This window comes from Thamnophis sirtalis, unplaced genomic scaffold (genome assembly GCF_051295495.1).
Source record: "Thamnophis sirtalis isolate CommonGarterSnake01/CBP01778 unplaced genomic scaffold, rThaSir2_p1.2 scaffold_1, whole genome shotgun sequence".
In the NCBI taxonomy this organism is placed as follows: Eukaryota; Metazoa; Chordata; class Lepidosauria; order Squamata; family Natricidae; genus Thamnophis; species Thamnophis sirtalis.
In genome coordinates, this window is record NW_028261381.1 from 168,408,709 (window position 1) to 168,552,193 (window position 143,485).

At 45.8% G+C, this 143,485-nt stretch overlaps 3 protein-coding genes across 4 annotated transcripts; 2 read left to right on the forward strand and 1 right to left on the reverse strand.

The window, feature by feature from the left end:
- Positions 1-40,923: 40,923 nt before the first annotated feature.
- On the forward strand, positions 40,924-60,776 carry TMEM161A (transmembrane protein 161A). The gene is made up of 12 exons (XM_087703240.1): positions 40,924-41,053; positions 45,116-45,219; positions 46,708-46,788; positions 48,679-48,779; positions 50,503-50,659; positions 52,528-52,679; positions 52,782-52,842; positions 55,074-55,217; positions 56,258-56,371; positions 57,425-57,599; positions 58,325-58,421; positions 60,160-60,776. The coding sequence occupies exons 1-12, from the start codon at positions 41,051-41,053 to the stop codon at positions 60,435-60,437; spliced, it is 1,467 nt and encodes a 488-aa protein (XP_087559366.1). The 5' UTR covers positions 40,924-41,050; the 3' UTR covers positions 60,438-60,776.
- A 6,866-nt stretch (positions 60,777-67,642) lies between these two features.
- SLC25A42 (solute carrier family 25 member 42) lies at positions 67,643-109,972 on the reverse strand. The gene is made up of 9 exons (XM_087703241.1): positions 109,911-109,972; positions 89,783-89,994; positions 81,838-81,963; positions 78,432-78,543; positions 75,248-75,273; positions 73,070-73,236; positions 72,077-72,193; positions 71,257-71,408; positions 67,643-68,635 (listed from the first exon to the last, which is right to left on the reverse strand). The coding sequence occupies exons 3-9, from the start codon at positions 81,922-81,924 to the stop codon at positions 68,310-68,312; spliced, it is 987 nt and encodes a 328-aa protein (XP_087559367.1). The 5' UTR covers positions 81,925-81,963; positions 89,783-89,994; positions 109,911-109,972; the 3' UTR covers positions 67,643-68,309.
- Positions 109,973-120,334: 10,362 nt separating this feature from the next.
- LOC106544799 (uncharacterized) lies at positions 120,335-140,034 on the forward strand. Of its 2 annotated transcripts, XM_087702790.1 has the most exons (5): positions 120,335-120,495; positions 123,965-124,120; positions 128,676-128,849; positions 136,042-136,848; positions 139,598-140,034. In XM_087702790.1, exons 1-5 carry the CDS (start codon positions 120,400-120,402, stop codon positions 139,895-139,897), a joined length of 1,533 nt encoding a protein of 510 aa, XP_087558916.1. In that variant the 5' UTR covers positions 120,335-120,399; the 3' UTR covers positions 139,898-140,034. The 2 variants fall into 2 exon arrangements, with proteins under 2 accessions (XP_087558916.1, XP_087558983.1); XM_087702857.1 differs by lacking the exon at positions 128,676-128,849.
- Positions 140,035-143,485: the final 3,451 nt, after the last annotated feature.

The following is a 143,485-nucleotide window of genomic DNA, read 5'->3' on the forward strand; positions in this document are numbered from 1 at the left end:
CCTGGCACGTGCGGAATCACCTGTTCCTCTTCTGGGTTTCTGGCGCACAGACGTGTGTGATGATCAGCTGGGTTCCACCACAAATCCGCGAAGCCCTTATCCGCGGAGACATAAGCGCGAAGACTAATTCGCGCCGTTCTAAGCGCTAAGGAAAAACGCGACCCTACTGCGATGACATAATCGCGGAGGGCAAAATCGCGCATTCCCAAGCACTCAGTACCCTAAACCTAACCCTAACCCTAACCCTAAACCTAAACTTAATGCTAAACCTAACGCTAAACCTAACGCTAAACCTAACCCTAAACCTAACCCTAAACCTAACCCTAAACCTAACCCTAAACCTAACCCTAAACCTAACCCTAAACCTAACCCTAAAACAAACCCCTAAACCTAATCCTAACCCTTACCTTAATTGAAGTCGGCTTTCTGCCGCGGCGCCGTTTTAAAGCGCCCTTCTGTTGCCGCGCTGTTGTCACGGCGGTGATGACGCGCGGTGATGATGTCGCGGCTTTAGCGCCGCGATTTTATCACCGCGATTCTGACTAGCGTGGTTTTGTCGTGCCACGGATCAGCTGGCCTTCATGCGTGTGGCAGTGCCAAAAACTGGAAGAGCTGTTCTTCCCTTTTCTGGCATGAGCATGCATGCCGGCCATCTGATCGTCGCATGTGCATGCACACCAGTAACTGGAAGTCTACCTGGCCGCCATCCATGTGCCAGTGGTGGGTTGCGGATCCTGTCACAAGTGGTATGGTTGCAACAGGGCCGGGCGTTCACGTCGGGCACACGAAACCCTCACGAATACGCACGCCACCATTCTGTGACACCCAGCTGCTTGGCGGAGGTTGCGCAAGGCACCGCCTGCTGTGCGCGCATTCACAATTGTCCCGTTGCATCAAAAAGTGGTGAGGAACTCAGGCTGGCGGGTCAGCCAAATGAGCCACCATTCCGGTACGGTGGCCGCTGCTCCCAGCTACCACTGGTACACCCGTTCCGGGCCATACCGTCCAGAACCCACCACTGGCATGCGCCTGCCGGAAACCCCTAAGTTCATTTTTCGGCATGTACATGTCCCCTGGGCAGCTCCTCTTCTAGATTGCGGGCTACTTGATGCCGAAAAGGTTTGCCATCACTGCCATGAATCATAAATCGTAAGATACAATCATAAATCTTTTTTGTATGCAAATGCCGTCTCGTTACTTTAAAATCTAGCACATACTATATATCCCCCTTCCCCCCTAACACCCCACCTCCCTCCCCCCCCCGACTTCCCAGAGCCCGTAAACGGTATAGATTTTTAACAAACACAGTCTAAAATATATTGAGACAAATGAAATTAAAAAAAAGAAGATAATAACATCTCTGCATTGAACTCAGCTTCTTCCTGTTACACTAACTTTGAGCAGTTTAGATTATTCCTAATCTTAAATATAGGCTATCTGTAATTTCTTATTTGTTTTGTATATAGTCAATCCATTTTTTCCAGTCTCGTTTATATCTCTCATTTGAATGGTCTTTAAGATATGCCGATATTTTCGCCATCTCGGCTAGGTTTGTGACTTTCAATGTCCATTCTTGAGTTGTAGGCAAGTCTTCCTTCTTCCAGTATTGCGCCACCAACAGTCTTGCTGCCATTATTAGGTGCAGAACCAAATTAGTCTCTAACGCTGTAAAGTCAGTACATATACCTAGTAAAAATAACTGAGGAGTAAACCTTATCCTTCTTTTAAAGATATTTTGCATAATCCACCACATTTTTATCCAAAATGCCTTAACCTTTTGGCAGGTCCACCATATATGAAAATATGTAGCATCGAGAGATACAATCATAAATCTTAAGAGACAAATGACAAGGGTTAAAATCATTAGATACTAATAGGAGAAGCTAGAAGGAAATCGGAGGTGAGAAAGATGAGGCGATGACAAGGATCGTGGCAATAGAGCCTACTACATGAGTAGATATTTTTAGGCACAAGACAATGCTGAGTTAGTTTACGTCTTTAGCAAAGTGATGGCATGGCGGCGAAAAACTATCTTTGTGTCTAGCTGTTTAGGTATGCAGTGCCCTACAGAGGCATCCTAAGGGGAGAAGTTGAAATAATTTACGTTGAAGATGTGAGGAGTCTGTAGATATTTTCTCAGCCTTCTTTCTGCTTCGTGCGGTATACAGGTCGTCAATGGGGAGGGCATTTTCACCCAACTCTTGCCTAACAAAGTTTCTTTCTCTGGGGAAAAATCTCGGGGGGCTGTAGGAAAACACTTATTAATGCATCCATTATCTGAAAGGGAAAGGGAGGGTGTGTGTGGGGGGGGAGAGAGGGAGCGAGGGAAGTTTGCAGGATAATGCTCTCCAGTGGCGGGCAAAGGGCTTCCCCATTGTGTCTGGCTGAGAAAGGGCCCAAACCCGCGTCTGGGGCGGGCAGAGAATTAGATCACTTTGTCTAAACTGTCCATCTTCCTCTCTGGGCTACTCCAGCATCCACCCCGCGAGTTGCTGCCTTGGTTGAAGTCAATGGTGCATTGCACTCTCTCTGCCCCCCCTCTCCCGCCCCGCCCATCTCATTGTGTGTTTTTCTTAGCTGGGGGTGGGTGGGAGGGTGTGAATTTATCCATTTCATCCTTTTGTTCCGCTTCTCCACATGCCCAATGTTGCAAGTTCAATTTCCCTCCTGATTTCTCCATCAGGGTGTACAATTTAAATGCAAGGAGGATTTGTTGCAAATAACGGTTCCCCAGGCCTGGTGCATGTGGATCCAGGATTTCCTCTGATATGTGAAGCTTTATTTTGCTCTCTTTTCAATAGATGCTCCTAGTGGACTGGGGAGGGGGCTACGTCCCAAACGGCATGCCTGATTTTTGAAAGCGGGTTTGGCCTTGTCTTCTGTTCCCCGTCAGGAAGGCTGTGTAAGCACCTCCACACCAGTTGTAGATGAATAACGTCTCTCCTCCGTCACTCTTTTAATTTTGAAAGGCTAGCTGAAAGTTTCCAGCTTCCTCCCGATTAAAAGGAAATGTCTCCATCCAGTTAAATGAAATTCCGGGGGATGTGCTGATGTAGACTTCATTCATTCATTCATTCATTCATTCATTCATTCATTCATTCATTCATTCATTCATTCATTCAGTGCATTAGTACAGAATTGTTTGTCCATTTCTTCCAGGGTGTTTTTCTAGATTTCACAATATTGCCTACACTCTTATTTATTCCTTGGTATACTTCATTCATTCATTCATTCATTCATTCATTCATTCATTCATTCATTCATTCATTCATTGCAACAGTACAGAACTGTTTGTCCAGTTCTTCTAGGATATTTTCTGCCTTCCCAACTCTTGCCTACATCTTTATTTATCCCTAGGTAGACTTCATTCATTCATTCATTCATTCATTCATTCATTCATTCATTCATTCATTCATTCATTCATTCACTACAACAGTAGAGAATTGTTTGTCCAGTTCTCCCAGGGTATTTTCTGGATTTGCTTATTTACACACTTATTTATTTGCTTTGTTTACACACTTATTTATTCATTGGTTTAAGTTAGGTTTAGGTTTCGTTTTATTTATATGCCGCCCTATTCCCAGCGGGACTCAGGGCGGCGCACAAACCCAGGGGGGGAAAGGGAAACACAAAAACTACAAATACAAGTATTTAAAAATAACCAACAGACACACAAATCGAGAGGGGAAGGGAACTCATCAACCCCCCATTGCTAGAGTTAAACATCTGTGTTCCTCCATGGGCACCTAACCATCTTAAAAATCTCAGAGTCCTCAGTCCTCTACTGAAACTAAGCTTATGCATGGTGGCGTGGAAATTAGAATGCAGTATTACTGCCGACTGACAGTAGTTCGATCCTGACCGGCTGAAAGTGGACTCAGCTTTCCATCCTTCTGAGGTCAGTAAAATGAGGACCCAGATTGTTGTGGGCAATAGATGCCAACTCTGTAAACTGCTTAGAGAGGGCTGTGAAGAAATTATGAAGCAGTATATAAATTTAAGTGCAATTGCACTTATACTTATTGGATGATGTTGTCCAGCCACTCTTAATCCAATTGACTTCACAGAATAGTTCTGAAGAGAAAATTGAGAAGGTGAAGGAGTGGAGTCTTTATGTAACACCGCTTAAGCTCTTGGACAAGGTATGGGATATTGTAAATTAACATAAATAAAAGTAAACGCTTAGTTTAATAATCTGACAGGAGGAAAAGGTGTCTGTTAAAAGAAAAATGCCCATTGAATCCCAATGGGTTTTTCACATGTGTATTTCCCCTTTTTTAATGCATTTTATATACATTTAAAGCAATAATGGGTTTTACAACATGTTGTTGTTGTTAGTTGCAAAGTCGTGTCCGACCCATCACGACCCCATGGACAATGTTCCTCCAGGCCTTCCTGTCCTCTACCATCCTCTGGAGTCCATTTAAGCTCATACCGACTGCTTCAGTGACTCCATCCAGCCACCTCCTTCTCTGTCGTCCCCTTCTTCTTTTGCCCTCCATCTTTCCCAGCATGAGGCTCTTCTCCAGGGAGTCCTTCCTTCTCTTTAGGTGGCCAAAGTCTTTGAGTTTCCTCTTCAGGATCTCGCCTTCTAAAGAGCAGTCAGGGTTGATCTCCTCTAGGACTGACCGGTTGGATCACCATGCAGTCCAAGGGACTCGCAGGAGTTTTCTCCAGTCCAACATAGCCCTCGTCTTAATTTTTTATTCATTTATTTTATTTATATCCTATCTCTATGATTTTTTTTTTATAATTGCTCAAGAGAGAAAACATATTTAATACTCCTTGTTCTTCCTATTTTCCCCACAATAACCCTGTGAGGTGGATTGTGCTGAGTGGGACTGCCTCAAAGTCATCCAGACAGCTTTCACGCCTAAGACAGCACTAGAACTCATTGTCACCTAGTCACAGGCCCCAAATCACCCAGCTAGCTTGGCAACATAGCTGGCTGGTGAATTCTGCAAGTTGAAGTCTATACGTCTTACATTTGCCAATCGTGAGAACGATTGATCAGTGGAACAGCTTGCCTCCCAGAGTCATTCATGGGTGTTCCATCCTGAAGGTTTTAAAGAAAAGGTTGGGCAACAATTTGTCTGAAATGGTGTAGGGACTCCTGCGTTGGACTAGAAGGCCTCCAAGGGTCCCTTCTAGCCTATGATTCTATGGTTCTAAGACAAAAGGGGCAATAATTGCACTCTTCAAATCCCTGAAAGCAAATTGTGTCCCATGATGGCAAAGGTGAACATGAAACCGGAATAACACAGAAAAGGTCCATGTAATTTTTTATTATTCCACAAGACAGAACACAGGTACAACAATTGGATGGATAGTAGAACTAATGATCCTTATTATTTTATTTTGTTTTATTTTTATTTCATTTCATTTATTATTTTATTTTATTTTACTTTATTTTACTTTATTTTATTTTATTATTTTAATTTATTTTACTTTATTTTACTTTTTTACTTTATTATTTTACTTTATTTTACTTTATTTTACTTTATTTTACTTTATTTTACTTTATTTTACTTTATTTTACTTTATTTTACTTTATTTTACTTTATTTTACTTTATTTTACTTTATTTTACTTTATTTTACTTTTTTACTTTATTATTTTACTTTATTTTACTTTATTTTACTTTATTTTACTTTATTTTACTTTATTTTGCTTTATTTTATTTTACTTTACTTTATTTTATTATACTTTATTTTACTTTATTTTACTTTTTTACTTTATTATTTTACTTTATTTTACTTTATTTTGCTTTATTTTACTTTATTTTGCTTTATTTTACTTTATTTTACTTTATTTTACTTCATTATTTTACTTTTTTACTTTATTATTTTACTTTATTTTGCTTTATTTTACTTTATTTTGCTTTATTTTACTTTATTTTGCTTTATTTTACTTTATTATTTTACTTTATTTTACTTTATTTTACTTTATTTTACTTTATTTTACTTTATTTTACTTTATTTTACTTTATTTTACTTTATTTTACTTTATTTTGCTTTATTTTGCTTTATTTTACTTTATTTTTTTACTTTATTTTTTTACTTTATTTTACTTTATTTTGCTTTATTTTACTTTATTTTGCTTTATTTTACTTTATTTTGCTTTATTTTACTTTATTTTGCTTTATTTTACTTTATTTTACTTTATTTTGCTTTATTTTGCTTTATTTTTTTACTTTATTTTTATTTAATTATTTTATTTTACTATTACATTTGTATGCCAGCCACCTCGCTATCCAGGTTGCATTTGGATCATTAACTGGTATTCCCACACTGAACAAGGGTAGGTTTTGATGGGTTCCAGGGTCTTTTTGCAACTCTATGAAGGGTAAAGAGATGGATGGATGGAGGATACTTTAGACAGAATGATCAGCTCTAGGGATAAATGGAACTGGGGGCTAAATGGAACTGGGACCCTCAATGAATTACAACTAAAAAACAACACAGGGATATAAACAGAAGCCACAGAATAGACTTGTAGAGGAACACACACAAACAGCCTTGGAGAAAGTACTGTATGTAGCAAAGCATGAGCTCATGATTGATATAAATGCAATACAATACAATAGCAGAGTTGGAAGGGACCTTGGAGGTCTTCTAGTCCAACCTCCTGCCTAGGCAGGAAACCCTACACCGTTTCAGACAGATGGCTATCCAACATCTTCTTAAAGACTTCCAGTGTTGGGGCATTCACAACCTCTGGAGGCAACTTCTGTTCCACTGATTAATTGTTCTGTCAGGGAATTTCTCCTCAGTTCTAAGTTGCTTCTCTCCTTGATTAGTTTCCACCCATTAGTTTCCACCCAAATCTTTTAAGGAAGGCCAGGTCAGGGAACAGATAACACCAGGACTCAATTTTATTGATATATTGTCAGGCCCAAGCCCAAAGACAACACAATGAAATGTACAGGAGTTTAATTCTCTATTTGCTTACACATAAGAGCCATGGGGGTGCAGCAGTTAGAGTGCAGTATTGCAGCTAATTCTGCTAACTACCAGCAGTTCGGTTTTGAATGGCTCAAGGTTGACTCAGCCTTCCATCCTTTGGAAGATGGTAAAATGAGGACCCAGATTATTGGGGGCAATTATGCTGACTCTAAAAAACTGCTTAGAGAGGGCTCTGACGCACTATGAGGGCAGAGATATATAAGTCTAAATGGTATTGCTATTGCTAATAGACAGAATCTTGGCCAGACTAAAGGTTATTTCTATACAGAGACAAGTCACTGTGGTTTTCTTGGCTATGTTTTCTAAGTGGTTTATTAGCTATTTCTTCTAACTGGATTGTGTGTCTAAGGCAGAATTAGAACACAGTCTTCTAATCTAAGGAGGAGGAGAGGAGGAAGTAACAATATAATAAGAGGAGAAAGATATGGCAGAGAAAGAGATCAGGAAAGAGGAGAAGAAGGAGAAGGAAAAGGAGGAGGAAATCAGGAAGGAGGAGAAGATATGGCAGAGAAGGAGAAAGAGCTCAGGCAAGAGGAGGAGGAGGAGGAGGAAGAGGAAGAGGAAGAGGAAGAGGAAAAGGGGGAAGGAAGTAACAATATAATAAAAGGAGAAAGATATGGCAGAGAAAGAAATCAGGAAAGAGGAGAAGGAGGAGAAGGAAGGGCAGGAAATCAGGAAGGAGGAGAAGATATGGCAGAGAAGGAGAAAGAGATCAGGCAGGAGGAGGAGGAGGAAGAGGAAGAGGAAGAGGAAAAGGGGGAAGGAAGTAACAATATAATAAGAGGAGAAAGATATGGCAGCGAAAGAAATCAGGAGAGGAGAAGGAGGAGAAGGAAGGGCAGGAGATCAGAAAGGAGGACAAGATATGGCAGAGAAGGAGAAAGAGATCAGGCAAGAGGAGGAGGAGGAGGAGGATGAAGAGGAAGAGGAAGAGGAAGAGGAAAAGGGGGAAGGAAGTAACAATATAATAAAAGGAGAAAGATATGGCAGAGAAAGAAATCAGGAAAGAGGAGAAGGAGGAGAAGGAAGGGCAGGAGATCAGGAAGGAGGAGAAGATATGGCAGAGAAGGAGAAAGAGATCAGGCAGGAGGAGGAGGAGGAGGAGGAGGAGGAGGAGGAGGAGGAGGAGGAGGAGGAGGAGGAGGAGGAGGAGGAGGAGGAGGAGGAGGAGGAGGAGGAGGAGGAGGAGGAATAATATATTGTGCCAACTCCGGATCTTTTTCCAAGAAACGGAGCCTTTTTTTTCCTTGACAATCCTAATCAAAATATTTGCCCCCAAACGATCAAGTTAACATCCTTGGGTTTTTATGGCACCAACGGAGCCCTTTGAATAATTTATGGGCAACGGAGTTACCTCTGACCTTGAACGTTGGAGCCTTTCTCTTTTCTCTTCCTCCGTTCTCACAGCCGTTTGGAACAGCTGGACTGTCTGGCCGCAGCCGGGGAGCTCAGGGCAGGCTTTGTCTAACTCGGGCCATTAGCTGAGACAACTTTACAATTCAGAGAAGTAATAATATAATATTTATGGACTCTCCATCGCCTCCCGTCTCGCTCTTTCACTGGCTTTACCGTGGCCGCCTTGTTGGCCTTTTTCAAGTTTGGCGGGGCGAAAGGTTTCTTTCTGTGCAGAAAAAGCTGGAAGGAGAACAAAAAGGAGCAACCCAAGAGAAAGGAGAACCCCAAACAACCCCAGAATCCTCTTCTATTCCGTTTTGCAAAATTTATGTTGTTACCGCTGCTTATTAATAGGTCTGCCTTGAGGACAAAAATCTTGCCTTCCATCGTTTCTGCAGGAAACAGTGGGGTTTTTGTTGCTTGGGGGTGACAGGAGATGTCAAGAGCCAGCAATTTGCTACAAGAGCTAGTTTAGTTTAGTTTAGTTTAGTTTAGTTTAGTTTAGTTTAGTTTAGTTTAGTTTAGTTTAGTTTAGTTTAGTTTAGTTTAGTTTAGTTTAGTTTAGTTTATTGGGTTTGTATGCCGCCCACTCCCGGAAGACTCCGTGCGGCTTACAATAAAAAGGGGAGGGGGATAAATAAGACAAAACAACAATTTAAAATACAACAACATACACAATTAAAGTGGGGCTGGATACTTCAACAGCCCCAGGCCTGCCGGAGCAGCCAGGACTTAGTAGCTTTACGGAAGGCCGGAAGGGTAGTAAGGGTCCGGATCTCAACGGGGAGGTCGTTCCAGAGGGCCGGAGCTGCAACAGAGAAGACCCTCCCCCAGGGGGTCGCCAGCCGGCATTGGCTGGCGGATGGAATCCGGAGAAGGCCAAGTCTGTGCGATCGAATCGGTCTTAGGGAGGTAATTGGCAGGAGGTGGTCTCTCAGGTACCCAGGTCCGATGCCATGCAGGGCTTTAAAAGTAGCGACTAGCACCTTGAAGCGTGTCCAGAGACCAATGGGCAGCCAGTGCAGCTCGCGGAGGATAGGTGTAACGTGGGTGTACCGAGGTGCACCCACAATCGCTCGCACGGCTGCATTCTGGACTAACTGAAGCCTTCGAACGCTCTTCAAGGGCAGCCCCATATAGAGCGCGTTACAGTAATCCAGTCTTGAGGTGACGAGGGCGTGAATGACTATCCGAAGGGCCTCCCGGTCCAGGTAGGGTCGCAATTGGTGCACCAGGCGAACCTGGGCAAAGGTCCCCCTGGTCACAGCCGACAAATGATGTTCTAATGTCAGCTGTGGATCCAGAAGGACTCCTAAATTGTGAACCCTCTCTGAGGGGCGTATGGTTTCACCCCCCAGGCTAAGGGATGGAATAGCTGGACCATTTTTGGGAGGGAGCATCAATAGCCACTCGGTCTTGTTGGGATTGAGTGCAAGCTTGTTCGCTCCCATCCAGACCCTAACAGCCTCCAGGCCCTGGCACATCACTTCTACTGCTTCACTGAGTTGGCACGGGGCGGACAGATACAATTGAGTGTCGTCCGCATATTGGTGGTATTTAATCCCGTGCCGTCGTATGATCTCACCCAGGGGCTTCATGTAGATGTTAAATAGGAAGGGGGACAGGACCGAACCCTGCGGCACCCCATAGTTGAGGGGCCTAGGGGTCGACCTCTGCTCTCCGACCAACACCGACTGCGACCTGTCCAAGAGGTGGGAGGAGAACCACCGCAGGACGATGCCTCCCACTCCCACCTCCCATAACCGTCGCAGAAGGATACCATGGTCGATGGTATCGAAGGCCGCTGAGAGGTCAAGGAGCACTAGGACAGAGGAGTGACCCCTATCCCTGGCTCGCCAGAGATCATCTATCAGTGCGACCAAAGCAGTTTCCGTGCTGTAACCAGGCCTGAAACCGGACTGAAAGGAATCCAGATAATCGGTTTCATCCAAGGACTGCTGGAGTTGAAAGGCCACCACTTTCTCAACAACCTTCCCTACAAAGGGGAGGTTGGAGACTGGACGATAGTTACTTAAAATGGCTGGGTCCAGAGAGGGCTTCTTCAGGAGGGGTCTCACCACCGCATCCTTTAGGAGGAGCGGGAAGGATCCCTCCCGGAGAGAGGTGTTAACTATCCTCTGCAGCCAGCCACGTGTCACCTCCCTGCTGGTCGAGCTGGCTCAAGTTATCAGATTCACGAGCAGTGTATCTTCCACCTGATAGGAAGTGCCCAGTAGTGGGTTTCAGATCCCGTTGCAACTAGTATGCTGCAATGAGGCCCGGCATCCACCACATGAATGTGTGTAGCACGCGCATGCATACTTACCACCTGCGACGCTCCAGCTGCTCGGCGGAATGTTGCGCAGGCGCCGTACGCTCTGTGAGTGTGCACGAAAGCCTCAATCGGCTCAAATAGCGGTAAGGAGAGCACGCAGGCAGATGGGCCCTCCGGAGCACCATACGGGAACAGTACCTAGTGCTCCCAGCAGGCACCAGTATGCCCGTACCGGGGCGTACCAGTCATATGCCACCACTGGAAGTGCCCCAATACAGGTACCCTTGACATTTCCTGACAATTAGGTCAATTAATCAGTGGAACAACTGGCCTCCAAAAGTTGTGAATGCTCCAACGCTGGAAGTTTTTAAGAAGATGTTGGATAGCCATTTGTCTGAAGTGGAGTAGGGTTTCCTGCCTAAGCAGGGGGTTGGACTAGAAGACCTCCAAGGTCCCTTCCAACTTTGCTATTTTATTCTATTCTGTCTTCTTCTTGTGCCATATCCGTCATCAGATGTTGGCGATCCTATTTTTATCAACAGCCACATGAAAAAGGGCTGCTGAGTTTTGACCAAACCAGTTTGAAGCCATGATGTTCTTCTTCTGCCTGGACCTCATTTGCCTTCAATCTTTCCCTGGAGGATTAAGCGAAGGATGCTGTATTTTTCCAGGTGTCGCATCCCATGTCTGAAATATTCTAATTCTTACTTTTTAATGGCTTTGATGATTTCCCTTGGCTTTCCCAGGCAGCTTATCCCCTCCTCATTTGTCATTTTGTCACAATTGTTACGTTTAAACAGTCACCTTTAAATCCACATTTCAAATACTTTGCGTTTCTTCAAGTGGTTTTCTGTCGGAGACCAACTCTCCACTCCGTAGAGCAGGATAGGAAAGATGTAGCATCTGACAAGCCTGATTTTCAACCTTATACAATTGCGACCCTTGTGACATCCCCATGGTCACGTGATCAAATTTAAAACGCTTGGCAGCTGGCTCGTACTTATGACGGTTGCTAAGTTTAAGTTTAAGTTTTATTTTATTTATATGCCGCCCTATTCCCTAAAAGGGACTCAGGGCGGCGAACAACTTAAACGGGAAGGGGAAACATACAAGTACAAAATAACATATTAAAATGACCAACAACCACACCTGTCGAGAGGGGAGGGGAGCTCATCAACCCCAGGCCTGCCGACACAGCCAGGTTTTAACGGCTTTTCGGAAAGCAGGGAGAGAGGCGAGGGTCCGAATCTCCGCGTGGAGTTCGTTCCAAAGGGCCAGAGCTGCCACAGAGAAGGCCCTCCCCCGGGTCGTAGCCAGATGGCATTGGCTGATGGACGGAACCCGGAGGAGGCCGGCCCTGTGCGATCTAATGGGTCTTTGGGAGGTAATTGCTATGCTACGGGATCATGTGATTCCACTTTTGTGACCTTCTGAAAAACAGGGGGGAAGCCAGATTTGCTTAATGACCGCATGATTCACTGAACAACTTCCGTGATTTGCTTAACAACCATGGCAAAATGCTCGTAAAATGGGGCAAAACTCACTTAAGGACTGCCTTGCTTGGCAACAAAAACATGGGGCTCAATTGCGGTCGAAAGTCGAGGACAGCATGAGTTCATCCTCGACTTACAACCACAACTGAACTCAACATGACAGTTGTTAACTGAGTCACGTCCCATTTTACCAGCATTTTGCCATGGTTGTTAAGCAAATCACTGAAGTTGTTAAGTGAATCACGGGATTGTTAAGCAAATTTGGCATCCTCCTTTGATTCTGCTTGTTAGAAGCTGACTAAAAAGGTTGCAAATGACAATCCCAGGATCCTGGGATGCTGAAAACTTCATCAATTCCTTCTAGTTGTTAAGCACCCAAAGTATGATCACCTGATTGTGAGGAATTTTGCAACAGTCATAAGGGTGATGACTGATCCTAAGCCACTTTTCCCAGGGCCGTTGTAAATTGGAACGGTCATTAAACAAATGGTTATTGTTGTAAGTTGCAAAGTCGTGTCCAACCCATCACAACCCCATGGACAACGTTCCTCTAGGCCTTCCTGTCCTCTACCCTCCTCTGGAGTCCATTTAAGCTCAGGCCTGCTGCTTCAGTGACTCCATCCAGCCACCTCATTCTCTGTCGTCCCCTTCTTCTTTTGCCCTCCATCTTCCCCAGCATGAGGCTCTTCTCCAGGGAGTCCTTCCTTCTCATTCGGTGGCCAAAGTACTTGAGTTTCCTCTTCAGGATCTGGCCTTCTAAAGAGCAGTCAGGGTTGATCTCCTCTAGGACTGACCGATTGGATGGCCTTGCAGTCCAAGGGACACACAGGAGTCTTCTCCAGCACCAGAGTTCAAAGGCCTCCATTCTTTGGCATTCAGCCTTTCTTATGGTCCAACTTTAGTAAGTCAAATTTTAACTGTACTGTAATTTTTAGGATTTCCTCTACCTCTATCTTCTCTGGTACTTCTCACTGTCCTCTCTGGCTGCTCCATTGAATCTTCTAACTACAGGTAGTCCTCGACCTAACACCATTCATTTAAGGACCATTTGAAGTTACAACACCACTGAAAAAAGTGACTTGTTATGACCGTTTCTCACACTTACACTCCTCACCCTCCTCAATTGTCACAGCTTCCACCACGGTCACATGATTAAAATTTGGGGCGCTTGGCACCTGCCATGTATTTACAATGGTTACAGACACGTGATGACCTATTGGCGACCTTCCCAGCTGGCTTCCAACAAGCCAAGGCAGGTGGGAAATCTGGATTCACTTTAACGACCTCGAGATTCCCTTCATGACGACAGTTTCGTTTAACAGTCCTGGCAAGAAAAGTTATAAACATTGAGCTGATTCACTTAACAACCGCCTTCGCTTAGCAATGGAAATCCTGGCCTCAGTTGTGTTGTAAGTTGTGAGGACTATCAACGTGCGAGAAAGAGAGATGCCCAAGACTTTCAAAAAGCTTCAGCCGTCCTGCAGAGTGTCTCACATTCAATTCGGCTGCCTGCGTTGCCTTCTGCTTCCCCGGCCACTATGAGCCGCTTGGGGATGGCTTTTCCAGACAACAGACATCTCTTTCCCATCAATTGGCATAAATTGAGGGGTGGGGCTGGGGATCTAGACATGCACCCCCTTCCTAGACAGACAGGCCTTTCTAATTACGGCCTGGTGTCGGCCATGTGTTTTGCAGAGCTCCTTGGCCATTTAAATGCACATCTGAAAGGGAGGGGCTGCTAATTTGCCTACAAGGCCGCCTTTGGGCAGATGGCCCTCCACCTGCCGCAAATATGCAAATGAGGTCTCAGGCTGGGCTGGGGTCTTTGGGATGGCGGAAGGTGGGATGGGCATTTGCAAAGCAATATCCAGTTTTTCCCAGTAGGAACGGAAAGCAATGTTACTTGCTGGGCCGGTTTCGCTTGAGCAAAATCCAGGTAGTCCTCAACTTACAGAATGCAGGATAACAGAGTTGGAAGGGACCTTGGAGGTCTTCTAGTCCAACCCCTCGGGCAGGAAGCCCTATGCCATTCCAGACAAAGGGTTGTCCAATCTCTTCTTAAAAACTCCCAGTGTTGAAGCATTCACAACTTCTCGAGGCAAGTTGTTCCACCGGTTCTTACTGACAGGAAATTTCTCCTTATTTCTAGAATTGTTCTCTCCTTGATTAGTTATTTATTTTATTTATTTATTTATTTTATTTAATTAGTTTGTATGCCGCCCACTCTCAAAGAGACTCAGGGCGGCTTACAGGTAAAAAAGGGAGGGGGGGAAATAAAAAAAAACAACCAACATTAAAAATTCAACAACATTCATAACTTAGGGTGGGGCTGGATAAATCAACAGCCCCAGGCCTGCCGGAACAACCAGGTCTTGGTTGCTTTGCGGAAGGCCGGAAGGGTAGTAAGGGTCCGGATCTCAACGGGAAGATCGTTCCATAGGGCCGGAGCAGCTACAGAGAAGGCCCTCCCCCGGGGAGTCACCAGCCGACATTGACCGGCAGATGGAATCCGGAGGAGGCCTAGTCTGTGCGATCTTATAGGTCTCTGGGAGTAACTGGCAGGAGGCAGTCTCTCAGGTAGCCAGGTCCGATACCATGTAGGGCTTTCCATCCATTTCTTTTTCTCTTGCCCTCTGGTGCTTTGGAGAATAGCTTGACTCCCTCTTCTTTGTGGCAGCCCCTGAGACATTGGAACACTGCTATCATGTCTCCCCTAGGCCTTCGTATCGTTAAACTAGAGATACCCAATTCCTGCAACCATTCATTATATATTTTAGCCTCCAGTGCCCTTTGTTGCTTTTCTCTGCACTCTTTCTAGAGTCTCAACATCTTTTTTTTACACTGTGGCAACCAAAACCGGATGCAAGATATTTCAAGTGTGACCTTACCAAGGCATTATAAAGTGGTATTAACACTTCACGTGATCTTGATTGTGTCCCTCTGTTAATGCAGCCTAGGTCTGTGTTGGCTTTTGGGGCAGCTGTAGCATTCTGCTGGTTCATATTTAAGTGATTGTCCACGAGGACTCCAAGATCCCTCTCACAGTTACTGGAGCGAGGTACCACCTACTGTATACTATATCCATCCATTTGGTTTTTCTTGCCTAAATGTAGAACTTTACTTTTTTTCACCACTGAGTTTCGTTTTATTAGAGAGTGCCCAATGTTCAAGTCTGTCAAGATCCTTCTTATCTTAAGTCTGTCTTCTGGAGTGTTGGCTATTCCTGCCAGCTTAGTGCCATCTGCATTTGATGAGTTCCCCATCTATTCCCTTATCTAAATAATTGATGAAGATATTAAAGAGTACTGGGACTAAGACAGAGCCTTGGGGTACTCCACTGCATACTTCCTTCCATGATCATGCTTGGTTCAGGGTAGCATGCTAGAACAGAATGAAAAATTTTATTTCATGTGATGAATCTCATCTCAATTTAGGCTTGAAAGAGGGTGGCATGACTTTTGGCCAATCACTAGGAGACAATTAATTCTAGTTCCATCCTAGGGGACTTCTAGGGGACTCTCGACTCAAGCTACCTCACAGGTAGTGAGGAAAAAGGAGGAAGGAGTATTATGTCTGTTTTCCGTCTTGAGTTATCAATAAAGTAAATAAATTTAAATAGAGTCAATGTGATTACTTTCCAGCAATAGTCAACAAATTCCTCCCCCGCCCCTTTAGTTCAAAAATATTAGTTTTCTTTGGAGGTTGGACTCAAAATTTCCAGGCCCAAATGACACCCTTGAGGGCTCAGTTGACACATTGTGCGTGGGAAATGGTGGGCAGGCTGAAAACGGAACGTGTCAAAAAAAATCAAGATGGAGGCAGTGCCCATGCCACTGAAACCCCGCCCCTTTTGCATTATAATTAAGTGGTGGGCTTTAATCATAGGGCCACAGCTGCCATTTTGACTTGCTGATCTCATAAGTGCCAAACTCAGACCTGGTGGAAAGATACCTGGAGAGTAGCATTTCAGAGAAACTCTCTTAGCTCATGAGAAAATTCCTGCTACAGTTTTGCAAAGTTTGTTTGCTTGTTTGTTTTGTCAAACACGTACAGGATAAGAGGTATAAGTATAACCATGAACAAAGGAAATGAATACAAATAAAGGGGGAGAGTAGGACAGGGACGTTAGACACGCTGGTGCGCTTATGCACACCCCCTTTACGGACTTTTTAGGAATGGGGTGAGGTCCACCGTAGGCAGTTTGGGGTTGAAGCTATGGGGGTTAGAGGATGTACCAGCAGAGTCAGATAGAGCATTCCAGGCATTAACCACTCTGTCGCTGAAGTCGTATTTTCTGCAATCGAGTTTGGAGTGGTTTACCTTGAGTTTGTATCGATCGCTTGCCTGTGTGTTATTGAAGTTGAAACTGAAGTAGTCATTGACAGGTAAGACATTGTAGCAAACAATTTTGTGTTTGGTCAGACTGTAGGCAGCATAGTTCCAGGTTGTCAAAGCCAAAGGTTTTGAGCCTGGTGGCATAAGGGATTCTATTGCGAGCAGAGGAGTGGAGGACTCTTCTTGTGAAATACTTCTGGACCCAACTCAATTGTATTTATGTCTGATAAACAGTGTGGATTCCAAGCTGAGGAGCTGTATGTTATTATTAAGTTGTTATTTATCCCAGAAATCCGTCTACTCTTGCTTCCTTGGTCTTGTCCAATTGTGTGGGACCTGAGATTGTGTTTGGTAGAGGGGGAAAATGGATATTTTTGTGAATATTTTAACTTCAGAATTCACTGTCATCCAATATGGCAGGATTTCCCAACCTATGCCGTTTTAATATGCCTGGACTTCAACTCCCAGAATTCCCTAGCCAGAAAAGGTGCCTAGGGGATTCTGGGAGTTGAAATCCACAACTGCCAAGGTTAAGAAACATTGCTATGGCTGTGTATGTCCCCAGCATCCAAGACTCCAGTTCCAGTGTGGCATCTATCTTTGTCCTCAATCTAGTGGTGGGTTTCAAAAATTGTTCGAACCTACTCTGTGGGTGTGGCCTCCTTTGTGGGAGTGGCTTGCCACCCATGTGACCGGATGGGAGTGGCTTGCTGCCTATGTGACCGGATATGAAGATGCCGACGACACTTGTCAGAACCACCTTAAATTACCTCACACACAGCACTGGCATGCATAAGAATAGGATGTAAACTTGTTTTTTAAAAGGCATATTTGGTTTGCGTTAAAACAACTTCAATACACGCAATGTTCTGATTGCACCACAAACGCAGTAGTCATCCTTACCTTTCACAGAGGCTCTGAGTTTTATAAATATGAGCATGATAGTGTAGAATAATCATATCCAAGGACCAGTGGTGGGTTTCAAAACATTTTGGAAACTCTTCTGTAGGTGTGGCCTGCTTTCCGGGTCCACTGGTGGAACCTCTTCTAACCGGTTCGGTAGATTTGACGAACCGGTTCTACCGAATAGGTGCGAACTGGTAGGAACCCACCTCTGGCTCAGTCCCTTCCTCCTTGTTCAGGTCCAGCCACAACAGTTAGAAGAGCAGGCTGTGTCCTTTCCACCCAAGGTGCCAACTGCTCAAATCCACAGGAAGCACAAAAAACAACAACCCAAAATGACCAATCTCTGTTACGATGACAGCTACAATAAGCAACAGTAAATTATACGGCGGGTTGTTTGTTCGCCCCAGCAAATCTTGCTCCTTTTCCAATTTTGATGCCAATCTGCCTCAAAATTGTCTACCTTTGGCTTAATAATCTAGTATCAGTGCTGGCATGGATTAGCCTATGATTATGCCACAGCATTTAGTAATTATGCTCTTGATCCACCATTATGGTCTACGGGAGAGCCACTAATACTTCTCTTTTGTCATCCACAGGTTACAAAGTCAGAGATTCAAGGGACCAGCAGCCCTGCAAATTTTTCTCCAGGATTTCGCTGCTGATACCTTCTTTCTAGAAGCCTATTTCCAAGTCCTTTTGCCATTGTTTTTATGGTGAAGATGGACATGGGAGGTGGAGAGCAGTCGAGCTGAATCGGAGATCCCAGTTGGAGACCAACCAGCAAGTCAGCATGTTCCTTCACCAACTCTCTTTTTGTTTTCTGCCCTTGGAGCGTACAATGCAGCACAAGCGAAGTTTGAGCCAAGTGCTAAACCAAGTTAAAATTGAGTGGGGGAGGTTTTTAGAGAAGCAGGTTAGGAGCCTAGCCACTGTGGCAGCATGTGATGTGAACCAGCCCATCAGGTTAAACCATGATAAGGTTTATTTGAGTGGGAGGCAGAGCATGTTATATTAACACTGCAATTTTTCAAATGTAGTCTTGAATCTAGTATAGTGTGTCGCGTTGTTGGCAAATCCCAGAATCCCCAAGCCATTCCCAAGCTTCCTCTTAAAGTGCCCAAGGTTGAGAAACTCGGTTCCACCACAAAACCGCGTTTGACTAAAGGGCGCTCGACGAAACCGTGTAGCTGACGTCATCACAGCGCGACAACAGTGTGGAGAAAAAAGCACGCTGTAAACGCTAAACCTAAAATTAACCCCTAAACCTAAACCTAACCGCCCTAAACCTAACCCTAAACCTAACCCTAAACGTAACCCTTAACCTAACGCTAAACCTAATCCTAACCCTTAACCTAACCCTTAACCTAACCCTAAACCTAACCCTAAACCTAACCCTTACCTTAACTTGAATCCGCTTGCTTTCAAAGCGCTATTTAAAACGCCCTTCTTTCTCCACGCTCGCTGTTGTCACCCTGTTGATGACATCAGCGACGCGGTTTAATCGGGCGCGCTTTAGTCGAGCGCGGTTTTGTCGTGCCACGGAGAAACTCTGCACTAAGGGATAGGAGGAACATATTGCCGCTGCTTTGGGAATAACATTTAACAGGAGAGCAGAATAACAGCATTGGAAGGGACCTTGGAGGTCTTCTAGTCAAACTCCCTGCACAAGCAGGAGGCCCTATACCATTTCAGACAAATAGTTGCCTAATCTCTTCTTGAAAACCTGCAGTGTTAGAGCATTTACAACTTCTGGAGGCAACTTGTTCCACTGATTAATTGTTCTGTCAGGAATTTTCTCCTTAGTTCTAAGCTGCTTCTCTCCTTGGTTAATTTCCACCCATTGCTTCTTCATAGAGCCGAGGTGGAGCAGCGGTTAGGGTGCAGTACTGCAGGCCACTTCAGCTGACTGTTATCTGCAGTTCAAGCGGTTCAAATCTCACCGGCTCAAGGTTGACTCAGCCTTCCATCCTTCCGAGGTGGGTGAAATGAGGACCCAGACTGTGGGGGCGATATGCTGACTGTGTAAACCGCTTAGAGAGGGCTGAAAGCCCCATGAAGCGGTATATAAGTCTAACTGCTATTGCTATTGCTATTGCTATTGCTTCTTGTTCTACCCTCAGGCGCTTTGGAGAATAGTTTGACTCTCTCTTCTTTGTGGCAGCCCCTCAAATATTGGAACACTGCTATCATGCAGTGTTCTAATATTGTCCTTCTTAGTCCTTTAGGTCTCCCCTAGTCCTTCTTTTCATTAAACTAGACATACCCACTTCTTGCAACCGTTCTTCATATATGTTAGCCTCCAGTCCCCTAATCATCTTGGTTACTCTTCTTTACTTTAATTTATTTTTGCTTCTCACTTCCATTCTTTGAATCTCAGCTTGTAAAAGTTAAACTCTTAAAGATCCCAACTGTGGTTACTAAACAAGGACTAATTGTATCTTCCAACTCCAGCTTCACCCTATCCCAACATTTGAAGGAAGAGATGTCACTTTTCAGCCTTCTGGCAGGATCTGCTGGATCTCAAAGGGAAGGGGGTTCCCAGCCAGGGCTACCATAGAGAAGGCACCTTTCCTAGGGCCGACTAGATGGCAATATTTAGACAAAGTGGCAACATTTAGGCAAGAAAAACCAAATGCACAGGTACAGTATGGATGGTACCTGGCTCTATAGTAGTAACTGTGAGGGGGATCTTGGAGTCCTAGTGGACAACCACTTAAATATAAGCCAGCAGTGTGCTGCAGCTGCCAAAAAAGCCAACACAGTTCTAGGCTGCATTAATAGGGGGATAGAATCAAGATCAAGTGAAGTGTTAATACACTTTTATAATGCCTTGGTAAGGCCACACTTGGAATACTGCATTCAGTTTTGGTCGCCACAATGTAGAAAAGATGTGGAGACTCTAGAAAGAGTGCAGAGAAGAACAACAAAGATGATGAGGGGACTGGGGGCCAAAACATATGAAGAACGGTTGCAGGAACTGGTATGTCTAGTTTAATGAAAAGAAGGACCAGGGGAGATATGATAGTAGTGTTCCAATATCTATGTGTTCCACAAAAAAGAGGGAGTCAAACTATTCTCCAAGGCACCTGAGGGCAGAACAAGAAGCAATGGGTGGAAACTAATCAAGGAGAGAAGCAACTTAGAACTGAGGAGAAATTTCCTGACAGTGAGAACAATTAATCAGTGGAACAACTTCCCTCCAGAAGTTGTGAATGCCCCAACACTGGAAGTCTTTAAGAAGATGTTGGATAACCATTTGTCTGAAGTGGTGTAGGGTTTCCTGCCTAAGCAGGGGGTTGGACTAGAAGACCTCCAAGGTCCCTTCCAACTCTGTTATTCTATTATATTTGTTGAATTTGATGGGACTGACATTTATGTAAATCATCCTAGGGTATGTTGGTAATCCACTATAATTTCACCTCTTGGAGTGTGCTTTTTTTTAAAGTGTTGTGAAAAAAAATAGTGTCTTTTTTTTTTACCTTCAGCACTGAAACATTCCCGTTGAAGCTGCTAACCTTATTAAATCTAAAAAAAAGTTGGTGGAAAATGTCAGGTGGAAAAATTATAACAAGTGTTCTTTGTAACAGACATACAAACAAACAAATAAAAAAGAGGTTGGATATTTTTTTTAAAAAAGTCTTGTTTTGTGTATATTTATAAATCAGAAGGAAAGTAATTCAGGGATATCCGCAGAGCATTGCTTGTTTCTTAAATGACTGGCAACCACTTGTGGAAACCAAATTACAATTTTGCTAAAGGATTGTGTTTGAATTTTTTTTTTTTTACCCATCTGTTTTCACATCTCAAATGGAGACCAGGTAAATAGCAGCAGTTTGGCATCATTTCTCTTCAGTTGCTTTAATAGAAAGATTGATTGCCAATGCATATAAACCTCTGGTTTCCATCCTGCTATATCCAGAGTCCTATCTAAAGTATCTGGGAGTTTTACTTAACACCGACTTTATTACAGATGCTCCTGGAGTTACAGCCATTTTTTTTTAGCAATCCTTTAAAGTTACATCAGCACTGAAAAAAAAAGTGTCTTTCGATCAGTCCTCGCATTTATGACTGTTGCCCCATCCCCATGGTTGCATGATCAAAATTCAGACGTTTGGCAACTGACTCATATTTATGACGGGGCAGTGTCCCAGGATCTTGTGATCCTCTTTTGCCATCTTCTGACAAGCAAAATCAACAGGGAAGCCAAATTCACTTAACAACCATGTTACTTATTTAACACTGCAGCGATTCACTTAACAACTGCGGCAAGAAAGATGGTAAAATGGGGCAAAATTCATTTGACAACTGTTTCACTTAGCAATTTAATTTTTCAGCTCCACTTGGATTGTAAGTGTACTGGTTTCCTTAAAAAAAAGAAAAAAGACAGCAACTACAGTGGAACTAAATGGAGCCTCTATTGTTGTTATGTTAGTAACACAGCTGTTCAGTGAATCTGACTTCCCCATTGACTTTGCTTGTCAGAAAGTTGCAAAGGGAGATTACATGACCCTGGGACACAGCAACCATAATCAATCCATCAATCAATCAGAATAGAGCTGGAAGAGGTCTGATTTTTCACCCTCCCCAGGCTTCAGGAAACCCTCTGAAAGCTGGGGGGGGGGTGAAAAACAGCCCCAAAGGGCCAACCCAAAGTTCATTCCCAAACTTCCGGTTGGGCCATTGGGGGGCCATAGGAGACGTGTTTCACCCTCCCCAGGCTTCAGGAAAGCTTCCGTAGCCTGGGGAGGGGTCATGCATGCATGTGCAGAGGGGGGGGGGTCGCACACACATGTGCAAGTGGGTGGCAGTGGTGGGATTCAGCCGGTTCGCACCTATACGGGAGAACCAGTTGGTAACTTTTTAAGCAGTTCAAAGAACCGGTTGTTGGAGGAAATCTCATTTTGTTTTTTCCCCACTTTACAGGGCTAATCCTGTAAGGAAGGCAGGAAGGAAACATTCTGGTGTTGTTTCTAGCCTCATCTTTATTGCCCTGCTTACAGAAACCGCCTCTCTGGTTAACCCTTATTACATTGTAACAGCTAAGGTGAAGCGCCCATCAACGTGAGTGATGTTGAGTTGGCCATGCCCACCCAGTAACATGACCACCGAGCCCCACCTACCCTGCTGATCATTAGGGCAGAGAACCGGTTTTTAAATTATTTGAATCCCACCACTGGTGGGCGGTGAGATTGAGTGGGCACTCACATGCGTATAATAGCACACGTGTGCAATTTTGGCACGGTGCAAGAAAAAGGTTTGCCATCCCTGTCCTATATCATTTCAGACAAGCGACTGCCCAGTCTCTTCTTAAAAACCTCCAGCGATGAAGCCCACACGACATCTGCAGGCAATTTCTGTTCCACTGGTCAATTGTCTTCACTTATCATTTAATCTGAGATTAAATAATAGGAGGCATTTTCAGCGGTCTTGCTGACTAGCTGGGACTCTAAAGGCTTGGTCTGGTCTTATAAGATACAGCATGGATTTTTTTGGAGGCCACAATTTCCCAAGCTTTAGGCAAACATTTCTTAAAAGCCAAGCATTACAGGATGCTCAGAACCACTGTGAAGGGAGAAAATATTCATTGGGAAGTTGCAGCTAATAGGCCTAGGAGTGAGCTTGCAGGCCTCACTGAACCAAAGTTTTAAACTAATATAATTGCAAAATGTACCAGACTAATATTTCCAAATGTGCTGACTTGTGCTGCATTTTCTGCAAAGTTTGTACTTGATATGGATATATTTAGAGCAGGAAGAATAAGATGGTGGAAAATGAGGAACTGAAAGTAGAAAGCGAATGAGAACTTCGAACGTACATGGGTATTTGCAGAGAGTGACGGTCAGTAAGGCAGAACAAAGAAGTAAGTTGTGAAACGCATGCAGAAAAGTATAAAAAGATTGTCTTGGGAAGAGTTGAGGGCCGCTGGGCGTAGCTAATCCTTGCTGGGTTCACCTATGACAGTGAACCTTATTGCAATAAGATGCTAATTTAAATAATGCTATGTTTGCTGTTCAAAAATTGTTCATGAAACAATTAACCTCGGATCTTAAAGTAAGATTTATTGCCTGTGGTTGCTTGTGGTTTCCCTTCGTTTTTTATATAGGAATTTTTTTTCTAACACCACGGAAGGAGAAGGTGACCGACGGGCAGTGGTGGGTTTCAAATTTTTTTAGAACCTCTTCTGTAGGTGTGGCCTGCTTTGTGGGAGCGGCTTGCCGGCCATGTGACTTGGTGGATGTGGTGATACTCACTTAAAAACGCTCACTTAAAAACGCTCTTGCTTAGCAACCAAAATGTTGGCTCAGAAACTCTGGCATTTGAAGCACGCAAGTCTTAAAGCTGTCAAGTTACAAACCATTGCACCTCTAACCCTTTAGAAAAAAAAACCAGAGGTGTTCAAACTTGACAGCTTTAAGACTTGTGGACTTCAACTCCCAGAATTCCTCCTCCAGTCATGTTGGCTCAGGAACTCTGACGTTGAAGTGTGCAAGTCTTAAAGCTGTCAAGTTACAAGACTCTTGCACCCCTAACCCTTTAGAAAAAAAAACCCCAGGGGTGTTCAAACTTGACAGTTTTAAGACTTGTGGACTTCAACTCCCAGAATTCCTCCTCTCGCTCTTCATCTTGATGATGTGCGGACGGGCGGCGGGGGGGGGGGGGAAAGAGCTGGAACCGGTTCTAAACGGCACAGTAGATTTGTGGAACCTCTTCTATAGAAGAGGTTAGAACTGGGAGGAACCCACCCATGGTGATGGGAGGGAGATAGTTCCCAATAGTTTCCGAGACATTTCAAGGGGGAGACTGGGGTGGAGGGAAAAGTGGGGTTACAGCTTCTTCTCTTTTGGCTGGCTGGCCAAATACAAAGCCCGGCCGTCGCTGGAGTTAATCCATCTTTAACTCTGTCTGCGGACCACCCAGCGAAAGAGCAGTCACCCATAGAAGATCCCTAATATAGTATAAAATGCAGAGAGATCTTACAAGCGACTTAAAGGTTTAGCTGGACTTCAGGGCGGTGGTGCAGAAGGTCTCCTCAGCTCTCTATCCTGCACGCAGCCCCCTCCTCTTCTGGCTGCCCTTGCTCTCAGACTGGAGATTAGCCCGTTTCCCCCCCTCCCGCTTCCCCCCCCCACATCCTAGGGCAGGCCAATTGAATGGGCTTTTCAAGTACCGTATCTGCCTTCAAGTCTTTTTAAATACACCCAGAGGAGGGGGGGACGGGTGGGGAAGGGCTCTGGAGTTCAGATACTTCTACACCAGATTTGGCACCAGCTGGTGTTTGGTCCCCGCCATAATCCGAAACGTTTTGAAATCTCAACGGGAATTGGGAAGAAAACTTGAGGCATCACACGCCGATAAACACCCGCTTCTCCATCGATTTATTGTTCCCTGAAGTTATCCTGTAGTTGTCCTTAACTCAACATGAATTCTGGTACTTAAGCACTTCAGTTCACATTTCTTGCTTCAACAGTAGTTTCCCTGGCATCCCATTCAGTGGTGGGATTCAACATTTTTTACTACTGGTTCTGTGGGCGTGGCTTTGTGGGCATGGTGTGGCTTGGTGGGGGTGGCTTGGTGGGCATGGCAGAGGAAGGATACTGTAAAATCCCCATTCCCTTCCCACTCCAGGGGAAGGATACTGTAAAATCCCATTCCCTCCTCTCTCCAGGGGAAGGACACTGTAAAATCCCCATTCCCTCCTCTCTCCAGGGGAAGGATACTGTAAAATCCCATTCCCTCCTCTCTCCAGGCGAAGGATACTGTAAAATCCCATTCCCTCCTCTCTCCAAGGGAAGGATACTGTAAAATCCCCATTCCCCTCCCACTCCAGGCGAAGGATACTGTAAAATCCCATTCCCTCCTCTCTCCAAGGGAAGGATACTGTAAAATCCCCATTCCCCTCCCACTCCAGGGGAAGGATACTGTAAAATCCCATTCCCTCCTCTCTCCAGGCGAAGGATACTGTAAAATCCCATTCCCTCCTCTCTCCAAGGGAAGGATACTGTAAAATCCCCATTCCCTCCTCTCTCCAGGGGAAGGATACTGTAAAATCCCATTCCCTCCTCTCTCCAGGGGAAGGATACTGTAAAATCCCATTCCCTCCTCTCTCCAAGGAAAGGATACTGTAAAATCCCCATTCCCCTCCCACTCCAGGGGAAGGATACTGTAAAATCCCATTCCCTCCTCTCTCCAGGCGAAGGATACTGTAAAATCCCATTCCCTCCTCTCTCCAGGGGAAGAATACTGTAAAATCCCATTCCCACCTCACTCCAGGGGAAGGATACTGTAAAATCCCATTCCCTCCTCTCTCCAGGGGAAGGATACTGTAAAATCCCATTCCCTCCTCTCTCCAGGGGAAGGATACCGTAAAATCCCATTCCCTCCTCTCTCCAGGGGAAGAATACTGTAAAATCCCATTCCCACCTCACTCCAGGGGAAGGATACTGTTCTGATTGCACCACAAACGCAGTAGTCATCCTTACCTTTCACAGAGGCACTGAGTTTTATAAATATGAGCATGATAGTGTAGAATAATCATATCCAAGGACCAGTGGTGGGTTTCAAAAAAATTTGGAACCTCTTCTGTAGGTGTGGCCTGCTTTCCGGGTCCACTGGTGGAACCTCTTCTAACCGGTTCGGTAGATTTGATGAACCGGTTCTACCGAATAGGTGAGAACTGGTAGGAACCCACCTCTGGTGGGGACGGAATGGGGATTTTGCAGTATCCTTCCCCTACCATGCCCGCCAAGCCATTCCTGCCAAGTCAGGCCACACCCACCAAGCCACGCCCACAGAACCGGTAGTAAAAAAAATTGAATCCCATCACTGCTTTGTTTCCTTAGCAGTTGAATCGTATTTCAGCCTTGGATTCAATAGACTCTTGCAAAGGTTGCTCAGGGCTGCATATCTGGACCCATTCCATGTTCCACATGTTTCCTTCAACATTTGTCACCTGAAGCTCCCATCCTGATTGGCCAACTCCGCCTAGAACAACATATGACAGATTGAACAGTAGAGGATCAAAGATAGCCTCGTTCCATTTTGACTTCCAAGGCTGAGACTTCTGGAAAATAGATTTATTTGCACCCTGGCAACATGGCTTGTGACCTCACAAACCCAAGTTCCGAAAGGAGTAGAGAGTTCTTTCTGTGCCTGGTTGGTAAAACGAAGAACCCAGATTGTTGGGGACAATATGCTGACTAAACCACTTAAGAGAGGGCTGTAAAGCAACATGAAGCAATATATAAGTCTAAGGCAGGGGTGGGTTCCTGCCAGTTCTAACCTCTTCTATAGAAGAGGTTCCACAAATCTACCGTGCCGTGTAGAACCGGTTCCAGCTCCTTCCCCTTGCCCGTCTGCACCACGCTTGCCCTGCCCACCGCTCACTGATTGGCTGACTTATCAATCGCCCCACCCACTTCTAAGAGTTCTATCTAAACCTTAAAGTCTTAAAGCTGTCAAGTTTGAACATCCCTGGTTTTTTTTTTCTAAAGGGTTAGGGGTGCGAGGGTCTTGTAACCTGACAGCTTTAAGACTTGCACACTTCAATGCCAGAGTTTCTGAGCCAACATGACTGGAGGAGGAATTCTGGGAGTTGAAGTCCACAAGTCTTAAAGCTCTCACGTTTGAACACCCCTGGGTTTTTTTTCCTAAAGGGTTAGGGGTGTGAGGGTCTTGTAACTTGACAGCTTTAAGACTTGTGTGCTTCAAATGCCAGAGTTTCTGAGCCAACATTTTGGTTGCTAAGCAAGGGTGTTGTTAAGTGAGTTTCACCACATTTTACAAGTTGGCCATGCCCACCCAGTCACATGACTGCCAAGCCACTCCCACTCGGTCACATGGCTGGAAAGCCACTCCCACAAAGCAGGTCACACCTACAGAAGAGGTTCTAAAAAAATTTGAAACCCACCACTGGTCTAAGGGCTATTGCTATTGCAGAACCGGCTAAAAATATGGAAGAGCCTGCACAATTAATTTGAATATGGATAAGTACAAAGGACCTCAACAAGAAAAGAGGGGCGGAAAGGAGAAAATATATTTATTTTAAAATTATTTTTACTTTTTTTATATTGCACGTTTTATTTCCTGCAAGCCGCCATGAGTGGCCTGTGAGCAATATAAAGTGGCCTGTGAGCAATATAACGTAGGTGGCAATATAAATTTTCCAAATAAATAAACAGACCAATAAATAAAGGAGAGTTCTTGGGGGTGCTCTGTTTTCTTGCAGAGGTGTTATTGCTCTAACTAGGTAACATCATCCTTGCTAGCTGATGTGCGGGTTAAATAAATGCAAAGGAAAGCTCTGTTTATTTTATTTTTAATCTTCTTTTGCTGAAGGTGAGCTTCTTGAATTGCCCTCTCCCTCCACCCAAATCCAAATGGGGGGGTGGGTGGGGGGCAGTGTCCTGCCTTGTGCTGGGAACTCTCCAAACAGAGAAGCAGATACAGATTAACAGAGTTGGAAGGGATCTTCGAAGTCCATGATGGCGAACCTATGGCACGTGTGCCACAGGTGGCACGCGGAGCCATTTGTCAGGGCACGCGAGGTGTTGTCCGGTCAGCTGGCCAGCGGTCATGCGCACGCTGGCCAGCTGAGTTCACCCTTTTTTAAAGCCATTTTTCGCCCTCCCCAGGCTCCAGAGGCTTTATAGGAGCCTGGGGAGGGCGCAAAGAGCCTCTCCCACCTCTCGAGGCACTCCGGAGGCTTCAGGAGCTTTCCTGGAGCCTCCAGAGTGCAAAAAACAGGCCCTATGGGTAAACAGGAAGTTCGGGAACGGACTTCCGGTTTGCTCAGGGGGGTGGTTTAAGCTCTCCGGAGGCTTCACAGAAGCCTCCTGAAGATCCCTGAAGCCTCTGGAGGGCCTCCGGGGGGGAAGGCTGTTTTTGCCCTCCCCAGGCTCCTCTAAAGCCTCTAAAGCCTTTCACCCTTGGGAGGGTGAAAAAAGCATGGAAAAAATGGGGGGAGCGCCTCTCATGCACACATGCGCACTGGGGGGAGGAGTTATGCATTGCATTATGGGTGCGGTGCACCACGCACGACCCCCCTGCGCCCCCCCCTTATGGCACGTGAGCCAAAAAAGGTTCGCCATCGCTGTTCTAAGTCCATGATGGCAAACCTATAGCATGACCGCCAACTATCTATCTATAGGTGGCACGCAGAGCCTTCTCTGCGGGCAGGCAAGCCGTTGCCCAGCTCACCTCCCACCGTGCACCTCCTGCTAACCAGCTGGTTTTCAGGTCTCCGCTGCGCATGTGGGAGACATTTGCGCATGCATGGGGGAGGGTATGGTCACATCCGCATGCACAGGGAGGAGCGTGGGGGGGTGTCCTGGAGGCTTGAGCCCACTAGGCCCAAAACAGGGCACAGGGGGTCATGCACGCCTGCCTGGGGGGAGCAGGGAGGTGTGGCAGGGGGCTCACACATGCATGCACAGGGTGGTGTCGCGCACACATTGCATTATGGGTGTGGGCACACATGTGTGCATTGTCGCGTGCACACTTTTGGCACGCGAGGACAAAAAGGTTAGCCATCACTCTTCTAAGTCATCTAGTCCATCCGCAGCTGAAGGGACGCAGCTCTTTTTCGGAGGAAGCGGGCAAAGGCAGCCTGTGCTGCGGATGAGCTGCTCTGGGCAAAAAGGGAAGAACGAAGCCGGGGAACGCTGCGCCTGTGCGGCACTCTTCAAAGGGAAGCGTTGAGTCTTTGGGGCTGATTTACAGGTAGCCCTCAACTTGCAAACCATTCATTTAATCACCTCTCCAAATGACAAGGGCCCTGAAAAAAATGACTTACGATCCTTTTTCACCCTTACCGTTGCAGCAGCCCCTTGGTCAGGTGATCAAACTTTGGATGCTTGGCAACTGGCATGGCTTTATGCCGGTTGCAGTGTCTTGGAGTCCTGTGATCACCTTTTGGGACCCTTCTGATAAGCAAAGTCAATGGGCAAGCCGGATTCACTTCACAACCCTTTTAATAACTGGACAACGAAGTCGTTTAGTGACGATTCAAGTTTCAACGAAACTGAAAAAAAGGACTTACGGCCATTTTTCACACTTATGACCATTGCAGCATCCTCATGGTCACATGCAGAGGTGGTATTCAGAAGGTTCTGACCAGTTCTGGAGAACCGGTAGCAGAAATTTTGAGTAGTTTGGAGAACCTGCAAATACCACTGTGGCTGGCCCTGCCCCTATCTCTTCTCTGCCTCCCAAGTCCCAGCTGATCAGGAGGGAATGGGATTTTGCAGTATCCTTCCCCTGGCATGCTTACCAGGCATGCCACGCCCACCAAGCCTATGGCCACAGAACCAGTAGTAAAAAAAAAGTTGAATCCCGCCACTGGTCACATGATCAAAACTCAGAGGCTTGGCAACTGACTCATATTTATGATGATTACAGTGTCCTGGGGTCACCTAATTAATTACCTTTTGTGACCTTCTGACAAGCAAAGTCAAAGGGGAAGCCAAATTCATTTAACAACCCGGTTACTCACCTGTTCTGACCCCCTCCTCCATCCAGTAACGAATGCCAAGACAAGCTTAACCTGGAATTCTACAGCACTTTATTAGCAGGAAACATAAATCTCGGTGGCTGAAAGGCCAAACATAAACAAACAGATAAGAACCTTGGCAGCAACTCAGACGTCGGCAGAGACAGATAACAGCTTCTCCAGCGTTAAGAATGAAGTTGAATCCTGCAAATCAGACTCCTCCCCGAGTCCCTCCTTACATACAATCTTGAGAGGAGCCTAATTACAACCAGCTGGGTCCAATTATCTTTTGTAACTGCGTAGCTGTTTTCTCCGTCAATCTGCACGGTGTTGCCAGGCATCCAGGACCACCTCCCTTGTCTCCTTGTCACTACTCCAAGGCCTGACGTCATGAGCACACTCCCTTCGGCTCTCACCACTGCTCCATGCCTCAGATACCTCCTGGTGGCCAACCAGCCTCTCTGCACCCTGCTCAGAGTCAGAACCCTGTCCAGGGTCCTTCACCTCTTCCAGAGCCGACTCATAAGGCCCCTCGCTGTCGGAGTCTGTTTGCGGCTCCAATGGCTCCTGCTGGGCCACAACACTAACCTAACACCTGTAGTGATTCCCTTAACAACTGCAACAAGATAGTAAAATGGGGCAAAACTCACTTAACAACTGTCTTGCTTAGTAATGGAAGCTTTGTGCTCCATTATGGTTGTAAGTCGAGGACTACCTGTAGTTTCTCCGGCTGGGGAATGGCTTTGTTGTCCCTGAAAGAGGGCTGTACCAATCAGCTAGCAAACGGTGGATTTCAGCTCCTGATCGATGGCTGCACCCATGTGGCTTTCTGGACAGCCAGGAGTGTCAAAAAAAGCCAAGATGGTGTCTTTGTTTTCTAGAATTTAATAGCAATAGCAATAGCAGTTAGGCTTATATACCGCTTCATAAGGCTTTCAGCCCTCTCTAAGCGGTTTACAGAGTCAGCATATTGCCCCCACAGTCTGGATCCTCATTTCACCCACCTCGGAAGGATGGAAGGCTGAGTCAACCTTGAGCCAGTGAGATTAGAACCGCCGAACTGCAGATAACAGTCAGCTGAAATGGCCTGCAGTACTGCACCCTAACCACTGCGCCACCTCGGCTCTTATACCACTGCGCCACCTCGGCTCTTATTCATAAGCACCAATCCAGCATGAGCTGAAGCACATATATGGACTCCTGTACCCCACCTTGAACGGGACGTGGTGGCTCAGTGGCTAAGATGCTGAGCTTGTCAATCAGAAAGGTTGGCAATTTGGTGGTTCGAATCCCTAGCCCGCGTAACAGAGTGAGCTCCCGTGACTTGTCCCAGCTTCTGCCAACCTGCAAGTAGAAAAATAGGAACCACCTTTGGTGGGACGGTAACAGTGTTCCGTGGGCCTTCGGAATTTAGTCATGCCGGCCACATGACTACGGAGATGCCTTCAGACAGCGCTGGCTCTTCGGCTTAGAAACGGAGATAAGCACCGCCCCCCTAGAGTCGGGAACGGCTAGCACTAGAACCTTTCCCTTAACTCCACCTTGACTGCTCTCTGGGAAGAAAGCACACGCATACACACATGCATAGAACCAACATGTGACAAGAAGGGAGGAAAAAACTTTTTTCCCTACTGAGAAAAGAGGAAGCAGGAGTTTGAGAAGTTGGTCTCTGCAGGGCTTCCCAAGTTTTTTCTCTCTTTAATTTAGCAGACAATGTTTGCCAACTAGCCAAAGTTTTGGAATTGCTGGGCTAGAAATGAATACTTGTGCTTAAGAGCAGGGTTGCATCAGTGGTGGGTTCCGGATTCCGTTCCAACTGGTATGGTTGGAACGGCCCTGGCGTCACTCACAGGCATGCGCGCGGCATTCACACACATGCACACGGCACACACATGTGTTATAGCTGCAAACAAAGCTTCCGCATGCCTCTGCGACACTCCAGCTGCTCGGCGGAGCATTGCACAGGTGCTGTATGCGCCATGCGCGTGCACGGAAGCGCCAAAAGCTTTAAAACACGGTAAGGAGCTCGGGCAGGCGGGTGGGCCCTCCGGAGTACCGTAGCAGAACGGTATCCGGTGCTCTGGGCAGGCTCCGGTATGCCTGTACCGGGGCATACCGCTTGCAAGCCACCACTGGGTTGCATTCATAGTCAGTCCTAGATAACTCCATCCTCTTCTCTGGTTCTGCCTCCCTTCACAAGCAGAGATTCTCCATATTTTACAGATATCTTCTCAAAAGGGCAAAAAAGGGAGATTTTATATACGTCCCATCTCCTCCAGCTCCCTTTTAAAAACAGAGAGCCAACGGCGTGCAGAAGATACTGCTTCGAATCCAGCCCTGTTGGATGCTGAAGTCAATTTATGACCCAGTCAGGAGAGAAATGGGAAGGGAGTTTAAAGTGGGGGGGGGGAGACTTCAGGCACAATCTGGAAAAGGGGTGCTTTGGGGGCTGTGCCCAGAGAAGGTCTGGTAGGGAGAGGCGGAGACGGGGGAAGAAAGGGGAAGACACACATTCATCTTCTGCTTTTTGTCTACTATGAAATGAAAATTCGACACTGTCTAGGACGTACGGAGGTTCTCAAGTCCTTCTGATTAGTTCCAGGGACACCAAATCCCATCAGCCCAGTCCCCCCGAGACTAAAAGTTGTTAGAAGCACCAGAGAAGTCTAGAAAAAGGCTGTTCTGCCTGTAGGAAAAAATACATCACTTACATATGTACTTACTTACACACACATACATCTGCCTGTCTGTCTGTCTGTTTATATCTTGTATCTTGTCTTTTTATGTAGGCTGAGAGTATATGCACCAAAGACAAATTCCTTGTGTGCCCAATCACACTTGGCCAATAAAGAATTGTATTGTATTGTATTGTATTGTATTGTATTGTATTGTATTGTATTGTATTGTATTGTATTGTATTGTATTGTATTGTAGTCTATTCTATTCCATTCCATTCCATTCTATTCCATTCTAGTTCTGTCTGTTTATATCTAGCTATCATATCGCTCCCTCTCCCTCCCTCTCCCCCTCTGCCTGTATCTATTTATTTATCCATCTCAGGGACACGGTGGTGGCTCAGTAACTAAGACACTGAGCTTGTAGATCAGAAAGGTCGGCAGTTCAGCAGTTAGAATCCCTAGCACCAAGTAGTGGAGTGAGCTCCCGTTACTTGTCCCAGCTTCTGCCAACCTAGCAGTTCAAAAGCACCTAAAAATACAAATAGGAAAATAGGAACCAACTTTGGTGGGAAGGTAACAGTGTTCCGTGTGCCTTTGGCATTTAGTCATGCCAGCCACATGACCACAGAGATGTCTTCGGACAGTGCTGGCTCTTCGGCTTTGAAACGGAAATAAGCACCGCCCCCAAGAGTCAGGAATGACTAGCACATATATGCAAGGGGAACCTTTACATCTATCTGTCTGTCTGTCTGTCTGTCTGTCTGTCTGTCTGTCTGTCTATCTATCTATCTATCTATCTATCTATCTATCTATCTATCTATCTATCTATCACCTGCCTATCATCTCTCTCTATCATCTATTTATCTATCATTTACCTATCATCTCTATAATCTATCTGTCTATCATCTATCTATCTATCTATCTACCTACCTACCTACCTACCTACCTACCTACCTATAGATAGATAGATAATCTATCTATCTATCTATCTATCTATCTATCTATCTATCTATCTATCTATCTATCTATCTATCTATCGCCTACCTATCATCTATCATCTATCATCTATCTATCTATCTATCTATCTATCTATCTATCTATCTATCATCTATCTATCTATCTATCCATCCATCCATCCATCCATCCATCCATCCATCACCTACCTATCATCTCTATCTATCTATCATCTATCTATCTATCTATCTATCTATCTATCATCTATCACCTACCTATCTATCTATCACCTACCTATCATATCTATCTATCATCTATCTATCTATCTATCTATCTATCTATCTATCTATCTATCTATCTATCTATCTATCTATCATCTATCTATCTATCTAAACAAGACATTGGTTCAGGCCTTTTCTTGGCTGCAGTAACTGATTTTCAATGAACTGCTGTTTCTCAAAATTGAGGTTCTGTATAATTTTCATTTACTCTATCAGACAGGACTAGGAAGAGAAACAGGTTCAAATCTTGTTCGTGCTTGAATAAAACACCACCAGGAGATCCCTGAGAACTTACAAAGAAAATCTGAAAAAAAACCTAGGAAACTATTTCTGTCCTGTTGCCATGGAATCTGCCGGAATGTCCATAAGGCTGAGAAGTTTTGATGGAGTCAAGGTGCCCTAAACTTTTTAATTTGGTTTTCATGCCTAACAGGCCTTGTTCTGTAGCCGTGTGACACAATTCTTTAAAAAAAAAAAGCTATTATCAGCTCACTTTTTTTGCAAATGTGTAAATTAATCATTTGATTTTTTTAAAAATCCTTTTTATTAGTCCCAGATCTATTATTGGCCAGCTTTCTTTACTGAAATATGAGAAGAACATAGAGCTAGCTATTGTACTGTCGACGGCTACTTCAGCTTCAACCGTAATAATACACGGACAAACCATAGATACAAACTCAAAGTAAACTGCAGAAAGTATGACTTCAGCAACAGAGTAATCAATGCCTGGAAAGCTCTACCTGACTCCATTGCAGGGACGTGCAGTCACTAGAGGCAGGGGAGGCGTGGTCTCACCAGTCATGAGGAAAAGGAAAGAATTTTAAAGATTTTTTAAAAAATAATTAAAGCCAAGGTAGTTGCTGCCAGACTCCAAGTCACAGTGACTTGGAGTCTGCTTAGCAGTGTTAACTATAGGAGGAGGCGAGAGAACTATGGGCCTCCTGTGCATAAGGAATTTTTCGCCTTTTAAGAGTTAAGCAAGGGTTAAAAAGCAAAAAAAATTGTATGCAAAGGAGGTACGTGATTCTCCCGCCTCCTGATCTGGGAGCAGCGAATCATGCCTTGCAGTTGAGTGACTGCACAATCTAGCAGCAGGGGCCTTGCTTGTAAAACGCGCCTATGTTGGAAAAGTTCATGCTCCGAGCAAGTTGAACTCTCCACTTTGCATCACGAGAACCATCAGAAGACTTAGAGGTCTCTTATTTCAAAAACTCTCCCTTAAGAATGATTAAGTCTGCATTAAGACATTATTGTTATTATCATCCCTGACATGGGAAATTAAAGCATATGGAAACCACTTGGGAATTTATGGCCAACAAACATGGTAAGTGAATATGGGGCTACTGAGAAGTAAAGCCCACAGACTTAGCTGCTGGGCTGGCTGCAGGCCAGGGCAGCGGGCGGGCGGCGGTGCACTTTACATCGCGGGAGCCGCCAAGTGCCTTTGCTGCAGACCCGGGTATGGTGCTGGGCTGGCCCGGGTCTGCAGCAAAGGCACTTGGCGGCTCCCGCGATGCAAAGTGCCCCACCGCCGCCAATGCCGACATTCACGACGATGAGGCCCGCCTGCTACCCCGGTCTGCAGCCAGCCCAGCACCGTGCCTCACCAGCCATAAGCTTCACCGCACGTCACTGCTCCATTGTTACATCCTCTAACCCCCAAAACTTTAACCTTAAACTGTCTACTGTGGGCCTCGGCTCATTCCTAAGACGTCCGTAAAGGGGGCATGCATAAGCGCACCAGTGTGCCTAATGTCCCTGTCCTACTGTCCCCATTTATAGCAATAGCAGTTAGACTTATATACCGCTTCATAGGGCTTTCAGCCCTCTCTAAGCGGTTTACAGAGTCAGCATATCGCCCCCACAGTCTGGGTCCTCATTTCACCCACCTTGGAAGGATGGAAGGCTGAGTTAACCTTGAGCCGGTGAGATTAGAACCGCTGAACTGCAGATAACAGTCAGCTGTAGTGGCCTTCAGTACTGCACCCTAACCACTGTGCCACCTCGGCTCCCTTTAATTTATTTATATTCATTTCTTATGTATATATGTATACCTGCTTCTGTGGTGAGTTCTGGATCCCATTCCAACCAATACGGTTGGAACGGGCCTGGCGGCATCCACATGGACGCGCACAGCATGCACGCATACGAGCGCAGTGCGCGTATGCCTTGTACCTGCCAGCAACACCTCTGCAAGCCTCCGCGACACTCCAGTTGCTCGGCGGAGCGTAGCACAGATGCTGTACGCGCCATACTTGTGCGCAGAAGCGCTGAAGGCTTTAAAGGACAGGTAAGGAGCTCGGGCAGGCGGGTGGGCTCTCCGGAGCACCATACCGGAACGGTACCCAGTGCTCTAGGCGGGCTCCGGTTCGCCCGTACTGGGGTGTATCGCCTACAACCCACCACTGACCTGCTTATACTTATATGTTTACATGTTATATTCATACTTATACTTGTTTTCTCATACATGCTTGACAAACCTAAATAAATAAATAGTACATTTACCTACCGCAATTCTCAACCTACAGTTGTCCACTTTCTAGACTAGAAACTTTGTTGTATACCATTCCTGATATTAAATTATGTGGATAATATAAGTATATATATACAGTTCTAAGCTGCATAAACAGAAGGGTAGAATCAAGATCACGTGAAGTGTTAATACACTTTTATAAGGTCTTGGTATACTGCATTCAGTTTTGGTCACCCCGATGTAGAAAAGATGTGGAGACTCCAGAAAGAGTGCAGAGAAGAGCAACAAAGATGATTAGGGGACTGGAGGCTAAAACATATGAAGAACGGTTGCAGGAACTGGGTATGTCTAGTTTAATAGAAAGAAGGACTAGGGGAGACATGATAGCAATCTTCCAACATCTCAGGGGTTGCCACAAAGAAGAGGGAGTCAAACTATTTTCCAAGGCACCTGAGGGTAGAACAAGAAGCAATGGGTGGAAACTAATCAAGGAGAGAAGCAACTTAGAACTGAGGAGAAATTGCCTGACAATTAGAACAATTAATCAGTGGAACAGAAGTTGCCTCCAGAAGTTGTGAATGCCCCAACACTGGAAGTCTTTAAGAAGATGTTGGATAGCCATTTGTCTGAAACGGTATAGGGTTTCCTGCCTAGGCAGGGGGTTGGACTAGAAAGCCTCCAAGGTCCCTTCCAACTCTGCCATTGTATTGTATTGTATATTAAACCCATCAGCAATTTCATTTCAGTTCCTTTCAAGAGATCTACAGTTTTTGCACATCTAACATTATCCCAGTCAAATTCCTTGGAGGTGGGCATGTATTTACGGAATCATTTTTCCTCTCCCCTTCTCATATTTTTAAGGCGCAACACAACTGCTATCTATTGCTCAGCAAAAAGATTAAAGCTCCATCTAGTGCTGAAGATTGGCAAAGACCTCCCATTACTGGTATCCATGGCAACCCTGCATCGCGCTCTCTCTCCCTATCACTTCAAACCAAGGATATCCCAGCCAGAGGCTGACTCATTTGGACACAACTCTACAGCTTGTCAAAATGCCACAAGAGAGTCGGTGGACAACTGAGAATGGAAGAGAAAGAATTGGAAATATTAGGGGGACTCTTTTTTTTTTAAAGGGCATCTGCGCTAGCAGCTACTATCAACACATTTTTTGTAAATGTATAAATTAAGTACGTGTCTTATTTGTCTATCATGGCCTTGTCCATCATTTATAACATTTGATGCTAAAAGAGAACTGCAAATTCATTTTATAAAAATGACAGGAACTGGGCATTTCAACAAATTAATCAGTCATGGAGTTAAATTCACCCAAAGCAGATCTTGTTGATGTAAATATTTTCTCTCTAAAATAAACAAACATGTGTCTTGCTTACTGTAAGTCATGTGTCAGAAGGTCTGGTAGTTCCCTTTCTGATTGTCACATTTTATTAAAAGGGATTTGCTTTGGTGAATTATAACTCTCGTCATCAGATAGTTTATTAAAGTGGATGCCTTGTGATACTGTGGGAAGTTATCATCCAGCCCTCTCCCAGAAAAAAGAAATATCCTAGGAAATATTGAAAAGGCAGAATATTTCTCTGGCTGTGAAAAGAAACATGTTTTAAAAGACATAATAGTTGCCTGTAGCTTTCTGCCCATCCCCAGTTAAAGGGCCATTAAGACTAGCCAGGCTAGCCCACTTTACATAATAAAGACTTCACCAGCAGCTACAGAAAGGCATGATAATATACTCCACTGACCACAAGGCATCTGAGAACTCATCACAGCCTAGAGAGTAGCCCCCTGCATGGCACCATGGGAGTCTGACAACCAATCAGAATACATTTCTTACACAGGAACAGGAAACAGAGAGGTGGGACTAAACAGGGTATAAAAAGCCTAGCAAGCCCCTTCCTCAGCCCTTCTCTTTTTCTCCACCTACATTGAAGCATGTGATCACCTTTTCTGGTCAGGGCTCAAGCCATGTGGTTCTGTCCACCAATAAACCATCTTTCCAAGCAGCCTCCATGTCTCCAGTGTCTTCTTCCCCACTTGGAGCTGAACCCAGAAGGACATTTCTTTCAACAATACAATGTATTTATTGGTGCTCTGAGTGAGAACTCTGGATAGATCTGTTTGATGATCCATTTGTTCATTTTCCTGACTGTCTATATTATTTTCAGGAGCCTTCTCCAACACAAAAGTTAAAAACATCAATATTTTTCCTGTCCTACATACTTCTTTAAAGTCTAAATCTTGCTTCCATGGAGAGTCACAGGGAGGACCATAGATTGCGTGATTCCTATCTACATATACCCCAATCAAGAAACTGTCAAAGAGCCATCAGTAAACAGCCCAACCAAAGAATCTCTAAGACCACTCCCCATCCATGCAGACAGGCAAGACACCAGAATATAAGGTGACAGTCTGGGAAGTTATCCTCCAGCCCTCTCCCAGACAGGTGAAGTGTCCTGGGAAGTGTTGAGGGGGCAGAGTGTTTCTCTGGATGTGAAAAGAGACATGTTTTGAAGGACAGAATGGTTGCCTCTGGCTTTCTGCCCATCCCAAGTTGATGGGCCATTGAGATGGCCAGACTAGCCCACTTTACATGACAAAGACTTCTCCTCACTGCAGCTGTAGGGGGAAGGGATATTACTCAACTCTCCACATGGCATCTGAGAACTCATCTATACCTGGACTCATCACAGCCTAGAGAGTAGCCCCCTGCATGGCACCATGGGAGTCTGACAACCAGTCAGAATACATTTCTTACACAGGAACAGGAAACAGAGAGGTGGGACTGAACAGGGTATAAAAAGCCTAGCAAGCCCCTTCCTCAGCCCTTCTCTTCTTCTCCACCTACATTGAAACATGTGATCACCTTTTCTGTACAGGGCTCAAGCCATGTGGTCCTGTCCAACAATAAACCATATTTCCAAGCAGCCTCCATGTCTCCAGTGTCTTTTCCCCACTTGGAGCTGAACCCAGAAGGACATTTCTTTCAACAACAGTAAGCAGCACTCCTTACTAGCACTGATTATGTTACCTAGTTAGGGTAATGAAAAGTCTGCAAGACAACAACCAAACTCAGAGAGCACCAAGGACCCCTCATTTCAATCCTGAGCTACACATATTCTGCTTCATTGATTCCTGTTTTTATAGGGAAAGACACTGTAGGAAGTTATCACCCAGCCTTCTCCCAGAAAAATGAAATATCCTAGGAAATATTGAAAAGGCAGAATATTTCTCTGGATGTGAAAAGGAAGAAACATGTTTTAAAAGACAGAATAGCTCCCTGTAGCTTCCTGCCCATCCCTCTTTGTCAATGAGCCATTAAAGGCTGAGCTAGTCCACTTTACATAATAAAGAGTTCTCCCCTTCAGCTCCAGGGGGATGGGATTAAGGCATGATAATATTGGCCCTTTACTCAACTCACCACATGGCATCTGAGAACTCAGCCAAACCTGGATTCAAAACACAGCCTAGAGAGTTGCCCCTGCATGGGCCCATGGGAGTCTGACAACCAATCAGAATACAAGCTCAAGATCAAAGGCCAGAGAGGGCATAAAACCAGGGCCTCAGCATCTCAGTCCTTCCCTTCTTTTTTTCTCCACCAACATTAAAGCATGTGATCACCTTTTCTGTTCAGGACTCAAGCCATGTGGTCCTGTCCACCAATAAACCATCTTTCCAAGCAGCCTCCGTGTCTCCAGTGTCTTTTTCCCCACTTGGAGCCAAACCCAGAAGGACATTTCTTTCATCAACACGTCACAGGATCTTCCCAGGATCTTCATAGCTGCCCTATCAATAGCTTATCTGCTACATATTCTTTTGAGTATTGTTCCATCATTGTTGGTGGTTGATCCTGAAAGGCAGAAACTATTCACCACTCTGATATCTTCATTGTCATTCTGAGGCTGGTTGTTTTACCCGTTGTCATTCACTTGGTCTTCTTTTACAATTAATTTTAATCCCATTGTTTCATTGGTTCCTCGATTTGCATTAGTAGAACTTCCAGTTATCAGCATAGTAAAATCAGCATAATCCAGGTTATTGATATTTCTTCCCCCCAGGTCTCAATTTATCTTTCCCCCTTCCCCAGCTGCCTTCAATATATATTCAGTTTATTTATTTAGCACATGGCGTAAAATGCATTAATAGTAGCAGTAAAGATATATGGAAATAATGCATAATAATACAATGCACGTAAGATTGAGACTTATTAGCTGACCTAGAGTTACCCTGTTTCATTATGTTCCATTCACACTCTGGCTTTCTGAACAAATCCACATCATTTATGTAAATGCATACACATATATTCACATTTTAATATTAATTCTCCCCACGCTAGTGCCCAACGCATAAATAACTTTTCCCTACAAGATTATATGGGAGAGATGAAGAAAAGAATAGTTGCTGCTATATAAACATAAGAGATTTTGCAGGGAAAAAAAACCCCAAGCATTTTGTAATATTGCTGTACGGTACACAAATCTTGCACCGCCAAGGAGGCTGAGACTACAAGTCCCAAGATGCAACGCGGCGGGCAGGCAGCTGAAAAGCGGAAACAGCTGGGCCTTGAATTCTCACCGAGGAAAGAAAAGGGAAATCACCGCCCGCCTCCTTCTTTTGCCATTGGTTGACGATCGTGGGCTGGTGCGGCTTTTGATTGGTCCAGAGGATTTCACGCCTCCTTTTGGCTACAGGGTTAGAAGGAAAAACACACGCTTGTATTTGACTTTCTCTTTTTGCCCGGTCTTTGAATATATATATATATATATTTAAATTTCTGCATCGTGATCCTCCAATACAATGGTAAGCCTTTAATTTTAACTCAGATTTTATTTGCTTTCGCTAAGCTTCTTACTCTCTCCCTTTCAAAAAGTGAGCCTGAGGATTACGGGTGGGGGAAGGTGCTTTGCTATTTTGGTGCCCTTACAAGTATTTTGCTTTAAAATAGAAATGCATGGAGCACTTGGGACGTTTTTAAGGCGAATTGAGTTTGATTAGAGGAGACGATCGCGCAGGTCTTAAGCTTTGGGGTAAACGTGGCGCATTAAATCGAGCTCCCATGGTCAGGAACAGGCTACCCTGAAATGGAGAATAAACAGCAGAGGAAGACATTGGTTTACACAATATAAGCCTGATAATTAGCTGGTCTAAGCCAAAAAACCTATTTGGATTGACAAAGTCTTGTGTGTGTGTGTGTGTGTGAAAACCCTTTGTTATATGGTGTCTTGAGATTCTTGGAACTGATCTTTTATGTAGGGAAAAAAGTGCTCTGGCACTGGGCTACGACTTTTTCTCACCAAAGACCGATAGATAAAGGTAAAGGTTCCCCTCGCACACATATCAGAGCGAACCAGTAGTAGCGGCGATGGGAGGCGCAGAAGCATTTCATGAGCACGCAAGTGAACCGGTAGTAAAATAAATTGAAACCCACCACTGACACGTATGTGCTCATCTCCATTTCAAAGCCGAAGAGCCAGTGCTGTCCGAAGATGTCTCCGTGGTCATGTGGTCGGCATGACTAAACACCAAAGGCACACTGAACGCTGTTACCTTCCCAGCAAAAGTGGTCCCTATTTTTCTACCTGCATTTTTACATGCTTTCGAACTGCTAGGCTGGCAGAAGCTAGGACAAGTAACGGGAGCTCACTCCGTTATGCGTTGCTAGGGATTCAAACTGCCGACGTTTCTGATTGATTGATCGATAAATCTTTTGTTTACGTCCAATTGCCTAGCAAATGCTGGAAGTTAAGATGAACTCCATGAAAGTTGATCATACATCTGGGCTCAATTTATACTTATAAATTGAGGACTACCTGTATTCACAACTCTAATTAACAAATGAGTTAATTAGCACAGTACAGGCAGTCCTCGGCTTATGACAATTGGGCCCAAAATTTCTGTTTGCTAAATGAGACAGTTAAGTGAGTTTTCTCCCCTTTTACAACCTTTCTTGCCACAATTGTTAAGTGAAATCCTGCAGTTAAGTTAGTAAAATGGTTGTTGAGTGAATCTGCATTGACTAAGCCCGTCAGAAGGTCGCAAAAGGTGATGACTTCGGGACACCGCAACCGTCATCAATACGTGCCGGATGCCAAGTGTCCAAATTTTGATCACATGACCGTAGGGATGCTGTAATAGTTGTAAGTGTGAAAAATGGTCATAAGTCACTTTTTTCAGTGCCATTGTAACTTCAAATGGTCACTAAGCAAACTGTTGTAAATCGAGGATTACCTGTATTTCCATGGACAGGTGCAAAATCAAGTTTGAGAATCTGACAGCTAGAAATGCTGCACATGAGCCTTCTAAGGGAAATATCCAATCTTTTTCCTCAGCTCAGCATTGGGAATTATCACCTTGCTTGTTGCTGCTTATTTCTTGAAATAAGACCATTCTATTTTCCTCCCCACATTCTTCTTTTTACTGAACTGGCTACTAGTGAGAGTGCTGGCCACAAGTCTGCCAGCTCTTCTGATGTCAGAAAAAAGGGAGGAAAAATATTTTTACCTGGAAGTTACCGTATTTCTCAGATTATAAGACGCACCAAGGTTTTGAAGAGGCAAATAAAAAAGTTTTTGCACTGCAAACCTCCCCAAAATGGCCCATTTTTCACAAAACAGGCCCGTTTTTTTTTTTAAGGCATGAATAGCCTTTAGGAGGTTTATCGAGTGGTCCTGGGGGCTGGGGGGGGGACAAAAATGAGCGAGAAATGGCTCATTTTTCACTCATTTCTGCCCTCCCCAGTCCCCAGGAGTACTCTGAAAGCCTCCTAAAGGCTATGCACAGCCATTTTTGTGAAGGGGACGGGATTTCTGGAGGCAGAAAATGCTGTATTCAGTGTATAAGATGCACCCAGATTTTCAGCGTTTTTTTGAGGGGAAAAGGTGTGTCTTATACTCTGAAAAAATACAGTAATGCTTTGGAGAAGAAAAGTATTCTGTTGCTGAGTGAAGATAACAACCTTCCCTCAGTTTCTTCCATCTCTTTCTCCTCGGCTAGTTCTGCCCCTAATGCTTTCTGAAGTTCTTCTCGGATCAATGTCCTGCTTTTAAAAATAGATCAGGGTTTGGCATCACAACATTTTGCTACCCTATCAAATGACTAAATGAGAAGGAAGGACTCACTGGAGAAGACTGATGCTGGGAAAGATGGAAGGCAAAAGAAGAAGGGGACGACAGAGAATGAGGTGGCTGGATGGAGTCATTGAAGCAGTCAGTGTGAGCTTAAATGGACTCCAGAGGATGGTAGAGGACAGGAAGGCCTGGAGGAACGTTGTCCATGGGGTTGTGACAACTTTGCAACTTAACAACAACAAATCTATCCATCGTTTGTCTGTCTGTCTATCTATCTGTCTATTGTTCTATCTATTGTTCTATCTATCTATCGTTCTATTGTTCTATCTATCATTCTATCTATCTTCTGAAGATGAAACTCAAATACTGTGGCCACCTAATGAAAGGGAAGGACTCACTGGAGAAGACCCTCATGCTGGGAAAGATGGAGGGCAAAAGAAGAAGGGGATGGCAGAAAATGAGATGGCTGGATGGAGTCACCGAAGCAGTAGGCCTGAGCTTAAATGGACTCCAGAGAATGGTAGAGAACAGGAAGGCCTGGAGGAACATTGTCCATGGATAGGACACGACTTCACAACAACAACAAATGTCTACATTGTAGCAACCCTGAACCTATGCGGTGCCTCCTTGTATTTGATCCGGGGGCGGGGGGGGGGGGGAATTGTGAAAAATGTGCAAAAAGGAAGCAAAAAATATGTATGAGACATGTCTCCAAAAAGAATTAAAAGGCCCATTTTGTTGGAAAATAATAAATCATTGTGGAGTCCCTGGTGCTCTCTGAGCTTGGCTGTTTGCTGGCAGACATTTAATGACCCAACTAAGTAACATCGTCAATGCAAGACTAAATATCATCAACTCGTACTGATGCTGAGTAACAGTTGGGTAACAATATTACCTTTTTGAAAATCAGAAAAGAGAATAATAAGATGGAGTTACCGTAGTGCTCTCTCTCTCTCTCTCTCTCTCTCCCTCCCTCCCTCCCTCTCTCTCCCCCTCTCTTCCTTTCCACATAAAAAAATTAAAAAGTCTCCATTGTATTTGCTGTGTACTTCCTTTTGAGCCTCCAGATGTGCAGGACTGCAGATCCCATCATCTCCAGCCAGCGATGAAGTGAGATACATTCTGATGCCTCTGGAGCAGTGTTTCTCAATCTGGGCCTCTCAAAAGGTGTGTGGATTTCAATTCCCAGAATTCCCCAGCCAGCATTTGCGCGCCACATATACTGTGTGGGAAATTCTGGGAGCTGAAGTCCACACAACTTCAACACTATTGAAAAACACTATTCCAAACTCACAGATACACATAAAAACATTTGAAATGCTCACATCCTAGCTGGAGAAACACTGGTCTGGAGGGTTGTTAGGATGAAGAAACCAGGGTTCTTCATCTGAGATAATTGGTAAAAGTGGCTGTTTTCTCTTGGATGGAAGAATAAAATATAGAATAACAGAGTTGGAAGGGACCTTGGAGGTCTTCTAGTCCAACCCCCTGCTTAGGCAGGAAACTCTATGCCCCTTCAGACAAATGGCTGTCCAATCTCTTCTTAAAAACTTCCAGTGTTGGAGCATTCACAACTTCTGGAGGCAAGTTGTTCTATTGATTAATTGTTCTAGCTTTCAGAAAATTTCTCCTTAGTTCTAAGTTGCTTCTCTCCTTGATTTGTTTCCACCCATTGCTTCTTGTTCTACCCTCAGGTGCTTTGGAGAATAGAAGGGAGTCTTATTTATGAGCCATGGCTACTGGAGGAAGAAGCCGGTGGCATTGATGAGCTGATGTGTCTCTTTCTTCTTGGCAGGCATTGATGGGGATACAGCTTGTGTTCTCCTTGTTCGTGGCCAGCGTCTTTCAGAAGATGGCACCACACTGGTCCTTCGCCCGATGGCTCCTTTGCAACGGAAGGTACCTCATCCTTTGTAATGAGACAGTCCTCTCGCTCTGTAGTTAACAAACATGGCTTGTTCTGTGGAAGGAAAGAAGGGGCGCCTCCTTTGAGCCCGGCACACCAGATTTTCTTTAGCAAGCCTTCAAAGAATCCCATCTCGCTGCAAGCTTAGGAGGAGAAAATGGTCCCTCAGATTTGCAACAACATAGGCTGTAACAGGGGTGTCAAATGAATTGAGTTGACAACCGAGTAATTGAAGGCCTTCCTTTTTTGAATGCGCATTGGACATGTGACCCATTGGTGCGGTGGCTTAGAAGTGGAGCTCTCGCCTCACAATCGGGAGGGCTGTGAGTTCGATCCTGGGTAGAGGCAGATATCTTTCTCTCTGGGCACCCTGAGAATATAGCTGCTGAGCAAAACTCTGCATTGGAGACAGGAAAGGCATCTGGCCATTAAAACACTCTCTTAGCTCCATTCAGTTGCCCAGACTCCACCCATCAAGGGATTATGGGGTCTTTAGAAGATGATGATTGCACATGTGACTCATTCAAAAGGGGTGGTGTTTTCATTGCAGAGGTGTTTTCATTGCTCTTCATTGATATTTTTTGACTCCTCCTGCAAGATGTCCTGGAAAGTTGAGTTGTTTTTGCAACTTTTTTTAAAAAAAACCTGTGCTGTGAATCAGAGAAAGCTTTGTTTAAAAGCAGAAATGCTTTTTTGCTTCTCTGGCTGTGGAGAGGCTTATGTGGAATTCTAAAAGCATCTTATGGGCACCATCGCAGATTAGCTGCCTCAATGAATGTAGCCAGTGCCCAAATATTTGGGGATAAGGATAATTTGGGGAGATGGCTTCTCTGCTTCCCATTTCAAGATCAGTTATACCTGTTAGTGCATAAGCTTACATTTGTCTGTTTTATTAGAATATCTGCATTCCAGTAGGGTACAGGGAGGGGTGGGCTGCTGGGGGTCTGCTGGGGTGCGGGAGAAACTCTAGCTAAGATTCTGTGTGGTTCGGAGAACCCACAAATCCCACTCCTGGCCTTCCAAAACTCTGGATGCCCCCCCTTTTTTTTGCAAAAAAATGAGGTGTGCAGAGGGTTTGGGAGGCCTGCAGAGTGCAAAAACTTTTTTAAAAAAAATTTACCTGTTCAAAATCATGGTGCGTCTTATACTCAGGTGCATCTTATAATCCGAAAAATACGGTATGTGAAACCCACTCTGATTGACCTACAGAATGTCTTAAACAAACATCTCCTAACTTTTCACAGGAGGGGGTGCCTTTTTTTATCAGAGTTGCTTGATGGTAAGATGGGTGGCCTATAAAATTAATAACTGAATAAAAAAAATCAAAAAAAAAAATCCCTGCCACACAAACTCTGTCCCCCGATGGAAAAACATAAAAAAGGTGAAATAATGACCAACTCACTAACAAACAGGTTCTGTACCTAGGACACCTTGTTTTTCCTTTCTGTGTGGCATCAAACTGGTGTTTTCTATTTTGCTAGCTTGCACCGCTACAAACATCCTTCCGAAGAGGAGCTACTCGCTCTGGCAGGGAAGCCGAAGCCGAAGGGTAAACGGGAGAGGTAAGTCCCATTAGCAAAAGGCCGATCATCTTGGCAGGTAAATTGGCTAAAGCAGTGCTTTTTTTTTTAACTTGGCAACATTAAGATATGTGGTCTTCAACTCCCAGAATTCCCCAGCCAGCTTTGCTTCCGTAGTAGATTGCATGATCCCTACCCAGTGGTGAAATCTATTTTTTTCCGCCATCGTTTCTGTGGGCGTGGCTTGGTGGGGGTGTTTGTCATGTGACCGGGTTGGCGTGGCCAACTTTTTTCCACTTTTTAAAGCATTTATTTCCCCTGCCGGTTCAGGCAAATAGGCAGGAAAAAAATGCTTTAAAAAGTGGTTCCGGCAATTGCTCAGATCAGCTGTGAGTTGTGTGATCATCGGATCCTCTTTTATTTCACTTTTTAGAGCATTTTTTTCGTATCTATTTGCCCGAACCGGCAGGAAAAAAATGCTTTAAAAAGTGAAAAAAATGGTTCTGACGATCACACGGATCAGCTGTGAGCCACCCGATTGCCAGACTTTCTTTATTTCACTTTTTAAAGCAATTTTTCCTGCCGTTTCGGGCGAATAGGTAGAGAAAAAAATGCTTTAAAAAGTGAAAAAAATGGTTCCGACAATCGCACGGATCAGCTGTGAGCCACCCGATTGCCAGACCTTCTTTATTTCACTTTTTAAAGCAATTTTTCCTGCCGTTTCGGGCGAATAGGTAGAGAAAAAAATGTTTTAAAAAGTGAAATAAATAGGGTGTGATGATTGCACAGCTCACACCTATCCACATGATCATCGGAACATTCTCCCCCCCCCCCCCCACAACTTTTTAAAAGCAATTTTTAATAACCAGTTCCGGCAACTAAGTAGTAAAACAATGCTTTAAAAAGTAGAAAAAAAGGTTCCGTGTCAGTTGGCTGTGCCACACGATCGTCGGAACCTTCCCCCCCACAACTTTTTAAAGTATTTTTTTATTTGTCCGAACTAGTAATGGTTTAAAAAGTAGGTTTGGGGGGGGGGGAAGTGCAGCCGTTTGTCACGGAAACTTTTTTTCTACTTTTTAAAGCCTTTTTTTTTTTTACTACCAGTTCTAGCGAACCGCTCGGAACAGGTAGCTTTTCACCCCTGTTCCTACCATGGAAGAATGCTTCCAGAGTCGGTTCCATCACAAATCCACAGTAGACTAAAGCGTGCTCGACGAAAGCGCGTATGTGATGTCATCACAGCGCGACGAAAACGGCACGCTGTGAGCGGTAAATTTAAAATTAACACGAAAACCTTACCCTAACCCCCCCAAACCTAACCCTAAACCTAACCCTAAGCCTATCCCTTAACCTAACGCTAAACCTAACGCTAACCCTTAACCTAACCCTAAACCTAACCCTAACGCTTAACGTAACCCTAAACCTAACCCTTACCTTTATGTGAATCGGCTTGTTTTAATTTTATTTTAATTTTCATTTAATTTATTTTTAATTTTATTTGTCGCGCTGCTGATGACGTCATGTACGCGCTTTGATCGGGCGCGCTTTAGTGGACCGCGGTTTTGACGGGTCACGCCAGAGTCGACTCCTTGTCCTCAGTTGTTCTCTCCTAACAGCTCTGTGCATATGCGCATCTGGAACAGACCCCAGCTGCTCCTCCTCCTCACTCATAGCAGCCTCCAAAGGCAACTGCCTCTCCAGCGGCTGGGAAATGTCGCACAGCCCTGGCTCTATCTCTGTGTCTGACTCTGAGCATCCATCAGAGCCTTCCCCAGGCCCCAGAACTGGCCCAAGTTCTTCCCCAACCCTTCTCATTATCCGAGTTTGCAGACAGCTCTGCTGACAGCTGGTGGGCCACAATACTGTTTTCCAGTTACAGCGAGCCTAAATTAAGTTAAGCAGTAACCAGGGATGTCGGTTGTTTCTTTGCAGCAGGAGGATCAACGGGGTGACCGATGGGAAGCCTTCGACCGTTCCCCGAGATATTGATTTGCAACTGGAGAGCAGCCCCATCCGGACAGTGGATGCTCTGGGTAAATGTGTGGAGGTTGGACTTTCTTAGCTACAGTATGTGTTTGTCGTATGGGGTGGTCCAGGAAGGCTGTCGTCTCATAAGGATGCTGCAAATTCAGAAACACAGAGTGTACTCTCTTACAGCCAGTGTTTCTCATCCTTGGCAACTTGAAGATGTCTGGACTTCAACTCCCAGAATTCCCCAGCCCCAGCGAATGCATTCGCTGGCTGGGGAATTCTGGGAGTTGAAGTCCAGACATCTTCAAGTTGCCAAGGTTGAGAAACACTGCTTACAGCAAACAAAATTTCTATGGCTAAGCAAGACAGTTGTTAAGTGGATTTTGCCCCGTTTTACAATCTTTCTTGCTACAGTTGTTAAAGTGAACCATTTCGGTTGTTACCATATTTTTCAGAGTTTAAGACTCACCTTTCCCTCCCTAAAAGTGCGTGGAAATGTTGGTGCGTCTTATACACTGAATACAGCCATTTTGGGCCTCCTGAAGCCCTGCCTCAAATCCCATTTTTCCAAAAAACTGACCGTTTTTCACAACAATTGAAGCGTTTTTGCCTTCCCCCCCCCCAGCCCCCAAAAGCACTCTACAGGCTTCAGCAGGGCTGGAGGAAGGCAGAAATGCCCCCGTCTTTGCTTCCCCCCAGCCCTGCTGAAGCCTGCAAGAGTGCTCCTGGGGGCTGGGGGAAGGCAAAAACTTTTTTTTTTCTACACTTACCTCTTCAAAATCTTGGTGCATCTTATACACCGGTGCGTCTTATAGTATGAAAAATACGGTAAGTTAGTAACACCATTGTTAAATGAATCTGGCTTCCCCTTTGACTTTGCTTGTCAAAAGGATAAAAAAGGTGATTACATGACCCCGGGACACTGCAACCGTTATAAATACGTGTCAATTTCCAAGCCTCTGAATTTTGATCATGTGACTATAGGGATGCTACAAAGGTCGTAAGTGTGAAAAACAGTCATAAGTCCCCTTTTTCCATGCTGTTGTAACTTTGAATGGTCATTAAGTGAACAGTTGTAAGTCGAGGTTCACCTGTGAGCATTGCACCACTAAGAGTTAATACTTCTGATTTTAATTTGGGAAAAGAAGGGCGAGTCCTCGACTTACGACCACAATGGAGCCCAACATTTCTGTTGTTAAATGAGACCATTTGTGAAGTGAGTTTTGCCCCATTTTACCACCTTGCTTGCCGCAGTTGTTAACTGGATCACGGCAGTTGATCAGTTAGGAACACGGTTCTTAAATGAATCTGACTTCTCCCTCGACTTTGCTTCTCCGAAGGTCGCAAAAGGGGATCACATGACACCCCCTACCCCACCCCCTTGGGATACTCATAAATAGGAGCCAGTTGCCAGGCCTCCAAATTTTGATCACATATGACCATGGGGATGCTACAAAGGTTGCAACTGTGAAAAATGGCCAGTATAATTGACCATATATCAGTGTTTCTCAATCTTGGCGACTTTAAATCCTGTAGACTTCAACTCCCAGAATCCCCCAGCCAGCATAGCTGGCTGGGGGATTCTGGGAGTTGAAGTCCACAGGACTTAAAGTCGCCAAGATTGAGAAACACTGCCATATCTAATATATATATACAATTATATAATTTGAATTGTAACTTTGAACGGTCACTAAATGAACGGTTGTAAGTCGGGGACTACCTGTACAGCGTTTAACTAGATCAGACCTGAGATTGGATGCTAATCATTTCCTGTTTTCTCTTTAGTGCTGTGCTATTTCCTGGAGTATCAGTGGTACGTGGATTTTGCAGGATATTCCACTCTGGTCTACCTTTTCACGGAAGGTTACTATTGCCTCGTCGATCCCCAGAAAGAAACCAACATAGGAATCCTCTGGTGCCTTCTGACAGCCATATTCTCTGTGTATCCTTTGCAACCAGGGATCCTTCCCTTTTGCCCCCACTTTTATACGGTACAAGCAGCCAGGGCTGGATTTTCCTATAGGCTAGCTAGGCTTCAGCCTAGGGCCTCAAGATCAAGAGGGGCCTACATTCAAATTGTTAGCAAAATTAAAATTACACTATTCTAAAAACAGTGAACACTAAAACACTGAACCGAAAATAAGGAGAAATTCTATGCATATGACTAATAAACAAACATAAAAATGTATTGGTTAAGATCGTTCCAGCCGCAGCAATTGGGGAGCCCGCCCACGTTCCCGGCACCGGCGGTCGGGCGAGAAGCGCGGCCGCTCCCAGTAGCCGCCCCGTCAATGCGGAGCCCACCAGCGGCCAGGCAGGTGAGGGCGAGGGGGTCGAGCCGGGCAGCTGAGCGCAGCAGGGGAGGCGGCTGGCCTCGCTGTCTTTGCCGCAGAGCAGAGCCGCCCTCCGTCGGGAGGCCAGCTATATATATTGATATATCACAGTAATGATGTATTTTATTGTCTCTCATGTAATTTACAAACTTAAAAATGGGAGGTGAAAGGGCCTCATAAGTGGAATAGCCTAGGGCCTCTTTTCATCTCAATCCGGCCCTGCAAGCAGCCCTCGATTACAACCACAATCCATCCCAAAATTTCTGTTCCTAAAAGGATATATTATTAATAGCCCTAGCAATAGCACTTAGACATATATGCCGCTTTACTGTTCTGACCCAGGCTTTCTAAGAAAGCAAGAAGCAAAGTTTTGGTCCTGGCAAAACCCCTTTCATTTACACGACTGGGAATTCCTTTCATTCACAGCCAGCAAGGCTTAGCAAACAATCTTTCCGAGGAATATTTATCAACACGAGCCTTATCTTGTTTGGAGCGCTGCCAGATAAGTAGTTTCCCAACGCAGGGCAAGGCAAAACTTCGCACAGAGTCTCTTATAGACACAAACAGAACTTTCCACTCTTGAAATGACCGAATGAACAAATTGTTTCCTGCAAAAAAAACCTCCCCGTGCTTGCACGCTTCCCATTCCTCACCACGACCTGGGCCAGCTCTCCCTCCAGGGCCAGGGTTACCGCCACCGCCACCATCCCAACACTTAGAATGGCTTCTTCTGAGAGGCCTGTCAGGCCAGCCTGCCGAGTCTTCCGGGAACCGGGGCAGAGAGTCTTCCGGCAGCCAGGCCACAACCATAAAACGGGAAGTGCACTCCCAAAGCAGCCACTGCCAGAAGACTCTGCTCCAGCTCCCGGAAGACTCGGCAGGCTAGCCCAACCGGCCTCTCAGAAGAAGCCATCCTCAGTGCTGGAATGGCGCCAGGGGCAGCCCTGGCTCTGCAGGGAGAGCTGGACCAGGTCATGTTGAGGACAGGGAGGCATGCGAGCGGGGGTGTTGGGGAAACAGGCACTCGCGCAATCCCTCCGTCCCTCTGGCTGGGCAGAGCGCCACTCACCAACCCAGCGATATCCCAAAAGCACCAAGCCGCACGAGTGCCAATCCCTTCCTCCCCGCTGCTGGCGCGGTTTGACGCCTTCGGGATACCGCTGGGTTGGTGAATGGCGCTCTGCCTGGCTGGAGAGGGGGGTTGCTGGGTGGCTACTCCCTTGCGAGCGGGCTCCCAAAGAGCCTGGCTCCAAAATAATAACCCCCCCTCCCCTGATAATAAGGCCACGACCATATTTCGGGGGTTAAAAGAAAATAAGACCCTGTCTTATTTTGGGGAAAACACAGTAGGATTGAACTCACAGCCTCCTGATTGTGCAGCAAGAGCTCCCCCTATAGGCCACCGAACCAGTTGCATCTTGAAAAAAGCAGCTTTGGGACAGAATGGTTGATGTTATGCCCTTAGCACCAGCTTCAGCAAAATTTTTGTTATGGTGATGCGTCATTATTTCCGCTCCAAGGAGGGGGGTGAGCGTTCGGTCTGCCTCTCCTTTGCCTTCCTCTTCCTTCTGATTGCAATGGTGGTTTTGGTGATCCGGGAAGATTACCTCGAATTTGGGCTCAATGCAGGTGAGTGACCTCGGGCATGGGACATAACTGGGCACCCTTGCCATCTTGGCCGGCCAAATTAAGCCGTTTGCACTCCCTTGATCAGCTCTTTCCCCTGTCCAGGCCTAACCAGCGTCCATAACAATTTGGAGGTCTTCTTCATGGACCAAGGATGGGAATGGATGTAAGTGTTGGCTTATTGACTTTTGATCTTCTTCCAGTTGAGATCCAAGTTTTGCTGCTATTGGCAGTGGGAGCCTCCCCAGTAGTTATGGTGTTGGGTTTGAAACCTCAGGAGAAAGTCGGGGCTCTGAAGGCAATAATAAATAATGGATGTCATTCCGTTAGAAAAGATGTTTTTATTTATTAGATTTTTAGAGCTTTGTAAGAAACTCAAGGCAGAGAACATTCATAAGAATGCTGCTTCCGCCACTTTTTCCCCCACAACAACCCTGTGAGGTGGGTTCGGCCCCTTTCATGCCTAAGGCAGGATTAGAATTCACCATCTCCTGGGGATTGGCTCCAAGTCACCCAGCCGGCTTTCATGCCTAAGGCAGACTAGAATTCACAGTCTCCTGGGGATTGGCTCCCAGTCCCCCAGCCGGCTTTCATGCCTCAGTCAGACTAGAATTCACAGTCTCCTGGGGATTGGCTCCAAGTCACCCAGCCGGCTTTCATGCCTCAGGCAGACTAGAATTCACATCATCTGGGGATTGGCTCCAAGTCACCCAGCTGGTTTTCATGCCTAAGGCAGGACTAGAATTCACCATCTCCTGAGGATTGACTCCCAAGTCACCCAGCCGGCTTTCATGCCTAAGGTGGACTAGAATTCACAGTCTCCTGGGGATTGGCTTCAAGTCACCCAGCCGGCTTTCCTGCCTAAGGCGGACTAGAATTCACAGTCTCCTGGGGATTGGCTCCCAGTCCCCCAGCCGGCTTTCCTGCCTAAGGCGGACTAGAATTCACAGTCTCCTGGGGATTGGCTCCAAGTCACCCAGCTGGCTTTCATGCCTAAGGCGGACTAGAATTCACCATCTCCTGGGGATTGGCTCCAAGTCACCCAGCCGGCTTTCCTGCCTAAGGCAGGACTAGAATTCACCATCTCCTGGGGATTGGCTCCAAGTCACCCAGCCGGCTTTCATGCCTAAGGCGGACTAGAATTCACAGTCTCCTGGGGATTGGCTCCCAGTCCCCCAGCCGGCTTTCATGCCTCAGTCAGACTAGAATTCACAGTCTCCTGGGGATTGGCTCCAAGTCACCCAGCCGGCTTTCATGCCTCAGGCAGACTAGAATTCACATCATCTGGGGATTGGCTCCAAGTCACCCAGCTGGTTTTCATGCCTAAGGCAGGACTAGAATTCACCATCTCCTGAGGATTGACTCCCAAGTCACCCAGCCGGCTTTCATGCCTAAGGTGGACTAGAATTCACAGTCTCCTGGGGATTGGCTTCAAGTCACCCAGCCGGCTTTCCTGCCTAAGGCGGACTAGAATTCACAGTCTCCTGGGGATTGGCTCCCAGTCCCCCAGCCGGCTTTCCTGCCTAAGGCGGACTAGAATTCACAGTCTCCTGGGGATTGGCTCCAAGTCACCCAGCTGGCTTTCATGCCTAAGGCGGACTAGAATTCACCATCTCCTGGGGATTGGCTCCAAGTCACCCAGCCGGCTTTCCTGCCTAAGGCAGGACTAGAATTCACCATCTCCTGGGGATTGGCTCCAAGTCACCCAGCCGGCTTTCATGCCTAAGGCGGACTAGAATTCACAGTCTCCTGGGGATTGGCTCCAAGTCACCCAGCTGGTTTTCCTGCCTAAGGCAGGACTAGAATTCACCATCTCCTGGGGATTGGCTCCAAGTCACCCAGCCGGCTTTCCTGCCTCAGGCGGACTAGAATTCACAGTCTCCTGGGGATTGGCTCCAAGTCACCCAGCTGGTTTTCCTGCCTAAGGCAGGACTAGAATTCACCATCTCCTGGGGATTGGCTCCAAGTCACCCAGCCGGCTTTCCTGCCTAAGGCGGACTAGAATTCACAGTCTCCTGGGGATTGGCTCCAAGTCACCCAGCTGGTTTTCCTGCCTAAGGCAGGACTAGAATTCACCATCTCCTGGGGATTGGCTCCAAGTCACCCAGCCGGCTTTCCTGCCTCAGGCGGACTAGAATTCACCATCTCCTGGGGATTGGCTCCAAGTCACCCAGCCGGCTTTCATGCCCAAGGCAGGACTAGAACTCACAGTCTCCTGGCTTCTAAGTCAGCTCCTTAACCACTACACCAAACTGGCTCTGAGCGGTTCAGGCAAGGTGTAAAAAAATTGATTGCCTCCCTTCACTTAACACTTAAGATCTCCTCTGAAAAACTTCGAAGGTTTCTGCCCAGGGTTCTATGATTGGCTTTATGAGGCATTTGTTTTCTTCCCTATAGGATCCCGGTGACAAAACTCGGAATTAAAGTGGGCCTCGTGGGCCTCTGTTCGTTCATTGGTGCCTGCTTGACTTTCCCGGGCCTACGGCTGGCCCAGACTCAGTTGGATGCGCTCAAGATGGTGGCCAACCAGCCAAAGATCCAGTTACGTTCAAGCTCTTTGCTTAGCCTTAAAAGAGCCCCATAAATCCTGAGAATTGAAGGGAGACCTGCCTCACCTTCTTCTAAAATATAGGAGCCTAAGCGTCCTTATGCTATGGCCATGATGGCGAACCTATGGCACTTTATCTGCGGGCACATGAGCCGTCGCCCAGATCAGCTCCATCCACGTCTCCCGCTGACCAACTGATTGTTGGGTCTCTGCCGTGTATGCGAGAGACATGCATGCATGTGCAGAGGGAGGGGGGTCGTGTGCACATGCGCAGGGGGGAGGGGGGTCATGGTGCCCATGGGAGGGAGAGTGCGGGGGCAGCGCTCTGGACCGTTTTTGATCCCAAAAGCGCCCTTCTTTCACACGTGCCATAGATTCGCCACCCCAGATCTATAGACTTCAATTCCCAGAACTCCCCAGCCAGGAATATATGAGCAGGATGTAGGAAGGGAAGGACAGAAAAAGGAAATGCAAGTTCGGTCAGTTGGGCTGCACCATATTGTTCAAGGGACAAGCATGACCCTGGAAGCAGTAAAAGCTGTATTTTGTAAGGTTGAAAATTGTTAAAATGGTAGGTAGGTGTCAGAGTTTGTGGCAGCAATCGCATCCAGAAAGCACACACAGGTAGCGGATTCAGCAGGATTCATGAACTTCTCTTTATATGTAATATGACATAAATATACAATACCAAAAGCAGATTTTCCAACGTCGTAGCAAATACAAGCAAAACACAAGCAGAGGAGAGGAGTTTCGTTTTCAGATTAGAGCAGCAACTAGTTCAGAAGTTAAGATAAGCTACGCCCAGGCTCCTTGCTGTCTGAATCAGCAAATACTGTTTCAGTTTCCAAACAGTCCCCTTTGGCGGACCTGTTGCCATGTCTATTCCAGTCTATGAATATTCATACTCTGACAGTAGGTAGGTAAATAGACAGATGAGAGAGAGAGATAAATGCTCCATTTTTTTTAATGAGATGCACCGAAGTCTGGAGAATCAGCCTAACGGGGAACAAACCTCCCTCTTCCCATCCCACAGAATCCTTCTCCAGGCCAGTTTTCTTGCTCCCGTGATCGTGGTTCTGATGTGGATCAAGCCCATTTCGCGAGACCTCTTGCTACAGGCTCCCATGGGCAAGGAGACGGTCCAGATGTAAGTTAAGCTGGATGCATTCCGGCTGCGATTTCTTTCTTTCCTTGTAAACCTGTTTCTTTTTGACCTTTAACTCAAGTAATTTCTGCGTGATTTTTTCCCCTTAGCATTCCTTTTAGCATCCCTGCATCTATGAGGCTCAGTAACTTAGATTCAAAAGGGAGGTTGGGGATCAAGCTGTTGTGGCCCGCCAGCAACCAGAAGAGCTGGTGGCAGACTCAGACAATGAGGAGGTTGGGGAGGAACATGGGCCAGTCCTGGAGTAGGGGCAGGGCTGTCTGACAGTTATCAGCTGCCTTCGGAGTCGGAGATCAGTGGGGCAGAGGAACAGCTGGAGCCTGTTCCCAATGGGCGCATGCGCAGAGCTGTCAGGAGAAGGGAACAATTAAGGAACAAGGGCTGACTCGGGAGTAAAGGCACACAGGTGGATGGTGAATGCCCTCCCCCCCCATAAGGAATAAAGAGGAGCCAAAGGGGAGTGGAGTTTGCAGGAGACAATTAGTTCAATTCATTAAGGTGAAGATCTATTCCTGACTTCTTGCCAAGTAATTGCTGCTACAGCTTGGCATTTGGAAGATAGCAATAGCAGTTAGACATATATACCGCTTCATGGGGCTTTCAGCCCTCTCTAAGCGGTTTACAGAGTCAGCATATCGCCCCCAACAATCCGGGTCCCCATTTCACCCACCTCGGAAGGATGGAAGGATGAGTCAACCTTGAGCCGGTGAGATTTGAACCGCTGAACTGCAGATAACAGTCAGCTGAAGTGGCCTGCAGTGCTGCACCCTAACCACTGTGCCACCTCGGCTCTCAAGATATCGGCCTGGCAGCTCTCCCAAGCCTGATGAAGGTCTGTCGTTGTTCCCTGGGACTTTGCTGGAGAGGAATTCCCTTTAATCTAAATAAAAGAGGTTTTATCGGGACAAGGAGTCTTGGGAAGCTAGGTCAGAACACAAGCCTAGATTCTCAGGCTGTGGCTTGGCAGCTCAGCATTTGAAAGACATCCTTCCTCATCCTCAGAAAGCTAATGGGTTCCCTTCTTCTTTGTGACAGCATGTCGGACACCACCTACAATTCTGTACGCCTCTGGACGATTGTAGTGCTGTGTGTGCTACGCCTGGCTGTCATCCGCTACCATCTCCAGGCGTATCTGAATCTATCCGAGCGTTGGGTGGAGCAAATGAAGCGGGAGGCCGGCCGGATCACCGTGCTGGAGATTCAGCGGAAGGTAGGCCCAAGATGGCTCACAGCAAACAGGGCAAGGGGAAGCTACCCATTTACAGGTAGTCCACTACTTGTGACCACCGTGGAGTCCAACATTTCTGTGGCTCAGCAAGATTGTCGTTAAGTGAGTGTTGCCCCATTTTATGCCCTTTCATGCCACGGTTGTTAAGCGAATCACTGCAGTTATTTAAGTTAGCAACACAGCTGTTCAGTGAATCTGGCTTCCCCATTTGACTTTCCTTGTTAGAAAGTTGCAAAGGGGGATTCCAGGACCCTGGGACATGGGCAACCTGTTGTGGCCCAGCAGGAGCTGTTGGAACTGCCACCAGACTCCGACAGTGAGGGGCCCTATGAGTCGGCTCTGGAGGATGTGGAGGACCCTGGACAGGGTTCCGACTCCAAGCATTTACTCTCATAAATACATGCCAGTTCCCAGGCCTCCAAATTTTGATCAGGTGACCACGGGGATAGTACAACAGTCATAAGTGTGAAAACATACTTTAAAAGAAACAAAAACGTGTTACTGACTTCATAGGTGCAGTGATTCACTTAGCTACTGTGGCAAGAAAGGTCGTAAAATGGAGCAAAAGTCATTTAGCAACAGAAACTTTGTGGCTCAATTGTGGTCATAAGTGGAGGACTACCTTTATCTGGTTTGCTACTTAAGACTTTAGATGACCAGATCTCAAGTCTCATTCTTCATTGTTCCTTTTTTTGTATTATTTCCAGATCACCAGAATCTACTGCTATGTAACCGTCGTCAGCCTCCAATACCTGGCACCAATTCTTCTCACCCTGCACTGCACCTTCATCCTCAAAACTCTGGGTAAAGTATTTTTAGTCACTGAAGTGTCTTGGTGGAACGTCTGTGTGTGTGTGTGTGCTAAGGGGTGGTTGTGTGCGAGTGTGTGTGTGTGTGCATATCTGTGTGCCTACTGCTTGTGCAAAATGCCCATCGCTTGTGTGGAGCTGTGCACGCATGCTTGCTCACCCACCACTTGCGTGCCCCAGGTCCAAAGTCAATGGGGAAAGTCCACTTCATTTATTACCATGTATTTCCTTTAACAATTGTAGTGTTTCACTGAACAACCATAGCAAAAAAGAAAATTAAAAAAAGGTATAAAATTGGGAGCGACACAGTGAACAGCTGCCTCGCCTAGCAACAGAAGTTCCAATTGTGGTCATAAGTTGAGAAGCCCCTATATCCCTCTGTAATTTTTCCCTCCCAAAATATGCTGATTTTAAAAAAAATCGATTTTATGTTGCCTCATTGGTTCAGCATCTTTTAAGCTAAATAAAAATGTGTCGTTTCCAACTTCATCCAAAGGAAGGAAGGCGGCACCTGGATTTTTAATATACGTTTATATATACCAGGTGGATAAAAGAACTTTGGTGCATGTAACTATTGTGGCCCACCAGCGGAGCTGGTGGCAGATTCAGAGAGTGAGGAGGTTGGGGAGGAACATGGGCCAGTCCTAGAGTCTGGGGAAGGCTCGGACGAGAGCCATACGAAGGGAACAGCTAAAGAACACGGCTTGAGAGTAAAGCCACAGGTGGATGGTGGATGGTGAATGGCCCCTCCCAGAAGAAATAAAAATAAAAGAGGAGCAACAGGGGAGTGGAGTTTGCAGGAGACAATTAGTTCATTCCTGCATTCTTGCCAAGTATTGTGGCGTCTGAAAGATATCAGCCTGGCCGCTCTCCAAGCCTGATAAAGGTCGGTAATTATGAACTGGCCCAAATTATAATTGGCCCAAATATATATATACCAGGTGAAGTTTGAAGTTTATTAGCATTTGTATGCCGCCCACTCCCAGGGGGACTCTGGGCGGCTTACAGACAACAAGGGAATATAAAAATTAAAAATAGAAATACAGTTATTTAAAATCCACAACAGGTGGATAAAATAATTTTGGTGCATGTATCTATTGTGGCCCGCCAGCAGAGCTGGTGGCAGACTCAGAGAGTGAGGAGGTTGGGGAGGAACATGGGCCAATCCTGGAGTGTGGGGAAGGCTCTGACGAGGGCTCTGCGTTGGAGGCAGAGATGGGGCCAGAGCCATCTGACAGTTATCAGCTGCCTTCAGAGTCAGACATCAGTGCGGCAGAAGAACAGCCGGAGCCTGTTCCCGATGTGCGCATGCACAGAGCTGCCAGGAGAAGGGAACAGCTAAAGAACAAGGGCTGACCTGGGAGTAAAGACACAGGTGGACAGTAAATGGCCCCTCCCAGAGGAAATAAAGAGGAGCGAAAGGGGAGGGGGGGAGTTTGCAGGAGACATTGAGTTCACTTAATTATTGTGAAGATTTGTTTGTGACTCTCAGAGACACTCCTTGCCAAGTATTTTCTTGGAAGATATCGGCCTGGCAGCTCTCCAAGCCTGATAAGGTCTGTGGTTGTAAATTCACCCTTGGAAGGCTGTTTGCCGGGACTTTGCTGGATGTGAATGAGAGGAATTCACATTAGCTTAATAAAAAAGGGCTTTTGTCGGGACAAGGAGTCTGCTTCGTGATTTCGTGAAGCCTAGGTCAGAACAGTAACCCTATTCCTTTCTCTCCCCAAAAGGTGACTATTCCTGGGGCCTGTATCCTGAGCCTGCACTAACATCTCCAGCGCCTGATGCCATTCCGGTTCGCCAGGCCGCAGCCTCGGAGGACTCTGGGAGCGAAGATATCCAGGCGGCGGTAGAACAGATCACCGCGTCTCTTAGTGCCTTGGGCACCGTCTTCACTCCTCTTTTCTACCGGGGGCTGTTCTCTTTCTACGTCTGGTGGATTGCGGCCTGTCAAGTCGTTTCCGTTTTCTTTGGCCTCTATTTCCATCAGCACTTGGCTGTATCCTAAGGGAGAAGATTTCCCTTTGGCTCTTGGAGCGAGACGTTTGGGGATCCAGAATATGGAGTTCTTTTGAGGGTTTGCAAACTGATAGCTGGGTTGTCATCCTTGAGAAAAAAAGTTTTCTTGCAACGTCGCTTAGAACAGGGGTGTGCAAACTTGGGAACTTTAAGACTTTAAGAGAGCTGAGGTGGCGCAGTGGTTAGAGTGCAGTATTGCAGGCCACTTCAGCTGACTGTTATCTGCAGTTCAGCGGTTCAAATCTCACCGGCTCAAGGTTGACTCAGCCTTCCATCCTTCCGAGGTGGGCAAAATGAGGACCCGGATTGTTGTTGGGGGCGATATGCTGACTCTGTAAACCGCTTAGAGAGGGCTGAAAGCCCTATGAAGCAGTATATAAGTCTAACTGCTATTGCTATTGCTATTGTGAACCTCAACTCCCAGAATTCCCCAACCATCCTGGGAGTTGAAGTCCACAAGTCTTAAAAGTTCCCAAGTTTGGACACCCCTGGCTTAGAAGAAACCAGCCGGATTCAAATACTGCTTTTTGTTTTAAAGACCAATCACAGTGGACTGGACACACATCTTCCACGCTAGGCCAAAAGAGGTTAAAAAAGGAGTGTTTTAATCAGCTTTGATTAAAAAAAAAATTCCCCCTCCAGATCTTATGGCTTAAAAACATTCAGGAGCAAGGTTGAAATTTGAGCAACGGCATCCATCCACCTTTCATGTTTCCTTTGCTTAGCAATTTTTTTTTTAGAGATTAGGTTTATTTTTAAAAAAACCTTCGGCTTTTATTATTTGTATACTTTAAGGTAGTGAACAAAGCAAATACTCCTTTAAGGTGGCGCAGTGGTTAGAGTGCTGTACTGCAGGCCACTTCAGCTGACTGTTATTTGCAGTTCAGCGGTTCAAATCTCACCGGCTCAGGGTTGACTCAGCCTTCCATCCTTCCGAGGTGGGCAAAATGAGGACCCGGATTGTGGGGGCAATCTGCTGACTCTGTAAACCGCTTAGAGAGGGCTGCAAGCCCTATGAAGCGGTATATAAGTCTAACTGCTATTGCTATTGCTATTAACCCTCCTATTTTCCCCACAACAATCCTGTGAGGTAGGTTGGGGTGGGAGAAAGGGGGACTGGCCCAAAGTCACCCAGCCGGCTTTCATGGCTAAGGTCAGACTAGAACTCAAGAGTCTCCTGATAATTGGCCTAAAATCACCCAATTGGTTTTCATGGCTAAGGCGGGACTAGAACTCACAATCTCCTGGTTTCTAGCCTGGTGCTTTACCAAACTGGCTCCAGTTAAAATCCCGTAGTAACTGATGGAGGTAAAAGTGAAACTTACAAAACGCTTTTCATAAGTAGCAGAACCATCTTTGTCCATAAGCAGATTTGAGTGATGGGAGGTTTAAATATAACTTAAATGTAAGTTTTCCACAATCAGGATCGGTGGTGGTAAAAGAAAGAAGTTGCCTTTTCTATTCAACTAAGGATTCCAGCTGCACATTAATTTAAACTCTATATACCTCTTCTTTTTTTGAGAAAAAAAATAAAAATAAAAATACTAAAAAGGCCTTCAAATAATGGGACATAAAATGCATAACAATACAAAGATAGAAAAATAGCAGTATTATAATTAAAAAAAATAAGTCCTTGACTTACAACCATTTGTTTAGTGGCCATTCAATGTTACAACAGCATTGAAAAAAAATTTCCACACTTATGACCGTATGAGCAGCCCCCATTCTCATGTAATCAGAATTTGGGGGCTTGGCAACTGGCATGTCATTATGACAATTGCACTGTCCCGGGATCGCCTGATCCCCATTTTGTGACCTTCCCAGCCAGGTTCTGACAAACAAAGTCATTGGGGGTATGCCAAATTCGCTTAACGACTGCATGTTTCACTTAACAACTTCAATGATGAACTTTAGAACTGTGGCAAAAAAAGATAACATTAGGCACAGTTCGCTTAACAAGTGCCTTGCTTAGCAACAGAAGGGGGCATAGTTGAGGTTGTAAGTTGAGGACTCTCTATAGCCGGAGGGTCAGAAGAACACCGTAGCTTGTTTCACACAAGAGGCTTAAATCACAGCATGATCAGACCTAAAGAGCCCGTCCCCTCGTTATATTTGATTCCTTGGTGACAGGAAATACAATAGAGGTTCTCAACTATCACCTTCTCTTGGGTATTTTCTTCTTTTAACTTCCCAGTTAAAGTCCAGCCCTGCAATTTCCTACTGGACTCTCATCTAAATTCTGACCAAGTCCCACTTAGCTTCCAGGTCAGTCAAGTTGCCATCGTCCGTTATGAGATGGTTAAGCCTAGTGGTGGGATTCAAATAATTTAACAATCGGTTCTCTGCCCTGATGACCAGCTGGGTAGGCGGGGATCAGTGGTCATGTGACTGGGCGGGCGTGGCCAACTCAACATCACTCAGGTCGATGGGCGCTTCGCCTTAGCTGCTACAATGTAACAAGGGTTAACTGGGGAGGCAGTTTCTGTAAGGGTAACAAAGATTAGGCTAGAAACAACACCAGAATGTTTCCTTCCTGCCTTCCTTACAGGATTAGCCCTGTAAAGTGGAGAAAAACCAAAAGAGATTTCTTCCAACAACCGGTTCTCCGAACTGCTTAGAAAGTTAAGAACCGGTTCTCCTGAATAGGTGCGAACTGGCTGAATCCCTCCACTGGTTAAGCCTAATATTACATCTAAACCAGGGGTAGGATTCTACTGGTTCGGGCAAACCGGTAGCTCCAACGATCAGCTGGGATCGCTCACACAAACAATTGGGCCCGCCCCTGCGCTTTACTGACCTACCGTATTTTTCGGACTATAAGACGCACCAAGATTTTGAAGAGGTAAGGAAAAAGGTTTTGTCTTCCCCGGCCTCCTGGAGCACTCTGCAGGCTTCAGCAGGGCTGGGGGAAGGCAAAAACACCCCCGTTTTGGTGAAAAAAGGCCCGTTTTTCACAAAAATGGGATGTGGGGGCAGGGCTTTGGGAGGCCAAAAATGGCTATATTCGGTGTATAAGACACACCAACATTTCCACACTCTTTTAGAGGCGGAATGACGCGTCTTCTACGCTGAAAAATACGGTATATCTTCTCAGCTGAGTCGCGAGGCAGAGTGGATTGCTGTGCCTCAGCTGTTTTCCTCCCCAGCAGTAATGTGAAAGGCATGTTTTCTCAAAACCGCAAAGTGCATGATCCCTGAACCGGTTGTTAAACCGGTAGCATCCCACCACTGATCTAAGCTTAAGCCAGGACTTAAAATGGAGGAGGGAAGAGCTATTTGAAGCCAAAGCCAGGTACGATTCGCATGCCATGGATCAGGGATGTTAAACTCGATTTCATTGAGGGCCGGCATTTGGGTTGTTTTGACCTGGGGGGGGGCACACGAGTGGGCATGGCCAGGGTGGACGTGACCAACCCAATGTCACTCGTGTTGGGGGCGCCTGTGGTGGCCTGAGCACCCTGCCAGCAAAAACGGGCTCCCGAGCTCTATTTCCTGCTGTGATAGTCTCTTGCACCCACTGCCAGCAAAAAGTGGAATTTGGGAGAGCTGCACACAGCCCTCCGAGGTCCATTTTCGCTGGCAGAGGCACCAGTCCTTCGTTGTTTGACTACCCACCAAAGGTGGGCCCTATTTTTCTACTTGCATTTTTTACCCGCTTTCGAACTCCTAGGTTGGCAGAAGCTGGGACAAGTAACGGGAGCTCACTCCATTACGCGGCGCTAGGGATTCAAACTGCCGATCTTTCCGATCAACAAGCTCAGAGTCTTAGCCACTGAGTCACCACGTCCCTAAGAAGTTGTGGGTGCTCTTATCACTGGAGGCTTTTAAGGGAAAAAAAAATTGGACAGCCATTTGCCTGAAATGATCAAGGGTTTCCTGCTTGAGCTGGGGGTTGAACTAGGAGACCTCTAAGGTCCCATCCGACTCTGTTATTCTCTTACTAGTCGTGGTCATCAAAAAGGTTTGGGGATACTTCTATTACTAATGCCGTCTAATTCTATACAATTAGACAAAAAAAGAAAGAAAGACACAACATACACCACAAACTGGATAATTCATTTTTTTATTATTAAATATACCTCCTCCCTTGGCACAGATCTTTATAATTTTGTCACCATAAACATCTATATAAAACAAAGTATCGTTGGCCAAGTAAAAAGCCACGATGCAGAGAAGCTCTCGTCGGCTGAGGCCGTTGTGTTCAACGCTCTGCACAAATGTGTCACGCGCCCCATTAACGCCATTGTCCCCAAGGCTGGAGAACCCTTTATAATACTTGGCTGTGCGGGGGTGCCAAATACTTTAGCAGCTAGCTCACTTTCCTCCAAAACACTCTCTCGCAGCTCTCTCAGGGGGAAACAAGTTACGGCTTTGCAATCATATACTCTGTTTGCAGAAAGCAATGAGGACTAGCCCTGCCTGGAACACATCCTAAAGATTTTCTACATCAAGGGTGGTTTCTCCAGAAATCCCTGGAAAAAAAAGGTCGGAACCCCTGAAAGGAAATGGATCCTATTTTCCTGCCGATTTACTTGTCAAAAAAATAGTTCCCTTCGTTCTACAACAGGGATGTCCATTTGCTTAAGCCAGGAGTATCCAAAGTTGGGAACTTTAAGACTTGTGGACTTCAACTCCCAGAATTCCCCAGCCGGCTGGCTGGGGAATTCTGGGAATTGAAGTCCACAAGTCTTAAAGTTTCCAACTTTGAACACCGCTGTCCTACAAGAACAGCCCTGTTGTGCTCAGAGGCTCACCCAGCACCTTTTAAAGGCACATTCAAATTACAGCAAAGACACCAGTCAACTAATTGACCTGTTACCCCTTGAAAAACAACATTGAGTGTTTGCTAAAAGTCACCTTGCTCAGCTCAAGGAGGTTGGCAGCTGACAGGAAAGGTGCTGTTTAGGGCAGCCGGTTTGTATTGACCTTTCCAAAGTATTATTAGGCCAAGGAAAGACCCTGGCTAGGTTCCAAGTAGGGAAGGCCAACCTGCCCTTGAGCTATTCTTACTCTAGAGCGGTGCTTTTCAAACTTGGGTGATTTTGAGAGGTGTGGATTGGCTGGGGAATTCTGGGAGTTGGAAGTCCACATTTTCAAGTTGCCGGGTTTCAAAAGCTACTGTAGTCCAGGGGTGGGGGAAATGAGGGCCCTTTTATTGACTGGTGGACTTCAATTTGCAGGATTCGGGAATTCTGGGAGTTGAAGTTCAGAAGTCATAAAGGGGCCTTCATTCCCCTCCCTCTGCTCTAGACCAGGGGGGTCTTCAAACGTGGCAACTTCTAAGATTTGTGGACTTCAACTCCTAGAATTCCTCAGCCAGACATGGGAATTCTGGGAGTTGAAGTCCACAAATCTTTAAAGTTGTCAAGTTTTGGAGAGCCCTGGTCTAGACACTCTACCTTAGGAATGTGCAGATGAGAGAAAACCACACAGCTGAACTTGCCTTGGTAAAGTTCTCCAGCTGAGTTGATACTGGGGAACAAAAGGGAGACCCCCATTAGCTCCCCACAAATAGATAACTAATCCCAATTGTAGCAGGTTTCCCCAGCTAAACATCCAATACATCCCCAATGAATTTGATTTGATTACAATGACCAGGGGATGTTTTGTGATAGTGTCTAACATTTCTGGCCAAGAGGCTCTATTCAAGACCATAAGGTAAGTGGTGCAATGTTAAGTATATAAAGCAGGTTTTTTTAAAAAAACAACAAGCTAGATTGGCAACCAAGCTTAAGCAGTGGACGGGGATGGGGTGGGGATCTAAAAAATTCTAAAATCGGAAGAAAAACCTTCTAAAGAGCTGAGTTTCATATTCATAAGTCTCAATTTGAGACATTTTTCACATTTACTGATTTGTGATTCGACTTGTGCACGTCGGAGGCTAAGCAGCCTTGAGGTTGCTCACAGCCAACGTGTTTTGTGTGTGCAACACCTACGCATCACATTCTGAATTCTGCCTCTTAAAAAAAAAGAAAATGCTTACAGCATCTCCAATGCAGCCAACGCTTTACGGCAACAAAAAGCTTCCGTTAGATTCCGAGCCCCTTTGCAGGAATCAATTCGAACGGCGAAGTTGCCAAGAATCAACAAGTGAATTTGTAGAATTTCTAGGATCATAGAAAGAACCATTAGGATGCTGTGTGTGTGGAGGGGCCGTAGTGCATGTAGATCACCACAAAATATGTTGTGGCCCACAAATATCAGAGTCAGTTTCCAGCCTGTTGTAAAAAATGTGGGGAAGGATCCATGTCAGTTCACAACCGAGTGTCTTTTAGTCTTGCCACAGATGCACTTCCCCCCCCCCCGCCTGTAACATACACCATTCCTCCCTTCTTCCTTTAGCCCAGAAGTGGAGAACTATGGCCCTTTTATGACTTGTGGACTTCAACTCCCAGAATACCTGAGCCAGCCATGTTGAGCTGAGCCATACTGGCTCAGGAATTCTGGGAGTTGAAGTCCACAAGCCATAAAAAGGGCCATAGTTCCCCACCTCTGCTTTAGCCAGAAGAGAAGGACTTGAGAATCGCATCGGGGGTAATCTGTTGCTATCCCCCACCTCACCCCAAACCAAAGTGGCATTAAAGTTGAACGAAGCAGAAAACAGCAAAGAGAAAAAAGAGCAAAAAGCAGCAAAAAAACTACCCAGAGAGACCAAAATGCAGGAAATATATAAGCTGCCCACAGGAAGCTTGCCCAACATGGCACAATGGTATTCTCCACTCTGACAAGCAGCAGTAAAGGAAAAGGGAAAATAGGCAGTAAAATTATACTATTTAGGAAGGAGGCTACAACATGAGGCTGCCGGTTTTGACAACAGGTGTGTTTCCTCCAATTTCAAGCGAGCAAGATCTTAAAAACGCACGAAGCATGGAGGGCCCAGAGAGAAAGAGCCAGAGGGCTCTTCCTTCAATCGGAGAACCCGGCAAAAGTTAATGTTAAAATAGGAAGAGGAGATTCTCAGGTGCTCATAATCCCTTCACGTTCCTTCCATCCAACCAAACACTTATGGCCTCCATTCTCTACCCTTTTCCCTACGGGGGAAAATGATATGGATAATACTGAAGAAATGAAAACGGGGAGCATATCAAGACAGCAAGAGTTTCCAGTTAACACTGTGCGCTGGTAATGTTTTCCCCCCCGAGTGGAACCATCTCCAATGGGAAAGGGAAAACCTATCTGGTTAAGTGGTTGCTGTTCTTTTTTTTATCTCCTTTGAAAAACAAAACAAAAGACAAAATCCTTTATTTAAATGCTGCTCTGGAAGGTAACAACCTGAACCACTTGTTGATTTAAGATCTCCTGGTTTCCAGCAACCCAAAAATGCCAGAGGAGGTGTCCTTCTTTTTTAGTCAACTCTGTGGAAAAAATATCCCCACCCCAATCTGGCAACTGCACTTCCAAGAGGAAAACGATAGGCGAGGAGAGTTGTGGACAAATTATTTTAAATTAAAAATAAAAGGGGATTAGGAAGAGTTGTGTGGGGAAAGGTTTGACACCGATAAAATTACCTCAGCTGCTACTGAGGTTCCTTTTCTCCTCTATTTCGGAGAATTCAGGGGGGGGGGTGTAGATCGCATCGTAAAAACAGTGAAAATCCTGCACTGATTTCTACTATCGTTTCTTTGCACATTCGTTAATCTGGAAACCGGAGAGGAGATGGCCACAGTTAGAGGAATCTGCGTGTCTGAAACCAAAATCTCCGAGGTCATTCAGATCTACTGTGAGAATCTCGTCTGGGATGAGGGAAAGGGTTTTAAAAAAGGAGGATTTGTCCCTCCTGGTTCATCAGCACTGACTGACTGGCACCACCATGGTGGTCACTCCCTCTCCACAAGGAAACCCCCGGGCAGCAGAGTTGGCGTTAACTCTGCACATTCCTGCTGCGCTCCCATTTACGGAGGAGAATCTGCATGAGATCAAAGGTGGTGAAACTGATGCCCACGGCGACGGGACCTTTGACCCAGTTCATGCTGAGCCCTTTGTACAAGCCTCGGACGAGTCCCGCTTCCCGAATGATGTCCCTCATGGTGGGGAGGATAGACTGGGAGGAGTAGCCCAGCGCCCCTGCAGTCTGCATCCGTCGACGGACCACATCCAGAGGGTAAGAGGCCGACTGCCCGATCAGGCCTGCACAAGCCCCAAATGCAAGCCTTTCCAAGGGGTAAGGTTCTCTCCCATTGCTGTGATCTGGAGAGGAAAAAGGAAGAAAAGGAGGCGAGGTGGAGATGCTTAGAAAAACAACAAACAGATGCTTATCTTTATCTATCTGTTGTGGCCCAGCAGGAGCCACTGGAGCTGCCACCAGACTCCGACAGCGAGGGGCCCTATGAGTCGGCTCTGGAGGATGTGGAGGACCCTGGACAGGGCGCAGAGAGGCTGGTTGGCCACCAGGAGGTGCCTGAGCCTTGGACCAGTGGGGAGGAGACAAGGGATTGTGATCCTGACGTCAGCAGTGAGTTGTTCCTGGATGCCCGGCCCCGGAGAGCTAATAGGTGTAAGGAACAGTTGCACAGTTACAGGAGGTAATTGCACTCAGCTGGTGGTCATTAGGCTCCTCTCCAGACTATAAAAGGAATGCTTGTGCACATGCCCCTTTTGCAGAAGTCAACACATTAACGAATGTTGGAGAACAGTATTGTGAGCCTGGCAGGCTGGATTGCTTCCATGGCTTATCTGTGTTGGATTGCTGCCAAGGCTTATCTGTGCCAGTTTGCTGCCAAGAACCTGTCTGTCTGTTAATAAATTCCGTAAAGTATCTTTGACTCGGAGTGTGTTGGTGTGGGACGAGGGGGGGTCAGAACATCTATCTATCGTACCTAAGGCAGGATTAGAACTCACAGTCTCCTAGTTTCCAGCCTAGTGCCTTAATCACTAGGCCAAGCTGACTCTTTATTCCTGGAGAAGCACATTCTAAGGAATCCTTGAGACCAGCATTGAGCCCTGGTGGTGCAGTGGTGCATTTTATGACCTTTCTTGCCGCTGTTGTTAAGTAAATCACTGAAGTTGTTAGGTTAGTGTTACAGTTGTTAAGTGAATCTGGCTTTCCCATTGATTTTGCTTGTCAGAAGGTTGCAAAAAGTGACTTTTTTGCCCAGGATACGGCAACTGTCATAAATATGAAGCAGTTGCCAAGTGTCTGAATTTTGATCACATGTTCTTATCTTATCTTAGATCTTAGAATAACTTTATTATCACTGTGAATGTATACTAATCGGCATGCATTAAAATGAAATTTCCTTGCATACAGCTCTCAAAGAATCACCACCATCAGTATACACTACATAAACATGACAAAATAAATAAATGCATGCAAAATTATGTATATGCCCACATACACTATATTGCTCAAAGTATTCGCTCACCTGCCTTTACTTGCATATGCACTTACTGTAAGTGACCTCCCATTCCTAATCCATAGGGTTCAATATGACGTCGGTCCACCCTTTGCAGCTATAACAGCTTCAACTCTTCTGGGAAGGCTGTCCACAAAGTTCAGGAGTGCGTTTGTGGGAATTTTTGACCATTCTTCCAGAAGCGCATTTGGGAGATCACACACAGATGTTGGACGCGTTTACGTGGCCTACCACTTCGTGGCTGAGGTGCTGTCGTTCCCAAACACTTCCACGTTCTTATAATACAGCTGACAGTTGACTGTGGAATATTTAGGAGCGAGGAAATTGCACAACTGGATTTGTTGCACAGGTGGCATCCTATCACAGTTCCACGCTGGAATTCATTGAGCTCCTGAGAACGACCCATTCTTTCACCAATGTTTGTAAAAACAATCTGCATGCCTAGATACTTGATTTTATACCCCTGTGGCCATGGAAGTGATTGGAACACCTGATTCTGATTATTTGGATGGGTGAGCGAATACTTTTGGCAAAATAGAGTATATTATTATATGACACAGAGAAACAACACAGTCTAGTTTGAATGGATGCATGTACATGGCAAGAAAAACGAATCTTGTAAGTTTACCAGACAGATGGCCTAGGGCAGTGATGGCAAACCTTTTTTGGGGGGGGGGGTACCAAAAATGCAAGGGCACGCATGCTATTGCGTACCAGCACCCATAATGCAAAGTGTGCCCCTGCATGCGTATGCGCACACAACTCCCCCCTTGATTCCCTCCCCCATGTGCGCCGCACTGCTTGCCTCCAAGCTGAGCCTCTGGAGGATGGGGAGATCAAAAATGGCCTCTCTTGGGCCTCCAGAAGGCCGAAAATCAGCTGACCAGCACACGCATATGCGCTGGAACTGGCGGCTTGCGTGCCGGTAGGTATGGCTCCGCGTGCCACCATTATAGGCTGAGGGAACAAAGCTGTTACAGAATCTGGCAGTCCTGCTACAAATAGCAACACAAACAGACCATGAAGGGGGTGTGTGGGGTCTCTAAGCACATAGCGCTTATAAGAGTATCCTGAATAATGGGAGGCAAGCTTCCTATAATCTTCTCTGCTGTCCTCACCACTCTCTGTAGGGACTTTCTATCTGAGGCAGTGTTGCCACCAACTCTAACAGTGATGCAGTTTGTTAAAACTCTCTTAATCGTGTCTCTGTAAAAAGTGGCCAGGCCAGAAGGAGAAAGATGTGCTGTCCTCAACTGACGCCAGAAATGCAAATGCTGGTTTGCACGCTTCACTACGTTTCCATGTTTATGAGGATGCTGGGATGGCCATAAGTGCAAGGACCGGTTGTAAGTCATTTTTTTTCCAGTGATGTTGTTAATTTAGAATGGACACTGAACAAACGGTTGCAAGTTGAGGACTACCTGCATATATTCGTGTTGGCTTGATTGTCCTTACCTGCGTGTAGCTTCTTTAATGTCTCATAAGTGAAGAAGCTCAAACCAGCATAAGGGATCACCCCCAAGATGGTAGGTGAGAAGCCCCTGTACAAGGTTCTCAATCCTTCCTCGTGAGATATTCGCATAAATACGTGAATTATGTTGCTGTACCTGCCAAAGGAAAATGGAATAGACTACATTATGGACTAGAATCCTGACAACATCAGACAAAAGTTAGAAAGAAGTTCGCAGGGAGAAAGTCAAGGCTGACTCACTTTGCACTTTCGCTCACAGCCAGACAACCAAGGATGGGGTGGGGGAGGTGATTGGAATGTATGTATGGATGGGAAGGAATTAAGGGAATCATGTGCATCGTCTGTGGCCTGGAATAATCTCGACACTTCAAGGTCGAACAATGAGAGACTTTGGAGCCGAGCAGGCTGTTTCCCAAAACAAAGAGATGCCCATTCTCACGACAAGCCCAAGCCAGGGTAGACGTCGCTGTTTCAATAGTGTATACATGCTAGAAATTCCAGCACGTTCCAAAACTACGCTATTTGGAACTTTGTCATACCAGGTGATGCCAAGAATACGTCGGAGACGGTGCATATGCGCATGAGTGCATTACTGAAACAATTACAATCCTGGAGAGGAAGGAAGCCTTTTGCAGAAGAAATTATCTCTTTTTGTCATAACTGGCAAAACTTTCTTGGCTTCGAAAGAGATCAAAGCAAGTTTTCATTGGGATGAGGCTCTGTGCTCCAACTTTTCACTATGTAGGTTTTCAGGAACAATAATAGTTAAAAGAATACACCTCACACCCCTCCCTAAGTACTTACATTTCCTTGGGCGTTACTGCCATGCGGGCACGGACCAGGTCCAGGGGGTATGTCAACATGGAAGCTGTGATCCCTGCCAGAGAGCCTGCGATGAATCTGGGCAGAGGGGTGAGCGCCCTACAACAAAAATAATATTTGAAAAGGAGAATTTCTTTGGTTGTTGGCTAACTAGATCCTAAAGACCACTCCAGACTGGGCAAAAAAAGCTTCCAAATTGAACACTGTTCATTCCAAAACTCTGGCTGTGTTCCCTTGCCACAAAAGTACAGTTGGCAGGATTCATATATCAGGCTAAGAAATGAATCAAAATTTATAAACCACAAAGGCCCAAGTCCAACCCGTTTTGACCCAGGCTTCCCCAGCAGCATGAAGCTGAGTCCTCATCCCAATAAACCCCTTTTATTTAATGTACAGTGAATTCCTCTCCTGCAAAGCCTTTCTTCTTCCACAGTCTTTCAAGATAGTTCATAATTACCGACCTTTATCAGGCTTGGAGAGCGGCCAGGCCGATATCTTTCAGACACCGTAATACTTGGCAAGAATGCAGGAATGAACTAATTGTCTCCTGCAAACTCCACTCCCCTTTCGCTCATCTTTTATTTCCTCTGGGAGGGGCCATTCACCATCCACCAGTGGCTTTACTCTCAAGCCCTGTTCCTTAGCTGTTCCCTTCATCTGGCAACTCTGCGCATGCGCACACTGGGAACAGGCTCCAGCTGTTTGTCTGCTTCACTGATGTCTGACTCCGAAGGCAGCTGATAACTGTCAGACGGCCCTGGGCCTCTCTCTGCCTCCGACACAGAGCCCTCATCAGAGCCCGGACTCCAGGACTGACCCATGATCCTCCCCAACCTCCTCACTGCCCGAATCTGCTGCCAGATCCGCTGGTGGGCCACAACAGCTTCTTGCCCCTGACAATGTCTTTCCCACATGCTCAGGCCGAGTCTTTTAAGGGCCGAGACTGAGTCAGACTGAGGCTCCATAGCAACTTACTTTCCCTGGAAGCCATAGTAGCTGCCCAAAAGCTGCTTATATTCCTCGTGTGCGCAGAACTGGATGGCAGCGTAGGGGACCACGCGGACCATGGTGGCCGAGTTGCCTCGCCATAGGCTGAAGAAGCCTTCACTGAGGTAGGTACGATAGATCAGCCGGTAGGCCTCCTAGACAGACGAGGAACTGGATTAGGTGTGACACAGTTGAAAGGCAAAGGAGCTGTGAGCTTTTTAAGAGGGAAGGTTGGGCTAGGGCAGGCAGGATGCAGGGCATTTTCAGATTGCAACTCAATGGGGTCCCCTCAAAATGTTGTTCCTGTTGTCCCACAGAATGGGTTGGTATCTGCCTTTCTTTCATCGACGGCAATATATGTGAGGTATCCAGACGATGCAGAAACTGGAACCAGGCTGTTGGACCATGGTAAGCCCGGAAAAGCAGATGCCAAGACTGGGAACTCTCAGAAGAAACTTGCTCCAGAACGAATATACCTCTGCTGCTCCTTCTTGCCCACAGTTCTCAGGAAGAGGGAGGAGGAGGAGGAGGAGGAAGAGAAGGAGACGAGGAGGAAACGTTGGAGAAGTAGGAGGAGGCAAAAGAGAAGGAGAAGGGGAAGAGGAGGAGGAGGAGAGACAATAAAATGTATGAGAAGAGGAGGAGGAAGAGGAAGAAGAAGGAGGAGGAGGAGGAGGAGGAGGAGGAGGAGGAGGAGAAGGAAAAAGAGAAAGAGAAGGAGATGAGGAGGAAAAGTTGGAGTAGTAGTAGTAGTAGTAGTAGGAGGAGGAGGAGGAGGAGGAGGAGGAGGAGGAAGGAGGAGGCAAAAGAGAAGGAGAAGAGGAAGAGAAGAAGGAGGAGAGACAATAAAATGTATGAGAAGAGGAGGAAGAGGAAGGAGGAGGAGAAGGAGAAGAAGGAAGAGAAAGAGACGAGGAGGAAAAGTTGGAGGAGGAGAAGGAAGAGAAGGGGGAGGAGGAGGAGGAGGAAGAGGAAGAAGAAGGAGGAGGAGAAGGAAAAAGAGAAAGAGAAGGAGATGAGGAGGAAAAGTTGGTGATGTAGTAGTAGGAGGAGAAGGAGGCAAAAGAGAAGGAGAAGAGGAAGAGAAGAAGGAAGAGAGACAATAAAATGTATGAGAAGAGGAGGAGGAAGAGGAAGGAGGAGGAGAAGGAGAAGTAGGAAGAGAAAGAGAAAGAGAAGGAGACGAGGAGGAAAAGTTGGAGGAGGAGAAGGAAGAGAAGGAGGAGGGGGAGGAGGAAGAGGAGGAGGAGGAGGAGGAGGAGGAGGAGGAGGAGGAGGAGGAGAAGAAGAAGAAGAAGAAGAAGAAGAAGAAGAAGAAGAAGAAGAAGAAGAAGAAGAAGAAGAAGAAGAAGAAGAAGAAGAAGAAGAAGAAGAAGAAATCTGACTACTCCTTTAAGCCATAGTGGAGAGAAAGAGAGAGCATGTAAAACAGGATAGTAGAGCCCAGTGCCAGAGTCCAGCAGAAACACTGGGAACCTTTGGGTCCGTTTCTTTTAATGGAGGAGAGGCAATTAAGCGAGAAGGAAAGATTTTTGCTGCTAGACCCCCTCAGATGCTACTATAGGATAAGTCAATGTCACATCCAATGATCTGCCTCCTTACATAGAGCAAAGGCTTCTTTTTCTCTGTGTTGGAGTTAGCAATCAGCTGCACAGACTCCTTATGAGGTTTCAATTCCTCTTTTAATTATTCTTTTGCTGGAATTTTAACCCCACAATTTTACTTCAATTGGCACATAGCAATAGCACTTAGATTTATATACCACTTCCCAGTGCTTTACAGCCCTCTCTAAGCAGTTTACAGAGTCAGCCTCTTTCCCCCAACAATCTGGGTCCTCATTTTACCCACCTCGGAAGGATGGAAAGCTGAGTCAACCTTGAGAACTGGTGAGAGTCGAACTGCCAAACTGCTGGCAGCCGGCAGTCAGCAGAAGTATCCTGCAGTACTGCACTCTAGCCACTGCACCACCATGGCACAGACATGTGCCTACCGTTTAAAAGTAGCTCTGTTTTGACTAATTTTCATTGTCTCTTAAGAGGCTAGAAGGAGGGGCAAAGGAGCGGGGTGTTGAGATGAGAGTGACCCATGGGAGCAATTCAGTGAGATTCAATCCTTCCCTCAACCTGCAATGAAGCTTAGAAAAAAGAGAAGGATGTTTCACCTTACCTTAGCAGAAAATTTATTCGACGACACTGAAAACAGAAAAAAGAAGAAGTCATACACACATCAGCACTGCAACTAAGAAATCTAGGGGCAGACCTAATCCATGCCCCAAATCAGCATTTTTGCATTCAGTCAGTTTCTGGGTTGGAACAGCCCAACCAAGAAAGGGAACCATTTCCGCTGCCTTTGTGAATTGGCATCTAATGTCTCAACAGGTCCACATTAGCTTGGAGGGAGATATGGTCAGATAGGCCAGTGTTTCTCCACCTTGACAGCTTTAAGACGTGTGGACTTCAACTCCCAGAATGCTGGCTGGGGAATCCTGGGAATTGAAGTCCACACATCTTAAAAGTTAGGTTGAGAAACATTGGTGTGGGACAGTGGTCGGCAAACTCATTAGTCAACAGAGCCAAATATCAACAGTACAACGATTGAACTTTCTTTTGAGAGCCAAGGTGTGGTCTGTTTTGTGGGAGTGGCTCGGCAGTCATGTGACTGGGTGGGCATGGCCAACTATCACTCACTTAATCACTTTGTGAGTGTGTCTCTCTGTCTGTCTCTTCCTCCCTCCCTCCCCCTTTCTCTCTCTCTCTCTCTCTCTCTGTCAGCCTCTCTCGGATTCCCTCGCTCCTTCTCTCTGTCCCTCTGTCTGTCTGTCTCTGTCCACAAAATACCGCGTGGAGCAGCGGCGAGGCTCTGCGTGGCTGGTGATGACTCTGGAGGCCATCTGCGGGAGGCGGGGTCTCCCTCACGTTCCTTCTCTTCCCGGATGGCTCCGGAGTCATCACCAGCTGCGCAGAGCCTCGTCACTGCTCCACACCATGGAAAACATGGGCACGCACGCACAGCTTGTTTTCACTCACCCAGGCTTCTGCAGAAGCTTCCCTCCGAAGCCCTCCGAGGGAAGAAGGGCCAGTTGGGAGAGGGGATTTGGTCCTGCTCCGGGTTGTAATTGCGCAGGGCATGCACATGCCTATGTTTTCCACGGAGTGGGGCCGCGGCCGGAAGACAAGGAACGTGAGGTGGCACAGCGGTGGCAGAACAGCCACACTCAAGGGGCTAAAGAGCCGCATGTGGCTCGCGGGCCGTGGTTTGCCGACCACTGGTGTAAGGCTACAATAAGACCCAGTCCTTAGCCCTGTGCTCTTCAACATTTTTATTATAAACTACGATGAGATGATGGATTAACATGCTTATCAATGACAGAAGGAATTCAAATCTGTCTCCATTCTACCTTAATCAAAATCCCACCTCAAACAGTATGTCCAACTCTGGTTTCGATATTTTAAGGAGGAGTCAGACAACTAGAACAGATTGAGAGAATAGAAGAGATCAAAAACTAAGTCCTGCAAATAGATCGAAGGAAGTGAGAATATTGAGAATATTAAGAGGACATTCTTCAAATCCCTAAAAGGATGTCACAAGAAGAGGTCCTTACTGTCTTCTGTACCATCCTACAATCCAGATTAGTGAACAATCGATTTAAGTTATAGGAAAGAAAGTTTTATCTGAATATTAGAAAAAAGAAACCAAAGAAGTGGATTCTGTGAATTATAAACTATCACCACCTGTCCAAAATAACAAGAAAATTATTAGATATGCTCTAACGCGGAGAAACCATGCTGGCTCAGGAATTCTGGGAGTTGAAGTCCACAAAAATTAATGGGGCCATTATTCCCCACCACTCCTGCTTTTAAAGAATATGCTAGACTTGCTTCCACAAACCATTACACCTAAAATCTTCTTATATCTCGCTTGTCAAAGGCCTTCGGGAAAGATGGTTGAACAAACTAATTACAAATTAACCAGGATTTTTTTAAAAAAAAAAAAGCATGTAGACTTTCCAAATCCTGCCATTTAGTTTCATTATCAAGCCAGACTTTAAAGGCAGCAGTCAAATCTGGCTTCCAAGCTGGTTTAGAGCAATGACAAGCCAGGAATAATTGCAGTTCTTGGTCCAAATTTGCAGATCTACAGATTCCAAATCCCAGAATTCCTCAACCACCAGACTACCACTGAGAATTCTGGGAACTGAACTCCATGCATCTACCTCAGTGTTTTTTCAAACTTGGCAACTTTAAGATGTGTGGACCAACTCCCAGAATTCCCCAGCCAGTATGATGGCTAGGGAATTCTGGGAGTTGAAGTCCACACATCTTAAAGTTGTCACATTTTAAAAAACACTGATCTAGAGTAGGGGTATCAAACTCGATTTCATTGTGGGCCGCATCAGGGTTGTGTTTGATCTCGGGAGAGGGGGGGGTTGTGGTGGCCAGGGTAGGTGTGACCAGCTCGAAGTCACTCAGAGCTGGCAGCAGAGTCGGACAGTGAGGAGGTTGGGAAGGAACGTGGGCCAGTCGTGGGGGCTGAGGAAGTCGGGCTCTGCATCGAAGGCAGAGATGGAGCTAGACAGCAGTGAGGCAGAGGAACAGCTGGAGCCTGTTCCCAGTGTGCGCATGCACAGAGCTGCCAGAAGACAAGAACAACTAAGAAAGCAGGGTCGACTTAAGAGTAAAGCCACACCTTGGAGGTCATTGGCCCCACCCATAGGACACAAAAGAGGAGTTAATGGGGAGTGGGCTTTTGCAGGAAACAATTCATTCCTACGGGTCGTTTCAAGAGTGGAAAGTTCTGTTTGTGACTATAAGAGACTATGTGCCAAGTTTTGCCTCGCCCTGCATTTGGAAACTAGGTATCTGGCTGCTCTCCAAGCGTGATAAGGTTCGTGTTGATAAATATTCCTCTGAAAGACTGTGTGCCAAGCCTGGCTGACTGCGAATGAAAGGAATTCACAGTCGTGTAAATAATAGAGGTTTTGCCGGGACCAAGACTCTGCTTCATGCTTTTTAAGGAAGCCTGGCTCAGAACAGTCCCCTTCGGGGTAAAAGGGCGGCATATAAATATAATAAAATGAAATGAAATAAAATGAAACAGCGACGGCCTTCTGCAACTTTCTGCCAGCGAAAGCCTCCCAAGCTCTATTTTTGCTGGCAGAGGCACCACCACAGGACGGTCCTTCGCTGTTTCCAGGGAGGTCCTGCGGGCCAGATCTAAGCACGCCACAGGCTGGATCCGGCCCCCAGGCCTTGAGTTTGACACCCCTGATCTAGAAGAAGCTAGGACTGCTTCCATAAGTGAGAAAGATAGGAGGACTCCCCCATTTCTCCCATCCTATTCTCATGTCTACCTTGGAAAATGATTTTCGTCCTATCCAATGGTGCCACGGCTGTTTTGGCCACAGCGCCAGCCAATGCCCCAGACAGCAAGGAGTGGATCACACTTTTTTTCTCTTCGGCACTCTGGAACCGAAAAACCAGAACAGGTTAGAGACCAAATCATGGAGCAGAAAAATAGCAGCTAGGGCTCCCTCTCTCTCCCCCCCCCCCTCTCTGTCTCTCTCTTAAGCAACAGCAGACATTTTTATTTAGTGGAAATCATTGGTAAGTTTCCTTTGCTTTTAAACTGGCAGCAGAACCCGGTACAAAAGTTTCTAATGGGGATACTTACCGTATTTTTCAGAGTATAAGATGCACCGGAGTATAAGACGCACCAGGATTTTGAAGAGGAAATTTTTTTAAAAAACGGTTTTGCTCTCTGCATACCTCCCAAAAGTGGCCTGTTTTTCACAAAAATGGGACCAGTTTTTGTCAAAAAAGGGCATGAATGGCCTTTAGGAGGCTTGTAGAGTGCTCGGGTGAGGGGGGAATACTTATACTCTGAAAAATATGGTAATCATTTACACCAGTGGTAGTCAACCTGGTCCCTACCGCCCACTAGTGGGCGTTCCAGCTTTCATGGTGGGCGGTAGGGGTTTGCTGTAACTCTGCTTTATAAATTTTATAAAGTAAAGTTACTTCCCTACTTTATAAATCACTATTACTGTGGAACCGGTGGGCGGTTAGAAAATTTTACTACTAACAGAAATACAAAAGTGGGCGGTAGGTATAAAAAGGTTGACTACCTCTGATTTACACGGAGTGGTGCCTAGAGGTGAACTCTCACCTCACAATCAAGAGGCTGTGAGTTTGATCCTAGGTAGAGGTAAATATTTCTCTCTCTGGGCACAATGAGAATATATCTGCTGAACAAAACTCTGAATTGGCGACCGGAAGGGCATTTGGCCATTAAACACTCTGCTAGCTCCATTCAGTTGCCCAGACTCCACCCTACAAAGGATTATGGGATCCTTAAAAGATGATGATGATGATACTTAATCATTTACACAAAGACTTTCCACTGGATTAATGAATTACAATGACACAAGCAGGGTTTGCTCAGCATGCTAAGCCACAAAATACTTAACTAAGGGTAACCCAAACAAGCTTTGCAATATGACATGAATGCAGCCAGTAAGTCTTCAACTGACCTGAGTCTGGGTCTTCAGCAGGATTGGGATGCACAAAAAAACAACAGAACAAACTCAGGAGGGTCATTCATGTAGAGCAGGGGTCTCCAAGCTTGGCAACTTTAACACTTGTGAACTTCAACTCCCAGAATTCCTTAGTCAACTATGCTGGCTGGGAGTTGGAAATCCACAAGTCTTAAAAGTTGCCAAGGTTGGGAGACCCCTGATATAGAGTTAAGAGTCAAGAGACTCAAACTTGTAACCATATGATTCAAACCACAAGAGAGGAACAAGAGAAGAGGGCATACAGGTAGGCCTTGACCTACAACAGTTCATTTAATGGCCGTTCAAAGTTACAACGGCACTGAAAAAAGCCACTTAAGACTGTTTTTCGTACTTAGGACCAGTGAGGCCACATGATAAAAATTTAGATCCTTGGTAACTGGTTCATATTTATGACGGCTGCAGTGTCCCTGGATCCAGTGTTCACGATATCAGGTAACACCCCAGCGAAAGACGACTCCGAGGCTTGAAGTTCCTCAAAGTTCCTTTTTATTACAGATGTCATATTGGCACATCTGGGAAAAGCCGAATCTGAAAGCTTCCAGGTTTTCCCCACTCAAGTGAAAGTTCAAGTCCCTGCCCAGCACCCACATGTCCATCACATGGTCCAATCAGGCACCTTCCCAACTGGAGATGCCTCCCAGTCACACCACTCCAGGTGCAGGGCAAGGTGTCCTTGACTCTCTGAGAAAGGAATGCTGTTTTGATTATAGATCTCACACTCTATATAATCCCCCCTCCCAATTATATAACCTTCCAACAAGCAACGAGGGGAAGCCAGATTCAGTTAACAATCGTGTTACTAAAATACAGTGTTCACTTAACATCTGTGGCAAGAAAGGTCATAAAATGGAGCAAAACTCTCTTAACAAATAGCAACAGAGATTTTGGGCTCAATTGTGGTCGTAGGTCGAGGACTAACTCTATAGGAGCATTGGCTCCCATCTTTTTGTTCAGGAGTCTTTTTTTCCATGTTGCAATGCTGCCTTTGGACGTCAACACTATTCATTTCCACAAAGCCTTTTCAGTAATGGCACTGAAACTTTTATTTCCCAATGCATAAATTGCAAAAAATACTTCTTTACGTGCTGTCTGTTAAGCAATTGTAATAAACCCTGCATATAGCTTTAAGGGAGAAGTAGTCCTTGACTAATGACCACAATCGAGCCCAAAATTTATGTTGCTAAGTGAGACATTTGTTAAATGCGTTTTGCCATTCTCATCGTTGTTAAGAGAATCACTGCAGTTGTTCAGTTACTAACCCGATTCTTAGGTGAACCTGGCTTCCACAATGACTTTGCTGGTCGCAAAAGGAGAATCAAGGGACTCTGGAACACTGCAACTGTCATAAAAATGAATCAATTGCCCAGCGTGTGAAATTCTGATCAGGTGACCATGGGGACACTGCAATGGTCATAAGTGTGAAAAACAGTCTTAAGTCTGTGATGGCGAACCTATGGCATGTGTGCCACAGGCCATATCTGAGGGAACGTGAGGCGTTGCCCTCTGTCAACTCCAACGCACATGCATGCACTGGCCAGCTGATTTTCAGCTTTCCGAAGGGTGGGGAGAGGCCGCTTTTCGCCCTCCCCAGGCTTCAGGAAAGCCTCCAGAGCCTGTGGATGGCAAAAAACAGGTCCAACGGCCTACTGGAAGTTCAGAAACGAACTTCCAGTAGGCCCTTTGGGCCATTTTTCGCCTTCCCCAGGCTTCAGGAAAGCATCTGGAGCCTGTGGATGGCAAAAAACAAGACCAACGGCCTACCGGAAGTTCAGAAACGAACTTCCAGTAGGCCCTTTGGGCCGTTTTTTGCCCTCCCCAGGCTTCAGGGGTTTTTCCTGAAGCCTGGGGAAGACAAAAAACATCCCAATGGACCTACTGTCGTCTGGAGGCTTCAGTGAGGCCTGCGCGCATGCCCGTGGGGTGGTTGTTGTTGTGCGCCCATGCGAGGGGGGTATGGCATTGCATTATGGGTGTGGGCACACATGTGAGCGCTATCATACGCCCGCACGCCCTTTTGGCACCCGAGGAAAAAAACATTCGCCGTCACTGGCCTATGTCATGTTTTCAGTGCCATTGCAACTTCGAACGGTCACTGAATGAATTCTCGTAAGTCGAGGATTACCCGTACTGACTTGCTTCACGGCCACTGCAGTTATGAAAAAGCAAGACGCAAACTGCTCACCTCCGGCAGGATACGTCCATGGACTCTGATCTCCGCATCTTTCTGTTTTAAGCCCACTTGACCTTCCACCGCTCTACCATTATCCATACCAAGCTCAGAAGCTGGCTAGGAAGAGAACTGAGCCTCCTAAAGAGAAGACGAGGAAAGAAAGAAAGAAAGAAAGAAAACTTTAAACATTCGTTTTTCAAAATACGAAACTTTAAAGAAACTCAATCTGACTGATCTGTTTCAATTGCTCCGTTTTTCACTGTCTCCTCTTTCTCCTTATTTGCACTGCTGGCCCTTCTCCCTGTTTCCCCCCCCCCCCCTAAAAAAGCACAATATTAATTTATTAAATTTGGATACTAACCCAAAGGGATGTCTGGATGGTAACAATTAAAAACAAAAGAAAAAAAATACACTAAAACCATGCAGGTAGTCCTCAACGTACGACCACAATTGAGCCCAAAATTGCTGTTGCCAAGTGAGATAGTTGTTAAGTGAATTTTGTCCCATGTTATGACCTTCTTTGCCACAGTTGTTAGGTGAATCGCTGTTTTGGTTCAGTTAGTCACACGGTTGTTAAGTGAGTTGAGTTTGCTGGTCAGAAGGTCGTAAAAGGGGATCACATAATCCTGGGGACACTGCAACGGTCATAAATCGTTCGGACCTAGGCCTCCCAAGTTCATGAAGCCGACTCCTCGTCCCGATAAAACCTCTTTTATTTCGGTTAAAGGGAATTCCTCTCCAGCAAAGTCCCGGCCAACTGTCTTTCATGAGATTTCACAACTACAGACCTTCGTCAGGCTTGGAGAACTGCCAGGCCGATATCTTCCAAACGCCATTCAGTAGCAGAAAATATTTGGCAAGAAGTTAGGAACAGATTTTCACCCTAATGAATTGAACTAATTGTCTCCTGCAAACTCCACTTCCCTTTTGCTCCTCTTTATTTATTCCCTATGGGAGGAGCCATTCATCGTCCACCTGTGCCTTTACTCCCGAGTCGGCCCTTGTTCCTTAGCTGTTTCCTTCTCCTGGCAGCTCTGCGCATGCACACACTGGGAACAGGCTCCAGCTGTTCTTCTGCCCCACTTCTGACTCCAAAGGCAGCTGATAACTGTCAGACGGCCCTGGCCCCGTCTCTGCCTCTAACACAGAGCCCTCATCAGAGCCTTCCCCAGACTCCAGGACTGGCCCAGGTTCCTCCCCAACCTCCTCACTGTCTGAGTCTGCCACCAGCTCCGCTGGCAGACCACAACATAAATGTGAAAACCAGTCATAAGTCACTTTTTTCCGTGTAGTGTAACTACGAATGGTCACTAAATGAACTGTTGTAAGTCGAGGACTACCTGTAATGTAAATTTAAGGAGGACCTTCTAAGTTCTACATGGTTCCAAAAGAGAGGAGACGACATTTACTTTGAGACCTCCCCGTGTGCATGTGTGTGTGTATATATAAAATCATGGGTGCAACCTAGCACACTATAGGTTATGTAGTCCTTTTTTGACCATCCACTTCTGTACTGTAACTTGCTTTGCAAGAGGGAAGTTGACTGGAGAATTGTCCCATCCCTTCTGTATCCCTTTTTTTCATTCTAGTTTATTTCTGGCTATGAGGGATTTGGAATGAACAGCTGTCAGGTTGCAAATGTTCCTTTATGTCTGCATCCATAAGGCATGGAACGTCTGGTAGGAATCTGTTAGGAAGTTCAAGGATAAGGGGGGAAAAATATAGGCAACCTAGCTAATTGGCCAATGGGACAAGTGACACTTGGCGGGGGGGGGGCGGGGAGAAGGGTTGCTGCTGGTTTGAACTGTGCTGAAACTGCGGGAAAGAATCAAGAGTTGGTTTTACACTAAGTGTGCCGATATGATGTGCCCAATAAAGGAATTCTTTGAGGAAAACAAAAGTTCTGATTTGCTGGGGCTCATTAGTCAGAACCTTGACATGCCAAGCACCCACATTTTGATGATGTAATTGTGTGGATGTTATGACGGTTCTAAGTGTGAGGACCGTTTTAAAGCCACTTTTTCTCAGTTTGGATGGAGCTTCAAACGGTCGCTAAATGGTTATAAGTCAAGGACTGCCTCAGGGGTGGGTTTCTTGCCCCGTTCCAACTGGTTTGGTTGGAACGGGGCTGGTGGCGTCCTCGTGCACGCGTGCGGCGCATGCATGCATACTAGCGTCTGTGCGATGCTCCAGCTGCTCCTGGAGGATCGCGCAGGCGCTGTATGCGTCCTGCGCATGCGTGGAAGCGCAGAACTCATCAAAACCGGGTAAGGAGCGCGGGCGGGCGGGTGGGCCCTTCGCCGTTCCCGGAAGTTACTTACTTCCGGGTTCGCCGACCAACTGGTTCGCAGGGACCGCCGCAAACCGGTTGAAACCCACCCCTGGACTGCCTGTATTCCAGGGGTGTCAAACTCAAGGCACCTGGGCCAGATCCGGCCTGTGGGGTGTTTAGATCTGGTCCACAGGGCCGCCCTGGAAACAGTGAAGAACCAGCCTGAGGTGTCTGAACCAGCAAAAACTGAGCTCAGGAGGGCCACATGCAGTCCTCCCGAGCTCCCTTTTCACTGGCATAGGGTTGCAGGAAGCCGTTGCAGCTGAAAATGGAGCTCGGAAGCCTGTTTTCACGGGCAGAGTGCTTGGGCCACCACAGGCTCTGACACAAGCCATATTGAGCTGGCCGTGCCCCCTGGCCACGACCCCTTGAGGTCAGACACAGACCTATTGAACAAAAGGGAGACGGGGGAACCCTTGCAGGGCAGAGCTGAAGAATATGCCCAATTCTTAGCGGACAAAATTGCTCGGTTTCGGACGGACTTGGACTCCACACCTGCAGTTCCAGCCGAGGCACAGGGGGACCAAGTAGAACAGCTCTGGGTTGAGTTTCAGGAGGTTACCCCCGGGGATGTGGACAAGGCCATGAGAGCTGTGAGTTCCTCCACCTGTGTCCTGGATCCGTGTCCCTCATGGCTGGTTTCTAACTGCAGTGAGGTGACACGAGGCTGGATCCAGGCGGTTGTAACCGCCTCCCTTCGGGAGGGGAACTTCCCCGCCGCACTGAAAGCGGCGGTGGTGAGACCCCTCCTGAAGAAACCATCCTTGGATCCAGCTGTCCTTAACAACTATCGCCCGGTCTCCAACCTCCCCTTTCTGGGGAAGGTTGTTGAGAAGGTGGTGGCCTTCCAGCTCCAACGGTCCTTGGAGGAAGCAGACTATCTAGACCCCTTCCAGTCAGGCTTCAGACCCGGTTACAGCACAGAAACCGCTTTGGTCGCATTGATGGATGATCTTTGGAGAGCCAGAGATGAAGGACATCCCTCCATCCTGGTCCTCCTTGACCTCTCAGCGGCTTTCGATACCATCGACCATGGTATCCTTCTGCGACGACTGCGGGAGGTGGGAGTGGGAGGCACCGTGTTACGGTGGTTCTCCTCCTACCTCTCGGACAGGTCGCAGTCGGTGTTAGTGGGAGGGCAGAGATCGTCCCCAAGGCCCCTAAAATATGGGGTGCCGCAGGGTTCGGTCTTATCCCCCCCTACTATTCAACATCTACATGAAACCGCTGGGAGAGATCATCCGTAGGCACGGGATCAGATACCATCAATATGCGGACGATACTCAATTGTATCTGTCCGCCCCGTGCCAAATCAATGAAGCGGTTGACGTGATGGACCGGGGGCTTGAAGCCGTCATGGACTGGATGAGGATTAACAAACTTGTGCTCAACCCAGAAAAGACCGAGTGGCTGTTGTGTTTTCCTCCCAAAGATTTGGCCAATAATCCAACACTCAGGCTGGGGGGGTCAAATTTTACACCCCTCAGAGAGGGTCCGCAACTTGGGAGTCCTCCTGGATCCACAGCTGTCATTCGACCATCATATAGCGGCTGTGACCAGGGGGGCATTCGCCCAGGTACGCCTGGTGCGCCAGTTGCGACCCTACCTGAATCGGGAGGCCCTCACAACAGTCACTCGGGCCCTTGTGACCTCTAGGCTGGAATACTGCAACGTGCTCTACATGGGGCTGCCCTTGAGGAGCATCCGGCGACTTCAGCTAGTACAGAACGCAGCCGCGCGAGTGATTGTGGGTGCACCTCGATTCACCCGCATTACACCTATCCTCCGCGAGCTGCGCTGGCTACCTGTCGATCTCCGGATGCGCTTCAAGGTGCTATTGATCACCCATAAAGCCCTACATGGCAGTGGATCTGGATACTTGAGAGACCGCCTTCTGCCAATTACCTCCCTACGACCTATAAGATCCCATAGATTAGGCCTCCTCCGCATTCCATCGGCCAGCCAGTGTCGGCTGGCAACCACAAGGAGGAGGGCCTTCTCAGCAGTGGCCCCGACCCTTTGGAACGAGCTCCCCGTAGAGATTCGTACCCTCTCCACCGTCCAAGCCTTCCGCACAGCCTTGAAGAACTGGCTCGCCCGTCAGGCCTGGGGATAAGGATTCCTACCCCGCCCGAATGTTGTATGCATGTTGCTCATTATTTTATTATGTGTTGTTGTCTCAATGTTGTATTTCCCCCTTCCCTGGTTTTCTGTGAGCCGCCCTGAGTCCCCTCAGGGAAAAGGGCGGCCTACAAATGCAAATAAAACCTCAAACCTCAAAACCTGATGCGGCCCTCAATGAAATTGAGTTTGACACCGCTGCAATGTATTCCCTCATTTATAACCACCAATTCCCTCATTCATAACCATTAGGTTGGTGCTGGCTCCATAAACATAGATTTTCTCCAGGACAACCTGGCCCTTCAGCTCTTCCAAGGGCCTACCCATCGCCATTGTAACTGAGTCAATTCATCTCGCTTCTCTTCTTTTTCTTTTGTGGCCCGCCAGGGGCCAGCAGAGCTGGCAGCAGATTCGGGCAGTGAGGAGGTTGGGGAGGAAGATGGGCCAGTCCTGGAGTCTGGGGAAGGCTCTGATGAGGACTCTGTGTCGGAGGCAGAGAGGGGGGCAGAGCCGTATGCCAGTTATCAGCTGCCTTCGGAATCAGTGAGGCAGACAAACAGCTGGAGCCTGTTCCCAGTGTGCGCATGTTCAGAGTTGCCAGACGAAGGGAACAGCTCAAGAACTTGGGAGTAAAGCCAGATGATGAATGGCCTCTCCCAGAGGAAATAAAAGAGGAGCGAAAGGGGAGTGGAGTTTGCAGAAGGGAATGAGTTCGCTAATTGGTTAGTGACTCTCCGAGACTCCTTGACAAGTTCTGCAGATATCGGCCTGTCAGCTCTCCAAGCCAGATAAGGTCTGTGACTGTAAATCCTCCCTTGAAAGACTTTGCTGGATGTGAATGAGCAGGATTCACAATTAATAAAAGGGTTTTTTGCCAGGACAAGGAGTTTGTTTCATGCTCTTGGGAAGCCTCAGTCAGAACATTTTCCTTCTACCTTTCCCAGCATTAGAAACTTCATATAGTGTGTTCAAAACATGATAATTAGAGCCTGGTCATTTGATCCCTGCAACTAATCTTCAAGGAAAGGATAAGGAAGGCTAAGGGCAACTTCTAACCATTTTTAAGGGATCCACTTATCAAAGAATTATCTCTGCCCCTAAGGAGCAAAATGCCACAGGTAATCCTTGACTTATGACCACAACGGTGCCCAAAAATTTCCATTGCTAAGCAAGACAGTTGTTCGGTGAGTTTTACGACCTTTCTCGTTAGAATTGTTAAATGAATTCCTGCAGTTGTAAAGTTACTAACACAGTTGTTAAGTGAACCTGGCTTCCCCATTGACTTTGCTTGTCAGAAGGTCGCAAAAGGGGATCCCATGACCCCGGGACACCGCAACCGCCATAAATGCATGCCGGTTGCCAAATGGCAGGATTTTGATCGCATGACCCCAGAGATGCTGCAACGGTCACAAGTGTGAAAAATGGTCATCAATCACTTTTTTCAATGCAGTTGTGACTTCAAAGGGTTACTCAGTGGCCAGGGCAGCGTGCCGCCCCAGGAGGCTCGTGGCAGTCCAGTCTTTGCAGGAAGAGGCTGTGCGCAGTACAGGGAAGCAAAATTCATCGGGTCCAAGTATTTTTTCCTTTTAATCCTATGCAATTTGCTGGAGATCCAGAATGGTGAACCTTCCAGTGAGTGGATTGAGTCGATAACTGGGGATTCCCCGGTGGCCAAGGGGCGTGTTCCAAAGAGCTTATTTGACTCCATCCAATCAATGAGAGGACAAGGTCAACCCAGTCTGGATACTCCTCCCCCTTCACTATGGAGAATAAAAGCCTTCCAATCAATCTCTGCCAAGGGAAGAAGAGAAATTTGGGTGAGAGTTGAATGCTCTGCTGACCATTATATCGTTTGCTATTAATTTATTTCCCCTGTTCTATGGACTCCATTACAGGCAGGCTATATAAAGACATTTCTGAAATAATGCTAGTGTTTTCCCCAAAATAAGACAGGGTCTTTTTTTCTTTTGACCCCCGAAATAAGCACTTAGCCTTATTTTCGGGGAGGTCTTATTATTTTTGAAGTGCAGAAGGCGGTGAGCATGGTCACCTCATGGCTGCTGCTGTGTTGCAATATTTTCGGGGAAGGAATTATTTTAGTGCCTGCGCTCAAAAGCCCAATTGGGCTTATTATCCAGGGAGGTCTTATTTTCAGGGAAACAGGGTAATTTAATGCCTGCAGGAAACCCTAGATTTACAACAGTTCATTTATGGACCGTTCAAAGTTATGTCATTGAAAGTGACTTACGACCAATTTTCACACTTACGACCGTTGCAGGATCCCCATGGTCACACGATCAGAATTCAGCCGCTTGGCAACAGAGTCTATTTATGACGGTTGCAGTGTCCCGAGATCATCTGATCCCCTTTTGCGACCTTCTAACAAGCAAAGTCAACGAGGAAGCCAGATTCACTTCACAACCATGTTACTAACGTAACAACAGCAGGGATTCGCTTAACAACTGCAGCAAGGAAGGTCGTAAAATGGGGCAAAACTCACTTAACAAATGCCTCACTCAGCTAGATAAATATTGGGCTGGATAGTGGCCATAAGTCTTGACAAACTTGAACATTGGGCACTATCTAATAAAATGAAATTCAGTGGTGAAAAGAGTAAGGTTCTACATTTAGACAACAAAAACGAAATGCACAGGTACAGTATAGGTGGCACCTTGCTCAACAATAGTAACTGTTAAAGGGATCTTGGAATCCTAGTAGATAACCATTTAAATATGAGCCAGCCGTGTGCAGCAGCTGCCAAAAAAGCCAACACAGTTCTAGGCTGCATAAACAGAGGGATAGAATCAAGATCACGTGAAGTGTTAATACCACTTTATAAGGCCTTAGTAAGGCCACACTTGGAATACTGCATTCAGTTTTGGTCACCACGATGTAGAAAAGATGTGGAGACTCTAGAAAGAGTGCAGAGAAGAGCAACAAAGATGATTAGGGGACTGGAGGCTAAAATATATGAAGAACGGTTGCAGGAACTGGGTATGTCTAGTTTAATGAAAAGAAGGACTAGGGGAGACATGATAGCAGTCTTCCAATAGCTCAAGGGTTGCCATAAAGTAGAGGGAGTCAAACTATTTTCCAAGGCACCTGAGGGTCGAACAAGAAGCAATGGGTGAAAACTAATCAAGGAGAAAAGCAACTTAGAACTGAGGAGAAATTTCCTGACAGTTAGAACAATTAATCAGTGCAACAACTTGCCTCCAGAAGTTGTGAATGCCCAACACTGGAAGTCTTTAAGAAGATGTTGGATAGCCATTTGTCTGAAACGGTATAGGGTTTCCTGCCTAGGCAGGTGGTTGGACTAGAAGACCTCTAAGGTCCCTTCCAACTCTGCCATTGTATTGTATTGTATTGACTACCTGCGTCATGCAATCCTGATTCCTTCCTATCCCATAAGACAGTCACCTCTCCAATAATTCAAGCTGAGGAAACAAAATACAAAAGAAAGCAAAAGAATATTTTTAAAAAAACAAAATAAAATAAACATACCTTCCTTGCTCGGAGGCAGCTTTGTACTGAGAGAGCTTGAGAGATTTTCCAACCAACTTCTGCAAAGCGGAACTCCTCGTAAATCGCTCCGTCGTTTGACAAATCAACAAAGCGGCTCTTGTTGCTTGAAGCTGGGGCTGTCCAAGTGGAGATTATAGAAGCTGTTTGTCTACGTTTGCCTGTCCCAGGAAGATTAGGCAAGAAATCCTGACCTAAAAAATAAAGTAACCCAAGAAGGCAGCTGCAATTAAACTTCAGAGGAAGGATGGGAGGGGGCAGTTTAAATAGTTGCCTCTGAACAGCCCTTCCTTTACATTTTGTTTTGGGGGGTATTCTCTTCGTACACACCTGAACTTTGCCGAATTTCATTTCATTCATTAAATTTCTATGCCGCCCAATCCCGGAGGACTCCGGGCGGCTTACAGAAATGAAAAAAGATTAAAAAGAAATATTAAAAACAATTGGACACAACAAGGTTAAAAAGGGAAACACAACAAACACCCAATCAGGAGGGGGCTGGACCTCAATCAAGGGGTCAACAGCCCCAAGCCTGCCGGAAAAGCCAGGTTTTAATGGCTTTGCGAAAGGCCATGAGAGTGGGTAGGGCCCGGTTCTCAGGGGGCAGCTCATTCCACAGGGCCGGAGCGGCAACAGAGAAGGCCCTATTCCTAGACAGCCAATGTCGGCTGGCGACTCCCCGGGGGAGAGCCTTCTCTGTTGCAGCTCCGGCCCTCTGGAACGAGCTCCCTGTTGAGATCCGGATCCTTACTACCCTCCCGGCCTTCCGCAAAGCCACCAAGTCCTGGCTGTTCCAGCAGGCTGGGGGGAGCTGAGAAGCATCTACCTCCATAGAAATTGTGAATGTTGGTTTTGTTTTTAATATGTTGTCTTTGTCTTGTTCCCCTCTTTCCCTTGTCTTTTGTGAGCCGCCCGGAGTCCTCCGGGAGTGGGCGGCATACAAGACAAATAAATAAATAAATAAATAAATAAATAAATAAATAAATAAATAAATAAATAAATAATAATAATAATAATAATAATAACAACAACAACAACAACTCCGCCGTTGCCGGTCCCAAGCCCGGATGAGAAAGGAGGAAGGAATGAGAAAGGAGGACGTCACCAGTCGGCATTGTCCCGCTGACGGCACCCGGAGAATTTGCTCCTATCAGACAAAACAGGACTTTCCTTCTCAGGTTTTTGCACATGAAAACTATGGCAGTTTGGCCAGTCTAGAGGAAAGAAGGACTAGGTGGGGACATGATAGCTGCGTTCCTGTATTTGAGAGTCTGCCACAAAAAAGAGGGGGATCAACTTATTTTCCAAAGCACCAAAGAGGGCAGGACAAGAAGCAATGGATGGAAGCTAATCAAGAAGAGAAGCAACCTGGAACGAAGGAGAAACTTCCTAACAGGGAGGACAATTAACCAGTGGAACAGAATTTGCCTCCAGATGTTGTGGGTGCTTCATCACTGGAGGTTCTGAAGAAGAGACTGGACAGTCACTTGTCTGATAATGGTATAGGACCATGGTAGGGAACCTATGGCAGGTGTGCTACAGATGGCACGCAGAGCCCTCTCTGCGGGCACGCGAGCCGTTGCCCCAGCTAAGCTCCACTGCGCATGCACATGTACCTCCCATGAGCCAGCTGATTTTGGGGTCTCTGCTGAGCATGTGCGGGGAGGGGAAGGTGTATGCAGGACAGGTGTGTACATGCGCAGGGGGTGGGGAAGCGTGGGGGGTGCACCCCCCCTTCACCCCGTTTTTGATCCCAGGAGGCTTCAGGGAGGCCTATTAGGCCCAAAACGGGGCGCAAGGGGGGAGGTGTGCGCATGCGTGGGGAGGAGCGCAGGGGGCGGGGGGAACACGGGGTTGTCACAGCGCATTGCATTATGGGTGTAAGCATACCCACATGCGTGCACCCTTTTGGCACACGGCGACAAAAAGGTTAGCCATCCACTGGTATAGGGTCTCGTGCTTGAGCAGGGGTTTGGACTAGAAGACCTCCGAGGTCCCTTCCAGCTCTATTCTGATTGAACACAACATTTCCCCAATACATATTCTATTGTCTTCAATTAGCACTCTCAGCATTTCACTTGCTTCCCACCCCATTTTGACCCAGTAGTTCAATATTTGTTTCCCGTTTAGGTTTCCCCTGCACATTTTTGTTAGAAATAGACCAGGAAAAACCACAACATCTCTACTGAATCAAACCCAACATCTGTAGAGGCTGCATTGTTTTTAACAATGGTCAGCCGAGTGCCACAGGGAAGCAAGACAAACACAGGTAGTCCTCAACTTACGACCACAATTGAGCCCAAAATTTCTGTTGTTAAATGAGGCGTTTGTTAAGTGTGCTTTGTCCCATTTTACGACCTGTCTCACCACAGTTGTTAAGTGAATCGCTGCAGTTGTTAAGTTAGTAGCCCAGTTGTTAAGCAAATCTGGCTTCCCCGTTGACTTGAGTCTCCCACATTCAGCTTGGATAGCACTAAAACGTACAATATCATCATAATTTATCATCCCAACCATAGGTGAACGATATCTTTTTACTGTGGATATTTTTGTAATTGCTGTTAAATTCCCCATTTACAGAAAAAGCGATCTGTCCCTCAATAAAGGTACACTGTTAAACCTATAAATCAGGGGTTCCAACCTTGGCAACTTTAAGACTTGTGGACTTCAACTCCCAGAATTGCCCAACCAGCATGGCTGGTTGGAGAATTCTGGGAGTTGAAGTCCACAAATAGATGGACTGCAATAGATATTCACTTTGGTTTACAAACAGGTAATTTCCAATTCTCATTCTGATTTTTCTAACTCCTTTTGCAAACAAGGCCTTCTGGCAGATGCTGGCACAAAAATATAGTCTTTCAGCCATCCTGATGTCATCAAGTCTTTCATTATACAACGAACAGTTTAATATATAATGAATTCGCTGTTTCATTCCATTTTGTCAAGTTGCTGTTCAATTCTGACACTCCTGAAATTTCCTTCCAAGGCTGCCACTGGCATTATTTAAACTGTCCGATGCATTCCTGAAAGCTGACAGCATAAGTTATTATCTCTTGCTATTTCTTGAACAAAAAAAGCAGTGGCATCAGATGCTGAAAATGGAGACACTTTGAGCTTTGTTTCAAAGATCCAGATCCAAAATCAATGGAGTGACACTATTTACTGTCAAAAGACAATATTTATTGTCATTTGACTCTCATTTCTCTACCCTAAGTTAGTTGGCTGTCAACCAACTGTCTTGTTTAGGATAAAGAATGCCCTACCAGGAAAACAGCTGAGATATTTCTGCCCAACGATTTGTCGATAAAGCAATCCAGTATCACACCTTCCAAGCAGGCCAGGTCAGGAAGGGACCACCAAAAAATATCAGAAAACCTGACTGTTTTCTCTTCCCTCCTTCTTATGCCAAAGAGAATCAAGTTGGGGAAATCTTGAGTTTCTTTCTCACTTTTTCTAGTTTGTTTCTTGTTTGTCCAAGAGATAGGCTCAAGATATAGGAAGGATCTTGACAGACTTTAACACTAGGCCCTTATCTAACAAAATGAAATTCAATAGTGAGAAAAGTAAGGTTCTACATTTAGGCAAGGAAAACAAAATGCACAGGGACAGTATATGTGATACCTGGCTCAATAGCAGTAATTGTGGGAAGGATTTTGGAGTCCCAGTGGACAGTCACTTAAATATGAGCCAGGAGTGTGTGGCAGCTGCCAAAAAAAGCCAACACAGTCCTAGGCTGCATTGACAGAGGGATAGAATCAAGATCATGTGAAGTGTTAATGCCACTCTATAATGCCTTGGGGTAATGCCCCACTTGGAATACTGCAGTTTTAATTGCCATGATATAAAAAAGATGTTGAGACTCTAGAAAGAGTGCAGAGAAGAGTAACAAAGATAATTAGGGGATTGGAGGCTAAAACATATGAAGAACAGTTGCAGGTATGTCTAGTCTAATGAAAAGAAGGACCAGGGAGGATATGATAGCAGTGTTCCAGTATTTGAGAGGCTGCCACAAAGAGGTCAACCTATTCTCCAAAGCACCTGAAAAGCAGGGCAAGAAGCAATGGGTGGATTGGAAACCAATCAAAGAGAGAAGCAACCTAGAACTAAGGAGAAATGTCCCCACAGTGAGAACAATTAACCAGTGAAATGACTTGCCTCCAGAAGTTGTGGGTGCTCCAACACTGGAGGTTTTTAAGAAGAGATTGGACAACTTGTTTGGAATGGTATATGAGGATGTCGAACTACAACAGGGATGTTAAACTCAAGGCCCGCGGGCTGGATCCGGCCCGCGGGGTGCTTAAATCTGGCCCACAGGGCCGCTCTGGAAACAATGAAGGACCGGCCCATGGTGCCTCTGCCAGCGAAAACAGAGCTCAGGAGGCCTGTTTTCAGCTACGACGGCCTCCTGCAGCCCTCTACCAGAGAAAATAGCAATAGCAGTTAGACTTATATACCGCTTCATAGGGCTTTCAGCCCTCTCTAAGTGGTTTACAGAGTCAGCATATCACCCCCACAGTCTGGGTCCTCATTTCACCCACCTCGGAAGGATGGAAGGCTGAGTCAACCTTGAGCCGGTGAGATTAGAACCGCTGAACTGCAGATAACAGTCAGCTGAAGTGGCCTGCAGAACTGCACCCTAACGACTGCGCCACCTGGAGGTCGGGATGGCCACACGTACCCCAAGCGCTCCGGACATGAGTGATGTCGAGCTGGCCATGCCCACATTGGCCACACCCTCCTGGCCCTCCGAGGTCACACAGCCCTGATGCGGCCCTCAATGAAATCAAGTTTGGCACCCCTGAACTAGATGATCTGTTTGACAAGGGGGTTGATCTAGAAGATCTCTAAGGTCCCTTCCAACTCTGTTATTCTGTTTTTATCTTAATTGTAGATTTTAAGCATATTATTGTCTTTATTGTTTGATATTTTTTTCAATGGTGTTTTTGAGAACCAGTGTGGTTTAGTAGTAAAGGCATCAGGCTAGGAACGGGGAGAACATGAGTTCTAATCCCGCCTTGGTCACGAAGTCTGCTGGGTGACCTTGGACCAGTCATCTCAACCCTAAGGAGGAGATAATGACACACCACTTCTGAAAAGTGTCAAGAAAACTGCAGGGACTTCTCCAGGCAGTCTCTCGGAATCAAAACATGACTGAATGGAAGGTTTTTTTAAAAAGTGTCTTTAAACATTGTTAGCAGCCCGGAGTTATGATTTTGAGATGGGCTGCCATGTAAATTGAGATAATAAACAGGCTGCCTGAAATTGCCGAGAAGGAAAACTGATTAATGTGGCCACAAGGAAGAGCTTCGGTAGAATAAATTCTGTTCAGATTTTGATATGCTGGTTTTACTGCAAAGTTCTTCTTTCCTATAAGTGCACATAAAAGCCGTGTTTCCTTTGCTCAACCTCATCTGTTAAGTGGCCTACATTTTGGGACTGTTTGTTAAGTATTCTTAGGAAATCAGCATATAGGTCATAACATGCAAAGGCAATTAAAAGAAAGTAGGGTGGAACCCAACCAAGAGAGACAGAGAAAAATGAAACGTATTTCACAGCATATCTGATCTTACACCCAAGTGGCCTCATCAACCCTGCTGGCAAAACGGACTTGGCTTGTTTCCAGATCAATTTTTTTTAAAAAAAAAAATCAGATCAATCATCATGCCTCAATTACAAATTCATAAAGAAATGCATCATCTTCTTCTTGTAATTCTTTCACTTTTAACTCAATATATTCTTCTTAGGTATGTGTTGTGGCCCAGCAGGAGCCGTTGGAGCTGCCACCAGACTCCGACAGCGAGGGGCCCGATGAATCGGCTCTGGAGGACCCTGGACAGGGTTCCGACTCCGAGCAGGGCGCAGAGAGGCTGGTTGGCCACCAGGAGGCGCCTGAGCCTTGGACCAGTGGGGAGGAGACAAGGGAGAGTGAGCCGGACGCCAGTAGTGAGTTGTTCCTGGATGCACAGCACCGAAGAGCTAATAGGCGTCAGGAAGAGTTGCGCAGTTACAGGAGGTAATTGCACTCAGCTGGTGGTCATTAGGCTCCTCTCCAGACTATAAAAAGACTGCTTGTGCACACGCCCCTCTTGCAGAAGTCAACGCAGGAACTAATGTTGGAGAACATTACTGTGAACTTGGCAGGCTGGATTGCTGCCCCGGCTTATCTGTGTCGGTTTGCTGCCAAGGACCTGTCTGTCTGCTAATAAATTGCGTAAAGTATCTTTGGCTCGGAGTGTGCTTTGATGTGGAACGAGGGGGGTCAGAACAGGTATGTATATAGGGACTCTGCTGCAGAGGAAAGCCACAAGAAGTAGCCATGGTGATTAATTCCCTGAAGTTACCAGCCCTCAAGAAATTGTTACATCTGCAAAAGGGATAAATATTCAGTTGGCAGGACTTAAAAAACATTCGGGGAAAGTTTTTGCTAGTCAGTGTAAACAGAGGTATGTAACTCTTACTGAGTTAAGAATTACTCCAAATAGTGTAATTGAAAAAGCAAGTACATGTAGTCCTCACTTAGTGACCATTTGAAGTTACAACACCCCCCATCAAAAGCTACTTATGACCTGATTCTGGAGTGCCCGATGGCTACACAGGGCCCCGGGATCATATAATTGCATTTAGGGTGCTTGACAACCAGCTCACTTTTACAACCGATTTATGACATTTCAGCCAATTTCCGGCAAAAAAACCACCCATAGTTACATTTATTGGTTCCACCACAAAACCGTGGTAGACTAAAGCGCGCTCAACGAAAGCGCGTACGTGACATCATCACAGCGTGACGAAAACAGCACGCTGTGAGCGGTAAACTTAAAATTAACGCGTAAATCTAAACCTAACCCCCCCAAACCTAACCCTAAACCTAACGCTAACCCTTAACCTAACCCTAACCCTAACGCTTAACGTAACCCTAACCCTAACCCTAAACCTAACCCTACCCCTAACCCTTACCTTTATGTGAATCGGCTTGCTTTAAAAGCGCTTTTTAAAGCGCCCTTTTTCTTTCTTGTCGCGCTGCTAATGACGTCGCGTACGCGCTTTAATCGGGCGCGCTTTAGTGGACCGCGGTTTTGACGTGCCACGCATTTATTTGCTTAACAACCTCAGCATTCACTTAACAACCACAATGTTCTCTTAGAGACCGCTACAAAAGGAGTAATAAAATCGGGTCCAGTTACGTGGGTGACTTGACTTATGATCATCATGACTGACGATGGAAATTCTGTTACAGTCATAAGTCAAGGACCGCATAAAAGAAAAAAATAAGCAGTGGTTGGAGAACCAAAACCTAAGCTAATTGACATTATTAGTATTAATTCACTGTTAAAATTTAACTTAAAATTTCCAGGCTTAACATGAATCAAGCAAAATACATATATGCATACATGCATAATACACACACACACATACATATATATTTTAGCGACCCCCAAATTTTCTATTTTCCCTTATAGTAAAGGTAAAGGTTCCCCTCGCACATGCATCTAGTCATTTCCTACTCTAGGGGGCGGTGCTCATCTCCGTTTCAAAGTCGAAAGCCAGCGCTGTCCGAAGACGTCTCTGTGGTCATGTGGCCGGCATGACTAAATGCCGAAGGCGCACAGAATGCTGTTACCTTCCCACCAGAAGTGGTCCCTATTGCATTTTTACATGCTTTCGAACTGCTAGGTTGGCAGAAACTGGGACAAGTAATGGGAGCTCACTCCATTACGCGGCGCTAGGGATTCAAACGGCCAAACTGCCAACCTTTCTGATCGACAAGCATCTTAGTTACTGAGCCACTGCATCCCTTTCATTTTCCATTATACGTACCAAAACTCAGAAGAAAGGGAGGAAGCAGATGGAAGACTTGATGTTCCACAATCTGGAGCGACATAGGGTGTTACACTGTGAATTTGGTGATTTGCTGATTGTATAACTATAGTATAGGTAGTCCTCGACTTGTGACCATGATTGAGCCCAAAATTTCTTTTGTTAAGTGAGATATATATTAAGTGAGTTTTGCCCCATTGTATGATCTTGCAAGCCAAGGGGTTGCTTATCTCCCTCCTTAGTTGTGGCAGACAGCCAAGTCTGCATCCGTATATATTGTAGAGACTTGGGACAGAATGTGACCCAACAAAAGGGCGAACGACAAAACCGCGCCCGACTAAACCGCATTGCTGACGTCATCAACGCGGCGACAACAGCCAGCGCGGAGAAAGAAGGGTGCTTTAAATAGCGCGTTGAAAGAAAGCCGATTTAACTTAAGGTAAGGGTTAGGTTTAGGGTTAGGGTTAGGGTTAGGATTAGGGTTAGGGTTAGGTTAAGGGTTAGGTTTAGGGTTAGGTTTAGGGTTAGGTTTAGGGATAGGTTTAGGGTTAGGTTAAGGGTTAGGTTTAGGGTTAGGTTTAGGGTTAGGTTAAGGGTTAGGTTTAGGGTTAGGGTTAGGGTTAGGGTTAGGGGTTAAGTTTAGGTTTAGGGTTTACAGCGTGCTTCTGTCTCTGCGCTGTTGTCGCCCTGTTGATGATGTCAGCGACGCCGTTTAGTCGGGCGCGGTTTTGTCATTCGCCCTTTTGTCGGTGAACTGGGACAGAACACTGGTATAGAAGAATATGGCTTCCAGTAAGAGGAAATCATGGTTTCTTTTCATAGGTGAAGGAACAACAGGTTGAAACAAGAGTCTTGTACAATTGGAGGGAGCAGGAGAGGCCGTCCATAGGCAAGTTAGCTCAGACAATTCCAGAGATACACCACAAACAAATCTTTTTCTCTGAGTTATGACAAGTACTTTTGTTTTCAAACTTGTTCGGCAGGTTAACTGAAATGCAGCTCACCTGCCCTGGATAATTCACCTTCGATTTGCTAATACCATAGTACACAAATACACAAACCAGAGGCAAAGGGCAACAAAATATTCTGCTATAAAATAACAGCAATGGATAAAAGAATAATGGGGAAGGATCACAGTTCTGAAGAAGCTGCAGTAAGAGGGATATTGAAAAGCTTTGCCTGCACATGTTTTCATGCTTCCAGAGTTAAAAGTTTTTCAAATGTTACTTAAAACTATGGATAGAACATAGGTTTGTGGAATGTTTCTTCCTTGTTTTGCTAAAATTTTGTACTTTTATCAAAAAAAGAGCCCACCACTTAAACACGATAGTCCTTATAACCTTAACTCCGGGCTCAATTATGGTCATGTCATTAAGGTTGCATGACATTATAAAGGTCGTTAAGCTGGTCCTCGTGTGACCACACCTGATTTTACAATCATTTTTGCAGAGGTTTATGAAGTGAACATGGCAGTAAAACAAATGCCATCGATGTTAAGCAAATCCATTATCTGCAGTGGACATTTTTGGGATGGAAACCAGAAGTACGGTAAATGTTGATTTTTGGCAAAAAAAAAATGTCATTTTTCGTTGTGTGACCATAGGACACTGCAAAGGGTGTGTCGATCATCAGAACGTCAAATCTGGGTCGTAAGTACATTTTTGTGGTCTGTCGAAACTTCAAGGAGTCACTAAGTAACCAGTCATAAATCAAGGACTACCTGTACAGCCAAAATACACCCCAGAAACTATTCAATAAATGATTTCCATTTACACAAACCACTGTAAGCATCATATTAGGGATTGCCTTTAAATAAATAAAAACTCCCTATTTGGGTACAGTCAGGGTGTGACCCGACAAATGCGCGCACGACAAAAGTGTGCCGACAAAACCGCGGTGCTAAAACCGCGACGTCATCAACGTGACGTCATCAACGCGACGACAACAGCGTGCCAACAGAAGTGCGATTTAAGTTAAGGTAAGGGTTAGGTTTAGGGTTAGGGTTAGGTTTAGGGTTAGGGTTAGGTTTAGGGTTAGGGTTAGGGTTAGGTTTAGGGTTAGGTTTCGGTTTCGGTTTAAGGTTTAGGGTTAGGTTTAGGATTAGGGTTAGGTTTAAGGTTAGGTTTAGGATTAGGGTTAGGTTTACAGCGCGCTTCTGTCGCTGCGCTGTCGTCACCGTGCTTCAGCGCTCATTCGTCAGCACGCTTTAGAACTCGCGGTTTTGTCACCGGGGTTTAGTCGGGCGCGCTTTTGTCGTTCGCCCTTTTGTCGGTGAACCCAGTCAGGGCAAATGAATGGAGCGGAGTCTTTACTGGCTGGATGCCCTTCCTGATGCCCACTTGTAGTTCTCAGCAGATGTTTTTCGTTTGTGCTCTAGGAGATAAATATCTCCCACTACCTAGGATTGAACTCTCAACCTTTTGAGCATCTTCATCACTAGAACACCACACTGCTAAGGGACTGCCACTAAATGCTGTTCTAAAAAACACCCTGCAGAGCAAGAGCAATACCTTATTACAATCTCATATTTATGCATCGATCTGATAACTGCAAATGACAAGACGTAAAGAAGACAGATTACACCTGCCAGCTGGAACATAGATTCTAGGATAAAATTGAGCACAGAAGCAGAATGGGCTGACACGTTCTCCAAACCAGCACAGAACGCCGAAGAGGAAACGTTATTTATATTCTGCTACCAGTTTCAGAAAACCTACCAATTTACTACAGATCAGTGTTTCTCAACCCCAGGAACTTTAAGATGCATGGACTTCAACTCCCAGAATTCCCCAGCCAGCATGCTTCTTAATGTTGCCGAAATTGAAAAACACTGCTGTAAATTGCTATAAAATCCTGGTGAACTTCATGCTATCTCAGATTTTCCAGAAAATTTGAATTTGATTCATTTCTATGCCGCCCTTTTCCCCGAAGGGGACTCAGGGCAGCTCACAATCCAAGTCAAGGGAAGGGGTACAAATAAAGAATAAAAAAGACAAACAGAACAATACACAATTTAAAAGCACACAACAACCATACCATTCGAGGGGGGGGGGCAAAAGCTCTTTAGCCCCAGGCCTGTCGGAACAGCCAGGTTTTAAGGGCTTTGCGGAAGGCCTGGAGGGTGGTGAGGGTTCAAATCTCCACGGGGAGCTCGTTCCAGAAAAAAAAGGAAGTTTCTGCAATCTTAAATAGATATTGCTTTCTATACCTAAACAGCCAGCAAGATGTGACACCACTGTACTACAGCTCAGGTTTGAGTAAATCCAGCAACCTAGAATTGAAAGGAGCTATTTAGGGCAGTGTTTTTTCAAACTTGGCAACTTTAGAATATGTGGACTTCAACTCTCAGAATTCCCCAACATTGGGAATTCTGGGACTTGAAGTCCACATACTGTAAACTTGCCAGTTTGAAAGCCACCGATTTAGGCTTTGAATCTAATACATTGCTCAGATGAGTAACCCAAATTCAATCATTCTTAGCAGATGGTTCTACTCTTCACCTGCCTACTTCCAGTGAAAGTAAGCCCACTCTCTCTGATTAATTGGTTCCACTGCCAACACCCTCTTCCTGTTTTTTTCACACCATGAATTCCTATAACTTGGGATCCTGGTTCTGAATCCTATACTTTAGAATGAGAAGGAATACATTTTCATATTTTTCTGGGGGTCAAATATTTTTCATATACAACAGTTGGACTTACAACAGTTCATTTAATAACCGTTTGAAATTACAACGGCACTGAAGAAAAGTGACTTATGATTGTTTTTTTCACACTTATGACGGTTGTAGCATCCCCAGCTGGGTGTTAAAGCACCCAACCCTGTTTTAATTGTGACTGTTGTGGATTTTAAAATTGCTTGTATTGTCTTATTTATTCCCAAAAATTTCCCTGCTTGCAGAGCCTGGTCCGACCTGGAAACGGCCAAAAGTTCGTCTAACCACTCTGCGTCACTTCAAACGGAAAGCCGAAGATATAGTCATGCGCCCATTCAATCTTAGCCGAAAATCATATAATAGCGACTGGCTGCACCACCTGACAACCCTAGCCCAGGACCGAAAACAGTGGCGCCAAATTTCCATGGAAGTCGCCTATACCCACGATGGGTGAAGAGGCGTCAAGTACAAGTACAAGTACTTATTTATTCCCTCCCCTGTTTATTGTGAGCCGCCCGGAGTCCTTCGGGAGTGGGCGGCATACAAAACCAATAAACCTAAACCTAAACCTAAACTCATGGTCACATGGTCAAAATTCAGATGCTTGGCAATTTATGACAGTTGGTGTATCCCAGGGTCACGTGATCACCTTTTGTGACCTTCTGACAAGCAAAGTCAAGGGGGAGGCCAGATTCACTTAACAATTGTGTTACTGACTGAACAACTGCAGTGATTCACTTAACAACCAAGAAAGGTGTCTTAAAATGGGGAAAATTCAACTGTCTCGCTTAGGAACAGAAATTTTGGGCTCAAAAGTGGTTGTAAGTGGAGGAGAGCTTGTACCTGAAGGGAGAATGCATGTTTTGTGGGAGACTGCATCCTCGTTGTGAGTTGTTTGATCTGAAAGCAAATTACTGAAAAAAAGATGATGAGAAGGGTCTTTACAGACTTCCTGTATTGTTTTTCACTACTATAAATGAATGCATTTAAAAGACAAAAGTAGACTATCCTTGCGGAAACGAAACAAAACAGAATAACAGAGTTAGAAGGGACCTTGGAGGTCTTCTAGTCTAACCCCAATCCTATCCTTCACACACACTCTTGTGAGTCTCTCTCATTAAGATGAGGTTTAGATAAAAGAAAAGCTTTTCTATTCTTATAAATTTCTTAATATACTACTTCCAACTTCAAATGCAATGAATGTCTGTTGGCATTCAGGGACAATTGGATAGAGTCCATAAAGTACTCTGTATCCAAGACAACGTGTTATCTTTAAAATGGGACATTCTGCTAATCATTCAGTATTCTTCCAGCACACTATTGATATTTAGGGGCACATCCCTATGACAGAGATGGGGAACTATGGCCCCCTTATGACTTGTGGACTTCAACTCCCAGAATTCCTGAGCCAACATGGAGGACCATAGTTCCCTACCCCTGCCCTATGGGAATGAATCCAAAATTCCAACAACTGTACCCACCTTTTAAAATGCCATATTTAAACAATTATGTTGAAGAGAATGCCAGGGGATTGGTAAATATTGAAGGACTAGACTGGGACCAAGTTAAAGTCTACCCTCAGCTATGGAAGTTCATTAAGTAGGTATGGGTCACGCACTAACTCTCGGTCTAATTACTCCATGGGGAAGTTTTTTGGCGGGGCGAAAAATTGGAAGGAGAGAATGATGTTTAAACCCCCAGACTTCCTAATCAGTGGAAGATGCCATTAATTGAGGGTCGCCCCAAGGATCTAAAGCAGTGTTTCTCAACCTTGGCAACTTGAAGATGTCTGGACTTCAACTCCCAGAATTCCCCAGCCAGCGAATGCTGGCTGGGGAATTCTGGGAGTTGAAGTCCGGACATCTTCAAGTTGCCAAGGTTGAGAAACACTGATCTAAAGCTTGGTTTAACACAGGGGTGTCAAACTCAAGGCTCGTGGGTCGGATCTGGACCGTGGGGGTAGTTAAATCTGGCCCAGGACCTACCTGGAAACAGCAAAGGACTGGCCTGCAGTGCCTCTGGGAACCAAAATGGCTGCCGGGGGGGGCACATGAAGCCCCCCCCCGCGCCCCATTTGGCTGGCAAAGTGCTGCAGGAGGCTGTGCAGGCCGAGAACAGGGTATGGTAGGCCTTGCACAGCCCCCCCTTTGCCGCATTTTGGCCAGCAGGGTGCTGCAGGAGGCATCTGTCCCATCTCTCACCCACCCACCCCGGCTGGCATACGAAAGAGAACTACAATGCTAATCCGGCCCTCAAAAGAAATCCAGTTTGACACCCTTGGTTTAGAACAATGTTTCTCAACCTTGGCAACTTAAAAAATTTACAGTGGCCAAGGTTGAGAAATCCTGCTTTAGAATGAAAGTTTAATTAGCTGGTGCTGGAGAAGACTTTTGCGAGTCCCTTGGATTGCAAGGTGATCCAACCGGTCAGTCCTAGAGGAGATCAACCCTGACTGCTCTTTAGAAGGCCAGATCCTGAAGAGAAAACTCAAATACTTTGGCCACCTAATTTTTACATTTTACATTTTACATTTTATTAAGATTTATAGGCCGCCCTTTTCCCTGAGGGGACTCAAGGCGGCTTACAATCGTAGGGAAGGGGGGTGCAATACAAAAAACAAACAATATGTGAACAAAATAAAATGATAAGACACAACTTGCATTCAACAGTCAACACTCGGGCGGGTAAATTGAGAACCTATCCCCAGGCCTGATGGGATAGCCAGGTCTTAAGGGCTATGCGGAAGGTCGGGACGGTGGTGAGGGTGCGAATCTCGACGGGGAGGTTAAGAAGGAAGGACTCACTGGAGAAGAGCCTCATGCTGGGAACGATAGATAAGAGGGCAAAAGAAGAAGGGGACAACAGAGAATGGAGTGGCTGGATGAAGTCACTGAAGTAGTAGGCGTGAACTTAAATGGACTCCAGAGGATGGTAGAGGACAGGAAGGCCTGGAGGAATGTTTTCCATGGGTTGGACACAACTTTGCAATTAACAACAACTTAACCACTAGACCAAACTGGAACATTTTGCTTTTTTGTGGATGACATACTAGCTTGGGAGAAGAGTGTCTTGCCTTCATTCAGCTTAGAAAAGGATGCAACCCTTAGCTGGTAAATATTTCTGTAAATGAGTAATTTTCGCCAGCTTATTTTCAACATTAGTTACACATTCTGGTAAATATTCAATATGATCTGTAATATATATTTTTTTCTAACATGCTGGAAATTCTTGCAGGGAGTCCAGCAGCTAAATGCTCCAGTTGGCATCTCTTTCCTCCATTCTTGCTAGTTGAGAAAACTTTTCCATTTCACCTCTCAGTGTGGAAATAACCTTTGCTTCCATAACGTCTGTATAAACTTCCAGGACAAGAACAGTTTGTTTGACTTTCGAATCTTTTGAAAGTTTTGGGAACAAGGATGTAGAAATCGCTCCCAGAGAATCAACAACTGGGAGCAATTAAAAGACTCAGAGCAGTCGCACCTAGAAAACGGGAAGGATAAATAAACCTTCCTGAAGTCAGGAACTTCAGAAAAGAATTAACCTGGTACGGTTACAAAATCGGTTCCACCACAAATGCGCGAACGACAAAAGCGCGCCTGACTAAACCGCGGTGACAAAACCGCACGACGGAGGAGCGATGAATGAGCCCTGAAGCGCGCCGACAACAGCGCGCCGACAGAAGCGCGCTGTAACCTAACCCTAAACCTAATCCTAACCCTAAACCTAACCCTAAACTTAACCCTAACCCTAAACCTAACCCTAAACCTAACCCTAAACCTTACCTTAACTTAAATCGCGCTTCTGACGGCGCGCTGTTGCTGACGCGCTTTTGACATCGCGGTTTTAGTGCAGCGGTTTTGTCGGCGCGCTTATGACGTTCGCCCTTTTGTCGGGTCACGACAAAATCAATGTCTAAACCAGACAAGCCAACATGGTAATAAAGAAAACTGAGAATGGACCGAAGACGGGAAATGCAAGCAATTTTAAATAGCTGCAATTCCTAGAAAAGATCAATGTAAATTCCTTTATAGTTCTTGTCAGTCAGTTCACCAGAAGTGGAACTAATCCCCTTTCAATATTATCAGAATCCACTTTTCATCACTCCAGTTTACAACTGGAAAGCTGGACAATACAGATAGTCCTCACCTAACCACAGTGAATTTAGTGACTCTTCAAAGTTACAAAGGAACTGAAAAAAAAAAGATTTATGACTGTTTTTCACATGACCATTGCAACATGCCCATGGTCAGGTGAGCAAAATTCAGACACTTGGCAATTGACACATATTTATGACGTTTGCAGTATCCCAGGGTCATGTGATCACCTTTCACAACCTTCTGACAAGCAAACTCAATGTGGAAATCAGAATCACAATTGCAGTGATTCACTTAAGAACTGGGGCAAGAAAATGGGGCAAAATTCACTTAACCGAAATGTTGGGCTCAACTGTAGTCGTAAATCAAGGACTACCTGTATATCAAATGGACTGGCAATTATCAGTGAGCTAATTATTAGACAAATAATGGGATTTTTTTCCACCCCTGACGGGATAGAAATTGGCTGGGAATGTTCCAGATCTGGATTCCCTACACTGGAGCAATACAGGTAGTCCTCGACTTATGACAATTGAGCCAAACATTTCTGTTGCTAAGTGAAACATTTGTTAAGTGAATTTTGCCCCATCGTATGGCCTTTCTTGCCATAGTTGTTAAGTGTGTCACTACAACTGTTAAGTTAGGAACACGGTTGTAAAGGGATTCTGCTTTCCACATTGACTTTGCTTGTCAGAAATTCGCAAAAGTGGATCACATGACCCCACGTGAGCCGGCTGTCAAGCATCTGAATTTTGATCACATGGATGCTGCAACAGTCGTAAATGTGTGATTGTTAACTTTGAAGGGTCACTATATAAATTGAAGGGTCACTATATAAGTCGAGGACTACCTGTAGTAGAATTAGTGGAAAGTTGCAATGTGGCTCAACAAGTGAACTCAAAATTCAGATGCAAAAGGCACATTCATTCAAAACGCTGGTCAAAAATGATGTTCATCATTGTGCAGCTAACCATATTTTGCTCCCGGGTTGTCCCTTCACACCATAAACAAATACAAGAAGACCAAGTGATTAGTCAGGACCGACTACCCCACCTCTGTGGAAATCAAAGCCTTACAGATAACATGTTTCTATTGAATACAATTGGGGGAGAGATATAAAGCATTGTACAAGAGGAAAACAATGTTTCAGAATGTGACCCAGGTGGGAATAATTTTTAAGACATCTGCAAAGTCTCAGTATTGAAAATCTAAACCAGGAATGTCAAACTCATGGCCCAGGGACTGGATCTGACCCTTGGGGGTGTCTGGATCTGGCCCACAGGGCCACCCTAGACTAGCTCGCAATCCCTTTGCCAGCGAAAATGGAGCTCAGGACGGCCACACACAGTCCTCCTAGGCTCCGTTTTCGGCTGTGATGGCCTCCAGCTGCCCTCTGCTAGTGAAAACAGAGCTCAGTTTTCACTGGCAGAGGGTCGCAGGAGGCTGTCACAGCTGAAAATGGAGCCCATTTTCATTGGCAGGGCATTTGGGTCATCACAGATGCCCCCCTCCCGACATGAGTGGCGTCAAGCTGGCCACGCCCAACCCAGTCAAGGTCAAATACAATCCCCGATGCGGCCCTCAATGAAATCGAGTTTAGACACCCCTGATCTAAACCATGCAACCAAAATGCACACGACAACAGGAAGTTTCCCGGAAGGATTTAAACTTCTGCAGCCAATCAAAACATATAATTTTCAAGCATTGTTGACTGAGGCTATATCGGTGTCAGTCCTGAAGACTTCCTTGACAGCCAAGTCACCCACAACAATCTTGAGAATTAAACTCAAGGATCTCTGCAGAAAATAAAATGGGACGTGTGTCAAAACCCCTAAACTAGCAAGTTAGACTTTTATCACATGCCAACTAAAGTCAAAGCTGTAACACCAGAGCTTCATCAGCTGATTCAGCTACCAGCCTTATCTCGAATAGCATTGCTTATCTTCTCTATCCTTAAGAAAATGCATACATACACACCCCTGTCACATTGTGATAGAAAAGAAGAAAAATGTCTAGGCCAATGCAAGATAGCCTGGAGGGAAAGGGAGGAAATTTTCCCTAAATTTGATTTGTTGCAGCCCCATATTATTACCAAGCTCCATTGTACCCTAACCCCTTTTTCTGAAATACAGAAAGGTATTTCATATGTGGCCACTCGTACAGCTAGCTGTCTTTTATGGCTGGCCATAACTCTCAGCATTACCAATGGGAGCTCACGGCCCCAGCTAAAAGAAAGTTTTATAAAGAACACCAGGACTGGTGCTGCTGTATTCATGTATTCTTTGCCCTTCTTTTAAGCAGTCAAAACCCATTTTCAATGAATAACCATTGGTCTCTTCTATTCCAGCGCTGCAGGCTCAGATTGGGGTCAATTTTATCTTTGACAGAGGGAGGGGAGCATACCAGAGTTACTAAGAGCAAACCTTTGCAAATAAAACCATGTTTCAACCAACTGAATATACGGTATCATTTCCTGCCTTAAAAAGAGAAAATTCAAACGGTTTCACAAGGATGGAGGGAAGGGGGAGAGAAATAGAGGGAAGAGAACTTATTCCAAATCTTTAGCCTTCTACCCCCAATCAAATGTTTCTTGGTTTGTCAAGATTCCCTTGTCAACACGTTTAAGACAGCCCCAAGCCTCTTCGACACTATTCTGAGATAACTGTGACAACTTTATTCATTACTTGCTTCTTCCAATCATTCACAAAAATAAATCATTAAAAAATAATTTCCATATACTAAAATAAAAAGTTAGCATGGTGTAAAGATTAGAATAATCACCCCTGAAGCGCACTGATCAAACCACCTACTCTTATTTACCCTAACTTCAGATGATCGATTCAAAAATGAAATATTGAACTCTTCTAAAGGCAAAAATACTAGACAGAAGGGAAGCTACAAATGGAATACCTCTGTTCACAAAATACTACTGAAGGATAGACTAATTCTCCACTAAGGGGGTATAAGAATATGGATTTTAAGAATGGTGAATTGCAACATTGGGGGAAAAAAAGCCAATATAATATGACTCCACCAAAACTTGCAAAAGCAGTTGTTTTAATTTTAGGTACCTCAACAATCACTTTCTTAAAACTATGTTGAAAGTGCTATACAGTGTGTTATTACTACAGATTTCTCTATTTTGGGGTTTGGGGTACTTTCTTTATCCTCAAATGTTTGGAGAGGGTGCTTAAAAAAATTGATAGGAAGATTAACCATGGTTCTGGTTCAATCTTCCAGCTGTTCTTTCTAAACAAGAGGTCAATTAACATTAAGCTTTTCCCAACCACAAAGAATGGGGAATTAAACTTTGATCCTTCATTTGCTTCTCAAATGAATGCGGTCAGATTTAAGCTTTTCAACCCTCTACCATTCAACTAAGGGAGGAGCTAACCTGCAGCCTCCACTGCTTTTTAGCCAAAGAAACAAGACACTAGAAACTGTTTTAATTCTTAACCCTCACACAAAACCCCATTAGAAAAGAAAGAGGTTTTAAACATTTGTTGTTGTCCCCTTTCAAATCAAGTCTACTAAGTCAAGAGGGAGAGTTATCCATTGCACTGCAGTTCAACAAGTTCATTCCTTCAGTCCTTATTTTGGGGAGGGGGAAGAAAATACAGGTTAATTGTCCGTGTCCCCCCCAATTTAATTATATATTGTTTAGATTGAAGGGGATTCCCCTCTCTATCCTGGATGGGAATTTGGGGCAAAGGGAAAGTGGCTCCTTGCAGACACAAAGGTCAACTTTCAACAACACATACAGCAAAACACTCAAGTTTGGAAACCGAATAGGCTCAAGCCCCCTTCCCCAATTCAATTTAAGAGGAGGAAAAAGAGGGGAGCAACTCACCTTCAGCCCTTGACCCCTTCCCCCTTTCAAGGGAAGAGGAGTGACGATTAACCCTTTCTCTATTGGTAAATATGAAGAAGGGAGAAACTCAAAGTTCTCCGCCCTTCGGAAGAAGCAATATTTGAATTAAAACCACCCGCATATTAGAACCAGGGGGTACATTTGCTTTTCTCCCCCTCCCTATCCTTTGGACCCCCTCCTCTAAAGAGAGGGGAAAGAAGCATTTGAGCCCCCCACCCTTTAAATCCAAGGGGGAGGAGATGATTCCTTTATAGCCCCCTCCTTGTCAAGGAGTGGGGGGGCAGTTAAGCCTTTATTTTCACCCCTAGCCTCTTTTGGAAGCAGGGAAATGAGCCTTTATTCTCTCTCTCATCTGATCCAAATAAGTCTGAAGGCTTCCCTTCCCTTTAAGAGAATACAAGTTAGCCACTGTCACATCAAGGGGGGGGGGGATTTGGCTTTTAAGTTACATGCCTCCCCCCCCCCACCTCCAGGCACAACTCAGCAGTCTCCAAGTCCCCCATTTCAGTAGAATAATAGGACTTTAAAATCTTCCCTTCCACTTGCCTTCATATCACCCCCCCCCAAACTTGTCCCTAAAGAGGGGAGAAACACTCAGACGACCCCCCCCCTTTCTCTTATTTATTTATTTATTTTGGAGGAAAGGGGAGCAACTACATATCGCACATGCGCACTCACCCCTCCCTTCAGGTGCTTTTGCTCTCCCAGCTGCTGTCGCCGCGTCGTCTCGTCTCGTCTAGACTCGTCCCTTCGGGACACGCCCCTTATGCCCTCGCCTTGGCCAATCAGCGCGGCCCGTTTCAAAAAGAGGCGGAGGAGGGAGGTGGACGAGGAGCGAGGCGAAAACTAAGGGGAAAGAGGGAAGGTCATCGCAGAGGAGGAGGGAGCTTCGGTTTGTGTGATTGGCTGCTGCTCTCGCCAATAGGGAGAGAGAAAGCTGATACGGGCGGGTGGGGAAAGAAGGCTCAGAACAGTCCTGGAGGAAGGTGCTCAACCAGGATGGGCGGGGTTTGGTGATGGGAGGCCACGCCTACAGGAAGATGGGAGGTGCGTAAAGTAAATGACTGGTATTTCGTCTTGTTATTTAATTTATCACTCTAATTTAAATCTGTGTCTGTATGTATATACTCCCCCTCACACACACATATTAATGAGAAGTATTGGGTTAATTTATGCATTGTTTAAGCTTTATTTATGCGTTTGTACTCATTACGAAAACACTTAACTGTGTGGCGTGATAAATAACTTCACTAGGCATTTTACAAAGTCAATCCATATCTTGCCCAATAATTACTAATAAGTATCACTAATAATATAATTAGTACACATTTGTAGTTAGGTATGACACCACATTTGTATTTAGGTATGACACCACATATGTATAATTTTGTGATATTGTCACAAGACCATTTATTGATTAGATTTTTACCCTGCCTTTATTTTTCGAATAGAATAGAATAGAATAGAATTTTTTATTGGCCAAGTGTGATTGGACACACAAGGCATTTGTCTTTGGTTCCTATGCTCTCAGTGTACATAAAAAGACAAGATACATTCATCAAGAATCGTAAGGTACAACGCTTCATGATAGTCATAGGGTACAAATAAGCAATCAATATAAATCGAAAGGTTCCATCAACAAAGTTACCATCCTGCAGTCATAAGTGGGAGGAGATGGGTGATAGGAACGATGAGAAGACTAATAGTAATAGTAATGCAGCCTTGGTGAATAGTTTGACAGTGATGATGGAATTATTTGTTTAGCAGAGTGAGGGCGTTTGGGAAAAATCTGTTATTGTTTCTAATTGTTTGGGTGTGCAGTGCTCTATAGTATTGTTTCCAAACAATATGGAGGGTAGGAGTTGAAACAATTTATGTCCAGGATGCGAGGGGTCTGTAAATATTTTCATGGCCCTCTTTTTGACTCATGCATTGTACAAGTCCTCAGTGGAAGGTAGGTTAGCAGTAATTGTTTTTTCTGCAGTTCTGATTATCCTCTGAGGTCCATGTCTGTCTTCTTGGGTTGCAGAACCAAACCAGACAGTTATAGAGGTGCAGATGACAGACTCAATAATTCCTCTGTAGAACTGGATCAGCAGCTGGATTGGGCAGTTTGAGCTTCCTGAGTTGGCGCAGAAAGAACATTATTTGTTGTTAGTGAATACAAGTGAATTCACTTAGTGAATACACTTAGTGAATACAAGATGGCATACAAACTCTCGCCTTCTTATTTCTCCACAAAACAATCTTGTGAGGAAGCATTAATATAAAACCTCAGTCTTAAATATTTTGGATGCATAGTGTGCAGGCATGAGTCATTAGAGAATATCCTGCCTTTTGGAAAAATCAGAGGCAGTCCAGACACAATAACGAAATGCAGAGGCAACACGCTGGCAATACATTGCCAAGGCTGTTATTTTCCCAATTTTTTCATTTTTTTCATTTTCCCTTTATTTGTATGCCGCCCTTTTCCCTGGGGGGACTCAGGGCGGCTCACAGTTCAAAAAGGGGGCGGGGGGGAAGGACAAACAATTTCCAACATAAGGACAATACAACATATTAAAAGAAACACAACAGTCACACAATTCGAGTGGGGTCAGAATCTTAACCCCAGGCCAGCCGGGACAGCCAGATCTTTAGGGCGGCGCGGAAGGACTGGAGGGTGGTGAGGGTCCGAATCTCCACGGGGAGTTCGTTCCAGAGGGTCGGAGCAGCCACCGAGAGGGCTCTCCTCCGGGTAGTTGCCAGTCTACACTGGCTGGATGATGGAATTCGGAGGAGGCCTAATCTATGCGATCGTATCGGTCTAGTGGAGGTAATTGGCAGTAGGCCAATAGTAGCATGATGATGAAAACCACATCAATGTGATGCTGTAGAAAATTGTATCAGAAATTGTTACGCAAATATGTAAGATAACATCATCTTGTGTTTCACATTACCGCGGGATTGTTCTGGCTGGGTGTCGATGCTGCTCCCTGAACCACAAGAATTAATAATTCATTATAGATGTAGAAAAACAGGCTGATGACGGGAAACACTGAGAATAAAGCTATTGTGGACTGAGGCAAGGGTCATTGGAGATGACCCTAATGCTTGAAACAATTAAAGGCAACTGAAAAAAAGATAAACCAAAGTTTAGATACTTTAACTGGTGTCACAGAATATTGTGTAAATGCTTACAAACACCTTCCTATAACCAGGAACCGATAAACCAATAAGTTGTGACTAACAAATAATTCTGGCAAATTATTATCCATTAATTCGCAGAAATAACTGAGCCATAAGCACCCACATTTTGTCAAGCGCATAAGTTTTGATCATGAGACTATAGGGATGCTACAATTCCAAGTGCAAGAACTAATTGCAAATCACTTTTTCTCACTGCTGTCATAACTCCAAAAGGTCATTAAATGAATGATTATCAGTTGAAAACTACCCATAGTAGTTACAGAGTATCATGCCCTTGTAACCGCTAGGTTAGACTACTGTAACAAGCTCTAAATGGGGCTGCCCCTGAAGACCATTTGGGAACTTCTGCTGGTGCAGAATGTAGCTGTGTGGGTAGTAAATGGTACCGCACACATGCACATGTAACACTACTTCTGTGTGAGCTGCAGAGGTACATTTCCAGGTGCAATTCAAGGTTACCTTTAAAGCCCTATATGGCCTGGGACTGGGGTACCTGGGGGAGCATCTTTTTCTAAGAATTTATATCCATCCAACCAGGTCGAGCAGAATGGACATGCTGCACATCCCGTTAGGCCAAAAGTGTCAGCTGGTGATGACCAGAAGACAAGATTTTCCTGCAGTGACCCTGCTCTATGGAGCATTCTCCCTTTGGAGATTATAATCGTTCCAACCCCCTGCTAGCCTTTCGTACGGCCCTTAAAACCCTGCCTATCTTCTCGTATCTGGGATGTTAAATGTGTTAAGGGCCCCATTTCTCGGTTATATTGCTATCTGGCCAAGTATCCTGCCCCGTGTATATTTAATCTGAATGTTTTTTGTGTTTTTAATGTTTTTTAGCATTTTGAATTGTAATGTAGTTTTTGAATTGTAAGCCGCCCAGCGTCATTGACTGAGATGGGTAACTATAGAAATTAAATGAATACTTGTGTAACATGTTTTCCCATGCTTGGATGACCTTTGGTTTTACTCAAGGAAATCAGTTGTTTAGGATTACACAATACATTGGACCTTAAACCAATGGATTCCCTGAATGCTACATTACATTAACCTAGCTCATTTTGTATGTTTAATGATTAAGGTGTTGGTCTATGATTGGAGAGACAGAGACTTGGTCAGTTTCCTGGATGATTTTAGGACAGTCCCTGTCCTAAATGGCCAAAGGGCCAAGAGGGTGTGATGATAGGTATCATCCGTGCTCCACTAAAGCGCGCCCGATTAAACCGCGTCGCTGATGTCATCAGCAGGGCAACAACAGCGACCGCGGAGAAAAAAGGGCGCTTTAAATAGCGCTTTGAAAGCAAGCCAATTCACGTTAAGGTAAGGGTTAGGTTTAGGGTTAGGTTTAGGGTTAGGTTAAGGGTTAGGGTTAGGTTTAGGGTTAGGTTAAGCATTAGGGTTAGGTTTAGGGTTAGGTTAAGGGTTAGCGTTAGGTTTAGCGTTAGGTTAAGGGTTAGGTTTAGGGTTAGGTTAAGGGTTAGGTTTAGGGTTAGGTTTAGGATTAGGTTTAGGGGGGTTAGGTTTAGGTTTAGGGGTTAATTTTAGCTTTAGCGTTCGCAGCGTGCTTTTTTCGTCGCACTGTGATGATGTCACCTACGCGGTTTCGTCGAGCGCGCTTTAGTCAAACGCGGTTTTGTGGTGGAACCGGTTTAACATCAAGGAAACCCAATTTCCATCCCACCTTTAGCTATGGAATATCGCTGGATGATTTTGGATTAGTCACACTCTCCATCCAAACTATTTGACAATCCTTGTGCAGGAAGAATTGGAGCAGGGAGTACTGAGCATAGCTGGATAAATATATTATTACTGTATATACCATAAATATATAATTATGTGTCTCATGCAACCCCATCAATTTGGGTTGATTGAGTAAGTTATGTTTATAGATGCTGTGCCTTGGGAATCACCAGAGGTGGTATTCTACCAGTTTGGACCAGTTCACCCGAACCAGTAGCGGAAATCACAAGTGCCCCTCCCCCATGCCCCATTTAGGCCTTTTTTTTTAGCCAAAGTGTATGTGTGGAAGGCGCGCGGCCGCGCGCACACACATTTGCAAACCGGTAGGGAAGGTAAGTGAATACCACTCAAATTGTGCTAAACATGGTTTCTTCAGCCCTGGATTATTGAGAAAAGCACAATTTGTTGGGATTACCTAACATGCTAAACCAGTGTTTCTCAACCTTGGCGACTTTAAGTCCTGTGGACTTCAACTCCCAGAATTCCCCAGTCAGCTGTGCTGGCTGGGGGATTCTGGGAGTTGAAGTCCAATGGACTTAAAATCGCCAGGGTTGAGAAACACTGTGCTAAACTGTAAATTTAACAGAAGGAAAGCTAATGAAGACATGAGCAAAACAGAATATTACATTTTTTTTCAACCATTCACTCTTTCTCAGCCCCACTCAACTCAGAGGGTTGTTATGGGGAAAATAGGAGGAGGAGGTTGTGTTAGATATGTTTAGTTAGAGATGGAGGAGTGGGGGAAAATGGAAACTGAAGTAAAACCATAAGCACAGTCGTAGTCACGTGATTTTTCCACTCAGTGACCAGGTTGCTAATCTCCATAGTAGTCGCTAAACGAGGACTGTGTATAACACGGAATGGAATGTGAAGGGAATCTCTACCAACGATAAGAGCAATTAGTTCACTAAAACAAGATCTGAAGTAACTCTTCTTCATTATTCCTTCAATTCTAGATAAGTGCTTAGATTTGGTGTAGGGTCTCCTGCCTAAGCAGGGGGTTGGACTAGAAGATCTCTAAGGTCCCTTCCAACTCTGTTATTCTATCATTTGCAACTGAGCTATATAACTCAATCTTTCTCAGATTTGTTGAGATTGCTGATTTAAGTAAGGATTCTGACGTTATCGTTCAAATGTTCCTGGAATGCACCAGACTAGGAAAGACAGCTATTATTAGAATCATTACCCGTTATTGACGCTGTTTCCTGATTGCCAGTTGGTGCCCTTCACCCATTCTTGAGTTGGCAAAAAGTTAGACCAACATGAACGGTGGTGTCCCCACTGCCAGTCCCTATCCTGTCTTATCACTGGAGACACTTGAGTTCCCTCCCCTGTTAATTTAACTACTGCAGTGATTCACTTAACAAGGGTGGCAAGAAAGGTCGTAAAATAGGGCAAAACTCACTTAACAAATGTCTCACTTAGCCACATAAATTTTGGACTCAATTGTGGTCATAAGTAGAGGACTCCCTGTAATATCAACCTTGTAAATTCTCAAGACTCTCTTTTCCACTATATATTCAAGATGGAGTGGGATGAATTTACATAGTGTGTGTGTGTGTTTGTGTGTGTGTTGTGTGTGTGATCTTTGTACAATTTGGCATTTTTAGATGCAGCTGCTATCACTTTATTATTATTATCATCCTTGGAAAGGTGATATTGTTTGTGGGTGGAATGTTTTCTTTCGAGAGTGATGCATCGGAATTTCATTTTAATGTATGCCATTATGTATACAGGAAAATGACAATGAAGGTTTGTTCTGTTCTGCTCTACTCTACTTCCAAATCTCTCTTGCTAAGTGAGACTTTGTTAAGTGAGTTTTGCCCTAGTTTATGACTTTTCTGGCCACAGTTGTTAAGTGAATCACTGCACTTGTTATAATAACATGGTTGTTAACTGAATCTGGCTTCCCCATTGACTTTGCCTGTCAGAAGGTTGCAAAAGGTGATCACATGACCCCAGGACACTAAAACCATCATAAATATGAGTCAGCTGCCAAGCATCTGAATTTTAATCACGTGACCATGGGAATTCTATTCTATTCTATCCTCTCCTCTCCTATTCTATTCCATTCCTATTCCTATTCTAATTTATTTTATTCTATTCTCTCCTATTCTATTCCATTCCATTCCTATTCTATTCTATTCTATTCTCTCCTCTTCCTCTTCCTTTCCATTCCTATTCCTATTCCTATTCCTATCTATCCTATCCTATCCTATTCTCTCCTCTCCTATTCCTATTCCTATTCCTATTCTAATTTATTCTATTCTATTCTCTCCTCTCCTCTTCCTCTTCCATTCCATTCCATTCCTATTTATTCCTATCTATCCTATCCTATCCTATCCTATCCTATTCTCTCCTCTCCTATTCCTATTCTATTGTCAGGGTGGCATGCTCATGTCCTGTTCAGCTGCAACTGGAAAAGATATTGAAGAAGCGTAAAGGTTTTCCATATCTGCTGGCCTTGCAGGTTTCTATGGTGACTCCACCAGGTATGGATTCTTGGCTAAGTGAATCAATCTAGAACCTGTCTGTGACACCAATCTAGAACGTTGTCTCACTCTTCAGTTGGGAGCCCAGCCTAAGTCAACAGTAGGTGGTGGCTTGGCTTTGATGGGCCAGAATCTAACAGTGGGGATCCCATGGAAAGGGGGTGAACAAGCAAACTAATCCCGCCACAAAAGATAAAGAAGAGAAGCAATCGTATCATTTCAAAAAAGGCTAGGAAAAATCCAGGGATTGTGTAGAAAATTATGGCTGGGAAATTGGTAAGGAAATATCTTTTTTGCGTGCGTAATTGAAAGTTGTTCCCTTTCTCCTTTCAAAACCCTTCCCGAAGCCCCACCGCTTTTTTTTGGCCTTGATCCCAAGCCCAGCTGAAGCCAAGCTAGATTTGCAGACTGTCCTATCTTTTCTTCTCTGCCATCTTTCATCCTGTGGATTTAACAGTGGCATTGTCTAGCTCAGAGATGGTTAATGATTTTGGTGCCAAGTACCCAGAACGCGTGCCCAAAACCTCAAAATGCAATATGAGCGCTCCACCGCGCATGTGCCCCATCCCCCACACATGCGCCCCCACGCCCTGTTTTGGCTTCCAGGTTGGTGCAGGAGGATTTCCAGGCCCAAAACGGGGCATCGGGGTGGGGGTGGGAGAATCGTATGCTGCCCCTGTGCGTCGTTTTGGCTTCCAAATTGGTGCAGGAAGCATTCCAGGCAGTGGTGGGTTCCGGTGCACGCATGCATTGTAGCTGCAGACGATGCTTCCGCAAGCCTCCACGATGCTCCAGCTGCTTGATGGAGCATTGCACAGGCGCTGTAGGCGCCATGTGCGTGCACAGAAGCGCTGAAAGCTTTAAAACACGGTAAGGAACTCAGGCGGGCGGGTGGGCCCTCCGGAACACTGTACCGGATCGGTACCCAGTGCTCCGGGCAGGCTCCATTATGCCTGTACCGCCTGCAACCAACCACTGCTTCCAGGTCCAAAATGGGGCATGGGGAGAGAGAGGTGTGCACCTGCATGCGAACCCTCAAAATGCAATGCAAGTGCCTCCCGCGCATGCACCCCACCCCCGTGCATGCATCCCCCACGTGCACCGTGCACATGCGTGGCAGAAACCCAAAGATAAGCTGGCCAGTGGGAGGCATGCATGCATGCGCAGTGGAGCTGGGTTGGGGCGGCTGCGTGCCCACAGAGAGGGTTCTGCGTGCCACCCGTGGTACCCGTGCCATAGGTTCGACATCACGGGTCTGGTTGCTACCTTCCGTAAATTTAACGGAAGGTGGGTGGATGTAGGACTACAACTTGAAACTTCCTTTTCAATAGCAATAGCAATAGCAGTTAGACTTATATACCGCTTCATAGAGCTTTCAGCCCTCTATAAGCGGTTTACAGAGTCAGCATATTGCCCCCAACAACAATCCGGGTCCTCATTTCACCCACCTCGAAGGATGGAAGGCTGAGTCAACCCTGAGCCGGTGAGATTTGAACAGCCGAACTGCAGAACTGCAGTTAGCTGAAGTAGCCTGCAGTGCTGCATTTAACCACTGCGCCACCTCGGCTCACATTTTCAGGCCTGGAAGGCTTCAGAATGGGATTTTCTTTTAGTTCTTCAGCAACTTTTTAAAAAAATAATCTTTATTGGTTATACATTTTTTTAATAAGACATACAAATACAGCTTTAAACATACAAACCCTCCCCTCTCCCCCCCCTCCGGTGACAGTCATTCACAGCCCAACATTCTTTTCTTCCTCATTGTTTAATCTCTAATCAGCATCTTCTTGTTACAAAATTCAGGGATCTAATACAATACCCATGTTCACTTTTAGTTACCATTGTTAACAGCTGCTATTTAACTTTCCCAGTTTTAAGTCCCTGCTGTTCTCCTTGTCGCCCACATATCCCATAGGTTCCAGCTAAGATAATGTTCCGTTTCTCCTTTGTCCCTCAGCCAACCCGTCATTCTGTCCATTTCTGCGCACTCATAAATCTTTTTAATTATGGCATCTTCCGATGGTATGGTAGTAGATTTCCAAAATTGCGCATAGGTTATTCTTGCGGCCACAATTATATGTAGGCTCAAATGCCATATAAATTTACTCATGTTTTCTGGTTTTATGCTTAGTAAAAAAAGTCTCGGGTTTCCATTCTATATTTGCCCCGGTAACCTCTCTTAGCCAGTTTTGAATCTTTCTCCAGTATTTCGTGGCCTCAATACAGGACCACCAGACATGGTAAAATGTGCCATCCCTTCTTCCACATTTCCAACACAGTGGGGATAATCCAGGAAACATTTTGGCTAACCTCGTTGGGGGAAGTTATTCTTACGTGGAAGAAGAGTTTTTACTTGATCTGCTTCAGACATTAAAAGGCATTCCGTACAGGTAGTTTTCAACTTACGATCATTCATTTAGTGACGTCAACATTATGACGTCCCTGAAAAAAGCGATTTATGGCCATTTTTCTCACTTACGACCCTTGCAGCAGCCGTCCCATGGTCACAGGATCAAAATGCAGATGCTTGGCAACTGGCATGTATTTATGACGTTTGCAGGGTCCCAGGGTCATGTGATCCTCTTTTGCCGCCTTCTGACAAGCAAGTCAATGGCGGAAACCAGATTCACTTAACAACTGTGTTACTAAGTTAACAATTGCAGTGATTCACTTAACAACCTTGGCAAGGAAGGTCATAATATGGGGCAAAAACTCATTTATTTGTATTTGTTTTGTATTTGTGGGACTCAGGGCGGCTTACAATTTATGGGGAGGGGAATACAAAACAATAAGACATAAACAACACATAAGTAAAAATAGAACACAACATTCATTCATCATTCGGGTGGGGACGGATTACAATCTTTATCCCCAGGCCTGACGGGATAGCCAGGTCTTGAGGGCTGTACGGAAGGTCTGGACGGTGGTGAGGGTATGAATCTCCACGGGGAGATCGTTCCAAAAGGTCGGAGCTACTACTGAGAAGGCTCTCCTCTGCGTAGTTGCCAATCGGCACTGACTGGCGGATGGAACTCGGAGGAGGCCTAATCTGTGTGATCTGATAGGTCTTAGGGAGGTAATTGGCAGGAGGCGGTCTCTCAAGTACTCAGATCCACTACCATGGAGGGCTTTATGGGTGGTAAGTAGCACCTTGAAGCGCACCCGGAGATCAACAGGTAGCCAGCGCAGCTCGCGGAAGATAGGTGTTATGTGGGCGAACCGCGGTGCGCCCACAATCACTCGCGCGGCCGCATTCTGGACTAGCTGAAGTCGCCGGATGCTCTTCAAGGGCAGCCCCATGTAGAGCACGTTGCAGTATTCCAGCCTAGAGGTCACAAGGGCCCGAGTGACTGTTGTGAGAGCCTCCCGGTTCAGGTAGGGTCGCAACTGGCGCACCAGGCGAACCTGGGTAAATGTCATTTAACAAATGTCTCGCTTAGCAACATTAATTTTGAGCTTAATTGTGGCTTCCCGTGATCCATCTTTAAGGTGGAACTCAATGCCTTTCTTTTTCAGAGGAAAAAAAATATTTTCAGTTTTGTCCCAAAGGCCCAGCGACCTCTCAAATTTGCCCGATCACGGATCGCTAGGAATCAGATTCCAAATGTCATTCAAAAATGCCGGGAACATAATCTCTAGGATGCTGCTGACGTAGACTTTTCCTCTGTATCTTCCCACAGTTTCCTGAAACGTATATCGGCGATTCCGAGGAAGTATGTAGAAAAAACCCATCTGGAAAAAAGCATTACATGCCCCAAAGAGACATCAAGTCTGCCAGCCTCTTGAGCTTTGATAACATATCTCATGAGAGTGAAAATTTGGTAGATTCTGGAGAACTCAAGGAGGTACAGCAGAGGACAAGGGCCAGAGGGATGGAGCTGCACAGGCAGCCGCTTTGAGGGGAATGCAGGTTGTCCTCGACTTACAACAGTTTGTTTAGCGACTGTTCAAAGTTACAATGGCATCGGGGGGGGGGAGGGAGAATTATGACTGTTTTCCCACACATATGACCATTGCAGCATCTCCATGGTCATGTAATCGAACTTCGGATGCTGGTTTATATTTATTTATTTATTTATTTTTGTTCCAAAAAAATATTATTTTGTATTCTTTTACATACCATTGTAAGTATACATTCACTTGATTGTTATTCTTCTTTACATTTGTCATTCTTATACATTTATTATTCCATTTAATAGGTTATAATATACAGTTTGGGTTGCTTTATTTACCATCCCTTCCTCCTGCTGTAATACCCCCTTGTTTTCCCTTTCTTTTCTCCCTCCCTCCCTTCTCTACTTTCTTCCTTCCTCCCCTCCTTCCCCTTCCTTCTTCCCTTACCTTTCTCCTATTCCTACACTTCCCTTTCCTACCCTCTCTCCTTCTCTTTCTCTCCCTTCCATCCTCCTCCCCTGGCCTCTTTCTTCTTTCTCCCATCTTCCTTTCATTCTCTCCCTTTCTTTTTCTATTGTTGTTGGTGTCTATTTCAAATCTCAGTTTATGTTTCCTTGGGATGGTATTTCCACAAACCCAGATATAATTTGGTATCATTTCTTATTCCCTTACCTTCACTAATCTATCCTAATTATATTCCCCCCCTTTATATCTCGCTCTTGAATATATACTTATATATTTAATATTTTCTTTTCTGTTTTCTCCTTCTTCACCCCCTTTTTCCATTTAATAGTGCATCGTCTGGGTTCTTTATCTTCTCCTACTTTCTTTTCTAGTTTCCTTTCTTTAGCCAATCATAAAATCTCCCCCATATCTTGAAGTACTTCGATTCCTCTTTATCCTTTATTTTCATTGTCAACCTATTCATCTCATGGTTTATATCAGGGGTAGTCAACCTTTTTATACCTTCTGCCCACTTTTGTATCTCCGTTAGTAGTAAAATTTTCTAACTGCCCACTGGTTCCACAGTAATGGTGATTTATAAAGTAGTGAAGTAACTTTACTTTATAAAATTTATAAAGCAGAGCAATGGTGGGTTTCAAAAAATTTTGGAAGCTCTTCTGTAGGTGTGGCCTGCTTTCCGGGTCCACTGGTGGAACCTCTTCTAACCAGTTCGGTAGATTTGATGAACCGGTTCTACCGAACTGGTGCGAACCGGTAGGAACCTACCTCTGAAGCAGAGTTACAGCAAACCCCTATCGCCCACCATGAAAGCTGGAACGCCCATTAGTGGGCGGGAGGGACCAGGTTGACTACCACTGGTTAATATTTATGACAGTTGCAGTGTGTCCCAGGATCATGTGATCACTTTTTGCCACCTTCTGACAAACAAAGTCAAGGGGGAAAGGCAGATTCAATTAACAATCGTGTTGTCACAACAACTGCAGTGATTCACTTAAGATGCCGGGCTCCCTTCACAACCCCCATTCCTAACTTAACAACTGCCATGATTCACTTAACGAATGTGGCAAGAAAGGTTGTAAAAGGAGGCATTGAACAACCGATTTGCTGAGCGCACGCTTTTCTCATGCTGGGCGTGCGTGTGCAGTTTAGAGAAGACTTACCTTCTGGATTACTGCTTGGGAAGGAAAACACCTGAGGCGCGGGCGGGCCCACTTCCAAGTGGGAGCGAACCGGTTCACTCCCAGTTGATCTTCAGAGCCATGACCCGTCAAAACCGCGGTAGACAAAAGTGCGCTCGACGAAAGCGCGTACGTGACGTCATCAGCAGCGCGACGAAAAAAATTAAAAATAAATTAAATTGAAATTAAAATAAAATTAAAGCAAGACGATTCACATAAAGGTAAGGGTTAGGGTTAGGGTTAGGCTTAGGTTAAGGGTTAGGCTTAGGTTTAGGGTTACGTTAAGCGTTAGGGTTAGGTTTAGCGTTAGGTTAAGGGTTAGCGTTAGGTTTAGCGTTAGGCTAAGGGTTAGGTTTAGGGTTAGGTTTGGGGGGGTTAGGGTAAGGTTTTCGCTTTAATTTTAAATTTACCGCTCACAGCGCGATGTTTTCGTCGCGCTGTGATGACGTCACGGACGCGCTTTCGTCGAGCGCGCTTTTGTCTACCGCGGTTTCTGGTGGAACCCTTCGGAGCTACTGGTTCGCCCAAACTGGTCCAAACCGGTAAAATCTCACTCCTGACCACATGTGAACAGAGTATAAAACGTGGATTTCCTCAGACATGGATCTTTCAATCTGGCACAGTCATTGCGCACTATCAATTCTCTATCAGTGTAATTGGAGTGTTTGTCAAACCCTAGTCACAGTTTCTTGGCAAGCTTACCGTAGTTAATCATAGCCATATTTTGTTGGCTTTGGGAAGTGTAGCCATTAATCAGAACCGAGCAGTTAATCAAATCCAGAGTTTCTCAAACTCTTGTGCTGGCTGCTCTGGAGGAGTAGGCAAGACAGAGACATCTGACTACACAGCCCTCCGCGAAAATATTGCAACACAGCAGCAGCCATGAGGTGACGACGCTCGCCGCCTCCTGCACCTCAAAAATAAGAAGACCTCCCCGAAAATAAGGCCAAGCGCTTATTTCGGGGGTCAAAAGAAAATAGGAACCTGTCATTTTCAGGGAAACACGGTAGCACTAGCACTTAGACCTATATGCCACTTCCTAGTGCTTTTACAGCCCTCTCTAAGCGGTTGACAGAGTCAGCTTATTGCCCCCAACAATCTGGGTCCTCATATTACCTACCTCGGAAGGATGAGTCAACCTTGAGCTGGTGAGATTTGAACTGCCAAACTGCAGCTACCGTGTTTCCCCGAAAATAAGTCAGGGTCTTATTTTCTTTTGACCCCCGAAATAAGTGCTTGGCTTTATTTTTGGGGAGGTCTTATTATTTTTGAGGTGCAGGAGGAAGCAAGTGTGGTTACTTCATGGCTGCTGCTGTGTTGCATTATTTTTGGGGAGGGCTTATTTTCAGGAGAGGGCTTATTTTTAGCGCATGCACTCAAAAGCTTGATAGGGCTCCTTATCTGGGGAGGTCTTATTTTGGGGAAACAAGGCAGCAGTCAGCCAAAGTAGCCTGCAGTACTGCACTCTAACCACTGCGCCACCTCGGCTTCCTTATAATTCTACACAACCATAAAATTATGGACATTGAGCCTGGGAGGAGGTTCTGTATTATAAAACAGCCTTCCAGAGAATCCAGATTAATCCTGACATCAATGTTCTTCTGGATCATTTCTATCTCTTCCCCCCCCCCTCTCTCTCACACACAAATCCCAGCATTAAGGCTTCTATTCTACTGTACTGTGATTTCCTGTTATGTGTTGCGTTCTTCTTTCTTCATTGTTCTAAATTTTTCCTCTATTATTCTCTTTTTTTTATTCTCCCCCCCGTCTCTACCAGCAATTGACTTCTGAAGTAATTCCCCACAATGAGGAGGTGTATGTTGGCAAAGACAAAGAGACAGAGCAAGTGCCCAGTAGCTATCAGAAGGAAGAACAGGAAGGAAATCAAGAGCAACAGAAAACACAATATTCCGATTTGCTTGATTTTAGATGGGTAGGTGAAAGCTCTTGTTGGGAGAGGGGGAAGGGGACGGGATTTAAGTGTCCAGCAGAAGCTGTGATGACACAGACATCATAAATCATAATACCATCATGCAAAAATATACTCTTTGTATAAAGTAAACAGTGTCATGATATGCATGATGTCACTTGACCCAGTAGTGAAATTCAAATTTTTTTCCGTACCAGGTCTGTGGGTGTGGCTTGATGGGCGTGGCTTGGTGGTCATGTGACTGGGCAGGCGCGACTCACACACAATGTAAAAGCAGCTGGACTTCACACAAAATGGCCCCTGCAACAAGCAGGAACCTCAGAGACAATCAGGCACAGCTAATTGTCGCACAGCTGATCGTCGGAATTTTTTTTTACTTTTTAAAGCATTTTTTACTACTGGTTCGGGCGAAACCGGCCTGAAGCAATAGTACTTCACCCTTGAAAATGTCCAGAGTGATAGGGGTCAAAAAGTCAAGGTAGAGACTGTGATGGCAAGGGTCCCATCCTGTTTTAAAAGAGCCGAGGTGGCGCAGTGGTTAGAGTGCAGTACTGCACCCACTTCAGCTGACTGTTAGCTGCAGTTCGGCGGTTCAAATCTCACCGGCTCAAGGTTGACTCAGCCTTCCATCATTCCGAGATGGGTAAAATGAGGACCCAGACTGTGGGGGCAATATGCTGACTCTGTAAACCGCTTAGAGAGGGCTGAAAGCCCTATAAAGTGGTATATAAGTCTAACTGCTATTGCTATTGTTTTTACATGCACATCTATGTTGAACCCAAACAAGCTATGTTATATTTAATGTGGGGGAAAAAATCCAACAACCTAGTTGTTTGATGATTAGGTTTCACAGGTCAATGAATTCCATATTTGGGACACTCTTCATTTCAGTATGAGGCCCATCAGCTTGGACAGCTTTAAGAAGGGGCGAGGTGGCGCAGTGGCTAGGGTGCAGTACTGCAGGCCACTTCAGCTGACTGTTATCTGCAGTTCAGCGGTTCTAATCTAACCGGCTCAAGGTTGACTCAGCCTTCCATCCTTCCGAGGTGGGTGAAATGAGGACCCAGACTGTGGGGGCGATATGCTGACTCTGTAAACCGCTTAGAGAGGGCTGAAAGCCCTATGAAGCGGTATATAAGTCTAACCGCTATTGCTATTGCTATTGTTTTACCAAGAGCTACTAATCATCACTGTCAGTCAGGAACTGAAGAGGAACTAAAGAGTCTCTTGATGCAGGTGCAAGAGTTGGCTTGAAACTCATCTTTAAGAAAACTATTCCAGCACTCTCAATTCCTGGCAAATAGATGGGGAAGAAATGGAGGTAGTGACAGATTTTATTTTCCTGGGCTCCAAGATCACCGCAGATGGGGACTGCAGCCAGGAAATTAAAAGACGCTTGCTCCTGGGAAGGAAAGCTATGGCAAATCTAGACAGCATACTAAAAAGCAGAGACATCACCCTGCCAACAAAAGTGCGTATAGTCAAGGCTCTGGTTTTCCCAATTGCAACGTATCGCTGTGAAGGTTGGACCATAAGGAAGGCTGAGTGCCAAAGAATGGAGGCCTTTGAACTCTGGTGCTGGAGAAGATTCCTGCAAGTCCCTTGGACTGCAAGGCCATCAAACTGGTCAGTTCTAGAGGAGATCAACCCTGACTGCTCTTTAGAAGGCCAGATCCTGAAGAGGAAACTCAAATATTTGGCCACCTAAAGAGAAGGAAGGATTCACTGGAGAAGAGCCTAATGCTGGGAACAATTGAGAGCAAAAGAAGAAGGGGTCGGGAGAGAATGAGGTGGCTGGATGGAGTCACCGAAGCAGTCGGCGTGAGCTTAAATGGACTTTGGGGAATGGTAGAGGACCCAGAGTCGCCGCCCAGAGCCCCTAGGGAATGGGCGGCATACAAATCTTATTAAAGTTGCAATCTTATTAAAGGACAGGAAGGCCTGGAGGAATGTTGTCCATGGGGTCGCGATGGGTCGGACACAACTTCGCAACTAACAACAACACTAGTCATGACAGCTAAGCATGGCTTCCAAGCTCAAGAGATGCTATCATGTCTAATAGAAGAGAAGTGGTTCCTTTAAGCTTTTTTTTTGCGGCTTCCCTTTGATCAACTGATTACCTATTATCAGAATCAAATGAAAGCAAGTGCTACATGGACTTTTTGGTCAGATAAAGCACGTCCTGAGGTTATCTTATGAGAACAAAAGTAGATCATTCGTGCAAGAGAACAGTCTCTTGAAATTAGTAAATGCTGAAGTGATAGAACACAGGAAAGAGATAGCTATTTTTTCCTGTCTAGCTGAGCTTAGAAGCATCATGTTGGACGTGAGAAAATAGAGTAGGTGAACATTTGACCTGATTTGGTGGGGTTGTTCCCAAGGTTACCAACGACCACAATCGAGGCCAGAATTTATGTTGCTAAGGGAGAAATTTGTTAAGCCGTCCCATTTTACGATTTTTCTTGCCACATTTGTGAAGTCAGTCATTGCCGTTGTTATACTAGTTAACATGATTGTGACTCTGACTTCCCCATTGACTTTGCTTGTCAGAAGGTCGCAAAAGGGGATCACACGAACCCCCTGGGACACTGCAACCGTCATAAATATGAGTCAGTTGTCAGGCATCCGGATGTAAATCATGTGACCCTGGGGATGCTACGATGGTCCTAAGTGTGAAACATGGTCATAAGTCACTTTTTTCAGTGCCATTGTAACTTTGAACAGTCTCTAAATCAGAGGTGTCAAACTCAAGGTGTGTCCCGCGGGGCCGGCCTGGAAATATCGAAGGACCGCTCGGTGCCTCTGCCGGCCGAAATGGGCCACAGGGGGGGCCACATGCAGCCCCCGCCTGGCCGGTTTTCAACCTCCATGGACTCCAGGAGCACTCTGCTGGCCGAAACGGGCCACGTGGAGACCTCCTGGGCCCTGTTTTTGGCCAGCACAGTTCTAATGGAGGCCGGAGAGGCCACAAAACAGGCCTCACAGTGGCCTCACAGGCTTTTAGGCCAGCGGAGTGCTTCTGGAGGCCGGGGAGGCCACAAACAGACCTCACAGGCTTTTAGGACAGCAGAGTGCTTCTGGAGGCCAGGGAGGCCACAAAACAGGCCTCACAGGGGCCTCACAGGCTTTTAACCCAGCAGAGTGCTTCTGGAGGCCGGGGAGGCCACAAACAGACCTCACAGGCTTTTAGGCCAGCAGAGTGCTTCTGGAGGCCGGGGAGGCCACAAACAGACCTCACAGGCTTTTAGGACAGCAGAGTGCTTCTGGAGGCCAGGGAGGCCACAAAACAGGCCTCACAGGGGCCTCACAGGCTTTTAACCCAGCAGAGTGCTTCTGGAGGCCGGGGAGGCCACAAACATACCTCACAGGCTTTTAGGCCAGCAGAGTGCTACTGGAGGCCGGGGAGGCCACAAACAGGCCTCACAGGGGCCTCACAGGCTTTTAACCCAGCAGAGTGCTACTGGAGGCCGGGGAGGCCACAAACAGGCCTCACAGGCTTTTAGGCCAGCAGAGTGCTACTGGAGGCCGGGGAGGCCACAAAACAGGCCTCACAGGGGCCTCACAGGCTTTTAACCCAGCAGAGTGCTTCTGGAGGCCGGGGAGGCCACAAACAGGCCTCACAGGGGCCTCACAGGCTTTTAACCCAGCAGAGTGCTACTGGAGGCCGGGGAGGCCACAAACAGGCCTCACAGGCTTTTAGGCCAGCAGAGTGCTACTGGAGGCCGGGGAGGCCACAAACAGGCCTCACAGGGGCCTCACAGACTTTTAACCCAGCAGAGTGCTTCTGGAGGCCGGGGAGGCCACAAACAGACCTCACAGGCTTTTAGGACAGCAGAGTGCTTCTGGAGGCCGGGGAGGCCACAAACAGGCCTCACAGGGGCCTCACAGGCTTTTAGGCCAGCAGAGTGCTACTGGAGGCCGGGGAGGCCACAAACAGGCCTCACAGGGGCCTCACAGACTTTTAACCCAGCAGAGTGCTTCTGGAGGCCGGGGAGGCCACAAACAGACCTCACAGGCTTTTAGGACAGCAGAGTGCTTCTGGAGGCCGGGGAGGCCACAAACAGGCCTCACAGGGGCCTCACAGGCTTTTAGGACAGCAGAGTGCTTCTGGAGGCCGGGGAGTACTGTGGAAAGAAAGAAGAGAAAAAGCACATTTTGAGCCGTGGTGAAATTCATTTTTTTTTACTACCGGTTCTGTGGGCGTGGCTTTGTGGGCGTCGTGTGGCTTTGTGGGTGTGGCAGGGGAAGGATACTGCAAAATCTCCATTCCCTCCCCACTCTGGGGCCAGCCAGTGGTGGCATTTGCTGGTTCTCCAAACTACTCAAAATTTCTGCTACTGGTTCTCCAGAACCTGCTGGATTTCACCCCTGATCTTGACCTTGTGTCAAATGCCCACCCCAGCCACCATGACCAGGTCTGCCCCGCTTCCGTCCACCCACCACCTTGATGCGGCCCTCAATGAAATCGAGTTTGATACCCTTGCTCTAAATGCACTGTTGTAAGTCGAGACTGCCTGTATAGTATTTATAACCAAAAAAAGTATTGTCCGTCTTGCAGTTACAGGAGAAGGAGGAGGAAGAGGCAGCTCACCAGGATGACTCTAGTAGCGTGCTGGAGGATCTTAGCAGCCACGGGTTATTTGCGAAACATACAGCATGTGATGTTCAGGAAGGGCTTTGGCCTCCACCTGGGGACAATACTGAAGAACATCTGGAGACCAGAGTGAATGAGGTAAATAATTAGGTCATGTTTTGGAAACGTCACATGTAACCCAGTTTATGGACTTCTCAGCTATAGGATGTCAGCAGTGGTTACTCATATTTAACATGCTAGGAAACATGGCTAGCTGGGGATTTCTGGGAGTTGAAGATCACAAGTCTTGTAAAACCCCCGTAAGACCACACCTGGAATACTGCAATCGGTTTTGGTCACCATACTACAAAAAAGATGTGGAGACTTTGGAAAAAGTTAGCTAGTGGACCAGTTACTGCCCTACCCAAACCAGGAAGGCTCGTTTCTGTTAACTAACACTGAGAATAGAAATAGAAACAGAAATAGAAATAGAAAGGACCTTGGATGTCTTATGGAGACTGAAAAAACACCTTTGGGACAAGGGACCTTGGAGGTCTTCTAGTCCATCCCCCTGCTTAGGCAGGAAACCCTATACCAGTGATGGTGAACCTACCAGTATGTGCTTGCATGTCAGTGGTGGGTTGCAGGCGGTATGCTCTAGTACACGCGTACAGGAGCCTGGCCGGAGCATCGGATACCGTTCCGGTACAGTGCTCTGGAGGGCCCACCTGCCCGCCCGAGCTCCTTACTGGTCTTTTAAGTCTTCAGCACTTCTGCGCACAGTACGTACAGCACCTGCCCGATGCTCCGCTGAGCAGCTGGAGCGTCACAAAGGCTCGTGGAGGCGCTAATACACATCCGCATCCTGCGCACGTGTGCACAAGTGCTGTGCGTGTCCATGTGGTCCGGAAGGTTAAGGTTTAAGGTTTTATTTGGTTTGTATGCCGCCCTATTCCCGGAAGACTCAGGGCGGCTAACAATCAGAAAGGGGAGGGGGTACAAAATAAAAATAAAAGACATACAATTTAAAATACAGCAACAGTCGTAACCTCAGATGGGGCTGGAAAATTCAACAGCCCCAGGCCTGCCGGAACAGCCAGGTCTTAATTGCTTTGCGGAAGGCCGGAAGGGTGGTAAGGGTCCGGATCTCAACGGGGAGATCATTCCAGAGGGCCGGAGCAGCCACAGAGAAGGCCCTCCCCCAGGGAGTTGCCAGCCGACATTGGCTGGCAGATGGAATTCGGAGGAGGCCTAGCCTGTGGGATCTAATAGGTCTTTGGGAGGTGATTGGCAGGAGACGGTCTCTCAAGTAACCAGGTCCGATACCAGATACCCATCACTGTTGCATGTGTGTATGCCAGAGCACTGGAAACCCAAAGATCAGCTGGCTGATGCACACATGTCTGGTTTTTAACCGTTTTTGGACCATTTTCAGGCTGTTGTTCAGGCTGGAAAATGGTCTGGTTTTTGGCTGTTTTCAGGCCATTTTCCAGTGCACCAGCTGGCCAGTGTAGATTCATGTGCCTGAAGCCAGAAGAGCAGCTGGCAACGGCGCACGTTCCACAGAGAGGGCTTTGTGTGCCACTTATGGGCTATAGGTTCGCCATCATGGCCCTATACCATTTCAGGCAAATAGTTATCCAATATCATGACTACTACTACAAATTCTACACAGGGCTGCCTTTGAAGATGGTACCGGTTGCAGCGGGCCAGTGGTGGGATTCAAATAATTTAACAACTGGTTCTCTGCCCTAATGACCAGCTGGGTAGGCGTGCCTCAGTGGTCATGTGACCAGGTGGGCGTGGCCAACTCAACATCACTCACGTCGATAGGCGCTTCTCCTTAGCTGTTACAATATAAGAAGGGTTAACCAGAGATGCAGTTTCTGTAAGCAGAGCAGTAAAGATTAGGCTAGAAACAACCCCGGAACGTTTCCTTCCTGCCTTCCTTACAGGATTAGCTCTGAAAAGTGGAAAAAAATATAAGGAGATTTCTTCCAACAACCGGTTCTCCGAACTGCTTAGAAAGTTAACAGCCAGTTCTCCCGAATAGGTGCGAACTGGCTGAATCCCGCTACTGCAGTGGGCATATTGCCAATGTGTGTTTGCTGTTTTATGATTGCTAGCTTGGTTACCAGCAGGGTTTTGACTTTTGAGCCCTTTTGTCACCTCGGCTGGTCCTCCTCGACTTACGAGCATAATTGAGTCCAAAATTTCTATTGTTAAGTGAGACATTTGTTAAGTGAGTTCTGCCCCCCCCCCACACACACATTTTACAAACTTTCTTGCCATAGTTGTTAATCACTGCAATTGTTAAGTTAGTAATACGGTTGTGAAATGAACCTGGCTTCCCCTTTGACTTGCTTATCAGAAAGTCGCACGAAAGGGGAATTACATGATCTCAACACACAGCAAAAGTCATAAATATGAGTCAGTTGCCAAGCGTCTGAAATTTGGTCACGTAACCAGGGGATGCTGCAATGGTCATAAGGGGGGGGGGGGGAAACGGTCATAACTCACTTTTTCAGTGCTGTTGTAACTTCAAACAGGTACCAAAACAACAGAATTAAAAAGGAGAAAAAAATTGGAAAGAAAAAATATAGAAATTTCAAGATCAAAAGGAAAAACTAGGTAAATGGGTGGAGAGAAGAGAATATAAGAGAAATGAAGTTCCCGAGAGACTAAGAGAAAATGGTTGAAAGGAGGAAAGAAAGAAAAGGAATTACGAGTAGAATAGAATGAAATTTGGTAAATTTAGCCAATGGTATATATTTAATACAATGTGAGGGAAATAGATTAATATTATTACTTGTGGATAACCAATTAAATGAAATGTTTACTATATAAAATTAAATTTGAGGATATGTGTTAGTAATAGTAAAACAGGATAAGAGATGGAAATGATACGTTAAATTTGATTAATTTGGAGAGGCAAATAATGATATTAACATATTAAGAAGAAATCAAAATTAAGCAGGAGAACATGGAATGAAAATAAGATGACTGGAATGTAAAATGAAAATATGATGTAAAACTAATTATGCATAATAGAAGATGTAAAGGGGGGAGAACCCGGACAGTACTTTGTTTATAAAAGAAGTTAAAATATGTAACCAAAAAAAAGTAACTTTCAACAGTCACTAAACAAACTGTTGTAAATCAAGGACTTCCTGTCAACACCTATATAACACAGGGCCAGGCTACATCAGATATCACCTTGCACAAATGTTACTGCCCGCTCTGTAAGTGCAGTGAAGGAAGTTTTGCTGAAGGTCCCATCAATTCAAGATGTGAAAGTGGGTATGGCCAGAAATTTGTACGCCAGGATGCTGTAGTTGCCTCTTAGGCTGTTCTCTTCCTATTTGGCACTCCAGAAATCTCAGAAGATTCTTCTTTTTCACCTGTGTTTTAGCTGAACTGATAATTTCTGGGGATCAGGTTTCTTTTTATTTTACAGTGTAGTAGCTGATAACTGCCCAAGTATTTATTTATCCCAACCCTCCTTCCATGAACCTTGCCGCAATTTCTAATGTTGGATTTTCCCCCTTGCCAGAGGGAGCCCCCTTGTGGAGTACTGTGAAGCTGATACCATGGCAACTCCACAGCGCTGTACAGTAGAAGCCATTTTAAGGCACAACAGGTTGTATCTTAACAGAACACACACCCCGAGTATACCCCCACAGTATTTGTTTCCAGAGGATAAGTCATCTGTGTACCAAGTTTGATTGAAATTGCTCAAGGCATTCCAGAGTTATGCTGGAACACACACAAGGAAGGGAGGGAGGGAGGGAGGGAGGGAGGGAGGGAGGGAGGAAGGAGATTAAAATGAGAGAGTCGGTGGTTCTGAGGCAGGGGTGGGTTGCTGCCTGTTTTACTACCGGTTTGGTAGCTGCACATGTGGTTCGATGTAAATAGTTCTTCGTGCATGCGCAGCACAATTTACAGTGAACTGCGCACATGCAGTCACTAAAATCCAAAATGGCGGTGGCAAGGGAACTGGTTCGGGGACGTGGCAAGCCTGGGTCACTGCCGGTTCTGCGACCCAGGCCTGAATTCCACTATCAGTTTGGCCGAACCAGGAGCAACTGACCTCTGGTCTGAGGGAAGTCCTGCTTTAGCACTTGGCCACCACAGGTGTCCCTGACACGAGTGACATCGAGCTGGCCACCCACCCCCCACCCCAGGTCAAACACAACCCTGATGCATCCCTCAATGAAATTGAGTTTGACACCCCTGGTTTAGAAGCAAAGATTTTCAAATCTTCTCCTCATCGTTCAAGAACAAAACAAGGCAAGTATGTCAGGTAAAAGCATCCAAAAATATTCTCCTATACCCTAGAACAGTGTTTCTCAACCTTAGTGACTTTAAGTCCTGTAGACTTCAACTCCCAGAATTCACCAGCCAGCTGGCTGGGGGATTCTGGAAGTTGAAGTCCACAGGACTTAAAGTCGCCAAGGTTGAGAAACACTGCCCTAGAAATTCATGACTTCTTCATGAGGAGTGGTATGTTCACCAATGCAGTTGATCTGAGTTGGGGGCAGCGGGGAACATCCTAGGATGCTCTGTGCAGTCTCAAAAGGCGGCCCACTTAGAATAGTGAAAGGTGCCACACCCATCGCCCCATCCATTGTCCATTTTTCTTCAAAATCGGCTTACTTCAACCCAGGAGAAATGATACAGGTAGTCCTCAACTTGCAACCATTCATTTAGTGACCATTCAAAGCAGGGGTCTCCAACATTGGCAACTTTAAGACTTGTGGACTTCAACTCCAAGAGTTCCTTAATCAGAAACTTTAAGACTTGTGGACTTCAACTCCCAGAGTTCCTTAATCAGAAACTTTAAGACTTGTGGACTTCAACTCCCAGAGTTCCCCAACCAGCAACTTTAAGACTTGTGGACTTCAACTCCCAGAGTTCTTCATCCAGCAACTTTAAGACTTGTGGACTTCATCTCCCAGAGTTCTCTAGCCAGGAACTCTGAGAGTTGAAATTCACAAGTCTTAAAATTGCCAACTTTGGAGACTCCTGATTCGAAGTTACAATGGCACCGTAAAAGGTTACTTACAATTACAACCTCAGTCTTGACATATACATCCAACGCAGCATCCCCGTAGACATGTGATCAAAATCATTTGTGTGCTTGGCAACTGGCCTGTACTTACAATGGCTGTAGCATCCCATGATCCCATGTTTGCCATGTGGGATCCGTGGCAAGAAAAATCATTTAACGGGGCAACGTGCACTCGACCAATGTTTCCCTTAGCAACAGAAATGTGGGGTTCCATGGTCGTATGTTGAGGATTACCTGTACTTCTAAAGTGCTGTTTTGACCTAGGCTTCCCCAAAAGCATGAAGCCGACTCCTTGTCCCAATAAAACCCCTTTTATTTAGTTTTAAAGTGAATTCCTCTCCAGCAAATCTTGGCAAACAGTCTTTCAAGAGATTTCACAATTACAGACCTTCATCAGGCTTGGAGAGCTGCCAGGCCGATATCTTCCAAATGCTGCACTGTAGCAGCAATTACTTGGCAAGAAGTCAGGAACAGATCTTCACCCTAAGGAATTGAAGGAATTGTCTCCTGCAAACTCCCCTCCCCTTTTGCTCCTCTGTATTCCCTATGGGAGGGGCCACCTGTGCCTTTACGCCTGAGTCGACCCGTTATTTAGCTGTTCCCTTCGTCTGGCAACTCTGCACATGCGCACACTGGGAACAGGCTCCAGCTGTTCTTCTGCCCCACCGATGTCCAATTCTGAAGGCAGCTGATAACTGTCAGACAGCTCTGGCCCCATCTCTTATTCCCATGCTGACAATTTCATGACCATTTCCAATTTAGCTGACCTAAATTGGTGAATTTAGGTCAAAAAAGTAAGGTTCTACATTTAGGCAAGAAAAACGAAATGCACAGGTACAGTATAGGTGGTGCCTTGCTCAATAGTAGTAACTGTGAAAGGGATCTTGGAGTCCTAGTGGACAATCATTTAAATAGGAGCCAGCCATGTGCAGCAGCTGCCAAAAAAGCCAACACAGTTCTAGGCTACATAAACAGATGGATAGAATCAAGATCACATGAAGGGTTAATACCACTTTATAATGCCTTGGTAAGGCCACACTTGGAATACTGCAACCAGTTTTGGTCACCACGATGTAGAAAAGATGTGGAGACTGTAGAAAGAGTGCAGAGAAAAGCAACAAAGATAAAAATATGGTGGGTTATGCAAAATATTTTTAAAAGAAGGATACAGTTTACTCCTCAGTTATTTTTACTAGGTATATGTACTGACTTTACAGTGGTAGAGACCAATTTGATTCTGCACCTAATAACTGCAGCAAGACTGTTGGTGACGCAATACTGGAAGAAGGAAGACTTGCCTACAATCCAAGAATGGACATTGAAAGTCACAAACTTAGCCGAGATGGCTAAAATATCGGCATATCTTAAAGATCACTCAAATGAGAGATATAAACGAGACTGGAAAAAATGGATTGACTATATACAAAATAAATACGGGACCAAGAAATTCCAGTTAGCCTATGCTTAAGATCAGAAATGATTTAAACTGTTTAAAGTTAGTTCAGTAAGAAGAAGCTAAGGTCAATGTAGAATGTCATTAATTTCTTTATTTCTTTTTTCTCAATAGATTTTAGACTGTGTTAGTTAAAAATCCATACCGTGTACGGGTTCTGGGAAGTCGGGGGGGGGAGGAGGAGGGGGTTGGGGGGGTGGAGTGAGGGAGGGGCATACAAAAAAATTGTACTTCAATGTTTTAATGATTGACGAATGATGAAATATTTGTGTTTTTTAAAAGAAATAAAACCTTTTTTTTAAAAAAGAGCAACAAAGATGATTAGTGGATTGGAGACTAAAACATATGAAGAATGGTTGCAGGAACTGGGTATGTCTAGTTTAATGAAAAGAAGGACTAGGGGAGACGTGATAGCAGTCTTCCAATATCTCAGGGGCTGCCACAAAGAAGAGGGAGTCAAACTATTCTCCAAGGCACCTGAGGGCCAAAGAAGAAGCAGTGGATGGAAACTAATCAAGGAGAGAAGCAACTTAGAACTGAGGAAAAATTTCCTGACAGTGAGAACAATTAATCAGTGGAACAACTTGCCTCCAGAGGTTGTGAATGCCCCAACACTGGAAGTCTTTAAGAAGATGTTGGATAGCCATTTGTCTGAAGTGGTGTAGGGTTTCCTGCCTAGGCAGGGGGTTGGACTAGAAGTCCTCCAAGGTCCTTTCCAACTCTGCTATTGTATTTTATTGTATTGTATTGACCTACCCAAAGTCAGATGAGGTTATAATGATCCCTGTCAAATAATATTTATTTAAAATGAAGTGTCTTTCTTTCAGGTATCTTTGATAGATAGTTTTGAATCCGATGGAAAACTCCCGACAAACACCAATCTTTCCAAGCCCAGCTGCCTGGACAGCAGTTCCGTGGACCACGAGGGCTACTACCTGTGTGATGAGGAAGCCCTTTTAAAAGAATCCAGTGCTTCCACCGGCTATTATCCCTGCTATCGAACCTATGTGGAGTTCCCCCGGTACCAGCCTTCCAACACGAGCGACCCCAGCCAGATGAAAGGACGTCCATGCGATGCCAGTGTCCAATGCGACAGGTGTCTGGAGGAAGAAACTATCGGCAGGGAGAAAAGAGGAGCGGAACTAAATAATAACATGAAAGAGCTTAAGGTATTATCAGTGGCTCTCCAGGATTCTCCCCACCGCCAACCAACCGGGGGCTCCAGGCCTGGATCTGGTGGGAGAAAGCTGGAAGGGCCTGGAGGGAGGCGTTTGAGGCCATCCAGCAGTGACCAAGAGTCAGGGAGCGCTCGGAAGGAGCAAGAGGGAACCCTGAAACCCCGCACCCCAGGGAGCTCCCCCTACAAGTCGAGTGCAAGGCTCAAAACCTCCAAAGAGCCACCAGCCTCACTACCACGGAACAACCTCCTGCTGCCCACGGCCAACCTCAGCAGGAAATCTCCCCAGAAACGGAAGCACAGAAGCAGCCAAGCAGATGAGAAGGAGCAGGCCACCGTCATGGAACTAAAGCCGCTGCTCCAGGACCAGCGCTCGCTGCCCCCGAGTCCAGAGGCCAAGGCAGGATCTCTCGGGATCCACTGCTATCGCAGAGAACAAGTGAGGGAGGACAACCAGGTCTGTATGAACCCCATGCAGAGACTCTGGAAGGGGTCTAGCAGGTTTAATTGGTTCACCGACAAAAGGGCGAACGACAAAACCGCGCCCGACTAAACCGCGGTGACAAAACCGCGTGTTCTAAAGCGCTCCGACGAATGAGTGCTGAATCGCGCCGACAACAGCGCGGCGACAGAAGCGCGCTGTAAAACTAAACCTAAACCTAAACCTAACCCTAACCCTAAACCTAACCCTTACCTTAACTTAAAACGCCCTTCTGCCGACACTCTGTTGTAAATCACCCTTCTGTCGACGCGCTGTTGTCAACGCGCTGTTGTCGGCGTGTTGATGACGTCACTGTTTTAGCGACGTGGTTTAGTCGGGCGCGGTTTTGTCATTCGCCCTTTTGTCAGGTCACGGGTTTAATTGATGCCTGGCATCAGGGGTGGGCTTCAAAAATCGTAGCAGGAGGTGCCCTGCCTGGTTGCTGGGTGGGCGTAGCCTAGTCAGCCTCCTCCACCGTGGGGAGGGTGGTTGCCTTCAGAGGCTTTCCTCGAGCCTCTGGGAAGGCAAAAACAGCCTCTCCAGGCACCAGAGGCCCTCTGGAGGCTGGAAACGGGCCCGTTTCCAGCCTTCCTGAATTTCCTGTAGGCCTGTTTTTCGCCTTCCCCGAGCCTCCGTGTTCCCCCTGCACTTAACTGCATCCAAAATGGGCTGCGTGGGGACTCCTGGGAGGGGCGGGGTGGGCGGAGCCAGCCAGGAGTGGGATTTGGGGTTCTCTGAACTGCACAGAATCTTAGCTAGAGGTTCTCCTGAATCCCTGCAAACCCCCACCAGCCCACTCCTGCCTGGGAGTTAACAGATTAACAGAGTTGGAAGGGACCTTGTAGTCATCTAGTCCAACCTACCCACCCACCCCAAGCATGAGACCCTGCACCATTCCTGACAGATGGCAGTCCAGTCTCTTCTTGAAAGCCTCCAGTGATGAAGCTCCCACAACTTCCGAAGGCAACTTCTGTTCCATGGGTTGATTGTTCTCACTGTCAGAAAATTTCTCCTTATTTCTAGGTTGAATCTCTCCTTGTTGAGTTTCCATCCATTATTCCTTGTTTGGCCTTCAGGTACCTTGGAAAATAGCTTGACCCACTTCCTCCTCCTGTGGCAGCCTCCAAATATTGGAAAACTGCTATCAGGTCTCCCCTGGTCCTTCTCTTCACTAGACTAGCCATGCCCAGTTCCTGCAACCGTTCTTCATATGTTTTAGCCTCCAGTCCCCTAATCATCCTGGCTGCTCTTCTCTGCACTTTTTCTAGAGTCTCAACATCTTTTTTGTAGTGTGGTGACCAAAACTGGATGCAGTATTCTAGGTGTGGTCTTATTGGGGCTTTATAGAGTGGTATTAGGACCTCCCTTGATCTTGATTTAGAAACTCATGTAGGTAGTCCTCAACTTACAGCTGATCCCTTGGGAACCATTTGAAGTTACGATGGAGTTCCTTAGGGATAATTGTGACCTGGATCTGAAATTCTGATGGCTGGGCACTGCCTGCAGTCATGGGATTGCACTTTGGATGCACTGGAAGGGCCCTGAAGGCTCCGGAGGGCTAAAACTGGCCCTACAAGCAAAGTGGAAGTCTGTTCCCAAACTTCCGGTTTGCCCGTAGGGCTGTTTTTTTGCGCTCAGGAGATTCCAAGTGTGACTTTACCAAGACATTATAAAGTGGTATTAACACTTCGTGGTGTGGTCTTACTAGGGTTTTATAGAGTGGTATTAGTACCTCCCTTGATCTTGATTATATCCCTCTGTTAATGCAATTTAGGATTGCATTCGCTTTTTTGGCTGCTACTGCACACTTCTGGCTCATATTTACAGTAGGTGGTTGTCTACCAAGACTCCAAGATCCCTCTCACAGTCACTGTTATTAAGCCTGGCTTTTTCTCGTGTCCACCACAGAAGAACTGGTGAGGCGGCCATCCATTGAGTTTGAGTTTGAGTTTCATTTTATTTATATGCTGCCCTATTCCCTACGGGACTCAGGGCGGCGCACAAACCCAAAGGAGGGGAAGGGAAAAACACAAAAACTACAAAGTACAGGGCATTTAAAAAAACAACCAACAGCCACACGATTCGAGAGGGGAAGGGAACTCATCGACCCCAGGCCTGCCGACACAGCCAGGTTTTAACGGCTTTTCGGAAGGCCTGGAGAGAGGTGAGGGTCCGAATCTCTGCGGGGAGTTTGTTCCAAAGGGCCGGAGCTGCCACAGAGAAGGTCCTCCCCTGGGTAATAGCCAGGTGACATTGGCTGGTAGATGGCACTCGGAGGAGGCCTAATCTGTGAGATCTAATGGGTCTTTGGGAGGTAATTGGCAGCAGGCGGTCTCTCAAGTACCCAGGTCCAATACCATGAAGGGCTTTATAAGTGACGACTAGCACCTTGAAGCGTATCCGGAGACCAATCGGTAACCAGTGCAGCTCGCGGAGGATAGGTGTAACGTGGGTGTACCGAGGTGCACCCACAATCACTCGCGCGGCTGCATTCTGGACGAGCTGAAGTCTCCAAATGCTCTTCAAGGGCTGCCCAATGTAGAGCGCATTGCATTCTGAGGATGTGTCCCCAGCCAGTTCATCTGGGCTCTCAATGCCGGTTGACACCACACAATCCAGGTTGGCGACATCATGGCCTTGCCAAGAAATGCCAAGGACGGAGCAGAAGACCTATTTGTGATTTTAATGGACAGGTGTTGAAAGTGGCTTTTCCATTGTCGTGCAGGTCCAACCTACAAAAGAAAAAAACAGCCCCAGTCCTCGGCAGCTTCCTTCTGCTGTGGGCCCCACCATAGCAGCTGATCCTCCCCCGGATTCTGCGAAGCCCCACACTGCCTCCTCCCGCCTCAGCTTCCACACCATCGTCTCCTGGGTCTGGAAGATCTTCAGGAAACCACCATCGGCACAGCCGCAGCCTAGTACCAGCGATGAAACGGAAATGGGAGGCAGCGAGCAGTCGCTGACCTCTCGGCTAAGACTGTGGCTTACTCAACGCAGCAGCCGCATTCACCCCAGGCCGCCGTGATATTGGTCACCCATCTCTGGGGAGAGTCAGGAGACAGCTCCTTGGGGGATGTGAAATATTTTTCAGAAACTGATGGTTTCCATTAAAAACTTCTGCTTTCCTCTTTTGTGCCAAAAAGAGAGAGGGAGAGTGGAAAAAAGAAAGAGTGGAGAAATATATATATATATATTTGCTGTCACTGTGAAGGCACTGAAGATTGGGTATTGGGTGGGGTGTCCTGGCTACTTAATTATTATGCTGCCCCACAAGTCAAGTAGGCTATAGCAGGGGTCTCCAACCTTGGGAACTTTTAAGACTTGTGGACTTCAACTCCCAGAGTTCCTCAGCCAGCTTTGGTGTGAGGAATTCTGGGAGTTGAAGTCCACAAGTCTTAAAAGTTCCCAAGGTTGGAGACCCCTGGGCTATAACAATGTCAAAGTTGCTTTTTCAAAAGGAAACTGATTCCCACCCCCCCACCCCAAAGAAGCTTCATTGGAAGCTCATTAGAGGTTTCTCAAGGAAAAAAACAGTTCAATTGCTTTTTGAAAAAGCACCTTTGAGACAACTATGGTCTGGATTGATTAAGAATTTCCACAGACTAAAGTAATGTTTTGCAACGTCAGCAAGTTTAAGATGCATAGAGTTCAACTCCCAGAATTCCTCAGCCAGCTATTGGGGAGGGGGGGGAATCTGGCTGGGGAATTCTGGGAGTTGAAGTCCACACATATTAAACTGAGGTTGAGAAACGCTGGGCTACAGGAAAAGGGGAGGATCTGGCCGGGGAATTCTGGGAGTTGAAATCCACACATATTAAACTGAAGCAGAGGTGGGTTCCTACCGTTTCGGACCGGTTTGGCCAAATAGGTAGTAACTTGGCCTGCCACGCCCCCGAACCGGTTCTCTCGGCAGCGCCATCTTGTTTTTTGCTTCTGTGCATGCACCGCATTGTTTTTAGCACTGCACATGCACAGGTAGCGCGCATCAAGCATGCACATGGCCCGTCCCTGAGCAAACTGGCAGTAGCAGCAATCGGAACTCACCCCTGAACAGAGGTTGAGAAAGACTGGGCTACAGGAAGTGTCTAGTTGGGGAATTCTGGTAGTGCTGCTGCTTCTGTGTCTAGATCAAACTGCCAGAAAGGAGCCACCTTCTTGGCTGTGTCTTTGGTCAAAAAAAACGGTACGTTTCTGGTAGTAGACAAAAGATACCAGCAGATTTCTCTGGGATTTGAATTTTGGGAGTTGAAGTCCGCACATCTTAAACTTGGTGATAATTGAGATACATTGGACCACAGCAGGGGTGTCAAACTGGTGGCCTGCGGGCCGGGTGCGTCATCCGCAGGCCACGCCCACCCAGCTTCACGAAGGGAAAAAACATGAAATGTCACGTGATGACAACGTGACATTGAGCGCTTTGACACCCGTGGACTACAGGAAGAGGAGAGGATCAGGGTTCAGGGAAGATTCTGCGTGGTTCGGTGAACCCCCAAATCCCACTCCTGGATGGCCCCTCTCACCCAGCCCCTCCCAGGAGTCTCCACACAGCCTGTTTTGGATGCCAGGTAAATGCAGGGCCCGTGCAGAGGCTCGGAGAGGGCGAAAAACGGGCTTTCCAGAGGCTCCGGAAGGCCGGAAATGGGCCTACTTCAGGCCTCCAGGGAGCCTCCGGAGCCTGGTGGAGGCCGTTTTTGCCCTCCCGGAGGCTTGACAAAAGCCTCCGGAGCCAGGAGAAGGTGTAAAACGGGCCTCCCGGAAATTCTGGAAGGCCGGAAACGGGCCTGTTTCCAGCCTCCAGAGCCTGGGGGAGGGCAGAAACACACACACACCGTCGTGATGCAGGAGGCTGACTAGGCCATGCCCACCCAGCAACCGTGCAGAGAACCCATTGCTAAAATGTTTGAAGCCCACCCCTGGAGAGCATCCCGTCTTTTTCAGGCTGAGGAATCCCATCAAAGTACAAAAGCGGCTGCTTTCAAATGGTGGATTTTGGTTTCTTTGAAGACATTACAAAATGCGTACAGCATCATGTACCAGATTGGTCCTTTCTAGGTTTAAGGATCAAAGGCACCAGGTTCATATTTATTGGAAGTTATTCAGACTTCAGCAGTTCATCCGTTAATACAGACTGCAAGAACCTGGCGCCCTCCAGTTGCAATTAATTTCAAAGGTTCCTTTTGGTGGTGCAGCCGGAGTGTTAACGACCTGCCTCGGCTGTCTTCTCAGGAAAGCATGGCTCTTGAAACAAGCGGCATTTCCAAAGGAACTTTTACCGAGAGAAAGTGATTGCAGAGAAGTCAGGCCAAGTCTGAAAATTCCCGTGCAAAGTGTTAACGCTGATTTTCTGGAATATTTCACTTTTTTGGCAGTGATTTTTTGCAATGTCTGGAGGGGGCCAAATTAGATGAATCACATTAAGAAATAGGTTACTTGACTTGAGGGGACCATGAACTTGAGGGGTAGCATTGATGTAAACATTCTTTAGCATTGCATGCTACATTAATTTCCCCCCCAATCCCCCCTCCTTTTCATCTTACAAGAGAGCTGTCTTTTGAGATGATCCTTGCTAGCATTAGGGCTGTGAATAGAGATTTGAAGAGTTGAGTCTAATTTGGAATATATATGGGAACTTGGCAAACTACATATTTTTCTAAGATTACATAACCACTACCCTTCAATTGCCTTTCAAATCCAGTTTTCAACACAACCCACCATGCTCCATGTCTAAGAAAGGACTATTCACGGCTCAGAAATAACTTTTTAAACCTATGTCAGGAGTGTCAAAGTCAAGTTCATCAGGGTTGTGTTTGACCTTGGGGGGGCCAGGGGGGGCATGGCCAGCTCAACATCATTCGTGTCAGGAGGCGCCTGTGGTGGCCTGAGCCCTCTGCCACCGAAAACAGGCTCCCGAGCTCCGTTTTCGGCTGCGACAGCCTCCTGCAACCCTCTGGGCAGCAAAAACAGAGCTTGGGAGGGCCAGACACAGCCCTTCGAAGCTCCATTTTTGCTGCCAGAAGCACTGCGGGCCAGTTGTTTGCAATTTCCAGGGTGGCCCCATGGGCCAGATCCGGCCCCGGGCCTTAAGTTTCACACCCCTGCTATATGTGCACTAAGACTGCATGGCATAATAGTACAAAATAATCACACCTTAGCCTGACTGTTGAGCAAACTCACTCTATTTGGTTCATTTATGTTTCAGTAGGTTGTATAAAAAAATAGGCAATGGGGTTAATTACGATGCTCATTTAACTAATTCTAATAATTATTTTAAGCCTGCAATGTGAAGAAATAGTGGAGAGCTATTTAGCGGCCTTCCCAGATAAGACAACATCTGGGGTTCTCAATCAGAAGGCCATTTTACCTGCTGAGCCATTTTTTACAGAATGTCCCAGTAATTCTAGTGCTAACAGTTAATAAGGCCAAGAACATCTGGAAAGCCTTTTTATGTATCTTCCTAGGGGAGAAAAAGGTTGGTTTTTTTATCTGTTTCTAGAACTGACCTGCCCAATCTGTTATCATCTGAAGTATGTCCTACAGTCTACACAACGTACAGCAGTGATGGCCAATCTTTTTTGGCTCCCGTGCCAAAAGCGAGGGGAGCGCAGGGGGGGTC

What these genes read in the sequence shown, in the direction of transcription:
- LOC106544799 (XM_087702790.1), top strand. Translation starts at nt 120,400, where the DNA reads ATGCCCCAAAGAGACATCAAGTCTGCCAGCCTCTTGAGCTTTGATAAC. An exon ending in ATTTGCTTGATTTTAGATGG is followed by an intron (nt 124,121 to 128,675) that starts GTAGGTGAAAGC and finishes TCCGTCTTGCAG; the next exon opens with TTACAGGAGAAGGAGGAGGA. An exon ending in TGGAGACCAGAGTGAATGAG is followed by an intron (nt 128,850 to 136,041) that starts GTAAATAATTAG and finishes TCTTTCTTTCAG; the next exon opens with GTATCTTTGATAGATAGTTT.
- TMEM161A (XM_087703240.1), top strand. An exon ending in TGGCTCCTTTGCAACGGAAG is followed by an intron (nt 45,220 to 46,707) that starts GTACCTCATCCT and finishes CTATTTTGCTAG; the next exon opens with CTTGCACCGCTACAAACATC. An exon ending in CTTCATCCTCAAAACTCTGG is followed by an intron (nt 58,422 to 60,159) that starts GTAAAGTATTTT and finishes TCTCCCCAAAAG; the next exon opens with GTGACTATTCCTGGGGCCTG.
- SLC25A42 (XM_087703241.1), bottom strand. Translation starts at nt 81,924, where the DNA reads ATGGATAATGGTAGAGCGGTGGAAGGTCAAGTGGGCTTAAAACAGAAA. An exon ending in CGAATAAATTTTCTGCTAAG is followed by an intron (nt 73,237 to 75,247) that starts GTAAGGTGAAAC and finishes TCGTCTGTCTAG; the next exon opens with GAGGCCTACCGGCTGATCTA. An exon ending in TACTATGGCTTCCAGGGAAA is followed by an intron (nt 72,194 to 73,069) that starts GTAAGTTGCTAT and finishes TTTTTGTTGTAG; the next exon opens with GGCGCTCACCCCTCTGCCCA.